Source organism: Martes martes (genome assembly GCF_963455335.1).
Source record: "Martes martes genome assembly, chromosome: 2".
NCBI lineage: Eukaryota > Metazoa > Chordata > Mammalia > Carnivora > Mustelidae > Martes > Martes martes.
In genome coordinates, this window is record NC_137889.1 from 48,143,022 (window position 1) to 48,287,200 (window position 144,179).

Consider the following 144,179-nt stretch of genomic DNA (forward strand, 5'->3'; position numbering starts at 1 on the left):
AGAAGTAATTAAGAGCAGATATTTTGATAAATCTCAAGTCCATGCTTAGTTTAAAATCCTTCATAAGTCTGCTTTTACTGGAATTAACCTAAAGGATTATACTCAAGGCTTGTCATCAAACACACTGATCTTTCTCTTGCCTCTCTAGAGTAAGGTCTATACAGCACATACCATCTGCTCTAGGATTAAAATACATACGCATAGTCCCTAATTTCAATTGCATTGCTTTACCTGGTCATCTCTGATTTTCATTTAACCAACAAATAGAGTGACTACTGTATGTCAGACAGTTTTCCAAGCACTGGAAATAGAACAGTAGTCAAGCGGACAAAATTATTTTTAGCTGATAGTCAGGGAAGTAAACAGGGGTCAGAGAAGCAAGACCTTGTGAATCAGGATAAGACATTTGGCTTTTCTTTTCAGTTTGTTGAAAAGCCATTAGAAGGTTTTAAGCCATAAAAATAAACTGATATGGCTTATATTTTAAGAAAAGAAAATCATTTGGTTGCTGAATGCAAGTGACGTCTTGAGAAGGGTTGGAGGGGCAGGGAGCCTAAATGCCTTTCTTCGCTTCCCATAAATAGAAACACTGCTCTCTTACCAGGATCCGGGATCATGCCACGTTTCCAAACATGGGCTCTTGAAACTGGTTATAGGTATAAATACTTGTTTGCTGCTCACTAGCTGTGTGACTTGACAGGGTTACATAAGCATCTTATTTTACACAAACATTTCAATTTCATCCACAAAATGGGGATTATAATTTCACCTTTCACCAAGTGTTGATATTAAGATTAAATACTGATACACACAAAGCTGACGCAGTTCCTGGTACACAAAAAACTTCAGTAAACAGCAGCTTCAAAAAAACTTTGTTCATAAAATCCATTGACTGCTCTCTGCTTTTGTTGTGTGGACTTTGGAATATCTTACCACAGAGACCACAATCCCTTCCAGCTTGATTAGCCTCTTAAAATATTGACCTACTCACTTGTTCTTGCCAGGTCTGAGATATCTCTCTTGGCTTGATAGATGGTCTGACTATAAGATTAGTATGTACCAGTCGTCATATTCTTCACCAAAGTCAGGGTTTTAAACTTCTGGATTCCATCAGGACTTTGCAGCTATCTCTGCCAACCTCCCCACCTGCCCCAGTGGAAATCTACACGTATATTCTTTGTGTGTTTACTATCAGAGACATCTTATACAACTTTTGCTGCTATAGTATGTTTAGTGTCTAAGGGTCACATCCTCATTTTAACCATACATTTCTCAAGTCATTTTATTACAGACTGTTTATATCATTAGCTTAGGTGATGATTTTCACGATTTGTATCACTACCTTTCCTCTCTAGCCCCCAAAACAAGAATATTAACTGCTTTCTTGTGTTTGAGGTGTTAGAAGTCTTAGTTTAGAAATTTGTTAATCTATAAGTCTTTGATTCCAGTATCGGCAAGTGACCTAATACAGAGAGCTCTGAAGGAATGGGTTGAATTAAATCATCTAAGAATGAGCCTCCCCAATGAGTTGCCAGGAGTTCAACTGGCCTTCTAACTTCACTGTTTTGACCCTCCAGTATAGCCAGGCTCTCTGTGGTGGTCCATGGTCATTTAAAATTATTATACTTTGCTCTTTCCTCACATCCTGAAAGTTTGGGGAAAAGAATGACTTTTGTGATTGCAGTTGTCATGTACGTTTGAATTTGAGGTTAGCTAGAAATTTTCCAATGAAAAAAATTCACATTTGTTTTTACATTAAGTAATTGGCTATGATTTAAAAGTCAATATAAGTCATAAAACAAGTTTTACCCTTCTCTTATATCACAACCACTGTACTGTGCATTTTATATGCATAATGAAATTTAATTCTATTATTTTTTCAGTCTCCTATATAGAGTTAGTAGAGATTGAGAAGCAAATATAATTATTTCCATCAGAGATCCAGTATCAAATAACACTCTTGCATTATGTCTATATGTTCCTGGTCTAAAACGTTTTTGCAAATGCTAGCCCAGGATCTCAGCAATGTAAATACTGTTGAATATTTATCTTTTCAATGATTCAAAACTCTTCCAAATTAAAAAAAAAGAAGAACAATGACATATAAAAACAATATTGCTTTAAACAGGAGTTGGTATATATTTTCTGTAAGGGTCTAGATTACATATAAGTACTTCCTGGGCCATATGGTATCTGATGCAACAATTACTCAGCCATTGCAGCATGAAAGCAGGCATAGAAAATACATAAACAAATGTGTGTGGCTGTGTTCCAACAAAACTTTATTTGTAAAACTGGCTGTGGCCCATAGACCACAGTATTTTGACTCCTTGTTTAAGAAATGCAATGAATATCATTTTATTTCTTAATTTTGTAGAAAATCACAAACCAATCTTCCCAACAGTGTGTTAGAAATTATTGCACTTGGTATCTCATGCTAAATACAGCTGGGATAGTCTTTCTTCGAGGAAAACTCCCAAGGATGAAATCCTCAGTCTAAGATAGAAGAATAACTCTTACCAATGTGAGTGAAACTAAAATGATTCTTCCTGGACAGAAGGTCTGGCACAACCAAAACTGTTTTCTCCTTACTCTATTCTAATTCATCATCTTTAATATCTTTATCATATAAAAATAGAACCAACAATACTATTTCTATGTTTAAAATTTTTGCAACTATTACCATCAAGATAAATTGGTACCTTCTTACTCTTGCAAACAGACCTGTTCTCAGTCAACTCTAACCTAGTGGATAGATTCATCTCATGGTACAGTCCACCTTCCCAGTCCCATTTAACTGGGCCCATTGTTAAACACATCTCCACTGAGCACCCAGTTCCAGGAATCTGTCAGGTTTCAGATGTGAATTGACTTCATCTAAACTGTTTTTAAACAATTTCATTCCAATTTATAGCAATACTCAACTAGAGATTAAATCTCAGTATTCCATTAATATCTAATTTTTTTGGCCCTTCTTAAAGGAGTATTAGAATTGCTCTAAGTATGTATTACTAAGTTGAAGCAAATGAGAAAGTTCAGCAAAGGAAATGGTTGAGCAAAGATGGAGAGTCTCAAAGCGTATCAACAACAAAAGAGAGCAACACAACACAACACGGGCATGCTTCCCAACTTCAGGGGAGAGAGACAGAGGAAGTAGTTTTCTTGTGAATCCTTCTTAACAATTAGGGATAAATGAGTGTGATTCTTAAAAGAAGAAACTTTGATGAAAGATAATTTTAAAACTCTTGAATTTTTATTTCTGTTTCTAACCAGGGGCACAAACAGGCCACAAGAACACCCACAAAGCACAGTGGAAAATAAAGGTTCCAACTCTGTGGTGAAATTTAAGATTGAAAGGAAATGTATTCCTTAATTTCAAACCTTGTGCAGATGCTAGTTACTTTGAGAGATTAAGATGTTTTTCTATATGTGACTACCACTAATACAGGATTTCTCTGTGATACTCAGAAGAAGTAGAATGGCATACTAGGAACCTCATGAATTAATAGTTTAAGATAATTGGGCTTACACAAAGCTCCACCAGTCACTGGTTATCTCTAAGCAGGCAAATTTCTCTTTTGAGACTCACGTTTTTCACTTGTATAATGGCTAAATAATAACTACCACATATTGTCAAAACTGAGTGAGCAGGTGCCTGACAGAGTCAGTGCTCAGGTTATAAGTTTTACTTCATCACAAGGTAGTAGGGTTTATTTCAAGCCTGAATCAACATTGTATGTTCTGAGTTAAGGGATATCTGGGTGCCAACATTTCTTCCCTTAACTTTCCCTTTGTGAGAAGACAGCCAGGTTCACAGGTTCAAGGTTCATAGCACAGGTTCAAGGGCCATACTGAGCCTCTTCCTCATGATTAATGGAGTACTGCTGGTACAGTGATCAAGCTGTGCTGGAAAGTACAGTTGTGGGTGAGAACAATCTACAGAATTTGAATGGACAGACTGTAGAGATGCTATCACATTCATTCCTTCTTTCAAAAGAAAGGCATGATAGATACCCAAGCTATTAGAAATATTAATGTAACCTCAAATCCTAGTTTTTGATTGTCTCTGAATAACTCTAGGTCACAGGTGTGTCTGGAGCTTTTAAGCAGCTTCAGACTAGCTATCCAGAGACCCAGAGAAGCTCAATTTTCAGGAAAATAAGAGTTGTGAAATTTGCTTTCAGCCACAATAAATATATAATTTTATCATCTATTCTATGAACTGAGTACAGCAATAAATTTATGATAAATTATTCAACTTCTTTACTATTTACTGAGTCCCAACAATGTGCCAGGTCTGGAGTTGTTAGACCCTGCAGGGGACACATGCATATTGGCCATGGTCTCTGTCTTCAAAGGACTTACACATATTTCAGAAGATAAAATGAAAATTTTACTAATAATTGCTGACTTTGCAAATGTTTGAGAGCACTAATAGACAGACAACAATCAACTTGATATGTCACTTTATTAAGATCTAGACAAGCTTACTAAATACCTCAGGGTTCACTACATTTAGTCTACAAAAACAAGTAGAGTAAAGAAACAAAACTCCTCAAAGGTACTCACACACCTGCCCTACAGATGGTAGGGCAGAAGTAGGTAGTATTAAGAGTCAAGGAAAAGAAAGAGCAGTGTGTGCTATGGTGGGTAATAGAAGTATCATGAAGAATGCAGTATTAGATATGTGGATTCAGGAAGGGTGAGCAGAGGATGACCCCTCACCCCATTTGTCAAATCAGAGAAGGGTGGCCTGGAATGAAGAATATGATTAAGTCACAAAGGCTGATAAGTATACTGAGTTCTGTTCAATCAACCCTAAAAGAGATGGTTCAGCTGAACCTGTAGGAAGATAAAAGGAGAGCTCTGCAGGTGTGCTGAAAAAGGGAGCAGGGGCAACCAGACGTAAGCAGGCCAACCAACCAAATGACCTATTAGCTAAAAGTAAAGTCCCTAGTCTTCCTTAGTTGGTGGTCTTAAAATATTTTGCAAAAAGTGTCTGGATGTGACAACTTAGGTCTCCTTACATTTGGCCATCCATGCTACTGGGAAATTCCCATCAGAAAGGCAAAAGTGGACAGAGTCCAAGTTATTCACTAGGAATACTCAGTTTCTTAAACAGAAAATATAAGCTTTAAGGGCAATATCTTTAAGTAAACTTACCCTAATCATATTTATTGAGTCTACCCTCTGTGAGATACAATTCTAAAACTTGAGGATATAGCACTGAACAACATAAAATTTTCTATATTATTCTAGCTGAGGTAGATAGATGAAAAACAACTACATAATAAAAGTCTTCACTGATCTGGTGCTTAGTCCACAAAGACCAAGTGGGAAGGCTGATGAGGAGAGCTTAAATGTATTATATTCAGGGTATGTATTTAAAATAGGGCAGGCAAAGAAGGACTTGCTGAAAAGGTGTATTTGGGGAAAGAACTAACAGAACTGAAGGATGGAGCCCTGAAATGACATCTCGTTATATTGTCTCTCAGTAAAGCAAGAAGGGCAGAGTAGCTGAAGGAGGCCTGGGAGAAGAGTAAGTGATGAGGTTTGAGAGTAACAAGGCATCAGATCATGTAAAGCCTTTAACAGCATTTCAAGGAATTTAACTTCTTCTCAGTTAGATGGTAAACCATTGAAGGATTTTACACAGAGGAAAGACATGCCGTCACTTGCATTTTTAAAAAGATTTCCAGCTACTTTGGAAGATAGACTATGAGAGAGGCAAGGATAGAAACAATGAAACCACTGATCAGGAGCTTGTGGCAGTCATCTGTGCCAGAGGGAGATGATTCTGGATTGGCTCAGAGTGGTATCAGTAGAGGAGATGAGAAGAGATTAGATTTTGACTCCATGCTGAAGGAAGAGCCAACAGGATGTTCTGACAGATTGTATATGGAATGTTAGAGAAAGAGAGGTGGCAAGGACAACATCATGGCCTCTGGCTTGAGTAGCTATATTGATCTATAGCATTATTATTTCCTGAGATGAGCAAGACATTTGGAGGAACACTTTTGGGGATGCAGATCAGGAGTTTTGGTGTAAGTTAAATATTTGAGGCCCACTAGATATGAAAATGAATATGCCAAATAGACAACTGAAGCTATGGAAATATTTCTGGAACATATGAATTTGCAATCAACAGCATAGCAAGAGTTTTTAAGACATGTGATTTGTTGAGACCACCGAGGGAATAAATGTAGACAGAAAAGAGAGTAAGTTGAAAGAGTGAGCCCTGGAACTGTCCAATATTTAAAGGTCTGTGGTGTGAGGAGAAATTAGAGCAGAAAAGCAAGAAGCAGCAGTTATTTGAGAGAGAAAACACAGAGCTAGGAGGCAAGTAAGGAAAGTGTGTCAAGAAAGAAAGAAAGGAAGGAAGGAAGAAAAAAAGAAAGTAAGAAAGAAAGAAAAAAAGAGAGGAAGAGAAAGAAAAAAAGCTCAAATAGCAAACCAAACATGACTAAGAAGTGAAATTAAAACTGAGACTTGATGATTGAATTTAAAATCTGGAAGTCACTGGTGACATTGATGAGTAATTTCAGCAGAGTAGTGGGGACAAAAGAGATTATCTTTTGATTTGGAGTGGCTCAAAGAAAGAATGAAACTAGGGAAAATGCTTATAGATAATTCTTCAAGAACATTTTGCTGTAAAGGGATCAGAAAAAAAAAATATTGAAGCTGCTGGATGGGCATGTGAGATCAAGAGACTTACTACAATTTGTTTAAAGATGAAGAACGTTACAGTTTGTTGAGGAGTGAGGAGAAGGTGTGACATAGTCTTACAGGAATATAGGACTTATGAGTGGAATGAAGAGTGCCGTCTTCTTGGGCCGGGAGAAAATCTAATTACATTGCATTTCATTTTATATCCTGTCTCCATTTAGCTTTTAAGTTCATGTTTTTGAAACAATTTTGACCTTGCTAAATTTAGTGTATTTCCTAAAGCTGTTACAAATCAGAGTTGAGCTGAAGGTGAGAAATAACATCAAGCCTTCAATGAAATTTGGTTATACGTATTATGCGTAATTCATTAATTATCTCAATCTATACAGCAACCCCGTATTAAAAAAAACTCTCTCATTTTTAGTTTATCATGAAGAAACCAAAACTCTAGAAATATTAAGTAATTTGTTCCATGTCACTGTCTAAGTAATGTGGATATCAGATTCTTTAGGAATCTGATTAGTTGATGGCCCCTAGGAATTGCTTTGTCGCTTTGAGTGGGAGAGCTAGGCAATTCGTTAATGAATCCTGTTGCTTTCATCACATGATGTTTGCTATGCATGTTAATTGATAAAACTGCAATTAGAAATAAAAAATAGGATAGTGATAAAAAATCCCAAATTTTTCATTATTCCCCCAAGTCAAAATTCCTACTTACAATGAAGGACTTAGAAAAGGAAAGAAAAATTAGTAAGCCTGGAAACACCATTTTGATGTTAAAAAAATCTTGGAGTTCAAACAATCTAACAATCTCAATTTATAAATTAGACAGGGGTCCAGAAAATAAGTGATTTGCCTAAGGAAGTTGAATTAGTCACAGGAGAACATAGAGTTCCTGATTTTGAATCTATTGTTCTTCCTGATGCATTTAAAACACCATTAATAGGTTGAAATTAGGTTCTACAAAGAGAATTAACAAGTTTCCTTTGATAATATAGTTTGGGAGTACTTGTTAATATTTCTTTTTTTAAAGATTTTATTTATTTATGAGAGAGAGAGGGAGAGAGAGAGACATAGCATGAACAGGGGAAGGGGAAGGCTAGAGAAAGAAGCAGGCTCCCCTGTGGGGCTCAATCCCAGGAGCCCGGGACCACAACCTGAGCCAAAGGCAGATGCTTAACTGACTGAGCCACACAGGCATCCCAATAATATTTCTTTTAAAACCAGACAGAAAATGCTTATTTTTATTCCATCTTTCTATGTGATGCTTTTCCCATTTTATTATAACTTAAGTATTTTTTTATTCACCTTATTCTCTTCATTCTCTTGGATTTATTGCCCTTTCTTCATGTTTCTCTTCACAAAGGTGGTATAAGAATAAACATTTTGGGTCTATAGGGTGGGCTCCTTCTCCTGATTTAGAATACACTCTGCATCATCCGTCATCCTTCCTGGGGTCTCCAACACTTAATACACTCTAAGTTTTTAAGTGGGTCTAGGGGATTAGAAATAAAAACATTAAGGAAAGAGAGACAGAGGTAGCTCAAGAGGGCAAGTCTGAAGAGTATCTGGACTGTCAAAAGTAGAAAGTGGGCAAGCTCTGCACAAAGCTGGGGGCCTCCAAGATATTTTGCACAAGAGCTGATCCTAGTGGTGATTTGGAACAAACACAAGAATCTACAGCCTCAAAACCTCTCATGGAAACCACAATGAGAGCAGATTAGAGAACCTCCTATGAGAGGTTGTTTCACTAAATTGTAGCAAAAAAATAAGAAGAGAACAGAACATTCTCATACATATCTAATCTTCTTTAAAATCTGCTTTTGTCTGACATTTGGACTCCATAGAGTCCCTTTGATATTGAAATCTGTTCCAGGATTCATTGTTTTTTGAAAAAAAAAAAAAGTTTTGTATACTTTAGTGATCATGTTAATTTAAACAGAAAATTGACTGGAGAGTGAGAATAACATATAGACTAGTTTTATCATAATATTGTACTATACTATGGAAGCCACTTGGTAGAGTTTGGAATTGAATATAACATTCTCCAGGTTTGAAAGATTGATTTTAGTGTGATTATGAGAAAGAATTTATTTTATTTTATTTTTTTTCCTTTTTATTTTTTTATTTTTATAAATTTTATTTTATTTTTATTTTTATTTTTCCTCTCAAAAAAAGGGACACCAATATATGATAGAAGAAGTGAGTTGGGGAAAATCGGAGGGGGAGATGAACCATGAGAGACTGTGGACTCTGAGAAACAATCTGAGGGGTTTGGAGGGGGGTGAGGGGTTGGGAGGGCCTGGTGGTGGGTATTCAGGAGGGCATGTATTGCATGGAGCACTGGGTGTGGTGCATAAACAATAAATCTTGGAACACTGAAAAAATAAAATTAAAAAAAAAAGAAAACATAGAGTTGGGCAGAAATTTCCTTTTAATTTCTGCTTTCCATTTATTGATTATGTGGCTTGAGTAATTTATAAAAATTGTTCTTTGAAAATGCTTCATTGTTTCACCTGGCTTAACCATAGATAATGTTGTATCTGTAATATTTTAGTTATGCTAGAAAGCTAGCCTAGCTGTAACTAATGCACAAAGACATCAGACAAAAGCCTCAAAACCTTATCATTTACCATGACACTATAAATAATTGAGATTGCACAATTGGTATTTTAAAAATTGTTGATTCTATTTCCCACAATTTTGGCTATAACAAAGGCAAGTTCAATATAGTTCCTGTCACCCAATTTAAAATGTTCTTTTCAGGGCACCTGGGTGGCTCAGTGGGTTCAATTGTTCTTTTCAACTGTCACAATGAATAAAGCTGGTAAATTCCATTTGATGTGTTGATGAGTGTTTGTTTGATTTGGTAATGGATCAAATACCCTGAGGACACTCACTAGTCTTCAATTCTCTCTTGCGATTGCCCTGAAAGAGTGACAGAAATTCTACTGGTAAATGATCATTTGGATTAACGTTCTTTAAATTATGTTCTAAATTTCTGGAAGCACATGAGGATGTAACCAGGCAATGATCATGCTGCAAATTATTTTTTTGCATTCAACAAATTTACATTAAATGCAGTATCTATATGCAAGACACTGCTAGGTTTGTGGTACCAGAGTAAGCAAAAACAAACAGAATCTTTGCTTTCTGGAGATTATAGACTGCTAGAGGAGACAGATAATCAAATAACTGAACTGGTAAGTGTGTGATAAACTAACACAAGTTTTCAGAAAAAAAAATGAAGTTTGACATAAAGTTATCTGAGCTAGGTCTTTATTTTGGAAGGAAGAGAAAGGATTTCCTGCATACAATGTCATTACTTTTAATAGATTGACATATTCAAGGTTTCTGTTTCTTCTTGTGTCAATATTGACTTTTTACATTCTTTCCAAAAACTAATGTGTTTAATGTAGTTTTCAAAATTATTGATGTGCGGTTATTCATGATATTCTTTTATGATATAAAAGATAACTATTATAGGGGCGCCTGGGTGGCTCAGTGGGTTAAAGCCTCTGCCTTCAGCTCAGGTCATGATTCCAGGGTCCTGGGATAGAGCTCGCATCAGGCTTTCTGCTCAGCAGGGAGCCTGCCTCCTCCTCTCTCTCTCTGCCTGCCTCTCTGCCTGCTTGTGATCTGTCTATCAAATAAATAAATAAAATCTTAAAAAAAAAGATAACTATTATATCCTTTATTCCTAATTCTATCAACTTGTTTTCTTTCATCTTTGTCAATTAAATTATTTTCAATTAAAAAAAAAGAGAGAGAGAGAGTTTCAGAATGAAACTTGCTCTAGACTCTGGGGTTAAGGAAGGCTTCCCTGAGAGAATGACCCTTGAACTGAAAACTGAAGAATGAGGAATTTATGTGGCTACAAAGAGGAAAGGAGAAGACTCCAAGTGGAGAACCACATTTGTCCTGAGACCTTTTGATGGGAGAAAATATGGTGTGTTGGGGCAAAGAAAGGAAGCCAAAGACCCTGAAGCTCAGAGAAAAAAGAAAGATGAAAAGTGGATGAAAATGGCACAGAAAAGTAATGAAAAACAAAAATCAACACTTACGTAGTTCTTAAAAAATCAATACTTACCCAGCTTTTAATATGCAATAGGCACTGCTTTCAGATTACTTAGATAAATTACCTCTTTTAGTCCTCACTACAAATGCTATGAGTTTAGTCTCATTTTGGAAAATGAGAAAATTGAGGCACAGTGAGATAAGATATCACCCCAGGTCTGTAGGTAGAAATCTTAAGTGCTGAGAACTGAACCTAGGTGTTCTGGATTTGAATGTATACCTTCATTTACTCTACTATAACCTCCTCATAATTAAAAGTTAAAATAATTATAGTTTAATTAGGTCTTACTATTCCCAGATATTGTCCAACTTCTTAAATGTATTAATATATTCATTTAATAGAAATCATTTAGCAACTTATTATTCTAGACCCTGAAAATACAGCGGTGAATAGAACCGCCAAAAATCCTCATGGAGTGATGTGGGAAACAGAGGGAGAAGAAAAATTATTAAATTTCCTTACCTACTGACAAGCCCTTAAAACAGGCGGAGTGACTCTCCTCTAGGGACTCAATTACCCCCACCTTAAGGCTTTGTTAAGGGCAAGGGACAATCCTAGCCTGACCAGCCCCCTACCCCCCAACCAGGATCCTGTAAGTCTACTTTAACAATTCCTTTGGAAACTTTATCTCTAAACCTCCAAGATAGTGTTGACAATCATTCCCAAACATATGGCCCACTGCTATACATCTAAAGGGTCTCATGAGAAGGCTTTTTTACTGGTAATGAATAACCTTTTCCCCAGACAATAGCTATCCCCTCAAGGTCCTAGAAACCTTGCTTCCAAAATTCCTTAGAGACTTACATCATTAATCCCCGCCCCAAATTACAAGTATATAATAGACCACTCCTCACATCCCCAGGGTAGCATCTCTTCCTACCCATGGGTCCCATCCCCGTGCTTTAATAAACCACCATTCTGCACCAAAGATGTCTCAAGAATACTTTCTTGCGGGATGCCTGGGTGGCTCAGTGGGTTAAAGCCTTTGCCTTCGGCTCAGGTCATGATCTCAGGGTCCTGGGATCGAGCCCCACATCTGGCTCTCTGCTCAGTGGGGAGCCTGCTTCCTCCCTTCTCTCTCTGCCTGCCTCTCTGCCTACTTGTGATCTGTCTGTCAAATAAGTAAATAAAGTCTTAAAAAAAAAAAAAAGAATACTTTCTTGGTCATTGGCTCTGGACCCCACCCCACCGAACCTCACCTATGTTCTAAAACTTCATCAAAGGATACATTTCAAGGAAGAGAGGCAGGCAATTGAGATATAAATACATATTTCACTTAGCATATTGCTAAATAAAATAAATCAATCAGAGAAGGACAATTATCATACGGTTTCACTTATATGTGGAATATAAGGAATAGTGCAGAGGACAATAAGGGAAGGGAGAAAAAAATGACTAGGAAGAAATCAAAGAGGGAGACACAAGATGAGAGACTTTTGACTCCAGGAAACAAACTGAGGGTTGCAGACAGGAAGATGGGTGGGGGGATGGGATAACTTGGTGATGGGCATTAAGGAGGGTACATGATGTGACGAACAGTGGATGTTCTATGCAACTGATGTATCATGAACTTTATATCAAAACCTAATGATATGCTATATGTTGGCTAATTGAATTTACATAAAAAAGAAATATAAATAAATAAGTAAATAAATGAATGAATGAATAGGTAAATCATGTTCCAGATGACATTGAATTCAAGGCAACAAATGACAACAGGGGTCCCAGGATGGAAGTGAGTGTGTCTACTTTGCCAGGAGTTTTTGGAGAAGACCTCAAAAACATGATAATATTTGAATAGGGACCTGAAGGCAGAGAAGAAGAGAGACATGTGGCTGAAAGGAGAAGGAACAAACAACAAGCAAAACAGAACATGCTTGGCATTTTCAATAAAGAGCAAGGACACATGGTGACAGGATCTGAGTGGGTGACAGGTGAGTAGAAAGTATGAAGCCAGAGAGCATCAAGCTGTAGCCTATAGATCCTAGAGCCATCACTGTTTTTCAGCTACTACTCTGAGATGGGAAGCTACTGGAAAGGTTTCAGCGAAGAACTACATAATGTGATGTGTATTAGTGAGATCATTCTGGATGATGTGTAGACAATACACTGTGAGGGACCAAGATAAAACCAGCAAGTTCAAGTAAGAGGCTATTTTAATAAACTAGGCTAGAGATGATAACATGCTGGATCACCAAAGCAGCAGTAAATGTGGTCAGAAGTGGTCAGATTCTTGATGTCTTCTGAAAACAGACAGCTGGATTTGTTGATGGATAAAATGCAAAGTGGGGGAAAGAGAGGAATCAAAGATGACTCCTCAGTAACTGAAAAGAAGCTGTAATATCCTAAAATAAGAGACTGCAAATACGAGGTTTGAAGAGGAAGATCAGAAATCTATCTTTGTGATTATGTTTGAGATACCCATTAAATATTCAAGTGAAGATGCTGAAAGAGAGTTGCTTCTATGAGAATTCAAATCTCTATGAAATTCAAAGACATTTGGATGAGATAAAAAATTTGACAGCCATCATGTCACAAGGGATATTTAAAACCATGACATTAGGTGAGAACTACTTTTTTTTTATTATTAACATATAATGTGTTATTTTCCCTAGAGGTACAGGTCTGTGAATCATCAGGCTTACACATTTCATAGCACTCAACATAGCACATACCCTCCCCAATGTCCATAACCCAGCCACCTTATCCCTACCCCCCCAACCCCCAGCAACCCTCAGTTTGTTTTGTGAGATTAAGGGTCTCTTATTGTTTGTTTCCCTCCCGATCCCATCTTGTTTCATTTTTTCCCTCCCTATCCCCTACGACTCCCTGCCCTGGCCTCTGAAATTCCTCATATCAGGGAGATCATATGATAATTGTCTTTCTCTGATTGACTTATTTCACTTATCATGATACCCTCTAGTTCCATTCACATTGTTGCAAATGGCAAGATTTTGCTTCTTTTGATGGCTGCACAGTATTCCATGGACAAATTATGGAAAGAACCTAGATACCCATCGACAGATGAGTGGATAATCCACATCTTCTACCTCTTCATATAGAATATCTGTATTGATTAGGTCCCTCGCCATCAGTACTGCCTCTTGTTCTTTTCATTGTGGTGAGTTTTTCTGCCTTGTCATTTTATCCAGTTAAGAACAGATGAATCAGAGAACAAAATACTAAAAGGGTAGCAACCACCCCAGAAAAAATATACACTAACCAAATCAGAAGAGACCCAAAACCAGGGGGAGAAGAAAAGGGGGGAAAAAAGAAAAATGAAAAAAAAAATATATCTATATCTATATCTATATATATTAGACTGGTGAATAGAATGGAGACACACACTTGATTTGGGGTATATTTTGGTCTGTTAGAAGAAACTACCTCCCAAAATTTTTAAAGAAAGAAAAAAAAATATATATATATACACAAAAATAAGGGTAAACATGATGAAGGGATGGAACATGACTGTAAAGATGAAAATTTTAAAAGATTCTGAAAAAGGAATTGATAAGAAGTTGGTTGAAAAAAAGAGGAAAAAAAGAGGAAGGAATGTGATCATGCCGGAAACTAGAACAAAGCTATGCACTAGATTTAGGGTACATTTTGATCTATTAGAAGAAATTGTATCCCAAAATTTTAAAGAAAAAATAACTTATATGTATACAAGAAATAAAGTTAAATACATTGAAGGGATAAAATATGGCTATAATAATGAAAATTTAAAAAGATTTTTAAAAAGGTATTGACAAAATAAAATAGTTAAAAAGCATTAAAATAGGAAAGAGGAAAAATTTTAAAAATAGAATAAGAAAAAAATAAAATTAAAAACATTTAACTTTGAAAGACTAAAGGATCATGGGGGAAAAGCCATGAATTCTGTGTGTTGCTTGTCCCTAGCTCTGGAGTTCTGCAGTTCTCATTGATGGGTGAACTTGGTCTTGGCTGGATGTTCTTGCTGATCTTCTGGAGTAGGTGCCTGTTGCCTGTTACTGTGATTCTCATATGTTTTTTCCTGAGGCAGAATTGCACCACCCTTGCCAGCGGCCTAGCTAAGTAATCTGAGGGGTTTTGGTCTTGGGAGCTTTTGTTCCCTGAATGCTTTCTGTAGAGCTTTGGAATTAGTGACTATCTACAGAGGCAAGTGCTAAAAGTTGAGTGCTGGGAATCTGGAATATTTAAACACTGGAAAGAGAATAAGGATCCAACAAAAGCAACTAAGAAGAAGCACTGAATAAACACAGAGTTGATCCATGGTATACTATGGACTAAACTCTTCAAAAGATAGATGTGATTGTGTCAAATGCTACTAAAATTTAAGTTCATAGGAGATGAAAATTGACCACTGGATTTGGCAAGGTGCAGCTCATCAGTAGCATTGAGGGGAAGTGTTTTGTTGAATGAAGGATAAAAAGTCTGATTGAGGCAGTTTCAAGAGCAAATGGGGAGAAAGGAACTGCAGACAAACTGTACACTCATCTCTCAAGAAGTGTGCTCTTAAAAGAAGTCAAGAATGGAACAGTAGCTGGATGGAGGAGACAGTGATGTAAAAGGAGAGGTACTTTTTTAAAAGGTGGACAAAAAGGACAGCATGTTTACAAATATACAATTCAGATGGTGGAGTAATGAAAGAGAACAATTGCCAGAGTGATGACATTGGAGGGTGAAGAAGGAATGGAATCCAGTATATTAATGGTGGCTAGACCTTATAGGCATATAGGCAGTCCACCCATAGAAATAGGGAAGAACTAGTGAGAATTGGCACACATCTTGGTAGTGTGGTAGATGTGATCATGGGAGAAGGTGAGATTTTTTTTTGGTGATTTCTCTGTTTCTCAATGAAGTAGAAAGCATGGTAATCAGTTAAGAGTAAATAAAGGGAGATTCGAGATTTGAGGAGAGAAAAGAGAATATGAAATAGTCAACTAAGAGAATTGATGAGTAAATGAACCATGTAATGTAAGATTGCCTTTCAGCACAGAGTAATTTAATACTCATACTATCCCTATGTAATACATGTTATCATGCCCAATGTCCATTTTATAGATGAGGAAACAGAAGTACAGAAATATCTGATACTTTGCCCAAAGTCGCAGAGTTAAAAACTAGCAGGCAATTTATCTTTTGAGGTTTTAAAGCCAAGTGAATCTTAATCCTAACACCAATGACAAACTGTCGAAGCATTTTCAATAGGCACATGACATGATCAGATTTGTACTTTGAAAAGATCAGACTTGTTGGAGGGTAGCCAAAGAAAATTGATAGGAACTTGGACTAAGTAAGATGGAGGCATAAAATCTGGAGAAAAGAGGTCAGATATTTTTTAGAAGGTAATATAAACATAGTGATGGGTTGATTATGAGGGATATCAATGATGACTACTGGGTTTCAGGCTTGCAATGTGGAATGGATATTGACATCATAATTAATAAAGACAGAGAACAAGTTTTGCAACTTCTTGAGTTTGCAGGGGCTTTGAGCCCTCCCAATGAGGATGTTGAGTAGAGAGTTGGCTGTAAAGGTCCATAACTCAGGTGGCTAGAAGTATAAATGTGAGGCATAGTAGAATGAAAAATAAGGTGATGGCAAGGGTAGGATTTTTTTGAAAGGGGGACACTTGAATTTATTTAAATATTAAAAGAAAGCTTCTAGTTATCATAGTTTTTTTCAGTTTATGAGACTACTAGAGGGATAAACAATAATGTGAGGTAGGGGGAGAAGAGAGAATACCAAACACAGAGAAGGGATTATATTGGCAAAGGGAGAGCTCTTCTAAAATAAAAAGAGATCCCAGACATACAGATGGGATTTTACAGGTCCTTTTCACATTTGCCTATTAATGTTTTTTTTTTGTGTGTGTGTGTTGATTTAAAAGAGTTCTATATTATAGGAATAGTTACCTTTCCCTTTTATTGTATATGTTGCACACATTTCTGGAGTTTGTCTTTTAATTTAAATTTATATGTGATTTATGGCATAAATATGTTTTCATAAATAAGTTTGGATGAAGGTGGCCAGAAGATGCAAACTTACAGTTTACAAGATAAAGATAAGATAAATACGTACTAGGGATATAATGTAAAACATGATAATTATAGTGAACACAGCTGTATGGTATATTTGAAAATTAAGAGAGTAGATCCTAAGAATCCTCATCACAAAGAAGATCATTTTCTTTTTCTTCTTTTTTTTGTATCTGTAGGAGATGATGGATTTTTAACTAAACTTACTGTTATATGACTTAATGATATGAGTAAGTTAAGTCATCATGCCACTCACCTTAAACTTACACAGAGCATTATGTCAGTTAGAGCTCAATAAAACTTTGGGAGGAAATCAAGTTATTTTCCCTTGGTTCAGGACTCTGGGTTCTTTTATCAGGGTGGGTGTGGAGGGTGCAGATGGAATACGGATGACTATTGTGTGTTTTTATGGCTTTTGAAAGGCCATTATGTCTCTGCCCCCCAGGGCACAGGCTTTTATTTAGCTAGAAAAAAATAAGTTCTCAGTATTTCTATCTACTTTTTACCAAATTTTCTTTTATTGTTTGTACACATGGCATTCTTCACATGCACTTTCCTCAACCAAAGATTCTATAAACTTCTTCAATATTTTTTCTAAGACATACATGATTTTTTCACTTATGAATTTTTAGTACACTTAGAACTATATTCATATCAGGCACGAAGTAGGGATCTCTGCCTAGCCACCTCCACCACAGCACATCAGTGATGCCTTTAATTAGTACACGATGTCCACCCTCCAGGTTTTAGCCTCAAGCACCTCACAAATGATGCAACACAAGCAAGGAACACTTCCTCATGCTGGATCAAAACTGCCTACCTACCTGTTGGGTTCTTTAACCCTGCTGTGGAAGCAAGGGTAGGGGGCCACACACATCTTTTCTCAAGCACCTGTGCCCCTTCTTCCACCAGAATTGTGCAGAATGTTTCCCAGGAGTTTGTTTTTCATGATCATACTCATTTCTCAGATTAAAGGTATGTGTTAATCTTTTTATCAGGGTTTTCTTACTAGGCTATGATGTAATGTCTCTTTAGTCACGAAGTTTAAGTGATAAATGATTAAAAAAAAAAAAAACCCTTTGAAACCCATTGATGATTTTGCTGAGGGCATAACATAGGACTTGGACTAGTTATGGCTAAGATTGAGATTCTATGATTCTATGAAATACTTTAGCGGTCTTACTCTGATTTACAGTGAGAAGGAGGAAGGAGTGGGCATTTCTGAATATCTGCAGAGTAGAAACACTGCACTAGCCATTAGCCACTGTGTATATGTGTATAAGCATAAGTTATTATCTCTACTTTATAGATAAAGCAACTGAGAATAATATCTATAGATCAGAGAGAATAGATATGGTATTTATGGACATACTGCTAATAAACTGGTAAAACTTAGACTCAAATAATAGCAGATTCTAAAATCGTGTGGTCTTTCTTATATATCAATCTCCAGTGAGGTAATCAGGCCTCACGCCCAGACGACCACCACTGGTGAAAACTACTTAGCACTGATTCAAGAGTACCTAAATTCTTATAACAAGGGAGAGACTTGTATTTAGCTAGGAGAGTTAAGATTTCAAATACAAATGTACTTGTGAGGGGAGCCTGGGTGGCTCAGTGGGTTAAAGCCTCTGCCTTCGGCTCAGGTCATGATCCCAGGGTCCTAGGATTGAGACCCGCATCGGGCTCTCTGCTCAGCAGGGAGCTTGCTTCCTCCTCTCTCTCTCAGACTGCCTCTCTGCCTACTCGTGATCTCTGTCTGTCAAATAAATAAATAAAATCTTTTAAAAAAATGTACCTGGGAGATAAAATGGGTAATTTACACTGGCACAATCCCTTCCAGTGAAGGCTTTGACATGTGGCAGAATCCAGAGACAGGCATGAGAAGATTAAGATGATGAAGGTGGTAACTCAGAACAAAGTGGAAAGATGGAAGAAGCTTATAGACCTAAATTTTTTGACTTGTTTTCCAATTTTGCTTACATTTTCCTAATTAGGAAATATCAGTCTCACTTTCCTTACCTGTTATGTGGGGTTGCTCCTTCATAGTGATGTTGTACGTGGCTGCTAATTGGGAGCAACTCAACTCTATGAGAATAATTTTTAACCAGTTACTGTGTGTGAATATTAATGACAGATGTATTTTCCCCTTTAAATGTTTCCTTGTAGAAAAGGCAATCCTTGGAGTAGAAGGTCAAGAAGTGGTCTATCCTAAAAGGCTTCCTCTGAGGCAGAAGCGAGATGTTTGGCACATCCATGATTATGACATACAGGTACACACTTTGATTTAATAAATATGATTTATTACTTTCACAGGATATGCAGAAAGCAACATCTGCTCCAATCAGAAGCAAACAAAAGAGGAGTATCTAATTTTCTGAGAACTCTCACTCAGTTTACAGCATGCGCTTGGTGTAGGGCAGGGGGGAGGTTGGGGAGGAAGCAAACTTTTGATGGATTAGGAAACAAGAGGGAGTAAAATTTGGATTTTAGAGTGTGCCATATAAAATTTTCCATTTTATGTGAGGATTTCCACTAACAGCTTTCTGGGCTGATTTAAGGCAACCTTATTTGTTCTGAGCTGGTGCCGATGGAATATAATCTCTGAGTGTTTTTCTTTCCCAGTGATGTAATATGAAGGTTTACTTGCCTTATGGATTCGGCAACAAAGTTGGACAACTTTCATGGGAACACATCTGGCCTGTTGCTTAGAATAGTGTTTATTCAGGTGTTAAAATGCAAACATTTATAATTTTATTTTCAAAAGAAACAAATGTTTATGCAGACAATATGTAACACATATAATGAGAAACAAGCTTCAAAGTAAGGTAATTTTCAATTCCACTACTATAGAAGACATTCAAGGACTGTTCTTAGATATTTATTACCAGGCACTTGCTTTGTGGGCCTGAGCTTTCTAACTTCATCCATGGAGAACACCGACTGCCACTTTGCCCCAACACTCTGAGTGGGCAAACTTTTCCCAATGCACCTACTTTTCTTTCCTCCACCACTAGAAAAGACAAGCCTTCCAGGCTCTCGTTTGTTAGGTTCCTCAGTCACAGCAAGACACATTTCAGCTTTCCAAATGTTCCCACTGAGATGTCTTTCCCATGGCTTAAGATGATGAAAAAGCAACTCATCATCTACTGCCATTTGAAGATAATGTCTAAGTATTTTTCTGTAGTAATCTCCTTGCAAATAATGTTTTCTCTTGATCTCCAATTCCTTTATCCTTAACTACTTCTTAAGCCTTGTATTCATATAACATTGCGTGTCAACTACACTTCAATTAAAAAAAAAAAAACTTTTATTGGTTGAAGTTTGGTATTCATTGAAGAGAGCAAAACCAGCCCTCTGTCACCATTGTGCAAATCAAGACATCAATCTCATTATGAATATACAAGAGGATAAAGGACTGGGGCAGGAAATATACAAGATGTGTTTGGAGTATCTTCTACTACCAGAAAGTAAGGAAGTTCTCAAGCAAACAAACAAACAACCCAAACTTGCATGGATGGGAGGCTGTCAAAAGAACATAGGAACCAAATGAAAGAGCTCCCAATAGCCAAAGAAGGGACAATTTGAGGAACAAAATTATTAATGTAGTTTTGGGCTATAGTAAAATATCAATTAATAACTATGAAGTCATAGTGGTATAAATAAATAATTGAATAAATAAATAGGGAAGAATAGACAAATCCCCCACACATAAGAATTTAAAAATTGATGTAGACAGTCTCCTTCCCAGGAGGTGGAGAATAACTCCCCACCCTTTAAGCATGGCCTGTGCATAGACTCTTCCAAAGATTAGAATGTGGAAGAGGAGACCAGCAAAATGGGGAAGAATGTAAACTTACAGTGGAGAAAGGCTGACAAATGCTACCTCAGCCAGGTTATCAAGGTAATCAGTAATCATATTCAGTAATAAGTCATATTGATAGTATGTACTCTTAATATGATGTGTGAAAGTGGCACCTTATTTTGTTGTTTTCTTTCAAATCCCCATAATTCCAGGCTGGGAATGAGAAAAATATTGGGGAAAAAAACTTAATTAAGGAGCAATCTATAAAATACTTGATCAGTATTCCTCAAAACTGTCAAGGTTATCAAAAAATAAGGAAAGTCAGAGAAGCTGCCATAGTATAGAAAGTCATGACAGGAGGCATGACAACTAAATGTAATGTGATGTCCTGGATGGGATCCTAAGATAGTGAAAGGACATTACACAAAAACAAAGAAAATCTAGATAACTGTATAATTTAATCGATAATGTCAATCTTGGATCATGAGTTGTGACAAGTACACTGTAGTAATGTATGATGTTAACAATATGGAACCCTGAGTTGTGGGATACACGGAAATACTCTGTATTATCTTTCCAATTTTTCTTTAAATCTAAAATGATTCTAAATAAAAACAATTTTAAAATTAAATAAAATAAATAAAATTCTAAAATAAAACACAAAGTTAAAAATTCTGTTTATATACAAACAATATTAATGACAAGATTAACAAGAATGTCACATTTGATAATATTAACAACAGTGTCTGAATATTAGAAATAGGAGACCCATAATCACACATTCAAATTTTACAAAGTCCCATTATACCACTCTGTTATTCACACACAACTGCAAGTATAGTGCATTATGTTGTAAACGGGATTTAACCCTTCTTATCTAACTAAGCACCTAGGTTCTTGCATGCCCACTGTGATTTATGTGTTTATAATGAAGTCCCAATTTTATGTTAAACTTGCAGTCAAAAAAAATGCCCAAATCAGGGGCGCCTGTGTGGCTCAGTGGGTTAAAGCCTCTGCCTTCAGCTCAGGTCATGATCCCAAGGTCCTGGAATCGAGCCCTGCATCGGGCTCTCAGCTCAGCAGGGAGCCTGCTTCTCCCCCTCCCCTCTCTCTGCCAGCCTCTCTGCCTACTTGTGATCTCTGTATGTCAAATAAATAAATAAAATCTTTTTTAAAAATGCCCAAATCAGTGCACAACTCATATTCAACAAACAGAAAACTCCCCTCTCCCTCCCTCAAAGTTGCCTTTCTTTAGAAGACCCTCCTTTCAATAGCATAGTTTAAACAAACCAGAAGACTGAGGGAATTATTACTACTATTATTATTATTCTTGTGGGGGGAGAGAATGGTGGGGGCAGAGAGGGAGAGAAAGAATCCTAAGCAGCCCCCATGCCTGGTGCAGAGACACACATGGGGCTCAGTCTCACAAGCTGAGATCATGATCTGAGCGAAGTCAAGAGTGGGACACTGAACCAACTGAACCTCTCAAGCACCACCTGAGGGAAGTCTTTACTCCTCTCTTTTGCCTCCCCAATCAAAAAAAAAAAAAATCATTAAATTTTGTGCATTCTACATGTAAATATCCTTTGAAATTATCTACTCTCCCTTTTCCCTGTTTCCACTCCCTTGCCCAAGTGACTTATATCCCATCAACAGCCTTTAAATGTTTCTCCTGCCTACAGTTGTGATTTTTGCTGATACATTATCTGTAATAGGTAAGCCATCTAAAAATACTATACCTACTTCTGTATTTTTTGCCTAAACCTTTTCCTTCTCTTTGCTCTTAGGATGAAGTCTAAATCTTCTTGAGTGACTAACTGGTCTGTACATGATTTGGCTCCTTCCTACCTTGTCATTTCTCATATTTATTCAATTTACACTTGATTCACCAGTCACCTTGAATTTTTCTGGGCTCCTCAAACATGTCAAGTTCCTTCCTACCTCAGGGCCTTTGCATACTCTGTTCTCAGCCTCCCATTCCTGCTTCCCATTTCTCCCTCACATTGCATTTCTCCTATTATGATTTTTTTTAAAGACTTTATTTTTTTATTCATGAGAGAGAGAGAGAGAGAGAGGCAGAGGGAGAAGCAGGCTCCCCACTTAGCAGGGAGCCTGATGCAGGACTCAATTCCAAGACCCCAGGATCATGACCTGAGCTGAAGGTGACACTCAACCAGCTGAGCCACCCAGGAGCCCCTATTATGATGTTTATAATACTCAATTACATTTGTTTGATTTTCTCCTTTGCCAAGCTATGGTTTTCATAAGGGCAATGACCTCTATCTTGTGCATAATTGTATTTTCCATATTATCACTGTGCCTGAAATAATAGCTATTGAATACATGGGTGAACAATAAACTAAAGAAATGTGCTAGATAAATGACTAGTAACTGTGAATATTTAAATTATAAATAATTCATAATCAGAAGGAAATAAAATACAACAAAAGAAAATATTTAAAGGATATGTTAGGAATTTATATACTAATATGTAAACAACAAAATAAACAGAAGAGAAATATCACTTCTGATGGTCATTAAAGAAAAGTTTGTAACAATAAGTTATCATTTCATTAATGTTAATATCTGAGGCAAGAAAATAAGAACGACTATAAATTTTAGTGAAATTCTAATTTTGTGCTTCCCTTCTTCAGGGTTATCTTTCAGCATTTATCAAAACTTTTTTCCATGTTGCCAACCAAGAAATGATGTCTAACTATAGTGAATACCTCAACTGAAATTTCTGATCTGGATATTGGTTAAATAAATTCAAATTGTGATTTTCAGCCATAAAATATATACTACAAAGGAACATTTACTGGAATAGGAAAATGGCCATGGTCATAATTTACTTTTGTGTGAGAAAGTAGACTATAAAACAGTACACCCCAAATTGTTAAAGATACATAAACAAAAGATCTGTGGGCAGGGGTGGAATGGCAAGGACATATAACTTGTTATCCTGGATGAGGAGAGAATATATATATTTTAATATCATTTTATAACTAGAAAAAATTACCATCAAAAAATTTAATTAAAAAATAGCTTACAAACAAAATACTCCATATATTGAATCTCATAAATTCAACCTAATCCATATTTATCATTTTGCCTAGTCAGACCACTGGACTGCTGGGTAGACTGATAAAGTCTAATTTCTCCCTGTACCCACTCCACTCCTCACCCCAATACACACTAAATGAGCACACATTTAAGTTACATGATGGATACCATTTTGCAGGAAACAGATGAAGAAGAATTGCTGTATGAACTAAAGCTAACTAGAAAAACCTTAATACTTCACCTTTTAAGATCAAGGTAAGTTCTATTATAATTCAATATCTTATAGATTTATTGGTCTGCAGTATTCCAGTTTTTGTAAAAATTACCAATGAAATGAATTCATCATTGTTATTATTACCTATATATAGCTGTTACCTATATATAGACACTATATATAGCATCTATACAATGGAATGATATGCAGCCATCAAAAAATAAAATCTTGCCATTTGCAATGACATGGATGGAACTAGAGGGTATTATGCTAAGTGAAATAAGTCAATCAGGGAAAGACAATTATCATATGATCTCACTGATATGTGGAATTTAAGAAACAAGGCAGAGAATCAAAGGGAAAGAGAGGAGAAAATGAAACAAGATGAAACCAGAGAGGGAGACAAACCATAAGAGACTCTTAATCTCAGGAAACAAACTGAGGGTTGCTGAAGTGAAGGAGGATGGGAGGGATGTGGTGGCTGTGTGCTGAACACTGGGGAGCGTAGGTGCTATGGTGAGCACTGTGAATTTTGTAAGACTGATGAATCACAGACCTGTACTCCTGAAATAAATAATACATTATATATTTTTTAAATTTTTAATTAACATATAATGTATTATTAGCCCCAGGGGTACGTGTCTGTGAATCGCCAGGTTTACACACTTCACAGCTCTCACCATAGCATGTAACCTCCCCAATGTCCATAACCCCACCACCCTCTCCCTACCCACCTACCCCTGGCAACCCTCAGTTTGTTCTATGAGATTAAGTCTCCTATGGTTTGTCTCCCTCCCGATTCCATCTTGTTTCATTTATTCTTTTCCTACCCCCAAGCCCCCCACATTGCATCTCCACTTCCTCATATCAGGGAGATCATATGATAGTTGTCTTTCTCCAATTGACTTATTTTGCTAAGCATAATACCCTCTAGTTCTATCCACATCATTGCAAATGGCAAGATTTCATTTCTTTTGATGGCTGCATAGTATTCCATTGTATATATATACCACTTCTTCTTTATCCATTCATCTGTTGATGGACATCTAGACTCTTTCCATAGTATGGGTATTGTGGACTTTGCTGCAATACACATTCAGGTGCACATGCCCCTTCGGATCACTACATCTGTATCTTTAGTAAATACCCAGCAGTGCAATTGCTGGGTCATAGGGTAGCTCTATTTTCAACTTTTTGAGGAACCACCATGCTGTTTTCCAGAGTGGTTGCACCAGCTTGTATTCCCACCAAAAGTATAGGAGGGCTCCCCTTTCTCCACATTCTCACCAGTATCTGTCATTTCCTGATTTGTTACTTTTAGCCATTCTGACTGGTGTGAGGTGGTATCTCATTGTGGTTTTGATTTGTATTTCCCTGATGCCGAGTGATGTGGAACACTTTTTCATGGGTCTGTGGCCATCTGGATGTCTTCTTTGTAGAAATGTCTATTCATGTACTCTGCCCACTTCTTGATTGGATTATTTGTTCTTTGGGTGTTGAGTTTGATAAGTTCTTTATAGATTTTGGATACTAGCTCTTTATCTGATATGCCGTTTGCAAATATCTTCTCCCATTCTGTCAGTTGTCTTTTGGTTTTGTTAACTGTTTCCTTTGCTGTGCAAAAGCTTTTGATCTTGATGAAATCCCAATAGTTCATTTTTGCCCTTGCTTCTGTTGCCTTTGGCGAGGTTCCTAGGAAGAAGTTGCTGCAGCTGAGGTCAAAGAGGTTGCTGCCTGTGTTCTCCTCAAGGATTTTGATGGATTCTTTCTCACATTGAGGTCGTTCATCCATTTTGAGTCCATTTTTGTGTGTGGTGTTAAGCAATGGTCCAGTTTCTTTTTCCTGCATGTGGCTGTCCAATTTTCCCAATACCATTTGTTGAAGAGACTGTCTTTTTCCATTGGACATTCTTTCCTGCTTTGTCGAAGATTAGTTGACCATAGACTTGAGGGTCTATTTCTGGGCTCTCTATTCTGCTCCATTGATCTATGTGTCTGTTTTTGTGCCGGTACCATACTGTCTTGATGATGACAGCTTTGTAATAGAGCTTGAAGTCTGGAATTGTGATGCCACCAACTTTGCCCTCCTTTTCCATATTCCTCTGGCTATTCGAGGTCTTTTCTGGTTCCATATAAATTTTAGGATTATTTGTTCCATTTCTTTGAAAAAAAATGGATGGGATTTTGATAAGGATTGCATTAAATGTGTAGATTGCTTTAGGTAGCATAGACATTTTCACAATATTTGTTCTTCCAATCCATGAGCATGGACCGTTTTTCCATTTCTTTTTGTCTTCCTCAATTTTGTTCATGAGTACTTTACAGTTTTCTGAGTATAGATTCTTTGCCTCTTTGGTTAGGTTTATTCCTAGGTATCTTATGGTTTTGGGTGAGGGTGTAAATGGGATTGACTCCTTAATTTCTCTTTCTTCTGCCTTGTTATTGATGTAAAGAAATGCAACTGATTTCTGTGCATTGATTTTATATCCTGACACTTCACTGAATGCCTGTACAAGTTCTAACAGATTTGGAGTGGAGTCTTTTGGGTTTTCCACATATAGTATCATATCTTCTGCAAAGAGTGATAATTTTACTTCTTCTTTGCCAATTCGAATGCCTTTAATTTCTTTTTGTTGTCTAATTGCTGAGGCTAGGACTTCTAGTACTATGTTGAACAGCAGTGGTGATAATGGACATCCCTGCCGTGTTCCTGACCTTAGCGGAAAAGCTCTCAGTTTTTCTCCATTGAGAATGATATTCACGGTGGGTTTTTCATAGATGGCTTTGATGATATTGAGGTATGTACCCTCTATCCCTACACTTTGAAGAGTTTTGATCAGGAAAAGATGCTGTACTTTGTCAAATGCTTTTTCAGCATTTATTGAGAGTATCATATAGTTCTTGTTCTTTTTTTTTATTAATGTATTGTATCATATTGATTGATTTGCAGATGTTGAACCAACCTTGCAGCCCTGGAATAAATCCCTCTTGGTTGTGGTGAATAATCCTTTTAATGTACTGTTGGATCCTATTGGCTAGTATTTTGGTGAGAATTTCCCCATCTGTGTTCATCAAGGATATTGGTCTGTAATTCTCTTTTTTGATGACTGTTTCAATCTCCTTATTGGTTATGGGTCTGTTCAGGTTTTCTATTTCTTCCTGGTTCAGTTGTGGTGTTTATACGTCTCTAGAATTGCATCCATTTCTTCCAGATTGTCAAATTTGCTGGTGTAGAGTTGCTCATAATATGTTCTTATAATTGTTTGTATTTCTTTGCTGCTGGTTGTGATCTCTCCTCCTTCATTCATGATTTTATTTATTTGGGTCCTTTCTCTTTTCTTTTTGGTGCGTCTGGCCAGGGGTTTATCAATCTTATTAATTCTTTCATAGAACCAGCTCCTTGTTTTGTTGATTTGTTCTATTGTTTTTTTGGTTTCTATTTTACTGATTTCTGTTCTGATCTTTATTATTTCTCTTCTACTGCTGGGTTTAGGCTTTCTTTGCTGTTCTTTCTCCAGCTCCTTTAGGTGTAGGGTTAGGTTGGTGCTTGAGACCTTTCTTGTTTCTTGAGAAAGACTTATACTGCTATATATTTTCCTCTCAGGTCTGCCTTTGCCGTGTGCCACAGATTTCAAACCATTGTGTTTTCATTATCATTTGTTTCCATGATTTTTTTCAATTCTTCTTTAATTTCCTGGTTGACCCATTCATTCGTTAGAAGGACGCTCTTTAGTCTGCATGTATTTGCGTTCTTTCCAAATTTCCTCTTGTGGTTGAGTTCTAGCTTCAGAGCATTGTGCTCTGAAAATATGCAGGGAATGATCCCAATCTTTTGATACCAGTTGAGACCTTATTTATGACCCAGGATGTGATCTATTCTGGAGAATATTCCATGTGCACTAGAGAAGAATGGATATTCTGTTGCTTTGGGATGGAATGTTCTGAATATATCTGTGATGTCCATCTGGTCCAGTCTGTCATTTAGGATCTTTATTTCCCTGTTGATCTTTTGCTTGGATATCTGTCCATTTCAGTCAGGGGAGTGTTAAAGTCCCCTACTATTATTGTCAATGTGTTTCTTTGATTTTGTTATAATTGGTTTATATAGTTGGCTGCTCCCATGTTAGGGGCATAGATATTTAAAATTGTTAGGTCTTCTTGTTGGGCAGACCCTTTAAGGATGATATAGTGTCCTTCCTCATCTCTTATTATAGTCTTTGGCTTAAAATCTAATTGATCTGATATAAGGATTGCCACCCCAGCTTTCTTTTGATGTCCATTAGCATGGTAAATTGTTTTCCACACCCTCACTTTAAATCTGGAGGTGTCTTTGGGTCTAAAATGAGTTTCTTATAGACAGCATATTGATGGGTTTTGTTTTTTTATCCATTCTGATATCCTGTGTCTTTTGATTGGGGCATTTAGCCCATTTACATTCAGGGTAATTATTGAGAGATATGAATTTAGTGCCATTGTATTGCCTGTAAGGTGACTATTACTGTTTATTGTCTCTGTTCCTTTCTGATCTACTACTTTTAGGTTCTCTCTTTGCTTAGAGGACCCTTTTCAATATTTCCTGTATAGCTGGTTGGTGTTTGCAAATTCCTTTAGTTTTTGTTTTTCCTGGAAGCTTTATATCTCTCCTATTTTCAATTATAGCCTAGCTGGATATAGTATTCTTGGCTGCCTGTTTTTCTTGTTTAGTGCTCTGAATATATCATGTCAGTTCTTTCTGGCCTGCCAGGTCTCTGTTGATAAGTCTTCTGCCAATCAAATATTTTACCATTGTATGTTACAGACTTCTTTTCCCAGGCTGCTTTCAGGATTTTCTCTTTGTCACTAAGACTTGTAAATTTTAGTATTAGATGATGGGGTGTGGACCTATTCTTATTGATTTTGAGGGAGTTTCTCTGTACCTCCTGGATTTTGATGCTTGCTCCCTTTGCCATATTAGGGAAATTCTCTACAATTATTCTCTCCAATATACTTTCTGCTCCCCTCTCTTTCTTCTTCTTCTGGAATCCCAATTATTCTAATGTTGTTTTGTCTTATGGTGTCACTTATCTCTCTAATTCTCCCCTCATGGTCCAGTAGTTGTCTGTCTCCCTTTTGCTCAGCTTCTTTATTCTGTCATTTGGTCTTCTATATCACTAATTCTCTCTTCTGCCTCATTTATCCTAGCAGTAAGAGCCTCCGTTTTTTATTGTACCTCATTAATAGCTTTTTTTAAATTTCAACTTGGTTAGATTTTAGTTCTTTTATTTCTCCAGAAAGGGCTTTTATTTCTCCAGACAGGTTTCTTTAATATCTTCCATGCCTTTTTCGAGCCTGGCTGGCACCTTGAAAATTGTCCTTCTGAACTCTGGATCTGATATATTACCAACGTCTGTATTGATTAGGTCCCTAGCCTTTGGTACTGCCTTTTGTTTTTTTTGTGGTGAGTTTTGCTGCCTCGTCATTTTATCGAGATAAGACTATATGAAGGAGCGAATAAAATATTGAAAGTGTGGCAAAGACCCCAGGAAAAATGTGCTTTAACCAAATCAGAAGAGACCCCAAATTGTGGGGGGAAGAAAGGGGGTAAAAAGTTCAGAAAAAAAATTTTAAAAAGGAAAAAAGAAGAAAAAATATAAAAAAGAAAATATGTATATATTAGACTGGTGACTAGAACAGGGTCACCCACTTAATTTTGGGAGTATTTTGGTCTCTTAGAAGAAACTACCTCCCAAAATTTTAAAGAATGAAAAACATATATAAGGGTAAACACAATGAAGGGATGGAATATGACTATAACGATGAAAAATTTTAAAAAAAATTTCTAAAAAAGGATTTGATAAGATAAGTTGGTTGGGAGAATAAGAAAAATAAAGTGGAGAGAATTTGCTTAGGTTGGAGACTAATACAAAGCCCTGTGCTAGATTTAGGGTATGTTTTGATCTATTAGAAGAAGTTGTATCCCAATTTTTTTTAGAAGAAAAAACCCTATGTTTATACAAAAATAAATTTAGATACAATGGAGGGTAAAATATGACTATAATAATGAAGGTTCAAAAAATGTTTTTTATGAAAGGTATTGTTAAGATAAACTAGTTAAAAAATGTTAAAAGAGGAAAGGGTAAAAGTTTAAAAAAATTTAGCAAAAGAAAAAAATAAAATTAAAAAAAATAATTAACTTTGCAAGTCTGAAGAATCATGGGGAGAAAGCCATGAATTCCATGCTTTGCTTTCTCCTCCTCTGGAATTTAGTTGTTCTCCTTGGTAAATGAACTTGGTCTTGGCTGGATTTCTTGCTGATCTTCTGGGGGAGGGGTCTGTTGTAGTGATTCTCAAGTGTCTTTGCCAGAGGCGGAATTGCACCACCCTTACCAGGGACCAGGCTAAGTAACCGCTTGGGTTCACTTTTGGGAGCTTTTTTTCCCTGAACACATTCTGTAGAGTTCTGGAGGATGGGAATGAAAATGGTAGCCTCCCAATCTCTGGCCCAGAGGATCCAAGAACTGAGGGCCCCACTCCTTGGAAAAAAGTGCTCAATCACTCCTGTCTCCCCGGCCTCCGGCTGCGCTCTGAGCTCACCCAGCCTGTGACCAAGCATCTCTGTCTCTGGCACACAGCCCTGCCTGGAGTCTCCAAACCCTGCAGATCCCTGTGCTCTTCCAGGGGAGGTGTCCCCAGGTCTTGTGGGGTCCCTGCTCACAGAGCAGTGGCCTGTGCCATGGATCACAATTTAAGGTAACCCCAAGTTGAGAGCTCACTCCTCAGCTCTGTCTCTGTAGCGGGCTTCCCCGCTCTAATACCTGTGAGCTCTGTGACACTCAGACAGCCCCGATCCTTCTGTGACCCAGCGGGACCTGAGGCCACGCTGTCCCCGCATGGGCTTCACCCCAGCTTAGCCTCTGGAGTGATGTCCTCAGTAGAGCAGACTTTTAAAAGTCCTGATTTAGTGCTCCCTTGCTCCGCTGCTTGCCGGGAGCCGGCCCCTCCCCCACCACAGTCTATCTTCCCGTCACTTTGGATTCATCTCTCCACCGGTCCTACCTTTCAGAAAGTGGTTGATTTTCTGTTTCTAGAATTTCTGCTCTTTTCTCTTCAATCTCCTGTTGGATTTGTAGGTGTTTGGAATGGTTTGATAAGCTATCTAGCTAATCTCCTGCTACCTCATGTCATTTCAGCCTGCTACTTCTCTGCCATCTTGACTCCTCCCTCCAATACATTATATGTTAATAATGAAAATTTTTAAAAATTACATTTCAGTATCTTAACAACAATTACAGACACTGCCCTTCAGTCCTGAGTTACCCTCTGCTTGTTGCTTCTTTGTGAGTCAGCAGAACAAAGGAAACATGGCTTTTGGAGTGACTGCTAAGTTGTTTAAAATTGATATCAAACCAAGTTCTGTTGGAGAATAAACTAAAAATGAGGAAGAATTTACCTCATCAAGCTACCTTTGTCAGCTAGATATTTCTAATGGCTTTAATTTCTTCATTAGCTTCTCCACAACCTCTGTTTTGTTTTTGCTGAATTTCCATTGCTTTCCTTTGGGCCATGCCTACACACAATAGTCCTGCATCCCAGCCCTAAACATTAAAATCAAGGAGAATTGTCAAATGCTAAGAAAAGTGGAAGAATAACTGTTGAAGTATTGAGACTCTGACCTATTAGCTAAAAACAGCAACCAAAAAATATAAAACAAAGAAACAAACATCCTTTCTTCTACTCTGGAGTTGCCTGTTGGACAAATGTGCAGAAATACAATTAATCTAATAACATAATTATTAGATTATGTTAGATAATAGATAATTATTATTATTATATTATTAAATGTTAGATAATAGATAATTATTATCTGTTAATAGATAATAGATCATTAGATAATTTATTCAGACTGCATGCATTCTCAGGATGGAATAAGGCTAACATTTATTGAATAATTTCTATGTGCCTTTCCTCAAAGTTCTCTCTCAATTCCCACAATATCTACACAAAGCAGATATTGTTTTACTTCGGAAGAATCATAGATTCACTGAAGTAAAAACTGTCAGGGTCACAATGGTGCTGATTCCCTATAACTCAGATCTACCTGCTCTTGAAATTACCCCAAGCTGCTTATGCCTCAAGTAGACATTCTTATTGTATTAGCTGTTGTTTAATTCTGTTAATCAGCTGGGAGCTATATATTATAGAATTATAGACATACAAGGCAATTTGATCTGACATTGATACCTCTGATGGGCAACATTACCCTTGTCTCCTTAGCAACATGAAGTAAGTGAATTTAGTGCATGCCATGGAGCCTCCCAAATCTGGGAATATTATTTATTCAGATGTTTTCATGTCATATGGTTAACAAAGAGAAACTTGCAATGATTCATTAGTTAAATATATCACCAAGTGCTTATCATATCACATGCCCTCTTTAATGCCTATCACCCAGTTACCCCATCCCCCCACCCACCTCCATGTTTTTGTTTCTCAGAGTCGAGAGTCTCTTGAGGTTTGTCTCCCTCTCTGATTTCTTCCCATTCAGTTTTCCCTCCCTTCCCCTATTGTCCTCTGCACTATTTCTTATGTTCTGCACATGAGTAAAGCCATAGGGTAATTGTCTTTGTCTGACTTACTTATTTCACTTAGCATGATAATGAGTTCATCTATATCTATCTATATCTATACCTAATCTATATATATCTATATCTATCTCCACCACATCTTCTTTATCCATTCATATGCATTTGTCAATGGACATCTCCACTGTTTCCACAGTTTGGCTATTGTGGACATTGTTACTATGATATTGGGGTGAGGGTGGCCCTCTGGATCACTACCTTTGTATCTTTGGGGTAAATTCCTAGTAGTGCAATTTCTGGGTTGTAAGTAGTTCTATTTTTAACTTTTTGAGGAACCTCCATACTATTTTGCAGAGTGGCTATACCAGCTTGCATTCCCACCAACAGTGTAAGAAGGTTCCCTTTTCACCCCATCCTTGCCAACATTTGTTGTTTCCTGTCTTGTTAATTTTAGCCATTCTGGTGTAAGGTGGTAACTCATTGTAGTTTTGATTTGTATTTCCCTGATGCCAAGTAATGTGGAGTATTTTTCACGTGTCTGTTGGTCATTTGGATGTCTTCTTTGAAGAAACATCTGGTCATGTTTTCTGCCCATTTCTTGACTGGATTATTTGTTTTTGGGGTGTTGAGTTTGATAAGTTCTTTATAGATCCTGGATACTAACCCTTTAACTGATATGTTGTTTGCAAATATCTTCTCGCATTCTGTAGGTTGCCTTTTAGTTTTGTTGACTGTTTTCTTGCTGTGCAGAAGCTTTTTATCTGATGAAGTCCCAATGCTTCAATTTTTTTGTTTCCCTTGCCTTTGGAGACATGTCTAACAAGAAGTTGGTATGGTTGGGGCACCTGAGTGGCTCAGTAGGTTAAGCCTCTGCCTTTGGCTCTGGTCATGATCTCAGGGTCCTAGGATGGAGCCCTACATTGGGCTTTCTGCTCAGCAGGGAGCCTGCTTCCTCCTCTCTGTCTCTGCCTGCCTCTCTGCATATTTGTGTTGTCTATCTGTCAAATAAATAAATACAATCTTAAAAAAAAAAAAAAAGAAGTTGGTATGGCCAAGGTTGATGAGGTTGCTTCTTGTGTTCTCCTTTAGGATTTTGATGGATTCCTGTTTCACATTTAGGTCTTTCATCCATTTTGAGTTTTTCTTTGTGCATGCTGTAAGGAAATGGTCCAGTTTGATCCTTCTGCATGTGGTTGTCCATTTTTGCCACCACCATTTATTGAAGAGACTCTCCTTCTTCCATTGGATATTCTTTCCTGCTTTGTCAAAGATTAATTGACCACAGAGCTGAGGGTCCATTTTTGGGTTCTCAATCCTTTCCACTGATCTATGTGTCTGCTTTTGTGGCAGAACCATACTGTCTTGATGATTACAGCTTTATAATAGAGCCTGAGCTCCAGCATTGTGATGCCATCAGCTTTGGTTTTCTATTTCAACATTCCTCTGTCTATTTGGAGTCTTTTCTGGTTCCACACAAGTTTAGGATTATTTGTTCCAGCTCTGTGAAAAATGTTGATGGTATTTTGATAGAGATTGCATTGAATGTGTAGATTGCTCTGGGTAGCATAGACATTTTAACTATTTTTCTTCTTCCAATCCATGAATATGGAGTGTTTTTCCATATCGTTGTGTCTTCCTTGATTTCTTTCATAAGTGTACTGTAGTTTATAGAGTACAGATCCCTTACCTCTTTGGTTAGGCTTATTCCTAGGTATCTTATATTTTTTTGGTGCAGTTGTGAATGGAATTAATTCCTTAATTTCTCTTTCTTCTGTCTCATTGTTAGTGTACAGAAATGCAACTGATTTCTGTGCATTGATTTTATATCCTGTCATATTGTTGAACTCCTTTATGAGTTCTAGCAATTTTTTGGTAGAGTCTTTTGGGTTTTCCACATAGGGTATCATGTCATCTGCAGAGAGTGAGAGTTTGACTTCTTGGCGAATTTGAATGCCTTTTATTTCTTTTTGTTGTCTGATTGTTGAGCCCAGGACTTCTAGTACTATGTTGAACAATGGTGGTGAGAATGGTCATCCCTGTCATGTTCCTGACCTTAGGGGAAAAGCTCTCAGTTTTTCCCCAGTGAGAATGATTTTCCTTGTGGGCTTTTCTTAGATGGCTTTTGTGATATTGAGGTATGTTCCCTCTATATCTACACTGTGGAGAGTTTTAAGTGGGAACAGATTCTATATTTTGTCAAGTGATTTTTTTTTTTGCATCAATTGAGAGGATTATATGGTTCTTGTCCTTTCTTTTATTAATGTGACGTATCATGTTGATTGATTTGCAAGTGTCGAACCACCCTTGCATCTCAGGAATAATTCCCACTTGGTTTGGTGAGTAATCCTTTTAATGTAGAGTTGGATCCTACTGGTTAGTATCTTGGTGAGAATTTGGCATCCATGTTCATCAGGGATATTGGTGAATAATATTCCTTTTTTATGTTTTTTTTTTTTTCTTTTCTGGTTTTGGGATCATGGTAATACTGGTCTTACAGAACAAGCTTAGAAATTTTCCTTCCATTTCCATTTTTTGAGGCAGCTTCAGAAGAATAGGTATTAATTCTTCTCTAAATGTTTGGTAGAATTCTCCTGGGAAGACATCTGGCCCTGGACTCTTGTTGTTGTGGGGATTTTTGATTACTGCTTTAATTTCCTTGTTAGTTATGGGTCTGTTCAGGTTTTCTATTTGTTCCTGGTTCAGTTTTGGTAGTTTATAAGTTTCCAGGAATACATCCATTTCTTCCATATATCCTAATTTGTTGGCATATATTTGCTCATAATTTGTTCTTAAAATTGTTTGTAATTCCTTGGTGTTGATTGTGATCGTTCCTCTTTCTTTCATGATTTTATTAATTTGGGTCCTTTTTCATTTCTTTTTGATAAGTCTGGCTAGGGGTTTATCAATCTTATTAATTCTTTCAAAGAACTAGTTTCTAGTTTCATTGATCTGTTTTACCCTTCTTTTCATCTCTATTTCATTGATTTCTGCTCTTACCTTTATTATTTCTCTTCTCCTGCTTGGTTTAGGCTTTTTTTTTTCCTCTTCTTTCTTCAGCTCCTTTAGGTGTAAGGTTAGCTTGTGTATTTTAGACTTTCTAATTTTTTGAGAAAAGCTTGTATTGTTATGTGCTTCCTTCTTAAGACCACCTTTGCTGTATCCCAAAGTTTTGAACAGTTGTGTTTCCTTCTCATTTGTTTCCTTGAATTTTAATTTTTTTTTAATTTCCTGGTTTGACCATTCATTCTTTATTAGGATTCTCTTTAACCTCCATGTATTTGAGTTCTTTCCATATTTCTTCTTGTGATTGAGTTCCAGTTTCAAAGTACTGTGGTCTGAAAATATGCATTAAATAACCCCAGTCTTTTGGTACTGTTTGAGACTTGATTTGTGACCCAGTATGTGATCTATTATGGAGAATGTTCCCTGTGCACTAGAGAAGACTGTGTATTCTATTGCTTTCGGTGCAATGTTCTTATATATCTGTGTGAATCTGGTCTGGTGTGTCATTCAAAGCCCTTTTTTCCATGTTGATCTTCAGCTTAGATGACCTGTCCATTGCTTTGAATGAGGTGTTAAAGTCCCATACTAGTATTATTATCAATGTGTTTCCTTAATTTGCTTTTTAATTTGTTTGTGTAATTTGATGCTCCCAAGTTAAGAGCACAAATATTTGTAATTTTTAGATCTTCTCATTGGATAGATATTTAAGTATGACATATTGTCCCTCTTCATCACTTACTATAGTCTTTGGTTTAAAATCTAATTTGTTTGATATGAGGATAGTTACACCCACTTTCTTTGTTTTTTTTTTTTTTTTTGGTTTTTTTTTTTTGGTCCATTAGCATAACAAATGGTTCTCTACCCCATAACTTTCAATCTGGAGGTGTCTTTAGGTCAAAAATGAGTCTCTTGTAGGCAGCATATAGACAGGTCTTGCTTTTTTAATCTAATCTGATACCTGTGTCTTTTGATTGGAGGTTTTAGCTCATTTACATCCAGAGTAACTATTGAAAGATATTAATTTAGTGCCATTGTATTACCTGTAAAGTCCCTATTTCTGTAGATTGTCTGTTTCTTTCTGGTCTATGTTACCTTGGGGTTCTCTCTTCACTTACAGGATCTCATTTAATATTTCTTGCAGGGCTTGTTTTGTGATTATAAATTCTTTTAGTTTCTGTTTGTCTTGGAAGCTCTTTATCTCTCCTTCCATTCTGAATGACAGCCTTGCTGGGTTAAGTGTTCCTGGATGCACATTTTTCTCATTTATTACCCTTAATACAACATGCCAGCCCACATTGGCCTGCTGGGTCTCTGTTGCCAGCCTAATATTCCTACCTCTGTCACTTAAAAACCTCTTGTCTCAAGCTGTTTGCAGGATTTTTCTCTTTATCTGAAATTTGCAAGCTTAACTATTATATGTTTGGGGAGTTGACCTAGTCTTACTGATTTTGACGGTGATTTTCTCTACCTCCTAGAATTGAATGCCTGTTTCCTTTCCCAGATTAGGGAATTTCTTAGCTATGATTTGCTCAAATATACCTTCTGTCCCTCTCATTCTTTCTTCCTCTTCTGGGATCCTAATAATTCTAATATTGTTTCACTTTATGATATCAGTGATATCTTGAAGCCTCCCCTTCATGGTCCATTGGTTGCTTGTCTCTCTTTTCCTCAGCTTCCTTCCTTTGCATCAACTTGTCTTCTGTGTCACTGATTCTCTCTTCTGCCTAATTTACCCTCACTGTTAGAGCATCCAATTTAGATTGCATCTCAGTTAAAGCATTTTTAATTTCAGGCTGATTAGATTTTATTTCTGCACTAAGAGATTCTCTAGGGTCTTTCATGCTTTTTTCAAGCCCAGTTAGTATTTTATAATTGTTATCTTGAGTTCTGACATTTTACTTATATCCATATTGATTAGATCTGTGATAGACAGAATTACCTCTGGTTCTTTCTTTTGTTGTGAATTCCTGCTTCTAGTTATTTTGCCCAGAGACAAATAGATGAGTGAGGAAACAAAATAAAAAAAAATCAACTATGACCCAAGGGAAATACACACTAGACAAACCCGAAGAGGTCAGAAACCAAAAAAGAACAAAAAAAGGAAAAAGAAAAAAGAAAAAAAAAGGGGGGGAGGTAAAGAGAGAACATAATCTCCCAGGTAAACAAAGCAGTGTGATCCACTTGGTCCTGGGTATATCTTGTTCTGTAAGAAAACACTAAATCTCAAAATTGTAAAGAAAGCAAAACTTATATATATAAAATATACAAAAAAATGAATACATTGAAAGGAAGCAAAAAATGAAGATTAAATCCATAAAAAGTAAATGTAAAAATAAAAGTCAAAAAATACTTAAAAACAAGGCATTAATAAAATAAGAAATTAGTTTAAAAGAAAGAAAAGAAAACAAACAAACAAACAAAGGAAAATTTAAAGCTGAAAGATAAATGAATCATGAGAAGAAAGCCACAAATTCTATATACTCTTTTCCTCTAGTGGTGGAGTTTTTCAGTCCTATGTGCTCTGTAAACTTATTTGCCTGTTGTTTCAGCTGGTCTTCCGGGGGAGGGGCTTGCTGTGCTGATTCCCAGGTATCTTTGTTTGGGCCAGATTGCACTGCTCTCTGCTAAGGGGTTGGGCTCATTGTAAGCTGCTTCTGGTTGCTCTATGTGGCTTTTGTTCCCTGTAGGCTTTCCCGTTTCTTTAGAGGATGAAAATAAAAACAGTCATGCCCTATCTCCAGCCCTGGAGGTGAAAGATCATGGTTTCCTCTCTTCAGTAAACACTCAGAGATAAACAGTTTTCACCTTTGTGTGCACCAAACTCTGAAAACTTCTGTGATGTGAGCCCACACTGACCCTCCCAGGGGAAGGTGGAGGGTCACTGTGTTTTTGTCCTTTGTAGGCCCCACAGGGAGAGCAGTTGCTTGATCATGCATGGTTCATGGTTTATGGTGTAACAAGTTGAGAGCCCCAACCCCCGGGCTCATTGACTATAACCATATTCCCACTCCAGTGCTTGGGAACTCTGCTAGCTCAGGCATCCACATTCTTTCTGTGACCTGGGAATCTTTAGACCACACTGTCCCATGTAGGATTCTGTCCTGCTTTGCCACCTGAGCACCTTTCTGGCAGGGACCTCTCCTAGTGATGCAGACTCCTACAGTTCCCATTTTCTTTAACATATCTGTGTCTTTCCACTCAAAATGTATCTCTTGTAAGTTGGCAGGTAGTTGGGTCCTACTTTTTAGTGAATTCAGACAATCTGGTTTCTAGTTGTAATGTTTAATCCTTTAACATTTGGTGTTATGAATGATATGTTTTACTTAATATTTTATTTTTGTTTGTCTTGGTTTTTTATTTGTTTGTTTCTCTGGTCTTCTTTCCCTTCTTTGTCTCTTTGGATTATTTGGTTTTTATTTTGTTTGCTTTGTTTTTACTTTACCTACTGGCTTTTTATTTATTTATTGGGTTTTTAGCAATATCTCTCTGCTTTAGGTTTAAGCTTTTGGTTTAGGGATTATAATATTTATTTATAGTTTTAAATATTTGTTATTTATTTTATTTATTTACAGTACATAAAATACAATATTTTATTACAGTTTTATTTATTATATCATTTTATGTAAAATGTAAAAATCATCACTATCCTATAAATCCATTTACAACCACAACTCTTTTATATTACCTTGTCATATATATACCTCTATATACATTAGTAACTCCATAATGCATGGCTATAATTTTGGCTTTAAAAGGTCATATGTATCTTAAAGAAATTCAATGAAAAAAATTTTTTTATTAACTGAATGGTTTGCCATTTTCTATCCTTCTATTGTTAAAGATTCAATTTTCCATCTGCTGCCAATCCTTTCAGGCTGAAGGACTTCCTTTACCCATTTCTGGAAGAAATTTACCTTGGTTTTCTTTCATCTGAAATGATCTTTACTTTTTGTTCACTTGTGAAGATTATTTTTGCTGGATATAAAATTATGGATTGATAGAATTTTTATTTCTTCTGCCAAAAGATGCTGACATTGTTGTTCTTTCCTCTGACACCTGTAGTTTCTTCTTTTTTTAAGATTTTATTTATTTGACAGAGATCACAAGTAAGCAGAAAGGCAGGCGGGGCAGGGTGGGGCGGGGAAGCAGGCTCCCTGCTGATCTGAGAGCCTAATGTGGGGCTCAATCCCAGGACCCTGAGATCATGACCTGAGCTGAAGGCAGAGGCTTTTTTTTTTTTTTTTAAGATTTTATTTATTTATTTGACAGAGAGAGAGAGATGACAAGTAGGAAGAGAGGCAGGCAGAGAGAGAGGAGGAAGCAGGCTCCCCGCTGAGCAGAGAGCCTGATGCAGGGCTTGATCCCAGGACCCTGGGACCATGACCTGAGCCGAAGGCAGAGGCTTTAACCCGCTGAGCCACCCAGGCGCCCAACCCTTGTAGCTTCTAATGAGATGTTAGTGCCAATTTGAATTTCTGTTCCCCTGTATGTGTTACGTTATTCTTCTGTGTTCAAGATTTGTCTTAGTTATTGATACTCCTCAATTTGGCAATGATAGGTATGGGTGTGATTTTCTTTTTTTTAAATTTAATTTAATCTAATTTTTTATTGTGTTATGTTAGTCACCATAGAGTACATCATTAGTTTTTGATGTAGCGTTCCAAGATTCATTGTTTACATATAACACTCAGAGTTCCATGCAATACATGCCTTCCTTAAAACCCACCACCAGGCCCACCCATCCCTCTATCCCCTCCCCTCTAAAACCCTGTTTCTCAGAGTCCACAGTATCTCATTGTTCATCTCCCCCTCTGATTTCACTTCAATTTTCCTACCCTTCTCATGATGTCCTCCATGTTATTCCTTATGTTCCACAAGTGAAACCATATGATAATAGATTTTCTCTGCTTGACAGAGAAATTTCATTCAGCATAATCTCCTCCAGTCCCATCCATGTTGATGCAAAAGTTGGGTATTCATTCTTTCTGATGGCTGAGTAATATTCCATTGTATATATGGACTACATCTTCCTTATCCATTCATCTATTGAAGGGCATCTCAGCTCTTTCCACGGTTTGGCTATTGTGGAAATTGGTGCTATGAACATTGGGACACTTATTGCCCTTCTTTTCACTACATCTGTATCTTTGGGGTAAATACTCATAGTGCAATTGCCAGGTCATAGGGTAGATCTATTTTTAATTTTTTGAGGAATTTCCACACTGTTTTCCAAAATGGCTGTACCAACTTGCCAACAGCATAACTGTACCAACTTACTAATGGTGTAAGAGGGTTCCCCTTTTTCCGCATCCTCTCCAACACCTGCTGTTTCTTGCCTTATTAATTTTTGTCATTCTAACTGGTGAAATGTTGTATCTCAGTGTGGTTTTGATTTGAATTTCCCTGATGGCTAATGATAATGAACATTTTTTCATGTGTCTGTTAACTATTTGTATGTCTTCATTGGAGAAGTGTCTGTTCATGTCTTCTGTCCACTTTTTGACTTGATTACCTGTTTTTTGGGTGTTGAGTTTGAGAAGTTCTTTTTAGATCTTGGGTATCAGCCCCCTGTAGTGTAATTTGCAAACACCTTCTCCTTTCTTCATACTTATCTTGCCTGTGTTTTAATAAACTTCTTTAAACTATAATTTATGTCTTCATCCAAACTGGATAAAATTTCAGTCATTACCATTTTTCTCTGCCATACTCTTTCTCCTCTTCCTAGCAGTCAAATTATTAGTATTTCAGTCATTTTGATAATATCCTATATGTACCTAAAATTCTGTTCTTTTTTCTTTCCCTATCTTCTTTAGGTTGGGTAATTTCTATTGATCAGTCATCAAGTTTATTACTTTTTTCCTTTATCAATTTCATTCTTATTTTATGTCGATACAATGAAACTATCTACTCATGGTATTTTCAATTGTAAAATTCTTAATTTGCTTTTTAAAAAGTAATTTCCATTTTTTGTGCTGACATTTCAAATCTTTTCATGCATTTCAAGCATATATTCTTCTACTTTGTTCAGTACCTGCTTAATGAACTCATCTATTTCATCCTCTGGATAATCTTGAGGTAGATCTTTATTGACTGTCTTTTTTCTTGACAATAGTTCAAATTTTCCAATTTCTTCCTATGTCTAGTAAATTTAGATTGTATACTGAACAATTTGAATGAAATGTGGTATGGACTTTAGATTCTGTTGTTCCTCTGAAGAGGTTTGATACTTCTATTTTATCAGGGAATTAACTTTGTTGAACTCAAATGGCAAATTCTGTCATTTGGGTGACAGCTCAAATTTCAATTCAGTTATTTTATTCCTAGCAGCATTTGTTTATTGAATACTTTAATATGTCAAATATGGTCTTGAGAACCAAAAAGACACAAGTAAAAAGGAAATCAGTCCCTTTATAAAAGTAGCTCACAGGCAGCTTCAAGCATAGACATGATAACATATTAGGGGAAGGCAAAGAAAAACTGGTGGACTAAGCTGGGTCTATACTCTATGTATGTTCCTCGACCTAAGAGTCATTTTAAAGTTTAAAATATTTGGAATGAAAACAAAATCAAACTAAACAAAGAACAGGTAACAAAGATCATATGTGACCCACATGGCCCAAAATATTTACCATTTTGATGTTGACAGAAAAAGTTTGCTGACTTCTATATTGTAGGATAAAAATATAGTATATATAAAAATGGAGATATACACATATAGAAATACACATATAGAAATACACATATAGAAAAGAACTTAAAAGTCCACTTGGAGTTAGCAAGTGTGTTTTGAGCTGATTTTTGAAGTCCTGTAAGTTAATCATGTTGGAGGTAGGACCAAAAAATGGCCTGGTGTACTTCAAAGGGATGAAAGATATAATGTTAGGTTCAAGAACTTTACAAATAGTTTGTTATTTATCTATATATCTATTTCTGAGATATCTTGAACTCTGTGGGCTTTAACAACTATTACCCTCTAATTTATTAAAATCCTTTAGTATGTTTACTCCTACATCATCCAAGTAGTCAGTGAAATGTTAAGTCACTCTTAGATCAGGAACACCATTATAAAACAGAACTTTTTAAACTATACCTTTATGATTTGTCAGTTCTAAATAATTTATTATGGCTAGTTGAGTATTATTATTTTATATATATTTATATATATTCATCATATGTTTTTGTTTCAATTTTTAATTTGAGTTAAACACTGGTGTCCATTCATCAACTTGGGTAGAACTTTGAAAGAATACTACCAATGGCAAAATATTATGTGATGATAAATGTTATGATTATGTAATGTGTATGTATTTTGATATTTTAAATAACAGTAAGCATAATTTGTGGTTGTCTTACTAGTGCATCATAACAATATTAGGTCATATTAAAGTGTGGAATTCCAAAAGATACAATGTTCTATAAAATTTCCTAAAATCGATATATTTTGATTTATAAAAGAAAATGAGACTATGAATTTTCACTTCCAGAAAAATAAAGCAGACATATTTTTCTCTATTCCTTCCACTAAGTACAATGAAAACTTCTGGGCGTTACATATATAAGGCAAATATAAGAAGACAGAGAGATGTGGAGAAAAAGGTAGACCAGCTAGGGATTTTGTTACCCAAAGAATGACAAACACAGTGGTGAGTTTCTTGGGTTGTCATTTTGCTTCATACATCCCAGACTAGATACTGGAAAAATCAGCAACCTGGAAATTCCCATGAACATATACAAAAAACAAACAACCAACCAAACCAAAAACCTACAAAAATCATGCTCTGTTTAGCCATAGGGCTCAGAGAGAAAAAAGCAGCTTAGAAAGACAGAATGTTTTGAGACAATAACTGTTCTACTCTAGCGAGCATGACACACACACAAAGAACAGTGTCCCCACTCCCATCCCAGCCAGAAAAGGCAGGATCGAGAGACTAAGTTTCCACCCTTGTCAGGCTATAAAGACACCCCAACCACCCTCTCCTCTCCTGTGTAGTGATATCAGAGATGACTGAATGGGAAGCCAAGACTTTCATCTTGGCTCAGTGGTAATGAAGACCCATTTTCCCCACGTAAGTGTGACTGCAGACTATTTGTGGAACCTGATGCCATGCCCATCCAGCAAAATGGGGCATCTCTCACCTTTCCTGATGGGTTAATGTGAGAAGATGCTGAGTAGAGAATTAGCAAGAACACCCCTTACAGTGTCAAAAAATCCCTCCCCTTCTTAATCAGGATGATTTCAGCAGGAGTGAAAAGACAGAATTTTGACCCTAACCAAGCAGTAACAAAGAACTCATATAGGACAATTGGAGACCCTGGATTTCTATTCCTATATGACAGTAATAAGGTGCCTCACATTAAAATGGTATCAGAGGAGATCTACAAAAAGATAAGATTTAAATAATATTAGGGGGTATTAATATAATATCATAATACCCAAGTTTTAATTGAAAACATTTGTCAAACCAAAAGCCAGAAATATTTCAACTTAAAAGAGAAAAAAATTAGTAGCTGTCATGTCAACACTGAAATGAAACAGATGTTTGAATTATCTGACAAAATTTTAAAGCAGCCATCATAAAAATACTTCATTGAAAAATCACAAACATACTTGAAACAAATGAAAGAAAAATAGAATGTCTCAGGAAATGAATAGAAAATCTCAAAAAAAAAAAAGAAAGAAAGAAAAGATAGAAGATATAAAAAAGAATCTAAAGGAAGGGCGCCTGCGTGGCTCAGTTGGTTGAGTGACTGCCTTCGGCTCAGGTCATGATCCTGGAGTCCTGGGATCGAGTCCCACATCAGGCTCCCAGCTCCACGGGGAGTCTACTTTTCCCTCTGATCTCCCCTCTCATGCTCTCTCACTCTGTCTCTCTCTCTCTCAAATAAATAAATAAAATCTTTAAAAAAAAAGAATCTAAAGGAAATTTTAGAACTGTAAGTAAAATACATAGAAAAAATAAAGCTCTCAATAGATGGGCTTAAGATCAGAATGGAGAAGAGAGTAGAGATAATCGGTGCAGAAAGAATAATAGAAATTACACAATCTGAATAACAAGGAAAATTTTCTGGAAAAAAAAAAAGCACTCTCAGGAATATGTGGGAATAAAATAAAAGTTGTAAAATTGATGCCATCAGAGACCCAGAAGGAGAGGAGAGACTATGAAGCTGAAAAATTACTCAAATGATTATTTTGATACTGAAAATTTCCAAATTTGACAAGAAAAATACTGCACAGCTACACATTCAAGAAAGTGAACAAATTTAGGATAAACTCATATAATACCATTCCAAGACTCATATAGTTGGTTTTATATATACATACATATATATGAAATATATTATCCAGAGTAAACACTAAGAAATCTATACAGAGAGGTACACTGAAAAGTGTTACAGATAAATTAAAATAGAATTTAAAAATATATTTAAGCTACCCACAAGAAGGAAGGAAAAGGAAACTAAAACATGAAAAAAGAAGAAATAAGAACAAAAAATAAAATAGCAGACTAAGTCTTAATATATTAATAATTACTTTAAATCTAAGTGGTCTTAATGAAAAGTGCTCTTTAGACAATGTCTTCTAGAAGATAGAAGAGGGAACACTCCCTTTCTCATTCTATGAAGCCAGCATTACTCTGATACCTAAACCAAATAAAGAGAGTGCAAACAAAATTGAACTACAGAAAATGTCCATTGTGAGTGTAAACACAAAACTTCCTAACAAAATGTTAACAAATAAATACAACAATGCACAAGAGTTTTACACCATAACCAATTCAACAGTGCACAAGACTGGTTCAATATTCTAAAATTAATCAATGTAATTTAACATATTAACAATGTAAAGAAAAAAATCACATGATTATATTGATTGATGCAGAAAAAAAAGTTTTGATAAAATTCAACACTTCATTTATGATTAGAAATTTTCGATAATTGGGCCCATAGGGGAATGTCCTTGACTTGATAAAGAGTATTTATAAAACCGTACAACAAACATATTTACTGGTGAAAGACTGAACATATACAAATATGTGTACTCTCACCACAGCTATTCGACATATTCCCAGAAGTTCTAGTCAGTGCAACTCAGGAAGAAAAGGAAATGAAAGGCATATAGATTGAAAGGTAGAAGAAAAAAGCCCTTATTTGCTGATGACACAATAGTGTTTTGCTTAGAAAATTCTATAGAAGCTAACAAACAAATTAGCAAACAAACAAAAATATCTCCTAGAAGGAATAAATGGGTTCAATAAAGTCACAGAATATTTCATCATAAAAAATCAATTGTATTGCTATACAGTCAAAAGGAATACATGCAAGCTGAAGTTTAAAATGCAACACCATTTGCAATTGTCCAAAAATAAATAAAATAATCAGTTATGAATCTGAGACTCATATACAAAGCTTGTTCTCTGAAAATGACAAAATTCTGATGAAAATCATCAAAAAGATGTAAATAGATGGGACCTAATTTGTGGTAATGTACTAGAAGTAGAAGATTCAACATGGTAAAGACAATGATTCTCCAGTTGATACATAGAGTTATCACTATAGGGAGGGAGGGAGGGAAGGAGGGAGAGAGGAAAGGAGAGAGGGAGGAAGGAAGGAAGGAAAAGAAAGAAAGAAAGAGACAGAGAGAAAGAAAGAAAGAAGAGAAAACCTAACCTAAATCTCAAAGCTTATGCCAAATTTATACCAAAATTAACTGAAAATAGATCATGGATTTCAACATAGAACACAAAACCTTAATACTTTTAGATAAACAAGATACTATTTTCAGAATCTAGGGCTAAGGCAAAAAATTCTTAGACTTTACACCAGATCATTTGATATGAATAATGAAAGATAAAGTTGATAAACTGGTCTTCTTTAAAATTGAAAGTGCTTACTCTACAAAAGTTCTGTTATGAGGATGAAGACAAGACAAACTGCAGATTGGGAGCAGACATTTGCAAACCACAACCAACAAGGGATAATAGTCTGAAAAATAGAGAGTTTTCAAAACTCAGCCATAAAAAGTGAACAGTTCAACTGGGAAATAGGCCAAGATAGGGAGATAACTTTTCACCAAAGAGAATATACGGATGACAAATAAGCCCTTGAAAAGATATATGGGATCATTAATCATTCAAGAAATGTAAATTAAACTGCAATGAAATATTTCATTCAATCAAAATGGCTAAAACTAAAAAAAGAAAAAAATAGTAATTACATTACCAAATGCTGGCAAGGGATATAAAGAAACTGGATCATTAATACATCGCTGACAGGAATATAAATTGATATAGCACTCTGGAAAACAATTAAGCAATTTAAAAAAGAAACCAACAGGCAATCTCCGTGAGGTAAAGCAATTGTACTTCTAAGTATTATTTCAGAAAAATGAAAACTTACATTCACACAGAGAGCTATACACAAATATTTGTAGCTCTATTCATGATAGCCTTAAACCGGAAACAACTCAGATCTCCTTCAACAAATGAATGGTTAAACACACTAGGCCATGCATATCATGGAATGCTACTTTGCAATGAAATGGAACAAATTGAGTGGATCACTATAGCATTATGCTGAATGGGAAAAAAAAATCTCAAAAAAATCACATACCATACAATTCCACTGATAAATCATTCTCTAAATGAAAAATTATAAATCTGGAAAACAGTATGGTTGTTTTGAATTGTTGTCAGGGATTAAGGATGTTGTTGAGAGGGGAGAGATTATAAAGAGATAGCATGAAGAAGATTCTTCTGGTAGAATCAAGATATAGAACATCTTGATTGCAGCAGTGTAACACAAATCCACACACACGATAAAATGACATGTAAACACATGCACATGCATGTTTCTGGTTTTGTTATTGTACTATAATTATTTAAGATGTAGCTTCTGGGGAGACTGAGTAAAGGGTGCACAAACATCAGATTCTGCTATGCCATCTCTGTAACTACCTATGAGTCTATACTTATTCCAAAATAAAAGTTTAAAAATGAGATACTAGTACTTTGTATTCATGAATTGAAAAAATATAGGATCCTTTGTTTTTTAAGAAAATAACATTTTTAAATATAGGTTTTGGGGGAAAAAAAGGAAGTAATGCCCACTATGATTCTGCCCTTGAGCTAAAATGTACATCCTGGTTGCATGCTGAACACATAATCCTACCTATTGGGACTTAATGGGAATGAGGCAGGTTATGTTCATGGAACGTGGGCATGAATGGAAACCTAGCAGTTCTGCTCTAGTTGAGCAAATTCTGATTGTTCTGCCAGCTCTTTTTGGAAAGACAAATAAGAAGGCACAGGTGGATATTTATAATTCAGATTAAATATTTCCTTGATTTTGTTTTTGCAAAAATCTATTTTTAAATGCATATTTATGAGATAATTAAAGGAAGACTGTTGGATAAACAGTTATGTAGAGAGTGATGTCAATTTTAATAATGAACATGTTTATGTACTTATAACTACATAAATATCTGTTTGTTTTTCACGTTCATATAACACAGTATATATTTTACCTCTCAAAAGTGATTTTGAGCTCATTCCATTCAGTCAACCAAAGTAATGGTACTGATACTAGGGTTTCTCTACTCTGTCACCATTTCATCTCTAATAGAGTTAATATTCCACTTTTCTTCTTGTGGACTCATCAATGTTAAAATGGAGTGGCTCTTTTCTACATGGGGTAATTCAAATTGAACTAAGTGAATTTCACAGCACAGAACACTGTGTTCTTACTGAGCAAGAAATAGGCAACCTATTGGCTGTTGCCAAGGGATCCCTCCAGACAGCAGGACTATAAGCAATTAAACTTCTCTTCCTTAGCAACTTATAATGAATGTGCCATTGAATGAAAAGCTGACAGTCTTGGGGGGAATGTAATTCCATATCCACCCGTTTCCTGGTTCTAGGAACAGGTTTGGAAGCCTTTGATGCTGACCTATCCGCTTATGTGTTATCTCCTTGTGCGGTCACATTTACTCCAGATAACACAATCTCCTTCTGTCACCATATTTCCTCCATCCACTTCCTTTCACCAGACTTTTTTCCTGGTCTAAACTGACAGTGGTGTAGCCTGGCTTCTCCTTTATGTTGTTGGTTTCTTATTTTTAGGAAGACTGCCCTGAGCTCTTCATTTTTATGCTTTGGAGACATAAAGCTTAGCTTTTATTATTTCAAAAGCCTTGACTTTCAGGACTAATGTTTCTGTTATGAGTTTCAAAAAGTCTGTTTTTCAGGATAAAATAAAATCTAATATTTTCCTCCTTTGTTCTTCTGTTCTGCTATAGCATGTACTGAGGGAGTGGAGATATACAGTCTTAGTTCTCAGTCTGAAGATACCCATGGGTTTGATACAGGAGATGTGGGAGAGAACTGATTACTCTACTGAACATTCAGAATGCCATTCCTTTACTTGTGTGGAGGATAAAACTATAAAGAATTACATGAAAATATTAACATGGGTTGTCTTTCTATGGTGAGAGTTCAGGACAATTTCATTTGTCCTTTTCCATGTTTTCTAATTTTACTATTATTAACACATATTGCTTTTATCTAAATATATACCTGTTAGGTGAATATATGTTAAGATATATGTAGTGTATGATAATATACCTTATACATCAAATATATTTTGTATCAATATATTACATATATATATATATATATATTTTTTTTTTTTTTTTACCTAGGTAATATTTTCTCTAGGTTCTTCTCAAATTGTTCCCTTGGCTAAAACTGCCAGAATCTTTTTCAGTCTCTTCTAGAGTTTACCAAATCATGAAAGCTGGGTAGAATCCCTTTCCATGTGAGTGGAATTGATTCTGCTTATGTGGTTTTAGTATGAGAGGAATTTGCTGAGATTTGGAAGTAACCTGGAGATTTATCTCTGCCATAACTGGTTTTATTCATAAATGAGTAAATCTCACTACCTCTCTGCCATCTTTTCCAGGGAGTTCCTAGCCTCAAATTACAGTGAAACCTACTACTCTGCAAGAGGGGAGGTGATCACCAGCTACCCTCCCACCATGGTATCTTACAGAACCTTCCTATATCTCTTTTCCGAAATTTCCTCATGTGATTTTAAAACCCAACCTAGCTTTATAAGAAGCCTCAGAAAATGTTATGTCAGCAATGAATCTTGTATTGAGTACTGCCGCTGAATTATCCTGAAATAGAAAACATGCCCCTCCTGATTACTGCCTAACAAGCAAACCAATGACTGTTAACGTATTTTTCTTAACTAAACTGGCTTATATGTACCCAAAATGGTATTAAGCTTGGAGGAAGGGGAAAGCAGCATACAAAAGCAGTATAAGACACCCTGATGAGATTGTCATCAAGCTAAATGGATAAAACCTAAAGACATGAAATAGTTTTAAAACCTCCATCTAACTGACCCTTATGTGAGTCATATTCCCTGGCCTAGGACTTCTGAGGCACCAACATGAAGTCTTTTCAATTTCCAAATGAATTTTTGTTCAATTATCATTAATATTATTCCAGTGGATACAGGTTTTACTTTTACAGTCTTCTTTCCCTTTCCAAAACATGCCCTCTGTATTCGTCTAACCAAAGATGACATTATCCTCTTTTATCAAAAGTATACTTTCTGAAACTTATTTCCTCTATGTAAGTCATGAGTCAGCTATGAAATGTAATCCTGCAATCTTTGTAAAATAGAAATGGAAGAAAACAGAATAACGTTCTTTTATGCGAGGGGTCGTTGTTGGCCTGTGAGGGTCTGAGGTTGCCTGGGAAGTGCCACACATAGGCAGGATTTGAATGGATGGATATAACGGAAAAGATGATCACCTGACAGAACCTCTGTAGGCAGAGCACGAAGTAGGGAGTGACAAGGATACCAACTTGACTGAAGCACATCTGCAGGAGAGAAGGGCTTGAGGAGGCCTGGTTGGGGAGTGAGACCTAATTCTGGCAATCATCAAAAACATTGGCATGATCTCATAGGCAAGTGGAGGAAAATTATAATAACAACCCAAGAATGGCAGTTTGGTAGGAATTTTAGGGTGGATTCAAGGAGAAATATTTATAGGGAAAATGGTCACACTTCTGAGGCTGGATTCATCAACTAATAAGCTGCTAAATTTGTGAGGGAAGAATCCATATACTGTTTAACACAATGTAATCAAGCAATTAAAGGATTCTAAAAGAGTTTCAAAATTTTACAAATGACAGAACGCAATGAATGAAAACATGAATGAGTATGTATACAAATTGTGACAATGAAATGCTAATATATTGTGAACATGAAATATGTATATATTAATATTTATGTAATATGAGTATATGTATTTATATCAATAGCCTCTTCATCTATTTTAGGATCACTGCTTTTACCAAGGATCCATCATACATGAATTTGATTCTGCTGCCAGTATCAGCACATGTAATGGTCTGAGGTATTACACAAATATCTCTTTTGCTTTTCAGTTTCCTTAATGGATTTTCAGAGGCATTTGCTTCTCATCTTTCCAACAACCCTATAAATAAAAAAATTAATGGGAAAAAGCCACTTTTTTTTTGCCCTGAGTATCTATTCTAGCAATTGTTTATATTCATTTTTGACAAAAAGATGTCTAATGCACAGCCGTAAGCAAGACAAGTTTTTCAGTATATAATCAAGGGATTCAGAGTTACAAGACTGCTGGGAATCATCTAGTCTGTCCTCTCATGTTAGAGACACTGAAATCAGAGACTTGCCTCTGAACATCCAATTTGCCGGTGATAGAATTTAAACCAAAAACCAGGTTTCCTGGCTTCTAGTCCTGTGAATTCTCACCACACATTTCATACCTTTTTAATAATCAGGAGTTAGAGTCCTTAAAAATTGAAGTTGGAAGTAAAGCCTATTTTAATTCTCTGTAGATCTTGGACTTAAGAGTAAAGGAGGAAATGTAGGGTAGAGGATAGAAGAACAAGAAAATTCCACCTTCATGTATGTACACTTTACATGAATAGATCCCAATATATTCAAGAATAAGAAAACTTTAATGGCAAAATTTCCAGATAATAGTTATTTTACTGTCATATATTTTCTCTATAACTAATGCATGATGGACACAAAAAATTCACAAAATGTTTTCTAGACCTCTGAGACTTCAAAGTAAAGATTGAACTGTTAAGTTTCTGAAAATCTAGATGAGTTGACTCTTACAAAATTTATTAATTAAAGGCCTGACTGCATGCTCATGAGGACTTGGTCTCTATATAGCTTCCATTCATAAATAGGCAAGTCAATAAAATGGAAAAGAAGAATATTGTGAGAAATACAGAGATCAAATTGAATAGATTTTGAACATATATCACATTTTCATTTTCCATAGGGGATTCTTCAGGGTGTATGACCAAAGATACCTCATTGAACCAGTGAAATATTCAGATGAGGGACAACATATGGTGTTCAGGTATAATCCAAGGATGCAGTATGCTGCCAATTATTCTTGTGCAGAATTCAATTTTACCAGGACAAATGATTCAAAGGATGATATTAAAATCAGGGAAGACCTCAAAATACAAGTAAGTGCTTTATTTTTAAATCATCTTAATGCCAGGGAAAATGTCTCTTATTTTTTTTTTTATTTCAAAACAAAAAGATGAGCCCAATTAATGAAGAAAAATATGTGCTACCTGAGTCTGACTCTTGTTTGAAAACTAAAATGTCAAACTTTTTTTTTTAATCAACATAGAAAATGTTCATTCCCAGGGCACCTGGGTGGCTCAGTTGGTTAAGTATCTGCCTTCAGATCAGGTCATGATCCGAGAGTCCTGGCATCGACCCCTGCATCAGGCTCCCTGCTCAAGAGGGAGTCTTCTTCTTCCTCTCCCTCTGTCCCTTCCCCTGCTTGTGCTCATGCCTCTCTCTCTCAAATAAGTAAATAAAATCTTTTTAAAAAATGAAAAAGAAAATATTCATTTTCTACTGTAAATCTAAGTTTGTCCCATCAATTTTAAGGAAAGGGAATATTTACAACTGCATGTATAGATTTATAGCATTAGGGTTATAAGTTGTTAGAAAGAATGAAATTTACAATGTCTCGAAAACTCTCCTTTTCCCTCATCTTCACTGCCTTTTTTTTTTTTTTTTTTTTTTGGTTGGGGAGGAGGTTGATGATAAGTCAGGGTCTCCTCCTTTCATCAGTCCAAATATTCTAATTATTAATTATTAAAGATAAGTAAGTAATAGCAACTTCAATTTCTGGTGGGATGACTGCACAATGAGAGTCCTCTGCGTTTTAGGCTTTCCTGTACAACTAGTTCATATCACCTCAAATCCCCACTAGGTTTTAGCCTTTAAGATCCATGAATACCCATCTTCACATATCCATGGTCCAGATTGTGTCAGAAAATTACTAGGTCCTTAACAGATGTTTCTGATTGATTCAATCAACTAATATATAATTATTTAGTACACACACAAAACAGCTTAGCTAAATCTTGTACAATATGCCTCTGGTTTATACTCAGATAATATGCATGCACCTCAATGCATAACACTAAGAGTTGAAAACAGAATTTTCCAGTATTGGTTATTTATAAAACAAAGGTCTAAAATTAGCAACTTTTATACATTTCTTTGGAGATGATACTACTGCAAAGTATGAGATTGGGAGATAGGAGAGGAGTAGAAGGAATAAAGTCAGTCCTACTAGCCAGTCAGTCCTATGTTTTGCTTGCCACTACTGATAAGTCCTTTTTATATGAGCTTACTTAATATTTACTTTATATATGAAAAAACTTAAAAATTAAAAATTATATTCATTATTCCTTATTTATAACTATTCATTTGCTCAGAGTATAACTAACACACATTGTTACATTAGTCTCAGGTATACAGAATAATGATTCAACATCTTCATACATCATGCTACACTCAAGTGTAGCTACCATCTGTCACCATACAATGCTACCACAATGCCATTGACTATATTTCCTATGTTATGCCTTTTATTCCATGACTTATTTATTCCATAACTAGAAGCCTGTGTCTTCCACTCCCCTTCACCCATTTTGCCCATCCTTACACCCCCCTCCCCTCTGGTAACCACCAATTTGTTCTCTGTATTTATAGGTCTGATTCTAGTTTTTGTTTGCTTATTCATTTGTTTTGAATTTTAGATTCCATTTGTGTGTGAGATCATATACTATTTGACTTCCTCAGTCTGACTTATTTCACTTACCACAACACCTTCCAGATCGACTCATACTGTTGCAAATGACAAGATTCCATCCTTTTTTATGGCTGCATAATATTCGTGTGTGTGTGTGTGTGTGTGTGTATGTGTGTGTGTGTGTACTATATTTTCTTTATCCTTTCATCTACCAATAGGCACTTAGGTTGCTACCTTATCTTGGTTATTATAAATAATGCTGCAATAAATATAACTTTTATTTTACCTGAAAGACTAAACAAAAAAGGGAAGGGTATTCAAATATAGAATTTGTTTCAGGTTTACTAAAACCTGATACACAGGTGCACATGTTTTAAGAATATATTGGGTTTTACTTAGATAAATTCCTGGAATTATTGGTTATACTTCTGTACCTCACCTTTCCATATCAATAATATTAACATTTCTTACCATAAAAATTTTAACTTAAAACATTAAAGTGAGGAACATTAACCATACTTCATTAAATTTTTCATAAATTTCCAGAATGTCCATAAAGAAAAGTTTGTTGAACTGTTCATTGTTGCTGATCATAACGTGGTAAGTTTTCAGATGAACATTTCCTTTTCATTCATGCTTATAAAACTAGTTGTGATCCCAAATAGTTGTGATTCTTAAAAAGAGGAAAAAAGTATTTTAATCAGAATTCCATTTGGGCTCAATGTTGTTTTTAGCTTCCCAAACAGATTTATATAAAAGGTGATGAGGTCCTTTGGCAGTATAGCTGACTAAGCCAAAATAGAATTCTCCTCCCTATTATGAACATGTGGAAATGATGAGCAACGTATACAAAATTGAAAATATGTGTACAATCTGTAGTTTACCTGAGGAAAACACACACACACACACACACACACACACACACACACACACACACAGGAAGTCTCCAAGTCCTACAAATGAGAAGAGGACCTCTGTCAAAAAGTAAGTAAAATTCAAAGGCTTGGTGACATGTAATATATAGAACATATTGCATAATGCCCAGAGCCATAAAGAGCTGCCCCATCTCTGAAAAGGGAACTGGAGAATCTCTTTCCACTGAAACTGCAAAGAGAAAGGGAATGTTCTGTCTGTTCTTAACAATGGGTAGGAAACACATTATGTATGAGAAAGCAGAAATCTAAACTTGTGTCATGCAATGATATAAAGTATGATATATTTTTCTTTAGATACAGAAATGCCAAGCAAAGTTTTCAGCATAAAAACTGATTGAAAACTTTAGATAAACTGTTAAAGCTTCAATACTGTTAAAGCTCAAACTGTTAATGCCCTATAAAGACATTTTCATAATCCGAGAGAAAAGTAATTACGTGATGAAGAGTCCACCAACATAATGGAAAGTAGAATAAGCTCTCCAAGAACTGAAAATTATCCACTTATATTTCATATTATACACCTAACAATAAAGTAGGAAAAGATATGCAAGAAGAAATAACAGAGTTACAGGGAGAGTAGGGTTTTTTTCATTTCCCTCTGGTGGGAATGTTGGATATTTTTTCTTCAAAAGTGAGAATAAGATAGATTTGTTTTCACTGTCGATAAATTTTCTTTTGACAGATTAACTGAAATTTTTAGCCACCACAATAAGACAAAATAAATGAGATCTATATTAATTTCAAAGAAAGACACATTTTTTCAATTTTTTATAAAAGGAGAAACTATAGCTATCAATTAAAAAAAGTGGTAAAACTTAGGCACTAGATAGGCTTACATTAAAAAAGTTTATGAGAAAAGAAAAGTTTATGAGAACATGTTAACTCACCTTTAAAAGAGTGCTAAAATAAGCTTTCTTTATAATAATTTATTAGTAAGAAGTAAGAACAATGAATTAAATTTAGTATTTACCCCAGAAGCCAGGTAAAGGTTTGCTTGATATGATTTAGGGGGCATTATCTGGACTTTTACGTACATAGCTCTTACATATGCTCCCTTAATACTGTCTTTAAATTTTTAAGTGGTGGTTTTTAGAGAAGTTTCTATAGTAAATCATCTATTTTCAATTAAAAAATAGTTAATGACTGTCTAATATACTAGATTCTGAGTATTAGCTATATATATCTCTACTTATCTGAGTAATATATGCACACATGTATATGCTAGCTGCATAAAAGGGCAACAGAAAGAACAATGTAGAGACTTAGTGTATTCTGGTAAGAAAAATAGAAAAAGAAAGACAACTTTTGGAAAATATTTCAAGAGATTTACATAGCTTGAAGACAGTATGATGAATTTTAAGCAGCTAAGTAGAGTAAGGATATGGATGTATACACCCAGACATTGCAAGTTGAAAGAATAAGCAGAACACAAGTGTCTATACACTGGGGAAGACTAGCCATATAATAAAGACTTGTCAAGAATGCAAAACCCCATTCCCCTTTCTCTCCCTTATCCCCATGGATGAATATCACTGAATGATATAGTACCCTATCCCTGTGATCTCTAAGATAGGCTCAGAATCTTTCTTAACTGTGTATTTCAGGTGAGCACTACCAATTGGTCTCCAAGAATCCTGGTGTGAAACTGTATTTGCCATCTAGAATTTAAGGAGATGGTGGAAAAAAGGAAAATTCTGTACAATAAAACACGAAGAGTGATAGGTATTAGCAACCAAAGTGATAAGAAATTACTTGAAAGACAGAATGTTCAATAGTAAAGGTAGACAAGATGACCAGGAAGATGAGGAAAAGGTGTTCAACAGATTGGATAAGTAGGAGGATATTTATGTTCCTGTCAAGAATAGTTTTAATGGGCTAGAGGCAGGTAAATCAATGAGTAGTAGGTTGAGAAACGAATGGTAAATGAGAAGTGAAGAGAGTCTAATGTTAAATCTTTGAGGTATTTAGATTTTTTAGATAACAGGAGAACAAAAGAGCAAGTAACTGGAGAATAATTGTAGGATTCAGAAAAGCCATGTTTCTTTTACTTTTTATTATGAAACAAGCTTGATCATTTGCATTTATCTCTACAAGATACTTTTATTATTTTTATAAAGTATATTTTATCAGGTCTAAATTGATCATCTTAAGAACAAGGTCCTGATGGCACAAATGGAAAATCCATTTGTTAAAAGGGGAAAAAAGACAATACACTGGAGTAGTGAAAACCACTTTGTCTTCTCAGCCTTTCCCTAGAGAGAAGGGGGAGACACAGTTTCCTTCTCCATCACATTGCTGGCTCTAGGGTGGTCCTTGATTACATTCACCACATACATGGTTGTGACAACCATGAACATAGAAGAGCTGATAAAGTGTTCCTTTAGTTGCAATATAATGGTTTCTGTGGAGCTTTAATAAGTTTTCTTTCATCAGCATGATAAGTATGGTCTAAAGAACACATCAGTTGGTTTAATATGTCAATGTGCTGTAATATATTGTAATGTGAAAAGGGGATAAGGTTATGAAGAAAACCTTAAAGTAGTGCAAAGCTGAAGCATGTCCTCAGAAATGCTATATCTATTTTTTATTATTTTATATCAAAATACTATTATCAATATACTATTATTTTATATCAAAAATATAATTCTGTATAATTTGTCCAGATTTTTAGCTGACCAGAAAGAATGCCAAAAAGCTTTTTTTTTTTTCCCCTTGGAAATATCTCATAGTGAGTGAAGTATTTTGTTGAGTTTTTATTCATCTCCTATTATTAATGAATGTTAACCTGATGTTTTATTTTCCAGTATCACAGGAATAATCATCCTCATAGTAAACTGAGGAACAGAATTTGGGGAATGGCCAATTTTGTCAACATGGTAAGATCTGATACAGTTTGAATGAAGCTAAAAATGCAAATGGAAGAAATACTTTTAAGATAGATAGCTGCTGGGGGCGCCTGGGTGGCTCAGTGGGTTAAAGCCTCTGCCTTTGGCTCAGGTCATGATCCCAGCATCCTGGGATCGAGCCCCCGCATCGGGTTCTCTGCTCAGCAGGGAGCCTGCTTCCTCATCTTTCTCTGCCTGCCTCTCTGCCTACTTGTGATCTCTGTCAGATAAATAAATAAAATCTTTAAAAAAAAAAAAAAGATAGATAGCTGCTGGATTTTGTGGTAATTTGAATATTGAGACAGTCCAAAATACAAAAATTCACGATGTGGACTAATTAGCCAAAATCCAATTAAAAATTCACAGCAATAAATGAACCACAGCACTGAGGTTTGGTTTTCTAAGTAAATGACATTTAATATTTAAGGAGGTTTCAAATAATGGTTACTAATCACAAAATTTATAAAAATTTATAAAAAATTTATAAAGACTTGAATATTTACCATGCATAAATCAAATCCACTAATACATTTGAAATCACTGTTCCATAATCTAGCATTGTTGGAGGACTTGTTTCTGCTTCACCGTCAACTTCAGGCCTTTATCAAGGGTGCTTGCTCAATGGTCCTCACTCACATTCTTATCTCTTCTTCAGTAGTAATATATTCTTGTTTGTTACTCAATGATTGCTAGCCTAGTTATGGGACCCGGAGTATTTTGTTGCCCTGATCTATCTAGTCTTATGAAGGTTCTGTCATGAATGGGTCTTTGGGTAGATTATTCTCACTGTGTTCTTCCTTCATTGGTAGGAGACATTGAATGTTCTGGCCTTAGGATAGCTTCCTGCCTCTCCTCCAGGGTCAGAAGGTTGTTTTTTTGTTTTGTTTTGTTTTGTTTTGTTTTGATCTTTCCCTTCTTTCAGCAACAATTAGTTTTCACTTGAGTTCTGGGAGCATAAAAAAATGCCCCACTCTCAACAATTGATAGGTCATCTAGACAGCTAATCAATAAACAGTGGTTTTGAACAACACTATAGACAAAATGAAGCCAACAGGTATATACAGAGTATTCCACCCAAGAGCAACAGAATACACCATTTATTCTCAAGAGCAGATGGAATATTTCATAGTATATGTTCTATAGACCACAAAGCAAATTGCAAAAAATTCAAAAAGATGGAAATTATATCAAGTACAATGACAGCAAGAACACTGGAAAATTCATAAATATGTGGAAATTAAAGAACACATTCCCGAAGAACAAATGGATCAAGGAATAAATGAAAGGTAAAATCAAAAAAATATCTTGATACTAACAAAAATGGAAACAAAACATATCAAAAGTTAGGAGATACCGCAAAAGCAGTTCCAGGAGGAAAGTTTATGGTTGTAAATGCATACATACATCAATTCAAAAGAAAATAGCAAGTAAACAACTAACGTTATACCTTAAGGAACTACAAAAAGAAAAATAAACTAAGCTATAGTTAGTACAAGGAAAGAAGTAATAATGATATTAGAACAGAAAAAAAAATTTGCTGAAGGCCATCTAGAAGCTTAATGCTTTTGTATCTCTGGAGAACAAGAGTCTGGTAGATTTGAAGATGTTCCCAAAGCAACAGTTTCTCCCATCCTTCAAGCCCATTCCACCAAGGGAGGTTATCTCCAATCTCCCACTCTGCTCTCCATGGTATCATGCGCATCCAGAATGGGAGATTGGAGATAACCTCCCTTTGTAAAATTCCTTATGTCCATGTCTTTCAGAAGGTCCTACAGTCTCATTTTATCCCACACTTACCCTTTATCAATTCCTTACAAATGTGCGGTGAATTCTTCTTATGTGTTACGTGATGATCAACATCTCTTTCTCATGCTCTGCCGCTGGGAGATGCTCTAGTACCATCTCTCCCCAAAGGAGGCGCTCTTTCCTTAGATTTCAAGGTACTATTGGCCCTGTTGCCTCAGCTAACTTATGGTTTGATATGATACAACTTTGTAGATTCTCTGGCTTTTTCTTTTTGTCAGGATAGCAAAAACATTCTTTCCAACTTTACACATCTTAGCCAGAAGTATAATTTCTCTAAACTTTAAATTTATGTCTATGGAAATTAAAAATCCTCCCCATATTATTCTAAAAATAGGAACAATGTGGAGTGGAATGGTTATATCTCATAGCCACCTCTGTTTTCTCCTGTTTCTTTTTATTGATTGATTGATTGATTGATAAAGGTTTTTGTAAGTTTATTCATGACTTGATTCTGATCCTATTTTTTCCAATAATTCTTGCAGTGTTTGTAACCATCTTTCCTCCTATCAAGGTTTTTAGGCATTTTTTCCTATTTTATTGGGACATATAATGGACATACACTGCTGTGTAAGCATAAGGCATACAGCATAATGGTTTGATTTACATAAATTGTAAAATGATTACCACAGTAGGTTCAGCTAACATCTATCTTCTCAAATAGATACTATGAAAAGAAAAGAAAAACCCAAAAGAATAAAGGAAAAATAATTCTCCTTGTGATGAAAACTCTCAATATCAACTCTTATTAACAACTTTCCTACCCATCATACAGTACTGTTAGTTGTAGTCATCCGTTGTACATCTCTAGTACTTATTTATCTTATCATTGGAAGTTTGTACCTTTGACCACCTTCCTCCAATTTCCCCCTCTCCACACTCAACCTGTGGTAACCACAAGTCTGATAATTTTTCCTATGAATTTGTTTTTTAAGAATTCCATATACAAGTGAGCTCATATAGTGTTTGTCTTTATCTGTCTGACTTATTTCACTTAATGTAATATCCTCTAGGGTAATCTATGTTATCAAAAATGGTAGGATATCCTTAATTTTTTATGGCCAAATAATATTCCATCATACATATCTACTAAAATTTCTTCCTTTCATCCATTAATGGACACCTTGGCTGTATTCATGGTTTGATTATATTATAATGCTTGCATAAATATAGGAGTTCAGATATCTTTTTGAATTAGTGCATTTGTTTCCTTTGATATGTCCCCAGAAGTGGAATTGCTGGATCATATAAATAGTTCTTTTTAAAAATTTTTGAGGATTGGGGCACCTGGGTGGCTCAGTGGGTTAAAGCCTCTGCCTTCAGCTCAGGTCATGATCTCAGGGTCCTGGGATCAAGCCCCGCATCGAGCTCTCTGCTCAGCGGGGGGCCTGCTTCTTCCTCTCTCTCTGCCTGCCTCTCTGCCTACTTGTGATCTCTGTCTGTCAAATAAATAAATAAAATCTTTAAAAAAAAAAAAACCTTTAAAAAAATTTTTTTTGAGGATCTTCCATATTTTTTTCCCTAGTGGCTTTACAGTCCCACCAACAGTGCACAAGGGTTCTCTTTTCTCTACATCCATACCAGCATTTGTTGTCTCTTGTCTTTTTAGTGATGGCCATTCTAACAAGCAGAGATGATATCTTATTGTGATTTTAATTCACATTATCTTAATGACTAGTGATGTTGAAAATCTTATCATGCACTTGTTGGCCTTTCATGTATCTTTTTTGAAGAAATGTCTATTCAGTTACTTTACCCATAAAATTTGAATTTTTTTGCCATTGAGTTAATGAGTTGTTTATGTATATTGGATATTAACACCTTATCAGATAATGGCTTGTGAATATTTTTCCCTATATCATAAGTTCTCTTTACACTATTTTATTGGCTTCTTTTGCTGTGCAGAAGTTTTTGTTTGATGTGATCCCACTTGATTGTTTCTTTTTTTATTGCTTGTGCTTTAGACATCATATCCAAACATTCATTACCAAGGCCCGTGTCAAGAAACTTTATTTCTATGTTTTCTTCTAGGATTTTATGGTAAAACTCAGTTTAACTCTTCAATCCACTTTGATCCATTTTTCACTTATTCTCATCAAGGGTATTAGCCTGCAGTATTATTTTCTAATAATATCCTTTCCTGGTTTTGATATCAGGGTAATCCCGGCCTTGTAAAATGAGTTTGGGAATGTTTCTTCCTCTTTGAGTTTTTTGGGAAGGTTTGAGAATGATTGATAGCAATTCCTTAAATGTTGTATAATTCACCAGTAAATCTATCTGGTCCTGTACTTTTCTTCATTAGGATATTGTGGATCACTGATTCAATCTCCTTACTAGTAATTGGTTTTTTCAGACCTGACCTTAAGACAAATGAAAATGGAAACACATATGAGTCTTTTATTTATTTCCTCTTTAATTTCTTCTTTGATCCATTGATCGTTCAGGAGAGTGTTATATAGTTTCCATGTGTTCATGAATTTTCCAGTTTTCGTCTTGTTACTGGTTTCTAGTTTCATGCCATTATGTTCAGAAAAGATACTTGGTATAATTTTTTATCATTTTTGAATTTGCTAAGACTTGTTTTAAAACCTAACATATGGCCTACTCAAAAAAATATTCTATGTGTAAATAAGAATATGTATTCTGCGATTGTTGGTTAGAAAGTTCTGTATACATTTGTTAGGTCCTTTAGGTCTAGAGTATTGTTCAAATGCACTGTTTGTTTATTGATTCTCTGTCTGAATGATCTACCCATTGTTCGGGGTGGAGTATTACTTTTTTTAAAATTTCTCCTTTCAGTTCTCTTAGTTTTTGCTTTGTATATTTATGTTTTCCAGTATTGGGCACATAAATATTTACAATTAAGTCTTCTTGATGTATTGACACTTTTATCATTGTGTAATGGTCTCTGTCTCTTTTTACCATTTTTTGTTTAAAATCTATTTTGATATATATATAATTACCCTTGCTTTTCTGTGGGGGGAGGAATGGGGTTATCATTTGGTTGAAATGATTTTTTCCATCCCTTCACTTTCAGTCTATGTGTGTCTTTAGGGCTTACATATTTTTGGTATGCTTTGTATTGTTGGATTTGCTTTTTTAATCCCTTCACCCACCCTGTGTCTTTTGATTGGATAGTTTAATTTGTTCACATTTAAAGAAATTATTGGTAGGTAAAGACTTACTATTGCCATTTTCTGAATTGTTTTCTGGTTGTTTTACAGATCCGTTGTTCCCTATTTCTTATCCTGCTCTCCTTTTGTGTGTGTGTGTGTGTGTGTTTTGATGTCTCTGATATTGGTATTCTTTGACTTCTTTATTGTATTCCTTCATCTAATTACCAGAAAATTTTCCCTTGAAGTTATCATGAGGTTTATATAAAATATCAAACTTATCAGGTCCTAATTTAAACTGATAACAATTTTTAACTTTAATAGAATTCATATACTTGACACTTCCTTTTCTCCTTACTATTACATTATTACATGCAGTTAAAATTTTACATTGTTTACATTTTTTACATTATTGCAGTTAAAATTTACATTCTTTAATATTTTGTAACTAATAACATTGTACATATTGTATTTATGGGTTCTTTTCCTATTTTCATTTTTTTAAAGGATTTTGTTTATTTATTTGACAGAGAGAGAGATGGCAAGTAGGCAGAAAGGCAGGCAAAGAGAGAAGGGGAAGCAGGCTCCCTGCTGAGCAGAGAATCTGATGCAGGGCTCTCCTGAGATCATGACCTGAACCTAAGGCAGAGGCTTAACCCACTGAGCCACCCAGGCACCCCACTATGTTCATTTTCTAACTTTTAAATTAGAGTTGTGAGTTATACACCACTATTACCAAATTGCAGAATCTAATGATCACTATACATTTACCATTACAAGTGAGATTAATGTTACCATTTTGTGGTTTTTTTATTATGTTAATGAGCATTTTTTACTTCTATTCAAAGAGGGGATTTAACATGTCTTCTAAGGCAGGTCTGGTGGTAATGAACTCCCTTCCTCAGCTTTTGCTTGTTCAAGAAAATTTTTATCTCTCTTTCATTTCTGAAGGACAGCTTTACCAGCCATTGTATTCTTGGTTCACAGTTATTTTGATATTACATTATCTCTTTGCCTAAAAAGTTTCTGTTGAGAAATCTATCTATAGGGTGAAGGGATTAAAAAAGCAAAATCCAACAATCCCTTATATGTAATGCCTCTCTTTTCTCTGCTGCTCTTAAAATTCTTTCATCTTTGATTTTTGACAATTTAATTATAATGTATCTTAATGTAGCCCTATTAGGTTTAATCTATTTGTCTTTCAGGCTTCATGGATCTAGATGTCTATTTCTTTCCCCAAGTTCAGGAAGTTTTTAGCCATTATTGCTTTAAATATACTTTCTGTCACTTTCTTTTTCTCTTCTCCTTCTAGAATCCTCATGGTATTTTTACACTGTGTCTCATAATTCCAGTAGGCTTTCTTCACTCTCTTTCATTCTTTTTTTCATTTTGCACCTCTCACTGGGTAATGTCTACTGTCTAATTCTTCCTTCCACATGGTCAAACTTCTCATTTTGTTCATGCATTGTTTTCCTAATTTTATTTAGTTGTCTGTGTTTTCTTATAGTCTGCTAAACTTCCTTAGAGGATTATTCAAAATGGTGTCCCTGACAGTTTATAGATCTCTGTTTCTTTATGGTCAGTTATTGGAGTTTATCAGTTTCCTTTCGTGGAGTCAAATTTACCTAATTTTTCATGATCCTTGATTATCAATTAGATTCTCTGCCCTTGTGCAGTGGGAGAAGCAGCTCTAAAACTGGAATATATCTTTGTTGTCTTAACTTAAGCTGAAATGACCCCAAGGTCCCCAGCCAAACAGCATTGCTGGCTTTGGTCTGCAAACTATGGGTGATGTCTGCCTTTCTCTTGTGTCTTTCCTGAATTTTCTGGGCTACACAACTTTTCAGGTGTTTTACCAACCTTCAGTCAGTTGGGACAAACACCCACTCTTCACAGTGGGTGGGTTATGTCTCATCTTCCTTGCCTGAATGGCTACTCCAGGCAATTCTCAGTTTCCCAAACCAGGCTCTCCAGTTAGAAGGGACCATAATCTACCCTCAGCCTTGGCTAAAAATTAGTCCCCCTGCCTCGGTGTAGCTCAGGAAGCCTTCACCCTGGAATAGGTTTCTCCCTCTATCTGAACATGGAGTATTCCTATTAAATCTTTCATTGGCCAAAATAGCATAAAGCTGAGAAGCAATTACTATTAATTTATATGGGAATGTTTTTGAGCCAAAAAAAAAAAAAAAAACAAAACCCAAAACAAAACAACACAACTTCTCTTAGGCTTTTCTGGTACCTTGGAACACATCTTCCTAACAAATGCACAAAAGAAACTGAGATAAAGCTCTGATGCTCACAGACACACTTCAAAGCTACAGTGGCTTGTGCTTGACAGTGTCACCTACCTGGGGTGTTTGTTGCCTCTACAATGGCTCACCACAAAGCAAACATTGAGCATTACTTTTGCTTTTTGCCCTTTCTCATAAAAGCAAAAATCCTCTTCAGATTTCTTTTGTTCAGTGAAAATGGATTCTAATGTTGGCCTTTTGTGAAAGCCAATGGCCTAGCACAAACTGAAAAACCAAGGAATACCTGTATTGGCTTTTTTCTGAGAGTAATCAGCTCTATCCGCTCAACTCTTGGCTCAAACCACCGTTGGTTCACACAGCTTTCAGGAATGTCATTAGCTCTTCTGATCAGATAGAACCAGAAGACTCTCCCCACAATACATGGGTCTATGTCTCAGTTCTCTTGCCTAGACTACTCTGTCTTCAATCACAAAGGACCAGGAGCTACTCTGGGCTTTGTATGTGAATTTATCCCCCTGCCTGTGTGTAGCTTGGAAGAGCTAATGCCTGGTACCGGCTTTGCTCTGAGGGTGATCTGCTCTGCGCCTCTGCCTCTCAGCCCAAGCTCCTTTTGTCCTGTTTCTTATATTTTGTGATTGTCTTTATCACTACCCTAACACTGATTCAAATATAAGACTCAGTCTTTCTCTTTGGGTTCCCATTGCCAAAGTAAACATAAACATAAAACTGGTGCAAATTACTGAACTTTTACTAAAGATAATTCAGTTTATATTGGGTAGTCATACTGATCCTCTATCCTCCACAGTGCTCACACTCGTTATTCTACTTCATCCTCTCTCATTTACTTTCATAATGTCTTTACCCCTTTATCTCGGAAAGTTCAGTTTTTTCTCTACTGGGAAGAGTGAACCAACTCTTCACAATCTCCCAAATATGTATATCCAAAACCTTTCAAGCATTCCATAGATGCAGCATGATTTTATTTTATAGGGTATGTTTTCACTAGAAGAGAGCGCATTCATAGAATGACAAATGAGAAGTATTGTTTCCATTTGTACTTTCTCCAGTTTTATGGACCTAAAGCCCACCCATGAATGGTAGAGACTCCAATGAGACCAGGTTAAAACAAATATATTGTTCTGTGGGAACTGACTTATAAGGTCTATTCCATGCTAAGGTCAGTTAAAAGGAATGGACATTATAGGCTCCAGTATGGATTTGAGATCATGATTTAACTAAAGATCTAACTTCATGATTGTTTAAAGGAAGTCTAGTTGTCAGGTTTATGAAATGACTTTGTTGGGTTATTATGTTGACACATGAAATTCAATATATTCATATTATTCAGGTTAAGAAAAGTAGAAAATTAACACAATGTTATTATAGCCATGATGTTTCACACTTCTTAATAACTGATTGCATCCTCTACTATTATTGTGTGAACGACCTCATCATTTCTGACCTTAACTCAATGTTCATAGTTCATTCATTCTTTCAACCCACTTTGTACTGGCTGTTAGGAATTATAAAATTTATATAACATCTTTTGCCTCAAAATCTTCATATAATATTTGCTTCAACTCTGTCTTCTTTTGTGCTGGCATCAAAGTATCTACCAACTCAGTGTTTACAAAATGGAAATGAAGTGAGAAGGTTTATGAGCTATAGCTATTTGCGCCTGTTTTGAGCTATCTCCAAAAAGATTTCTCAGACAGCAAAGTAGTTCTAAAAAAATCAAACAAAATATGGCAGCTAGGCTATTGGTTTTTGAAAACCAATATCAACATTCTAATCTGCCATAGAACCAACTAATGACTAAAATAGAGAGATAAATAAAGAACATTCATCCCTCTGTGTGCCACTACTCATAAATTCACGTCTTCTGGACAGTTATAATCTCAGAGTTTTACTAAATTATTTATGCTAGACACATCTTGAGCCCAGTGTCTGTAAGGTTCATCATATTCAAAGAAAATCAAATATTTTTAAGTTAAATTTTTTTTGTTGATTATGGCAATTTTCCCAGTATTCTGGGCAAGTTACACTATATTCTGTTTCAGTATAGCCATTTGTAAAATAAGACCTGCATTTTTTGTTTATGTACCTCACATGTTAAAATTACTTTTTTTTAAAATTATAGGGGAATATAGTAATGGTGAAGGATCCTTCTGTAGCTTGAGTCTTTGAAAATTTATTTTTCCTTTGAACAGATTTATAAAACCTTGGACATTCATGTGACATTGGTTGGCCTTGAAACGTGGACAAATGGAGATAAAATAGACATAGATTCAAATATAGAAAATACCTTATTACGTTTTTCAACTTGGCAAGAAATAATCCTGAAAAAGAGGAAAAATTTTGATCATGTTATATTACTCAGGTATGTAAGTGCTCTATTTTCCTGCATACTTTAGGTGAATTATAAATATATAATAAATAAATGAATAAACAAACAAACAAGTGAACAGCAACAAACTACTTTTTAAAACAATTGCTTTTTGCATAGTACACAATGACAAAATGTTATGTCCAGCTATACATAAAATTTCCAAATCAACTTTTAAATAATCTTTCTTTCTAATATTGATTAACACTAGAAAGTAAATATATGATACATTTACATTTCAGTCAGGATTGAAAATGTCACTGGATGAGAATGTACTTTTAGAATCAATTTACTTAACCAACATCTAGCACTAACACCCTTGATTCTTCCATGCTGTGCCATTCTAATACTCCCTAAAACCTATATTACTGGGAAAGCACCTTATTCTCTGGAAATTTTCCCTCAGTAAAGTGTCCCTATCCAATGAATAGTGCTTCAAGAGCATCTCCTCTACTATTCATGAGGGTGGATAACTAAGCCGCCACAGCTTTAATATTCCTAAGTAAATAAAGTTTTGGATTTATCTACAATATTAGGTCATTCCTAAGAAAGGGGTCCCATTTTTATCATTTTTTCTAATTCAAAATAGCTACCACACTACTCAGCCTATTAGGAAATGATAAATAATTGTGCAGCTGAACTGACCTTATCTTTGTGTTAACCATTGTCCTGTTATCCTAATAAAAGTATGAAAGCACAACTTTGGAGTAATAGAGCTTTTGAGCATTTCTTCTGGTGCCCTTACGGCTACTATATAACAATGGTACCCACTTTATCTACTTCATCTTCCTGTAATAGTGGTGTTTCGCCTATGGTCTGAAAACATGGCCTACAAATGTGCTTCTTAACATTATCTAAATATTAACTTTCAATTTGAACTCAGAACTGCGAACCTTCCAAAGTCTACAGCTGGAAGTCGGGTTCAGCTCTCTGGCAGATTGATGAGAGTGAACCACACCTCTAAAATAATATCACTTCTGATTTTCATCACTGAGATGGCCCAAAGCACATATCTCCAGGGAGATACTTGTACCTATCACCATAGCATTCATTATGCACAAGATTAACCTCTTTGCCTATTTCTTGGATCTGTGTTTTAAAATAATAAATTAGTCTAGAAATATCACATGGTTATAAGCAAAAAAACTTTTTACTTTCATGAACGTCTCTTATTCTGAGCAATAGCTTCTCACAGTGATAGTATGTCTGCAAATAAGGAAATGAAGAAAGTGCTCCTAAATATCTAATTGTACATCATATTTGGGACTTATGTATTGAGTTCCTTGTATGTCTTCTCATCTATATTCACATAGCACTAGAAGTGATAATATATATGGCATTCTCATGTTGTGATTTTTGTTTCTAAGTAACCATGAGCAAGTTCAGAATCCAGATTGTGTTTGCTCTGATGCTTCATCTCCATAAGTGGTATTCTTCTAAGATCTCCAGAGTCTAGGAAGACCAGAGTTCTAAATACCTCCAAGATACATAGCCAAACACTGAGACTAAAAACGTAGGACATTTCAATAGTAAAGAAAGAAATAGAACATACCTTCTTGATCAAAAAAGCTAAAGATTGAAAGGGGTCATGTAGCCTGACCACTTTTCTCATATTTGAATCTTCTTAATTATGTATGTTCCAAGTGTGGTCTTCCAGCTCATAATCACTCTTTAAAGTGGTCCAACTCTAAATGTTCTTGAAAGCGTATCAAGTCTGGATTCCCCTAATATGCATATCTACATCTGTCTTTTTAGGTAATCCAAGAATAGTTCATATGACAACTCTTTTAAATGTTTGATTATTGTTATCTAATCCTCTGTGAGTTTCTATGTTTGATTAAAATTTTTAAAAATTTTTTAACTATAGCTAATTAATCATAATATTGAGTCTGTTTACTATGTTGTATTTTTCTCTCCAAACATTTTTTTAACTTAATTATTTGATCTTTTAAGTGGTTTTATCCAAAGCTGAGTGTAGGATAAGCCCTGTAAAATTGAACTCTCATTTTATTATTTTTTTGAAAGTACATTTTTATAAGTTCAACTTTAGATTATACTGACTTTTTCAATACCTCTAATATACTACAAATATTAAATGAGCTTAACAACAACTAAGATCATCCTCAATTCTAGAACTCTAAGAATAAAAAAGCACTTTTATGCGCAAAGGCACTAGCATTGTGAGGATTCATTGCGATCCAATCTTTGTGTTAATTAAACCACTGGCTCAGACTGAAGAGTGTATTTGCATCTTGTTTATAGTGGGAAATGGCTCTACATACATGCACAAGGAACTTCTTATTCAGAGGGTATATGCCTGCCCTATTATTCCTCCAGTGTTGTTAAGGTAGGCTGGGTTTTACTTGTTATGTAACTTGATCACAAAGTTTGAAGTTAGTTTTTATAAATTTTGTGTCCTATTGAAGGGGACTAAGGTCACCTGGGTGGTTCAGTTGCTTCAGCATCCAACTCTTGATCTCAGTTCAGGTCTTGATCTCAGGGTCCTGAGTTCAAGCTGCATGTTGGGCTCTGCTCTGGGGGTGGAGCCTACAAAAAGAGAAAGAAAGAAAGAAAGAATGAAAGAAAGAAAGAAAGAAAGAAAGAAAAGGAAAGATCATGTATGAATTCTGCCATATATCCCCACCAATATATACTATGATGAAATTGTTGTTTCCTTTATTAAATAGGAAAATAACAGTTTTATAAAAACTATAGATGAAAAATGAAGGTAAACCAGTCTGTTCAGAGCTTTAAAAATCATATACAAATTGACATACAAAGATTAGAAAGGTTTTTTTGCATACTATATATATTCACTATCATTATCATTATCATTATCATATCAAGACAACCTTGCGATTCATTTTCAGTAAGAGTAAGATGTTCAAACTGCTGACTTATCTATTTTATCTGGTATCTTTCCCAAGTCACTAAGCTTCTAGTAGATGCTGTCCAAGTAGTCTTATCTAAGTCTCATTAAGACCTTGAAATTAAAAGCTTGTAGATGATCTATTTATTACATTGTTCCTTTTATGATTATGCCTTTGATCATGGTATTTTATTAACACAAATTTTGCATAGTGGAGTCTATCTAATCTAGTATAGGCTATTGCCACTCCAATTATGACATTACAACCCATCCAGAACACATTTTAAACTTCAAATGAGTAAGATGAAATAACCAAATTAGGGGAATTTTACCTTTATAGTAATCTGATATCCCACCCCTTTTTGGAAATTAATTTTTTTGTACTTATTATAGAGGTTAAAACATGAGAGAGAGCTACAGACAGAGGGAACAAACAACTCTGCCTTGGATTTCAAATCACCGAACTTCTGGTTTTCTTAGTAGTAGAAACTTCCTCCTCATGATTACATTACATACTGTTGGGCAGTGTGAGACTGTAGTCTGAAAACATGAACCTCACACATTTTTTATTTTTGCCATTTTTGAATATCTGGCATATAAAAGGCAAATCAATAATGTTTATTTATTAGGATTTTAGTTTATAATTTTTAATTATAATTTTTAGCTATTTATAAGAATGAGCTTATAGAAATTCAGCAATGATTATTACTGTGCCACAAAAAGAGAATATCAAAATGTTAGAGACACTCAAAGGTCATTTTTCCAACCTCATTATATAATTAAAGGAGCTGAGGGCAGGACAGAGAGGTAACAAAGGCCATGGCCTCTCAAATACGTACTAGTTAACCGAAGCTAGAAACCAGGTCTCAACAAATAGTTCAAAACACTATGTACTGAAGTTCATTAACTTATAGAAATTTGTAATACACATCTTTTTTTTGGCCCCAGGATCTTTTGCCTGACCTAAATGTAGTTGCAAGCAGAATTGCACATCAGCTGGGTCATAACCTTGGTATGAAGCATGATGATTACCCGTGTACCTGTAATTTTGAGAGATGTGTGATGGATCGTGGTGGAAGGTAAGGTTCAAACAATGTAGAGAATACATTTAAATATTTTGTGTGTGACTCTTAGTTAGAACTCCATATTGTAGGGATATATAGATATTATGTAAACAATTTCTAATATATTCTATAAGGTCTATTACAAAACCAGCCATGATAGGTGTTTCCCTTTGGGGCTAAATCTTAACAGTTGGTAGTGTTGGTCCTAGTGACATGGTGAAAGAAACTCTAAAATTCCATCTAAGCATACTGCAAAAATATACAACAATTAATTGGTAAATTATAGTAAGGTGCTTAGGAGAAGAATACACTCTATGTGCCTTGTTTTATCATCTTGGCTATAAACTCTAATTTATTCCTTCAAATCTTTACTCAGATGTCTTTCTCAGCCAAACCTTCCCCAGCCACTTGATCTAATTTTTCAATCCTGTCTCTAATCCTTTCTTCTTTGTTTTTTTTCCCCATTCTTAGTATTAATCACTACCTAATATAGTCTGTTCATTACCTACTTAGCTTGCTTATTATTTTATTCCTCCAACAAAATATAAACTTCATGAGGTCAGGTTTTGTCTGCATTCTGCACTGTTTTATCACACTGTCTAGAAAAGTCCCAGATACATACTAGGTACTGTATAAATAATTGTAGAATGAATGAATGTCCTATATCCCCCCATCATACTGTGAATTACCACACCCAGCTCCTAAACTTTACACATTTTTTGAAGTCCTTCACAGAGAGCACATCATGTATTTCATATAAGAAAAGTGTTTATGATGATGATCAGCACTTCTATATATTGATCAAATGAGGTAAAATAGTGAAAGCACCAAGTACAGTGCCTGCCATACAGTAATAACTAATAACTGATATCTAATTTTATATCATCATCTATACAATTAGTAGTATTTTTCAGGGCCCATCATTCCAAAGTAATGTTTTTAAGCCTCTAAAAGTCCATCTGTGTCCCTTATGTACCAATAATGGCAAGGGAGTCAAAACAAAAGAAAGACAGAAGGGAGGTAAATTTCAGTCTTTTTAGTATTTGAACTTTTCAGAAGGATAGTGCATTCCTAGGATGTGTAAGGTATTACTAAGTAAATCATTTGTTTCAACAATGTTTATAGAGAATGACTTTGTGCCAGGCCCTGTGTTAATTAGTGCTTATTTTAAAAAAAATACAGTCCCTGCATTGAGAAGCTTGTAATCTTGCATAAATGATAAACAAATACATAGATTATGTCAAGAGGAACAAATAGAAAGTGATCTAGGAGCAGCAAACACATTCAGTCTAAACTGTGGGCTTCGGGAAGTACTTTCTGGACAATATATAGTTGTAGTATGTTCACTAGGATATCGTGTGTTGGCTGTTTCAATAAAACATTTTCTATAATAAAAGCCCACTTGCTACTCTCCTATAATAGTAAAGCAAACTAGGAGAAGTAAATGGACTTTTAGAGTTCATCATTTATATTTATTCTTTCTGAATCCTTCATTAAAGATTCATAGCTCTTCCACTACTATGCATTGATAAAATTAATCTTTATTTTTAATTCATCTGAATTCTAGCATTCCTGCACTAAAATTCAGTAAATGTAACAGAATTCAGTACGTTCGACACCTGAAGGATTATAATCCAACATGCATGTTCAACATTCCATTTTCTGATGAATTAAGTAATTACCCATATTGTGGAAACAAGAAGTTGGATGAAGGAGAAGAGTGTGATTGTGGCCCTGTTCAGGTATTTGCAAATAATGTCTTTAAATTACAAAGTTTCTGCTCAGCTAGAACCTAGGCAGGGAGGTGGCCATTAATCAACCAAGATATTCCTTGTAAAGTTTTAAATAATGTGTTTTTTGTCTCATTTCAAAGCAAATCATTGGTGTAGCCTCAGTGCAAGACATCTTACCAAGTCATGAATTATGTATAATGATCTTGCTGGAGACCCACAGTATCACATTTGCCTGGTTTATATAGTAATCAGCCCTTCTTGTAAGAAAGGCCCGTAGGTGCTTTTAAGTCTGATCTCATGCACAGTAGGAATTTGTTCTCCACACTTAGTCAATCGAGCTTACTCAGTGCCCTTATGAGGCCAGTCTATATCCCCAGCTGGACAGTTCATGTTACTGGAAAACTCTTGTCTTAATTGAACATGAACCATTCTAACCTTCTACATATTTATTGGAGCTTTGGTCTCTGGAACGTTTAGAATATGCCTTTAAGAAAAATTTTAGAGTAATTCTTAATCTACTTTCCTTCAACATCGAAGCTACTTCTGTTAAGAGCTTATCCTACAGGTATGAGTCTTAGACAATCACTTCTCAAATTTTCATGTGTATATACATCACGAGGGGATGTTAAAATGTGAATTCCAATTCTGTAGGCCTGAAGTGAGCCTGAGATCCTTTATTTCCAGCAACCTGAAAGGATATGTTGATATTGCTGGTCAGAAGACCACATATGTAGTATGTACACTGTAGACACTACAAAATTCAAAACAAATCTAATAGTAAGTGAATCAGAGATTCCATAATCAAAGTGGGAACAGTGACATGTAACAAGGTTGCAACACCTAGTTTTCAAATGTCTCAGATTGAATGCAAAGAGGCCCTTAACTTTGGAAATTGAGGCTTTAGCTTATGCACATTCTTTAGAGAATGTTTCTACAGTTTCATTCTAACACACAAAGTACCTTACATTACAATTTGCAGTTTCTTTCACAATTTTAGTTTTGTTTAAGCATATAGGGCCTATGCGTCCATCCTGCTGTTACTATTTAATGATGTATTAAAAACAACAGCAAAGTTCAACTTGAAATACTCAGATTTTTGAGGAAAATGTAAAATTAGATCTTCAGAAGTTCTATTATTTCATATTAAACATTTACTATAGAGAAGTAGCAGGGCCCTTCCAAAGAATGGAAGTCATCAAGAAAATGGAAGGTCAGAAACTTGGACCTTGTAAGCTGCTGATGAAAATTCATTAGTGTGGAGTACTGAACAGCTAACTGGAAAGAAAACAAAATAGGGGTATCTGGGTACCTCAGTCGGTTAAGCCTCCAACCCTTGATTTCGACTCAGATCATGATCTCAGGGTCCTGGGACAGAGCCCCGCATTGGGTTCCATGCTCAGCAGGAAGTATGCTTGAGATTGTCTCCCTCTCCCTCGGTGCATCTCCCTGCTCACAGGCGCACGTGCTTTCTCTCTCTGTCTCTTTCTCAAATAAATAAATAAATCTTTAATAAATAAATAAATGTCCCAAAGACCTGTTACAAGCAGTAGTCTTCATATACATGTCATAGCCTAGGATCATGCATTTGGATTTAACTTTGAAAGACAAGTAATGATAAATTATACAGAACCATAACTTACTAAACAAGACCTTAACTACAAACCAACTTCTGATCTTTAATTTTTGATTATTGCCAGGAGTGCACCAATCCTTGCTGTGATGCAAACAAATGTGTGTTGAAGCCAGGATTTAGTTGTGCAGAAGGAGAATGCTGTGAAGCTTGTCAGGTAAGGACCTGTGCCAGGACTGGGTTCTCCGTTTTCAGTTGATTAAGTGTACATAGGGCGGCAGAATTGGCTGTCCGCTGAATGACCCTACACTACTAATCCCAGGTTAGGGTTATGTGTGCTTGTCCCCAGTAAAGCCTCTTCTGAGTTGTTCTGACTTCTGACTGGGTCATGCTGTGGCCTAGGGAGTAGAGAAGCAGGTATCACTTGGCCTTTTAGGACTAGTTATATGATAAACATTATTCTTGTTTCTTTGTAAATAACTGCTAACCTATTTAACCTCAGTTCACGTGTGCTGATGGTGGAAGAAGTGGCATTCCAACAATAGTGAACTAGAAGGGGAAAGGATTATACTGGCATTGGAGAGTGAGAGTGACTAGTACATGGAGATATATTCCTAGGAAAGGCGATCAGAAATCCAAATGAACTAGAAGGGGAAAGGATTATACTGGCATTGGAGAGTGAGAGTGACTAGTACATGGAGATATATTCCTAGGAAAGGTGATCAGAAATCCAAATGTCTCTGTCCAAAGTTTTAATGACATTTCTTTCAGCATACTATATTGTGAACTCACAAAGGAAAGGAAGTATGTCTTATTCATTTTCAAATCTTTCTAGGACTCGTTACAGTTAAATGCATATCGAGTGGCTGAATAAGAAAGTATTTCCATGCACTTTCCTCCAGCAATGAGTCAGGGTATTTTTCCAGTCATTTGGAGAGATGTGATTTCTTGGGAGTGGAGATTCTTCATTATAAATATATGTTATATGAGTGTGTTGGAGATGGTATGTACAATCTCCAAGATAAACAGAACTCCTGCTCATTTCTCCATTTTATGTCCTTTCAGTTCTGCCCAATACTGTTCTAATACAGATTTTCAAAAACACTGTCGTGTCATTCCTAAAATTACATAAAAGTCAACACATTTACAAACGATTATAATTCTCAGTGGAATGGATTAGAAACTCATGATCCAACCTTAAAACCTTTTTTCTTTTTTTTAAAGATTTTATTTACTTATTTATTTGACAGACAGAGATCACAAGCAGGCAGAGAGAGAGAGGAGGAAGCAGGCTTCCTGCTGAGCAGAGAGCCCCATGCAGGGCTTGATCCCAGGACCCTGGGATCATGACCTGAGCCAAAGGCAGAGGCTTTAACCTGCTAAGCCACCCAGGCGCCCCTAAAACCTTTTTTTTTTTTTTAAGATAAATTAAATGGGTCAACCTTCCTCCTACTTACTGAAACTTAACCTACCTATATATGCCAAAGATTTATTAGTCTTTTTACTTTTCTTCAACAGATGAAAAAATCAGGGTCCATATGCAGACCGGCAAATGATGAATGTGATTTTCCTGAAGTATGCACTGGCTACTCTTCTGCATGTCCTGATGACAAATTCCAAGTAAATGGATTTCCTTGCAGGAATGCAAAAGGCTACTGCTTCATGGCGAAATGTCCCACCCGGGATGATCAGTGCTCTCAATTTTTTGATAATGGTGAGAGCCAATTACAGTGAGTGGCTGATAAACATAATAGCTATAATTTCTGTTATTATCCTGTAAAAATTTGGGGGCAAGATTGAAGATAATGTCATTTGTGGCATTCTTCCCATATTTTACCTAGAATCTCCCTGGATATTACCTTTAATATTAGTTGCTATTGTCTCTAGTATTAATTAACTAGCTGAATATGTGGGTTAAAGTATGTTTGTTACATTTTTATATCCATACACCTCTATAAAATATCTTTTGATACAATAGGATAAGTTTAAAGTGATTTACTTATCTCATTCTGCCTTCCCACCACATGATAATAAAATTTCAATTAGAAAAATAAGAAATGTTATGATTTATAACATTCAAGTTTTTATTATTTTACTTCAATCATTCCATTTTGGATTCTAGAGGTGAAAGACAGTTCTGATCTCTGCTATGAGATGAATAAAAGAGGAAATAGATTTGGATACTGCAAAAACAAGGAAAACAGATTAATTCCCTGTGAAGAGAAGTAAGTACCATGTAAAGATAAGTAAGTGCCTTCTAAGGGTGTTTTTGCAAAATCAGAATTCTCTTGTTCTGACAGCTGCTAACCTCTTTTTACTGAGGAGGTTAGAAGAAGGCGGAGTAAGGGAGCAAGCACACATCCCTGATTGTGTAACTGGCACATTTATGAGTTGAAGCCCATGAGATATAAGGAGGAGAATTGGGAAAGAGTTAAAATTCTTAGGAAAGAAAGGGAGGAAGAGAGCTACAAAAAATAGGAAAGAGCAGACAGGAGGAGGAAAATAGAGTGGAAAGAACAGAACAGAGAGAAGGAAATAAGTGAAACCATAAAAAGAAAGAAAAGTAGAAGTTGAAATTGGAAGGGAGAAGTGGAAATTAGATCTGATTTTACAAAGTATTAGCTGTGTCATTCTTCCAGATTTGTTATACTCAGAAAAGCTTTTTTTTTTTTTTTTTCCCTGTGCCACAAAACAGGATTTGGATTAAAAACAACAACAGAAACCTTTGGTCAAGTTCAACTTTGTTCCTAAATATTCTAGGTGAAACTGGGCAGTCAGTTAACTTCCTCTTACTTCCAGTTGTTGCCTAATCTACAAAATGGGTATTATAATAATATCAAACTCACGGGTTTTTTTGTGAAAATTAACTGATGTGCTCTGTGCAAGAAAGAGTAAGAAAGAAATCTTAACATCTTGATGAAAGTTAGATGAATTGAAATTACTAATAAGAAATATTCTTCTGTAAATTAGAGCTAATATTGATTTGTGGGAATCACAAAACTGTAAAGAAATACAATCATTTTACATGTCCCAGAGTCAGGACTTTATCTAAACTTTCACCCTGTCTCACTTGGTGCTTCTGCAGCCCGTTGATAAACCTGGGTCTAGAGAAAAGCAACCAGGCCACTTCACTGACAGCCTCATCTCTATAAAGTTCTATTTCCTGGTCCCAAACCTGAGAATATTCTCCCTTTCCTTCAGAAATGTCAAGTGTGGAAAGATACACTGCAGCAGAGGGCAGCATTCATCTCTGTCTGGTAAAGAAAAGATTAATCACCATAAGAAGACTTCAAAGCTGAATGCCACCACTGAGTGCAAAACTTTTATTTTATACCAAAATTCTAAAGATTTGGGCCTGGTTGCTTCTGGAACAAAATGTGGAGATGGAATGGTAAGATGAAAGTCCTTTGTTATATTAAAACTTCTTGGTTCAGCCACTTTAAAACATTATTCTCTATAATTGGTTCCTGAGGACCTATATATGGCCTATATAAGCAGAAACAAACGGGCAACTTTTTTTTTTTTTAATTGAGCAAAGTAGTAATAACACTACAATGAATATTCATTTTGTTTAACCTCTGTTATACAAAATGATATGTGAATGTTATGTGTGCTTAATTAGTGTCTTACAGTGAAATTATAGACATAATTTTAAAAATTAATTTGACTATGAAATAGCCATATGTTCTTCAATTATTTTATTCATTCAGCCATATTTTTTGGACACATACTGTAGTACCAGTGGCCATACTGGAAACAAATGATGTAAATATGAGTGTACTTGAGAATTTCATAAATTAAATTAAATATATTATGATCTAACACAAGTGCTTTCATAGTTCATTGGTGACCAACGAACTTTTGAGTCCAAAGGAAAAAGTGATTGCCTTTAGTCGGAGAACATGAATGGCAACTTATGATGCCATTAAATTAATGACATTTCAGCTTTGACATGACAAACATTTTTCAATGCAGAAAAAGTAATGAAAGACTTTTTAGAAAGAAATACCTATATAACATGCAAAGGTACAAAATGTATGGCATAGTCAGGAAACTGACAATTTCAGTGTGATTGGAGCTTTGGGTAAAATGTCAGAAAATGAAGTTTTCTAAAATAAGGCCAGATCAGAAGAAGTTTATCATTCCAAGATGAAAACTTCAGGACACGTACTAAAAATAACAGCCAACTCATCAAGGTTTATAACACAAAAATATATGGAAAACATAATACTTTTCAAAAATCAGTTATTGTGAAATAGTATAGTTTCTGTCTGTGATATAGCTCCACTCCTCCCATACCATCACCCACAAACATTACAGTTTCATTCATATAACGTGATCGAGAAATGAATTGAAAAACAAAATTCAGAATGAAAAAAGGGAATTAGAATTTCATTATTTAATGGATATCTATATTTCAAATCCATACACTTAACTATCAGTTTCCCATTAAAATAGCTAAATATTAAAATGATGAAGAATCTATATTTGTGAAATTTTAGGTATGTGTACAACCACATACTAGAAAGTTCAAGGACTTTCAATGAAAGAGTGTATGAGACATCAGGTTAAAGAAAATACCAAACAATTTTCTATTCACTCCAGGTAAGAAAAATCACCCAAAAATACAAGCAGAAGTATGACTTACCCTTCATAGAACCCCATAAGTGGTAGGGGTTGAACAAAGGAATTTATAGAGAAGCAGTTGTTCTGCATCTTGATCTTATATGCATGCTGTGACCATATGCCACCACATAGAGTGCTTATTATTTCGAGAGTAATCTTTTTTTTTAAAGATTTTATTTATTTATTGGACAGACAGAGATCACAAGCAGGCAGAGAGGCAGGCGGCAAGAGAAAGGGGGAAGCAGGCTCCCCACTGAACAGAGATCCCAATGCGGGGTTCAATCCCAGGACCCTGAGATCATGACCTGAGCCAAAGGCAGAGGCTTAACCCACTGAGCCACCCAGGTGCCTGCAAAAGTAATCTTAATATAGAAGTGTACCAATCACAATGGTGCCAGTTATTGGGTCAATTCATAATGAATTCATAATGAATTCATAATGAACTCATGAAAACAAATGCCAGTTTATAGAGGTATCACAAACATACCCCTTTTGGTATAGACTTTTCATCTCATTTTTATAATGATACTATTTTTGGATATGAGTAAATTAAAATGAATAAAAACATTCTAGTTTCTCATAATTGTTTTTCTTTCCAGGTAAATTTTGATTTGGCATAGAAAATGAGGGCAAACATATCCCATTGCCCTTGAATGACTTTTTCCTTAGCGACATAAATAGGAAAAATAAAACAAAAGGAAAACAGTGAGAAAAGATGAAAAAGGAAGGATAATACATTGGAAAGGAAGAAGAGTAGAGGTGAAGGGGGAAGGAAAGGAGAATACTAGTTAGTTCTCTCAGGCACAAAAGAATCGCTGCAACCTGTCTCCGTAGTTTTATCTTTAGTAAACACATAAAAATGGCAAAATCAAAATAAGAAACATTTCAATGTTTCCTTTAGTTGAGACTGAAGTATATGAAAAGAGATTTACATGGGCTTAAACAGCATAATTCCAGTGTTCATTTGATCATGTATGTATGAAAATCCATTCTCTAAGAATAATCAAAGAGAACAAATAGCAACAGATAAAAGAATTTAAGGGTGTGAACAATGGAGATTAATCTGAGGACTCATAGACAATAGTCCCCTATGAAACAGACGTACATTAAAAAAGAGAAATCATTTAGGAAAAAGGTTTATATTTTAATCAGATTTAAAAGGATATTAAATCTATAAAAATGGTATTATTTGAAAATCACAAGCACTGCCTTCAAATTACAAGATAAATAATAATTACTGATTTACATATAATTTGAGCAGTAAACCATGAAGTGTAGTAAGCCACAAAATATAGTAAATTAGAAGCTAAACTTCTTAACACATGAGAATGAGATAAAGGAATTCTAAAGAAGAAAATGAATTAAAAAAGGAAAAATAGTCCTAATAAATTTGATACAATTTTTTTAAGGTTTTATTTATTTATTTATTTATTTATTTATTTGAGAGAGAGAGCAAGTAAGGGAGAACATGAGAGGGTAGTAGGTCAGAGGGAGAAGCAGACTCCCTGCGGAGCTGGGAGCCTGATGTAGTACTCAATTCTGGGACCCTGGGATCATAACCTGAGCTGAAGGCAGTCGCTTAACCAACTGAGCTACCCTGGCGCCCAATCTGATACAGTTTTAATAGGAATCCCAGAGAAAGAAAACATAGTATAGGTAAAAGTGTAATTAAAGGTATAATAAAAAAAATCCCTGAATTGAAGAATGTATAAAATAAAAACTCAACTTAGTAAGAAAAACTCATAGAAAGATGAGCATAAGACTAACCTTCACAGCATGAAGTCAACAATAAAGAAAATGTTCTATAAGCAAAAAAGAAGGCAAGTATCAGTTTTCAACAACAACAATGACAACAGAGTTATCAGATTATCATTTTATTTATCTTCAAAAAGAAATGCCGTAAGATAATGCAGCAAAATCTATGGACTTTTGGAGAATGGAAGTACTGGGACCCCAAAACTGCACATACACCCAAATTATTATTCAGATAGTAAAGCAATAGAATGACATCCTCACATACTTTATAACTTAAAAAAAAAAAAAAACTAAAGTAAATTAGACAGCATTTATTTGCAATGACGTGGATGGAACTAGACGGTACTATGTTAAGCGAAACAATTCAATCAGAGAAAGACAATTATCGTATGATCTCACTGATATGAAGAACTTGAGAAACAAGACAGAGGACCATAGGGGAAGGGAGGGAAAAATTAAACAAGATGAAACCAGAGAAGGAGACAAACCTTAAGAGACTCTTAATTTCAGGAAACAAACTGAGGGTTGCTGGAGGGGAGGGGAGTGGGAAGGATGGGGTGGCTGGGTGATGGACATTGGGGAGGATATATACTATGGTGAGTGCTGTGAATTGTGTAAGACTCATGAATCACAGACCAGTACCCCTGAAACAAATAATACATTATAGTTTAATAAAATAAATAAATAAATATGAAGAGAAAATAGTCAAGAAAGTACTCTGGTCAACTGGGAAATGAATTAAACTAAAAAGTTAAATGAGAAGATAGAATATTAAGGAAATAGTTGCAAGCAAGAAAATCTATACTAATTTTGAGTAAATTCCAGTAATTTATATTATTAATGTGTTTATTATGAGTTTAAAAACATTGAATACTGAATAATAATGATCTTTATAAATTTCAAGTTTCTCAAACAAATATATGAATTAAGAAGAAGAAGAAAAATAAAAAACGTGACAAATGTCTTATCTTACATAAGGAAAAGTTAATGCTTATTTGATCTTAAAACTGATAAAATAATTTAGATTTAAATATTTTAATGTAAGCTGAATCAATGTTAAAAACAAAACATATAGTTTTCAAATAATTGGAGAAAAAATAATAAATATAAAAATATAAGCTAAAATGTCTAACATTTAAAATCATATAAAAAGATGAAAAGAGTAAAATTAAACATATCTTATCATAAATGGATTAAAATTTCCCTATTTTAAATGTTAAAGTAATTTTTGAATTGGTGGCCAGAAAGAATTTTCAGGGAGTTGCATCAGGAAGATGGTGGAATGGGAAGTACCCCAGTAATATCTCCCTATAGCAACAATAATTTGGTAGCAAGCCATGGAAAAAGTACCTTTGTCAGAACTTTAAAATCCAGGGAGGATCTTGCAAAACATTGGTGGTGTCAAAGACCAAAGATTTGTTTTCAGAAAGCAGGCCCATGCCTAGGTGACGAGCTTATTGACCATAGTCCTGGCTACAGACGCATAAACACCCATATCTCCTGTTGCTTGGGAACAGCCCCATTTGGCTTTGGTACCACCACCACCAACATCTGCCTAGTCACCTACTAGAAGACACATCTACCCATATCCCTGGAGGCAGACCTGCAGATCTTGGTCCAAACACAGATCCTGAAGTGGCTGTGAAACTTCATTCTATTCCTTCCTTCCCAAGTGCAGTTCTAGACAATCTTCCTGCCCACAGAATTTCCAGGAAACATGTTGGTCCATGCACCCAGAGGCACCTTGCTCAATGACCCAGCAGAAGCCAAGGGCCCAGTAAGAGATACACCCAGTCACGAACCTAGAAACAAGCCAGCCATCTGACTCAGATGCTGTGGAAGACCCTTGTTACGGTGCCAGTCCACTTGACCAAGGTCACAGAGACAGTCCTGTCCCAGTCTCCAGGTACTATGCAGAATCCACATCTACCCAAAACCCTATTCACAGACCAGTAAACGGCAGATCCTACTACAGACCAGATGACAGCCACATAACCTGGTTCTAGTCTCACTCAAGTGTAATCCTGGAAGCAATCCCGCCAGCCCAAGGGATACAACAGGAGGCTTTTACCTGACAAAATCAATCTGTAAAACCTGGAAAAGATGTCTGCCCTTGAAATGCACAGACACCAATGCAATAGTACATAGATCACAAAGATTCAGGCAAACATAGTATCGTCTGAAGAAAACTCATAAGGCTCTAGCAACTGATCCCAAAGAAATGGAGATGTAAGATTTTCTAGACAAAGAATTTAAAGTAATCATTTTAAAGAAGTTCAAAAGGATGCAAGGGAACACAAGTAGATGACTAAATGGAATCAAGGAAGCAAAGCATGAAAAACATAAGTTTAACAAAGAAATAAAAACCATAAAAAAAGTGAAACAGAAATTCTGGAGCTGAAAAATACATTATAGAAATGAAAAAGTCCATGGAAATATTCAACAGCAGACTGGATCGTTCTGAAGAAAAAAGTCAGCAATCTTGAAAAAAAGTCACTTGAAATTAGAAAGTTGGAGGAACAAAAGAAAAAAGAATAAAAACTAGTGAAGAAAACATATGGAACCTATATGACACCAATGACAAAAAATGGATATATGCATTATGTGTGTCCCAGAAGGAGAAGAGAAAGAGAAAGAGAGGGGAATTATTTTAAAAATTATTTTAATTATTTTAAATTATTTATTATTTAAATTATTTTAAATTATTTTAAAAATTATTTAAAAATAATGGCTGAAAATTTGCCAAATACTGGGAAGGATATCTACATTTATCATGTGAGACCAGTCCAAAGAGTATCCAGAGATACATTATAAACAAACCGTCAAAAGTCAAAGACAGGAAGAGACTTTAGAAAACAAGAGAAAAGCAACTCATCATATAAGAAAGAATATTATAAAACTATTAATAAACTCAGTAGAAGTCTCACAGGCAAAGAGAGAGTGGGATGATACACTCAAGGTACAAAACAAAACAAACAAACAAACAAACATACAAAACAAAGAAAGCCCTGCTAACAGTGCTATATCCAACACAGCTATGTTTCAGAAATGAAAGAGAATTAAAGACGTTCTTAAATAAAAGCTGAAGGAGTTCAACACCACTATACCTGACTTATAAATAGTGTTAAAGGGAACACTTCAAGTTGAAAAGAAGGATGCTAAGTAACAGCATGAAACATTTGTACTATAATATTCATTAGTAAAGATAAATAGTCAAATTCAAAATGCTTTAATACTGTGAAGATAGTGTATAAATGTATTTTAACTTTAATATAAAAGTTAAAAGACAAGAATATTAAAAAGAACTATAGCTACAATAATTTGATACTGGGCACACAATATAAAGACAAGCAAAATGTGATATCAACAGCATGAAATATGGAGGGAAGAGAAGTAAAAGTATGCCGATGATTTAAAAAAAAAAATCTCTAGTAGATACACAAAAGATAAAGAGAAAAAAAACATCAAAATGTACCACTACAAAAAATCAACAAAGAACAAAAGAAGAGAGGAGGAGAGGAAGAAAGGATCAAAGACGCTATAAAGCACTCAGAAAACAATTAACAATGAAAACAGTAAGTTTTTAACTATCAATAATTACATTAAATCTACATTTATCTATTCAAAAGACACAGACTGGCTGTTGGTTTAAAAAACAACATCAACAACCAGTATCCAACAATATATGGCCTACAAAACACTCATGGTACGTTTAAGGACACAGGCTTAAAGTAAAGGATAAAAAATATTGCATGAGATTGGCAACAGAGAACAGTGTGGCCATATTTATATCAGAAAAAATACATTTTCAATCATAACTGTCACAAAAAAAACCCAAAAATGATCACTATATGATGATAATGGGCTCAATTCATCAAGAGGATATAACAATTCTAAGTATATATGATATGCACCTAACATTGAAGGATCTAAATATAGAAAGAAAATATAAACAGGAAGGAGAAATGCAATACAATAGTATGGGACTTGAATGCCCCACTTTCAACAATGGATAAATTATCTACACAGAAAATCAAAAAGAATACAATGTGCTTGAATAACTCTATAGACCAAATGGACCTAACAGATATATACAGAATATTTCATTCAGCAATCATAGAATACACATTTTTCTCAAGTGTACTTGGGATATTCTCTGGGATAGAGCATATGTTGGCCTACAAAACGGTCTCAACATATTTAAGAAGATTGAAATAATATCAAATATTTTTTCTGACCACAGTGGTAGAAAATTAGAAATCAAAACAGGAGGAACTTTGGAAAATTCACAAATATTTAGAAATTGAAAAATAGATTCCTGAAAAACAAGTGAATAAAGAAGAGATTGACAGGGCAGCCAAAAAATATCCAAGACAAAGGAAAGTGGAAACACTACATAGCAAACTTATGAAATGCAACAAAACCAGTTCGAAGAGGGAAGTATATAACAATAAAGCCTACATTAAGAAAAAAGAAAAATTTCAAATAAACAACCTAATGTTATGCTTTAAGGAACTAGAAAAAGAAGAAGAAAACTAAGCCCAAAGTTAGGAGAATTAAGGAAATAAAGATTTTTAGAGAAGAAATAAATGAAACAAGAAAGACAACAGGAAAGATTAAGGAAATTGTTTTAATTCTTAGAAGGTAAACAGAATTAACAAACTTTTAAGTAGACTAACCAAGAAACAAAAGGGGATGATTCACAAAAAAAATCATAAATGACAGGAGAATTACAACTGATATCACAGAAATATAAGTATTATAAGAGAATACTATGAATAATTATACGAGTTGAATATTTGAAAGAAATGGATAAATTCTGAGAAGCATACAATGTACCAAGACTAAATGATGAAGAAATAGAACATCTGAACAAATAGGAAATCAGAATAATAATTAATAACTTTCCAACAAGGAAAAGCCCAGGATTGGATGTTTTGTATGTGACAACAAAAGCACAGGCCAAAAGCCAAAAATAAATAAGTGAGACGATATCAAAGGAAAGATTTCTTCAGCAAAGGCTGCAATCAAGAAAATGAAAAAGTAATCAATGGAATGTGAAAAATATTTGCAGGCCACATATCTGATAAAGGGTTAACAGATAAAAGTTAAAAGTAGTTCACACAACCAATAGCAATAAAACCCCAAATAGTCCAATTCAAAAAAAAATGAGCAAGGGACTTGTTTGGATATTTATACAAATGACCAACAAGTAGATGAAAAGGAGTTCAACATCATTAATACTCAAGGGAATGAAAATCAAAGCCACTATGAGGTATTACCCCATACCTTTTAGTTTGGTTATTATCAAAAAACAACAAATAAAAAATGTTGGAGAGGATGTGGGGTACTCTTTTTTGAGTACCCTTGTGCACTGTTGGTGGGAATATAAATTGGCATAGCCATTATAGAAACAGTATGGTGGTTCCTTAAAAAATTAAAGATAGAACTACCCTATGCTCCAGGAATCTCACTTTTGGACACAGAACCTAAAGAAGCTGAAATCAGATCTTGAAGAGATATCTGTACCTCCATGCTCTTTGCACCACTATTTACAATATTTACAATAGCCAAGATATGGGAACAATCTAAATGTCCTTTGACAGGTAAAAAGATAATGAAAATATGTAATACATAATATTATTTAGTTTTTAAAAAAGAAGGAAATTATGTCAGTTGCAGCAATGTGGATGAACTTGGAGGACATTTCATGTATGCTAACAAAAATAAGTCACAAAAAAGCAAATACTGTATGATCTCACTTATATGTGGAAACTAAAAAAAAAAAAAAGTAAAAGTCACAGAGAGTTGAATGATGGTTGCCAGGTGGGGGAAATGGGGAGATGTTGTTCAAAGAGTATAAACTATGTTCTCAGTAAATTCTGAAGAGCTAGTGTAGATCTCAGTGGCTATAGTTACTGTAATATATACTTAAAATTTTCTGAGAGTAAACTTTAAGTGTTCCAACCATAAAAAAGTAACTGTTAAAGGTAATGGATGTGTTCATTAGGTTGTTTTACATTTCACAATGTATAAGTATAACAAACCATCACAATATGTACTCTAAATATATACAATTTTTATTTGTCTATTATACCTCAATAGAGTTGGAAAAGCATTTCCTTTTATGTGCTTTTTAAAAGAAGTGGGTAAAAATAAAAATAACAGGTAGAAATTAAATAAATGGATGAAGATAAGCCAGGTAATAATTATAAGCAACAAAAACAACAATAATTTGGTTATAAAATGAACAAAAATAAAAAGCAAAATTTAAAACAGAGTTAATAAGCATAAATAAGATTAATTGATACAGCAAGCATGGAACATTATCAAATCAAAATAAAACAATACAAATGATAAAAGAAATTGTTGTACCTATGATTATAGAATCTTTGATAGATTAATATTTGAAAAATTAGGAAGGATATAGACATTTTAATTAGAAGTTTGCATAGAACAGTATTTGAATGTATACTATATTCATTTCAAATATCTGTCAAACATATATGGAAGATTTCTTCTTCTACAAAAGATTCTATATGTGGTCATTTACAGCAGAAAAAAATCATGTAAATTCTAAGAGCAAGTTATTAATTCATATGGGTAACTTCATTTCCAGGTGTGCAGCAATGGTGAATGTGTGGAACTTGAAAAGGTCTACAACTCAACCAATTGCTCTTCTCAATGTGACGAAAATGCTGTAAGATTTGACTCCTTTTTAAATTAATGTCTTGACAGTTGTTTATTTACATAGGACTTCATTTCTGGGCATGGTGTTCATGTGTGTGTGCGTGTGCATGTGTGTGTGTGTGTGTGTGGTGATTTTTAAATCAAATATATATTTGGGATCCATTTTTTCATGTGTCTTCCATAAAATTGATCTAAAGACCCAAGCCAGTATTATACATAGATATTGCCTATATTGTATGTATATATTTTATCATTGGACTGGTAATCTAGAAATCCAGTAACTTATGTACCTATGAAGTTTAAACCTAATGTTTAAAGTTGGATCTATCATGTCACTTACAGCTAAATTATACCAATATCAACCTTAACCTAAAGCTTTTCACAATACAACAAAAAATTATATATATATGTACATTATATATATTTATATATACATATGTATTTAAAATATATAGACATATAATACACATGTATATTATATAGAAAGAGAGTTAGAAAAGAATTTCCTTTTTCCTATCCTATATTTCCTATAGGATATATATATACACACACACATAAATGCACATATAATTACATATAATATATATACATATAAACTATATACATACATAAATATACATATATAGTTATATGTATTTATATACATATATATATCTCTCTCTTCTCAATTTTTTATATATATATATATATATATATATATATATATATTCAATTAACCCTGCCCAGTACTATGTGTAACTCTAGCAGGGCTGTTCCTTTAATAGGATTGAGGCCTTCTAGAAAGAGAAGTTGAGCCATCTTGTTTATCTGGTTTTGAATTTGTTGGAATCATTTTCATGCCCAAAGGCCATCTTCAAAAGTGGTTGCTTCTTGTAATTTTGTTTGCTTATTTTTTATCAAAGGTTGATTCTGATATGCAGTTTAGTTAATTAATCAGTAAAAGAATGAATGTATGTGTGTGTGCATCTGTGTGTGTGATATAAAACTAAGCAAAGTGAGGTGCAAAACACACACATAATTTGTTAAAATTATGACTGATTGCTCTTCCAGGTGGATGACCATGAACTTGAGTGCCAATGCGAGGAAGAACAGAAACATGTGGATTGGGGAAAAAACTTAAATGTTACCTGTGAGCATCCTAGAATATAGTATCTTGTATATATCAAAAGCTTAGACAGTAAGAAAGCTTTCTGCCTTATTTCTGAAATCTAATATGTATATGTTGTATTTCTGTGTGGATTTGCATGGTATTTTAGTTATTTCACATATTTAAATACCCAAATTTGAATTTACAACAATTACCTTTTAGAATTAATATATCTTCTTCTAGTTAAATTTGGGTTAGATCTTCTAAGAACCCATAACACAGCAAGGCCTTTTCTATAGTCAGTTAATAACTGACAGTCAAAACATTTCCTGCTGATTGTGGTTCTTAAACATAATGGACTCTTGGGTGGACTGTCAATGGCTAATACAGATAATAATTTCCGTAATGTTTTGGTCTTTTGCTTTACATTTTTTAAAAAAAATTGTAGTTGGGAGGAATTAAAGTCCTTAAGGAAGGGAGAAGCTGGATTATAACATCTCAGTTAATATTCCACTGTCCTAAAGTTGATGTCCTGGCTAAAGCTTGTTTTTTAATATTGCAGATATATCCATCCTGGTTGTTGTGCTTGCCCTGGTTATTATTGGTGTTGGCGTAGTTGTATTCTTAATTCATCACCAAAAATGTATTAAGTTGAAGCGAATTCAGAGGTATGTATTTTCTATGTGTTGTAGTGGGACCATTACTGGGAAGATATAAGCTTTGTCACTACAGATGATGAAACTCTATGTGGGAGAAGTATAAGCCTCTTACTAAGGACAAAGTAAGAGTAACAGTAAATTGAAAAATTAACATTTTTATGTTCTCATCTCCAAATGCTTATCCCAATGGGTCCCAAACTTCACTGCACATCGGAATCAGAGAGATTTCTTAAAAGAATGCTAATTTTGGTTCCTACCTCAGATTTGTTACAGAGTGTAACCTGAGTATCAATCTTTTAGAAATCTCCTAGATGATTAAATATTAACCACAGACTTATCCTATCACTTATGTCAATATCCAATTTCCTTCTTGACAGCCCACTTAGAGATACATTGGGAGTGGAGAATAAAGGATACTTCGGTGATGAGCAGCGGACAAGGACTGAGCCAATTTCCCCCAATATTCATCCCCTTCATGTAAGCAAGTGTCATTTGCTATAGTTAATGAATTGACTTGAAAAGCAGTTGCATGTGTATTTGAAGTGGAACTAGCCCTAAGCTAAGTGACAAGAAAACAACAGTTTAACATAATTCCACACCAGTGGAGCCTTCAATCTACACGTGGGGAAGGAAAGGATGACAGGACACAAGCAAACCAAGACTCTATTTCAGAGCAGCATATATTAGTTAAACAAAATATTGATTTGTGCACTATTGGAAAAATTCACATACACAAACTTTATTTTGGGACATAAAACAAGTCTTTTTTTTTTTTTTAAGATTTTATTTATTTATTTGAGAAACAGCACCAGCAGGGAGAAGGGGCAAAGGGAGAGGGAGAAGCAGACCCCCCACTGAGCAGAAAGCCAGATGCCAGGCTCAATCCCAGGACCCTGGGATCATGACCTGAGCTGAAAGCAGACCCTTAAATGACTGAGCCACCCAGGAACCTGGGGACATCAAACAAGTCTTAGCAAATTTAAAAGAATTGGGGTCATACAAAATATGCTCTCAAAATAAAATTTTATTAAAAATCAGTAACAAGGGGCGCCTGGGTGGCTCAGTGGGTCATGATTCCAGGGTCCTGGGATGGAGCCCCGCATTGGGCTCTCTGCTCAGCGGGGAGCCTGCTTCCCTTCCTCTCTTCCTGCCTGCCTCTCTGCCTACTGGTGATCTCTGTCTGTCAGATGAATAAATAAAATCTTTAAAAAAAAAATCAGTAACAAATATATTGGGAAAATCCCCAATTGAAAATTAAATAGCAAATTCTAAAAACACTTGGGTCAAATAAAAACTCAAAAAGGAGAACAGAAAATACTTTAAAGGAAAATGAAACAAAACCTACCAGAATTTGTGGGAAGTAGCGAAGTCAGTAATTAAAGTTTATAGCACTAAATGCTTATGTTAGAAAAGAAGTAAGGTATGAGAACAAGGATATCAGCTTTCATTTTAAGAAGCCAAAAAAGAAGAAAAAAAAAGAAGAAGAAGGAGAACAGCAAAGCTCCATGCAAGCAGAGGATGGGAAAATAGCAAGTACTGGGTACCAATGAAATTGAAAACAAAACAAAACAAAAATCACATAAAAAAACAATAAAAGCAAAAAGCTATGTTCTAGAAATTAATAAATCTTATAAACTTCCAGTCAGACTGAGCAGAAGAATGTGAGCCAGCATGACTATCGGGAATCATAAAGGTGAAATCTCAGGAGAGTGTACCTTATTAAATTGACAATATTTTGCATATGGAGATTAATTTGGGAAATTTTTATTTTAATATATTTGACAGTGTAATTAAATAGTAAATTTTTTGCAAGTTGCCAATCACCAAAGCTTATTCACGAAGAAATAGATAAACTGAATTGCTCTGTATGTAACAGAGAAAACTGACTTTGTAGTAAAAACCTTTCCACAGGAGGAGGGAGGAGTCAAGATGGCGGAGAAGTAGCAGGCTGAGACGACATCGGGTAGCAGGAGATCAGCTAGATAGCTTATCTAACCATTGTGAACACCTACAAATCCAACAGGAAATCGAAGAGAAGAAGAGCAACAATCCCAGAAACAGAAAATCGATCACTTTCTGAAAGGTAGGACCTGCGGAGAAGTGAATCCAAAGCGACGGGAAGATAGACCCCGGGGGGAGGGGCCGGCACCCGGCAAGCGGCGGAGCGACGGAGCACAAAATCGGGACTTTTAAAAGTCGGCTCCACTGGGAGACATCGCTCCAGAGGCTAAACTGGGGGGAAACCCAGGCGGGGTCAGCATAACCCCAGGACCCGCGGGGTCACAGAAGGACTGGGGGTGTCTGAGTGCCGCAGAGCTCGCAGGTATTAGAGCGGGGAAGCCGGCTACAGCGACAAAGCCGAGGAGTGAGCTCTAAGCCCAGGGTTACCTTGTGCCGGTCGCAGGCTGGGTGGGCTCGGAGCGCGGCCGGAGGCCACGGAGACAAAAGCGACCCGGCGCTTTTCTCCAGCTCCAACAATTGACTGCTTTCCTCGAGGCGCGACCGCAAGCCAGGGAGGCGGGGCTATTGGGCGCTTTGCTCTGAGAGCGCACTGAGGAGCGGAACCCCAAGCTCTCGGCTCCTCCGGGCCGAGAGATTGGGAGGCCGCCATCTTCATTCCCGTCCTCCGGAACTCTACGGAAAGCGCTCAGGGAACAAAAGCTCCCGAAAGCAAACCCGAGCGGATCCCTTAGTCCGGCCCCTGGCAAGGGTGGTGCAATTCCGCCTGTGGCAAGGACACTTGAGAATCACTACAACAGGCCCCTCCCCCAGAAGATCAACAAGAAACCGATCCAAAACCAACTTCAGTCACCAAGAACAGCGGAATTCCACAGCAGGAGAAAGCAAATCCTACCTGGACAAAATGACAAGGCGGAAAAACTCACCTCAAAAAAAAGAACAAGAGGCCGTACCGAAGGCTGGAGACCTAATCAATACAGACATAGGTAGCATGACAGATCTAGAGTTCAGAATGACAATTCTCAAGGTTCTAGCTGGGCTCGAAAAAGGCATAGAAGATATTAGAGAAACCCTCTCCGGAGAGATAAAAGCCCTTTCTGGAGAAATAAAAGAACTAAAATCTAACCAAGTTGAAATCAAAAAAGCTATTCATGAGGTGCAATCAAAAATGGAAGCTCTCACTGCCAGGATAAATGAGGCAGAAGAAAGAATTAGTGACATAGAAGACCAAATGACAGAGAATAAAGAAGCTGAGCAAAAGAGAGACAAACAACTACTGGAACACGAGGAGAGGATTCGAGAGATAAGTGACACCATAAGACGACACAACATTAGAATAATTGGGATTCCAGAAGAAGAAGAAAGAGAGAGGGGAGCAGAAGGTATATTGGAGACAATTATTGGAGAGAATTTCCCTAATATGGCAAAGGGAACAAACATCAAAATCCAGGAAATGCTAAGAACGCCCCTCAAAATCAATAAAAATAGGTCCACACCTCGTCACCTGATAGTAAAATTAACAAGTCTTAGCGACAAAGAGAAAATCCTGAAAGCAGCCCGGGAAAAGAAGTCTGTAACATACAAGGGTAAAAACATTAGATTGGCAGCGGACCTATCCACAGAGACCTGGCAGGCCAGAAAGAACTGGCATGATATATTCAGAGCACTAAACGAGAAAAACATGCAGCCAAGAATACTATATCCGGCTAGGCTATCATTGAAAATAGAAGGAGAGATAAAGAGCTTCCAGGACAAACAAAAGCTGAAAGAATTTGCAAACACCAAACCAGCTCTACAGGAAATATTGAAAGGGGTCCTCTAAGCAAAGAGAGACCCTAAAAGTAGTAAATCAGAAAGAAACAGAAACAATATACAGTAACAATCACCTTACAGGCAATACAATGGCAATAAATTCATATCTCTCAATAGTTACCCTGAATGTTAATGGGCTAAATGCCCCAATCAAAAGACACAGGGTATCAGAATGGATAAAAAAACAAAACCCATCAATATGCTGCCTACAAGAAACTCATTTTAGACCCGAAGACACCTCCAGATTTAAAGTGAGGGGGTGGAAAACAATGTACCATGCTAATGGACATCAGAAGAAAGCTGGGGTGGCAATCCTTATATCAGATCAATTAGATTTTAAGCCAAAGACTATAATAAGAGATGAGGAAGGACACTATATCATACTCAAAGGGTCTGTCCAACAAGAAGATCTAACAATCTTAAATATCTATGCCCCTAACATGGGAGCAGCCAACTATATAAACCAATTAATAACAAAATCAAAGAAATACATCGACAGTAATACAATAATAGCAGGGGACTTTAACACTCCCCTCACTGAAATGGACAGATCATCTAAGCAAAAGATCAACAAGGAAATAAAGGCCTTAAATGACACACTGGACCAGATGGACATCACAGATATATTCAGAACATTCCATCCCAAAGCAACAGAATATACATTCTTCTCTAGTGCACATGGAACATTCTCCAGAATAGACCACATCCTGGGTCATAAATCAGGTCTCAATCGGTACCAAAAGATCGAGATCATTCCCTGCATATTTTCAGACCACAATGCTCTGAAGCTCGAACTCAATCACAAGAGGAAATTTGGAAAGAACGCAAATACATGGAGACTAAACAGCATCCTTCTAAAAAATGAATGGGTCAACCAGGAAATTAAAGAAGAATTGAAAAAATTCATGGAAACAAATGATAATGAAAACACAACAGTTCAAAATCTGTGGGACACAACAAAGGCAGTCCTGAGAGGAAAATATATAGCAGTGCAAGCCTTTCTCAAGAAACAAGAAAGGTCTCAAATACACAACCTAACCCTACACCTAAAGGAGCTGGAGAGAGAACAACAAAGAAAGCCTAAACCCAGCAGGAGAAGAGAAATCATAAAGATCAGAGCAGAAATCAATGAAATAGAAACTAAAAAAACAATAGAACAAATCAACAAAACTAGGAGCTGGTTCTTTGAAAGAATTAATAAAATTGATAAGCCCCTGGCCAGACTTATCAAAAAGAAAAGAGAAAGGACGCAAATAAATAAAATCATGAATGAAAGAGGAGAGATCACAACCAACACCAAAGAAATACAAACAATTATAAGAACATACTACGAGCAACTCTATGGCAACAAATTTGACAACCTGGAAGAAATGGATATATTTCTAGAGATGTATAAACTACCACAACTGAACCAGGAAGAAATAGATAACCTGAACAGACCCATAACCAGTAAGGAGATTGAAACAGTCATCAAAAATCTCCAAACAAACAAAAGTCCAGGACCAGACGGCTTCCCAGGGGAATTCTACCAAACATTTAAAGAAGAATTAATTCCTATTCTCCTGAAACTGTTCCAAAAAATAGAAATGGAAGGAAAACTTCCAAACTCATTCTATGAGGCCAGCATCACCTTGATCCCAAAACCAGACAAGGATCCCACCAAAAAAGAGAATTACAGACCAATATCCTTGATGAACACAGATGCGAAAATTCTCACCAAAATACTGGCCAATAGGATCCAACAGTACATTAAAAGGATTATTCACCACGACCAAGTGGGATTTATTCCAGGGCTGCAAGGTTGGTTCAACATCCGCAAATCCATCAATGTGATACAATACATTAATAAAAGAAAGAGTAAGAACCATATGATACTCTCAATAGATGCTGAAAAAGCGTTTGACAAAGTGCAGCATCCCTTCCTGATTAAAACTCTTCAAAGTGTAGGGATAGAAGGCACATACCTCAATATTATCAAAGCCATCTATGAAAAACCCACCGCAAATATCATTCTCAATGGAGAAAAACTGAAAGCTTTTCCGCTAAGGTCAGGAACACGGCAGGGATGTCCGTTATCACCACTGCTGTTCAATATAGTACTAGAAGTCCTAGCCTCAGCAATCAGACAACAAAAAGAAATTAAAGGCATCCAAATCGGCAAAGAAGAAGTCAAACTATCACTCTTTGCAGATGATATGATACTATATGTGGAAAACCCAAAAGGCTCCACTCCAAAACTGCTAGAACTTATACAGGAATTCAGTAAAGTGTCAGGATATAAAGTCAATGCACAGAAATCAGTCGCATTTCTTTACACTAACAACAAGACAGAAGAAAGAGAAATTGAGGAGTCAGTCCCATTTACAATCGTACCCAAAACCATAAGATACCTAGGAATAAATCTAACCAAAGAGGCAAAGAATCTATACTCAGAAAACTATAAAGTACTCATGAAAGAAATTGAGGAAGACACAAAGAAATGGAAAAATATTCCATGCTCATGGATTGGAAGAACAAATATTGTGAAAATGTCTATTCTACCTAAAGCAATCTACACATTTAATGCAATCCCTATCAAAATCCCATCCATTTTTTTTAAAGAAATAGAACAAATAATCCTAAAATTTATATGGAACCAGAAAAGACCTCGAATAGCCAAAGGAATATTGAAAAAGAAAGCCAAAGTCGGTGGCATCACAATTCCAGACTTCAAGCTCTATTACAAAGCTGTCATCATCAAGACAGTATGGTACTGGCACAAAAACAGACATATAGACCAATGGAACAGAATAGAGAGCCCAGAAATAGACCCTCAACTCTATGGTCAACTAATCTTCGACAAAGCAGGAAAGAATATCCAATGGAAAAAAGACAGCCTCTTCAACAAATGGTGCTGGGAAAATTGGACAGCCACATGCAGAAAAATGAAATTGGACTATTTCCTTACACCACACACAAAAATAGACTCAAAGTGGATGAAGGACCTCAATGTGCGAAAGGAATCTATCAAAATCCTTGAGGACAATGCAGGCAGCAACCTCTTTGACCTCAACCGCAGCAACTTCTTCCTAGGAACATCGCCAAAGGCAACAGAAGCAAGGGCAAAAATGAACTATTGGGATTTCATCAAGATCAAAAGCTTTTGCACAGCAAAGGAAACAGTTAACAAAACCAAAAGACAACTGACAGAATGGGAGAAGATATTTGCAAACGACATATCAGATAAAGGGCTCGTATCCAAAATCTATAAAGAGCTTATCAAACTCAATACCCAAAGAACAAATAATCCAGTCAAGAAATGGGCAGAGGACATGAACAGACATTTCTGCAAGGAAGACATCCAGATGGCCAACAGACACATGAAAAAATGCTCCACATCACTCGGCATCAGGGAAATACAAATCAAAACCACAATGAGATACCACCTCACACCAGTCAGAATGGCTAAAATTAACAAGTCAAGAAATGACAGATGCTGGCGAGGATGCGGAGAGAGGGGAACCCTCCTACACTGTTGGTGGGAATGCAAGCTGGTGCAACCACTCTGGAAAACAGTGTGGAGGTTCCTCAAAAAACTGAAAATAGAGCTACCCTACGACCCAGCAATTGCACTCCTGGGTATATATCCTAAAGATACAAACGTGGTGCTCCGAAGGGGCACGTGCACCCGAATGTTTATAGCAGCAATGTCCACAATAGCCAAACTGTGGAAAGCGCCTAGATGTCCATCAACAGATGAATGGATAAAGAAGATGTGGTATATATACACAATGGAATACTATGCAGCCATCAAAAGACATGAAATCTTGCCATTTGCGACGACGTGGATGGAACTAGAGGGTATCATGCTTAGCGAAATAAGTCAATCGGAGAAATATAACTATCATATGATCTCTTTGATATGAGGAAGTGGAGATGCAAGGTGGGGGGGTTTGGGGGGAGGTAGGAAAAGAAAAAATGAAAAGATGGGATTGGGAGGGAGACAAACCATAAAAGACTCTATCTCAAGAAACAGACTGAGGGTTGCGGGGGGGAAGGGGGATGGGAGAGGGTGGTGGGGAAATGGACATTGGGGAGGGTATGGGCTATGATGAGTGCTGTGAAATGTGTAAACCAGACGATTCACAGACCTGTACCCCTGGGGATAAAAATACATTATATGTTTATTAAAATAAAAAATTAAAAAAAATAAAAATAAAAATAAAAAGCAACACCACCAAATTAGTACAGTAAAAAAAAAAAAAAAAAAAAAAAACCTTTCCACAAAAAAGTGGTGAATTCTACCAAACATATAATGATGAAATAATCTTAGTTCTATATAAACTTTTCCAAAAAATGGGGGAGAATGGACACTTTCCAACTCCTTTTAAAAGGACAGTATTTTTCTGTTATCCACCTAGAGAAAGGCATTAAAACAACAACAAAAACTATTTGTCAATAATTCTAATAAATATAAATGCATAAATATTAAATTTCAGTCAACTGAATTTTACAAGGCATAAGAAGAATAATGCATTGTGACCAAATGAGGTTTATCCTAGGAATGTAAGGCAAATTTAACATTAAAAAAATTAATCAGGCTAACCCACTGTATTATTTGACTAAAAGTAAAATCATATGATCACCTCGATAAATGCAGGGAAAGTATTTGAAAAAAATCTGATATATATTCCTGATAAAACTCAGGAAAGTGGGAACATAAGGAAACTTTCTGAAGTTGATGGAAGTATCTACCAAAAAACCTACAGCTAATGTCATATTTGTGGTTAAAAAACTGAATACCTTTCCTAAATATCAGGAACAAAGCAATGATGTCCACTGCCACCACTTCTACTTTTATTTGAAATTATAACCATTACCATAAGGGCAAAAGAAAGAAAGAAAGAACGAACGAACAAAAGAAAGAAAGAAAGAAGAAAGAAAGAAAGAAAGAAAGAAAGAAAGAAAGAAAGAAAGAAGTAAACTGTTTTGATTTGTTGAAGACACAATCATTTATTGTTTACCTATAGTAAATAAAAGTGATTTAGTAAGCCTGGGTGGATCAGTGGGTTAAGCCTCTGCTTTCACTCAGGTCATGATCTCAGGGTCCTAGGATCAAGCCCCATACCAGGCTCTTTGCTCAGGGGGGAGCCTACTTATCTCTCTCTCTCTCTCTCTCTCTCTGCCTGCTTGTGATCTCTGTCAGTCAAATAAATAAATAAAATCTTTAAAAAAAAGTGATTTAGTAAAACTTTAGGATACAAATTCATATGCAAAAACCTATTGTGTTTCCATATACAAACAATGAACAATCCAAAATACAAAATGAAACCACAAAATAATATTTACAGCAGCATCAAAAATATAAAATACTTAGGGATAAAGTTGAAAAATATGTACAAGAAATGTACAAAATATGTCGGTAGAAAACTATAAAACATTGATGAGAAAAATTTTAAAAGACCAAAATAAATTGAGGAAATACACTGTTGTTGGGTCAGTTCTCTGTAAATGGATCTATAAATTCAAAACAATCTTAATCAAAGTATCGGCAGGAATTTTTGTAAAACAAATAAACAAATTTAAGAATATAAAAAGAATAAATGAAAATTAATTATATTCCATATACTAGTAACAAATAATGTAGAAATAAAATCAAAAATAAAATTTGAGGGGCGCCTGGGTGGCTCAGTGGGTTAAACCTCTGCCTTCAGCTCAGGTCATGATCTCAGGGTCCTGGGATCGAGCCTGGCATTGGGCTCTCTGCTCGGCAGGGAGCCTGCTTCCCCTCTCTTTCTGCCTGCTTGTGATCTATCTATCTCTTTCTATCTCTCTCTCTGTCAAATAAATAAATAAAAATCTTTAAAATAAATAAATAAATAAAATAAAATTTGAAATAGCACCAAAAATGTGAAATATTTAAGGGTACTTCTGACAAAATATGAACCAGAAGTATATAAGGAAAATGGTAATATTCTGCTGAGAAAAACTTGAAAAGACCTAAGTAAAAAGGGGTATAGGGAGTCACATGTATATTACTATATTTGTTGATTGCTAGTTGATTTGCCAAATGATTTTTTACAGAGGTGCAAAGGCACTTCAGTGGAGAAAGAACAGTCTTTTCACAGATGGTGATGGAACAACTGGATATGAATACGTACAAAGATTAACTGTGATCCGTTCCTCAAACCAGTAACAAAATTAACTCCAACTGCAATACACACAGAAATATATGTATTTTTTCCTAGTAAAAAATTTAAATTTAAAAATGTACAAACTGTAGTGCTGAGAGGTAAATATTTGGGGAATAAAGGTACAATGACATGAGTTCGTTATTTTAAGTCAGGAATGTGGCTAATTTGAGGGAAGGAGGTGGGTGGCAATAATGATAGGAAATCTGAAATGGCAAAGGTTTATTTCTTAAACAAGGCAGTGATTTCAAGGATATTTACCTTAAATGTTTCATTAAGCCAGGAACCTATTTTCTGTATGTATTTTATCTGTATTATATTTTCCTATGAGATTATTAAAAATAAAGGACAACAATACCAATTACTAGAGGGGATATGGACAATGAAAACTCTCATACACAGTTAATAAGAATTTATAAATTTTTTTTAAAGATTTCATTTATTTATTTGACAGAGATCACAAGTAGGCAGAGGCAGGCAGAGAGAGAGAGGAAGGGAAGCAGGCTCCCTGCTGCGCAGAGAGCCTGATGCGGGGCTCAATCCCAGGACCCTGAGATCATGACCTGAGCCGAAGGCAGAGGCTTAACCCACTGAGCCACCCAGGCACCCCCACAGTTAATAAGAATTTAAACAGCACAACCATGGGGGAAATTGGTACAAAGTATTAAAAATGATCATAATACACCCTATGACCCAGCAATTCCTTGGGGAAACATTTACAATTGTATTCCAATAGCATAATTGCAAAAAGTGAACACAATAAAAATGTCTAATAAGAGTAAAAGGCATGAACAAAATGCTACATACTCATACAATGGAACATTACATAGAAAGAGTAATAAATGAACTACGGATATTTACCACATGAATAAATCTCACAAACACACTGTTAAGATGTCAAGTCCAGGGCGCCTGGGTGGCTCAGTGGGTTAAGCCCCTGCCTTTGGCTCAGGTCATGATCTCAGCGGTCCTGGGATCGAGTCCCGCATTGGGCTCTCTGCTCGGCAGGGAGCCTGCTTCCCTCTCTCTCTCTCTCTCTGCCTGCCTCTCTGCCTACTTGTGATCCCTCTCTGTCAAATAAATAAATAAATAAAACCTTAAAAAAAAAAAAAAGAAGATGTTAAGTCCAAATATTTATATTTATATCAAGTTGAAGAACTGTCAGAGCTAATCTATGGTATTAGAAGACAGGGTAGTGATTACCACGGGGAAGAGAGAATCTTCTGAGAAGGAGATAAAGTTTTATTTTTTGATTCTGGGCAACTTTAGCAACTTTCATTGCTGATTTGTGAACATCCATCCTCTACACTTAGTACTTGTGCATTTCTTTGTGCATATTTTACAGGAACGGAAAAGGTTGGTTGAAATAACCATTTTAGCAATATATGAAGATGTAAGAGAAAAACCAACAATGTTGCAGAAATCCCCATAGTTAGTGGCTTGTTAACTGCCTTTAACAACAGCTACGATTTCTAGTGCATTCAGCTCATTGAAAAAAACTGTGAGTGTCCAAATTAAGAAGCTACAAATTCATTCCCTTAAAATAAAATTAACCATTGAGGAAATCATTCTTGATAAGACAATTCTGATGAAATTACCCCATACGACTATCTTGAAGGAGGGAATATAAGCCTTAAATTCAGAGGTTAAGTATTAGCTGATCATTATTACATGAAAATGCCAATGAAAATATGATAATACTAGTATTTTAAATTAGGATTTGTTGTTGTTGTTGTTGTTAGTGGTGGTCTGGTTACACAGCTCCAAAGGTTTTGAATGCTTTGCCCCAACTCCACATATCCCATAAGCCCTGTGTTTCTTCACAATGCTTGTACTCAAGTATTTAAGGATGGTTAGTTAATCTTTCTCTGGTTGCATGATGGTTTATTATTTTTATTTGTTTATATTTTTCATTATGCCAATGATGACACCGAGATGATAAAGCAAGTCTTAATTGTCCACTGGAATAGATGGAAAATGTTGTGTGATAATTTTTTAAGCTTACACGTAGATTTCGTGATATGAACAACATGATGCTGATATAAATCTTGTATATTTGCCTTGAGGTTTAATTAAGAAACTATGTAAAGGTACTTATCACAGTGTTTTCTAAATATTTAGCACTTAGTATGTGTTAACATGCTTCGTGAATTAATATGAAAAACAGTTGTGCTCCAGAAGAAGAGTCAGGTGAAAAGTGCCCTGAATATGTGATCAATGATGAGTATTCATAGAAGTCAACCAGAGGTTCACATGGAGCTTGGGGCCTATTTGTTTCCATTTCTAGATTGCAAGTTCCTTAAATACTTTGGCATTTTAGTTAAATGAGGGAACACAGAAGAGGGGCTTAATAAATATATTTTGATATATGAATAAAGTAAATTCTCTATTAATGGTACATGTGCCATAATATGTTTATAAACACAGATTGTATAGAAGAATTGTAGTGTCAAATCTCACATTTAGGCTTTTTGTATTATTTGTTATAAAACTGTATAAATAACAGCAATTTAGCTGATGCTTATTTGATACATTAGTTACCCCTCAACGGCCAGTTTTCAGCAAAATTGTGCTTTGGGAAAGGTCTTCTGATGTCCTTTCCCTCTTACATTAATAATGCTTAATTTTTTTTTCTTCTGCCACCTAGTACCTCTCCTAGGCAGGTCCTATTTCCTCCAGATCATGCTTTCTAGTTATATTAATGTCCACTGGAGGCTAACAGAAGATACTTTAGAGAGGATAACGTCATCCAAGCATATCTGTATTACAACAGTAAGTTCTGGAAGTCCTCAAAGACCTTCCAGGTCCAAAAAGGATGGAGCGGGTTATGGAAGTTCAGACATTCAGACAATTTGATTAAGATTTGGAGGCTGAAAGACTTACCTTGTGCAATTTTCATCATAACTCATAAAGAAACTCACACTCTTCTCGAATGTAAGTTTGTTTTGTAAGTTCTTAGACTCCTTCATTGTAAGAGAATAACCTAGGGAAGAATATTGTTCCCATGGGTTTTAGTATTTGTACATTTACTAGGTTGCATCCCAGAGATAGCTAGAAAATTTATATTGAGCACTTAGGAAATAGTCATACTTGCTTGAATACTAATTGCAGGTTAATAGTATCTCTTTTCACTAGCAAATAACTGCCGAGTCCTTGGAGCAGCTTCCAACCAGTTTTTCAAGTCCACACTACATCACACTGGTATGGTCCCTTATCTCCTTTCTGTTGGTTGTACTGATCTGTGGCCATTTCAATAAAAATTTTGGTGCCCCTTAACCATTTGCTGGTTCCTTGAATAAGTCCAATAATATAATATCACTGTCTGATTTGAGGAAGAAATAGAACAAGCCCCACTTATCAGGAGGACTGGAATTAGTTTGAGAAGACCATGAGGAAGTCATGCTTGGTCATGCGTGGTCTTTTAGGTAAAATATTGACATTGTGTTCGTCATGAACCCTTGGGAATTAGTTTTGACTTTTTTAAAACAATGCATTAACTCATTACTTATTACAATTACTCAGTTTCTTTGGCCCTCAAATGGTGATTTTGGGATAACTGTCTCACAAACCCTACCCTATTCCCCACCCAGGTTCTCAAGGGTCAAAACCCAGTGATGGCTTCCAATGGGGCCATATCAGCCTGAGGGCTTTCCACTGACTGAGGTGTATTCCCTGATAAATATTAATGAAAGGGAAACACATTAGCCAAATTAGCATGCAGACGCCTGAGAGACTGAGTCAAAAAAGAGTTATTACAGGATCTCTAGGATCTCCTGAACTGCTAGAGTCTCTGTATCTTCAAGGTCCACAGTAGAACAATTATTCAGAGCTGGGCACTGAAATCACCAAGATTTTCGACGATGTATTTCTTTTCAAATCAACATTTTTTATTATGCTTTCATTATTAATGGCCAAAAGAGTGTGATTAAGATAGTTTTCAGTCTGTGGTTCCACAGAATTTTCCCATAACACAGAAGGATCTCAGAGTATGCCCTACAGTTGGGGGAGCTGAATGAGCATTTCTCCCCAATCCCTACTTAAAACCAGTCTAATCCATTTTTATATATTGTTTTTATTGGGATTTCAACAGAAATGTTTTCTCAATGAAAGCCCTAGTTCTTGAAAAATGTTTGGAAATCTCTTACTAAATACACTGTTGGAGAGACCCACCACAAAGTTCATAAAGAAAAATGGTTTCTGCTAAGACTTCACTGGCCAGAACCATCCTCCTGTCCTCTCCATAGCAATTTACAAACTTCCTTAGATTTTTCATCTGTCAGGAAGAGATAGTCTGCATGTGTATGTGTTTATGTCTATGTGTGTATATGTCTATGTGTGATATCTGACAAAACAAAATTTATTTATTACAGAAACTTGCAAATAAAGATCCAAGAGGAATCGCTGATCCAAATCAAAGTGCCAAAATGGTAGGCTCCTGTGACAGATGGTACCACGCCCCCACACACATTTTTTAACTTGTCAAATGTTAGCATTTTTTGTGTTCTTTACCTACCCATTGATTGAGTAGGAACACCTTTTGTCCTTACCAGAAGACTAAGGGTTGGAAATGTTTTCTCTGATATGTTAAGATTTCTAAAAGTGATCCCACCAAGCAGGTTTCAGTGCAAGAGTTTCTGACCAGACCACAGGAGCAAGCTAGAATTTGACATTGTCAGTCTCAACACACATTAGACACAACAAAAACAAGACTTCTTTCTCAAACTTTTCTTGCCCAGGGTATGCGCACCGATGGGTTTTCATGAAGGATTCTAAAGGACGTAGTAGCACTGGTCAAGAGAAGGTCCATTCCTCCTGAATAGTTATTTCATGATGGTTTCATCACCATGTCACTTACCCAATCAATAACTGACTATATCTGAGGGATGAATTCACTTTTAAATTGCTATGGCTATGTTAGAAAATTTATCTAAAAAATTGTGATTTTTGTAAGAGAGACAAAAATGAACATCGTTTGGCTACATTCCAGAGTTCATTCATCCATTCATTGATTTCTGTTGGGTTTCTCCAATGTATTGGTTAATAGGAATATTTCCCCCACAAAATATTCTTACAAGAGATCTTGCCCAATACACTTTCTCTGTTGAGATGGGGAAGGAAGGACATATCTAATGGTCCTACCAACTCATAAGGATGGACCTGTGTCATACTGAAGAGTGGAGAAAGTTGCTCCTTAGTGCAAGCAAACTGTTTGATTTCATGTAATAAAAAACAAAATGATTTTCTTGATAGGCTTGTTCATCTTATAATGACTGTTTAATTAGCCGTGACTAAGGAGATACGGAAAATTGTGAATAAGTGTAGTACAACAGAATCCAGAAAAGTTACTGTAATTAGCAGATAAAAATGAGTAACTGAAACATAACATGCTTATAGACTTTGGAGAAAATAACTTCTTTTTAACCATGTGTTTCCATTTAGAGCTTGAAATTGGATATCCAAAAGGGCTGTGCAAGGCTAGGTTGAGAATTCTGGCTGAAAGATCTTCCCAACCTTCCCTAGGTATTTGCTACACAAACTTCTGGCAGTTTTTCAAAAGTTCTTATCAAGAAAGAAAATGTTGGGGCACCTGGGTGGCTCAGTGGGTTAAGCCTCTGCCTTCGGCTCAGGTCATAATCTCAGGGTCCTGGGATCAAGCCCCGCATCAGGCTCTCTGCTCAGCAGGGAGCCTGCTTCCTCCTCTCTCTCTGCCTCTCTGCCTACTTGTGGTCTCTGTCTGTCAAATAAATAAATAAAATCTTTTTAAAAAAAAGAAAGAAAGAAAGAAAATGTTAACAAGAAACAACTTCTTTCAGTGATATTTACTTATAGAATTCACAACCTGTAGTGTAGACATATGCTACAAAAAAATTTTTAAAGTTTTTCCAGTGCTTTTTAGCCTAATGTAAAAATAGTCTCCTTGATCTAGTGTTTTCCTAAAAAATGTCAATCTAGTTACTTAAAAAAGACTCAAAACCTTGAGGATATGAAATTACACCCCTGAGTCTAAGAAGCAAAACACTGCTTATAAAAGGTTATTTCTTTGGGAACATAAAACTACTTACCTTAATTGGAATCTGACATGATTACCACTACTTTTGGTTTAAAAGAAATTCTCTCCTGCAGAAATGCCAAGAAATTCAGTGCAGAAGTCATCTGATTCCACTAAATATTTAAAAGGTAGATGGCTATCTGGCTTATGTCCTATCAGTGAAGGAGGTAGAAGAAAAATCATCTCAACTACAGAGTAGTTCTTAAAATTATGGGAGCAGCAAAGAAGACATGAAGTGCTCCTGGTTAAATTCCTGGAATCTAATTCTAAACTCCCAAAGTTCTAGAATTCCTTATGAACCTGACAGAAGTCATGGAGTTATAAGAATTTCAGAAAATTAACTCTATCTGAGAAGAAATACTCACAGTTCCCGTGAAGCGTTTGTGAGATCTTTATAATACACAGATTCGAGGACTTACCATGTAATTTCTGTGCCTTTTCTACCCTTCCCTGATGATGGTATGTGGGGCTGTCCCAGGAATTATTTCAGCTGTTTCTTACACCAGTGTTTCCCAACATGTTCTCTTGTATTCTTTATTTTCTTTTTGTTATGTGTTAAATCTCCATGCAATTGTTTTTTCATTTACTAAAATGAAGTTTTCAAGTATGAAATGAGAATTTTCTAATTCAATAAATAAAGGCTGCAAATCAAGGAAGAAAGCTGGTTGTTCTTGATGAAACTCTTCTTGCTATATTGACTAGTTGATGGGAGGACGGCGAGAGATCAGCAAAGGACAGCAGGGACTCAGTACTTTGTACCTGGCGAGCATTTATTTATTTACTTGAGAGAGAGATTGAGAGAGTGTGCATGAACAGAGAGAGGCAGAGGTAGAGGAAAAGAGAGAATCTCAAGCAGGCTCTATGCCCAACATGGAGCCCGACATGGGGCTCAGTCTCACAACCTTGAGATCATGACCTGAGCTGGAATCAAGAGTTGAATGCTTAACAGGCTGAGCCACCCAGGTGCCACTAATGAGCTTTTATAAACATTCCTTGTTCTAATTAAAAACACTCATTTAAGAAAGAATATTGGTGGGGCACCTGGGTGGTTCAGTGGGTTAATGCCTCTGCCTTCAGCTCAAGTCATGATCTCGGGGTCCTGGGATCGAGTCCGCATCAGGCTCTCTGCTCAGCAGGGAGCCTGCTTCCCGCCCCCCCGCCTGCCTCTCTGTCTTCTTGTGATTTGTCTGTCAAATAAATAAACAAAATCTTTAAAGAAAGAATATTGGTGATTGCATATTACAAATAAAACAAGCTAATTTAAATGTTTTATGCAAATTTGTGAAAAGAAGAAATTCTGTGTCACATATACTGGCTTCATTAAAGCAAACAATAGTCCTTTGATGTCCAAAATGAAGGGACAATCACATATTTGTATTTGCTTGAACAGGCGATATGTTGATGAACAATATATATTTTGGTGATATGTTATTCCCCCTATAAAAGGTTCAACTTCATGATTCACTATTTTTCTTATTGTCATATTTCTTCCAAAAAACTCACCATTCCCTTTGCCTTGGGTTCCACATTCAGCCAACTACTAATTTCTAGTGATTTGATTTTTTTTTTTTTATTTCTTCTCTCTTTCCAGTTATGTCTGGTACCACCCGAGTCCTCCTGCTTCATTGCCTCCTGCCTCGATAATCACTCTGGATTTCTAATCTTCTCCCCTGTTCTTCAAATACATCCAGAAGCTTTCTGACAGTTAAGCTCCTTTTTTATTTTAGAGAGTATTCTCCATGCTTGTCCCTTTTACTTATCCAAGCCCCTAGAGACTTGACCTACACTTCTTTCAGATGTCACTACTATGTGTTCTATTCAGGGATCTTCTCCTTTCAATACTGTCTGCAGATTAGGAAGCATCTTCATGGCTTCTCTCTACTAGTGGCTCCCTTGTAGGTCCATTGCCATCCCTGTTATGGAGACAATTATGATTTCATAGCCCTAATATTTCTGGCTCTTGTCACCTCTGAGAGTTTGAGTCTTTTCCCTTGAATGAACAGTTGCAGACAGAACTTCTGTTGTGAATGCACAGACCTGCTGGACCTACAATCTGAGGACCTCTGTCTTCCTCCTCAGCCCCATGAATTTCTTGCTGTCCACCCCATACATGGACAGAGAACCCTTTGTGATGCTGGAAATTGCCTCAATTAAGACTGAGCTTGTTACAGTTCCGGGATGCTATGCTTGGGGATAGTGGGTTACTCTCTGCAGCTGGGTCACTCTACCCTCTGGCGTGGACAGAGGTCAATTCATCTGGAAGCTACAGAAGCTTGAGCTTCAGGGTCTATCTCATCTTACTGCCCCTTCTAAGACCTTTTATCTAATTTTATATTAACATTTTTTAATGATAGTGGGTTGGTTTGGGCTGGGAAATGAGACCTCAGATGATTTATCAGCAATAGTGATGATACCTAAAGGACAATTAGGACAAACATGCGCCTGTATTGGGTTGAGATGGTGGTCTCAGCAAGGGCAAGGAGAGGACCAGCCAGAAATGGGATGGGGGGCACCTTGGAATGAAATGGGGGGGGCATGGCAGGTATGAGGAGCTCTCCACAAACCTTTGGCTGACTGGAGAAAGGCTGGCATGGGGTTGAGTCCCCAGAGAGCACCACTGAGAGGAAAATCCAAAATCCAAGAAACGAGTGATTGGACTAAACTTCTTTTTTTAAATGTTTTATTTATTTTCAGCGAAACAGTATTCATTGTTTTTTCACCACACCCAGTGCTCCATGCAATCCGTGCCCTCCCTAATACCCACCACCTGGTTCCTCCGATCTCCCACCCCCTGCCCCTTTAAAACCCTCAGGTTGTTTTTCAGAGTCCATAGTCTCTCATGGTTCACCTCCCCTTCCAATTTCCCTCAACTCCCTTCTCCTCTCCATGGACTAAACTTTTGACTATGTTCCCTAACCCACCCACAGATCATGACTGAGGGCCCAAGCTTTATGGGTTCACAGAAACTGAGTAAAAACTCTTCCCAAAACACTGGCCACTGAGTGAAGTAGACCCAGCGTAACCCATAGAAAAACAGTGTAAAATGCAAAAATAAGAATTAAAACCTGAGCAGAGACATTAGTGGCTGTACATCACAGGGGACAGAGGGTGGACAATATTCTGCAGTTTAAGTCTAGACAAGTCCTTTTAAAAATCACTCAGAAAAGTAAATCAGAATTCATATTTGTTGCAATATATTACCTAAATACTACTGTGCGAAGGAATCTCAAGTATATGTTCACGTCAGTTCTGTCAGGAAGAGCAATGATGGCGATCCAAAACCAAACCAAACCTAACCACCAGTCCCCCATACAGCATCCATTATTCTAAATACCAACCAGCCCGGCACAACCACGTTGCCTTTTTCTTAAGGCATTTGTGCTACCAAATGATAATAGAATTTAAAAATGCGCTTGGGATGTGCTAACATTGGGAAGTCACATTCTTTAAAAAACAAAAAACAAAAAACAAACAAACAAAAAAAAACGGTGATCACGTCCCTAACCGGGCGCAAATGTGTGGCGGGGCAGACCGGACCCCACAACCCATCGATGAAGTTCCTAGAACGACCACTAGGTGGCCACAGAGCAAACTAAATCTGTGAGCTGGAAACCGGCTCAAGGATTTCACACTCTAGACCCTCAAAATCCTGACTCGAAATAAACTTACCAAGAAGTTTGTTAAACTCTGTTCCTGGTTATTAAAGATGTAACTCTGGGAGAATTTTGCCAGATGCCACTTTTTCTCTCCAGGGTTGTGGGTTGGGGTAGAAAACCAGAGACGGAGCCCCTGAACAAACGGAAGCCGGGCGGACAGCCTGTGTAGTTTGAGTGGGGTTTTAAATTGGGAAGATAAATCCTATTTGCTCTCAGTTCTGAAGTCCAGTCGTCTTGAAGTTAACATTTCAATAGCCTCTCAAAAACCCAATTTCCTGAAAACCACTGTCGGGGTCTACTTCTGCTTTTGTTTTTTTAATTTTATATGTTCTGTTCATTTATTTATTTAGTTTTTTGAAGGCCAGCAAATGAGCCGCAGTGGCATGGAATCGGACAAGTTCCCCCTTTCCCCAGGGATATGTAATGGTAATGGATAGTAAATGTCGGGAAAAGCCGCAGGCCGTGAGACGCGTACGATTTTGTGGTGGGTCATGCATGACAGTTGATGTCCCCCTACTAATCACTACCCAGGAGTGAGAAATATCGATTAGACTCCTGAGCTTATTGGAAGCTTCCTGATCACTTTCTAGCGGAAGCACAGGCTTTCAGGAAACTCAAGAGCCATTATGTAGGGAAGTGGCTGTCTCCTGGTCTTGACAGAATCCATTAATACCTTTCTCCAGGAAAAGCTGTAATTGTGAACTATACCTAATGGATATTGATTGCTAAGAAAAGAAGATACATATAATCTTAAACCACAGGGGTCTCCAGGAACAAAAGATATGGAAAAGGAGGCCTTCATAGGATCATAGGAGTGCTAGGCGGAAAGAAGCAGTACCAGAGCTGTTTTGGAGCTTAGGAAAAGTCAATTCAAAAGCCAGTGCTTCTCGCTCAAGGATATCAGTGATTTGTTGCGAGGAGAGCAAATACAGCATTTACTGAGTACATATTATTTGTCAGGCATTATTCTACGCATTTCATACATATTATGTTTTTGACTTAAAATAACTCCATGAGTTAATTATTAGTATCATCATTTTGTACTTTGAGAAAACCGAGGTCAAAAGTGAAATAATTTGCCAAAAGAGAGAGAGGGGAGGAAATAGCATACCCAGGATATATCAGCCCAGGAATTCCATCTCCCGAGAGCATCTTTCAATCACTGGCATGTTGTTTGGTGTAAATATAATTTTGATCAGGAAAAAGCACAGGCCCGTCCAACATTCACAGTGTGTAAGGGAAATTAATATATCTCGCTCCCATTCACATTTGCCATCCACAAATTTTCCAACCTTTGCAGCCACAGCAACAATGGTGCTTGGATTTACACCGCAAGGGAAGCCAGGACACAGACATCTCCTGATTTAGCAGACCCTGCCTGGTTGCAATGTTGTTGTCTGTGGTAGAACTGTATTTGGGGATGCACCCAAGACATTAGCACCTTTTGTCATTCTCCTGGCCACTCCCAATGGGGTGCTTGTGAATGTTTTCTGTGTCTTACCACTTCTAGAAGGTTCTAGAAGACTTTTCTCAACCAGGGTGATGTTTTCAATTTAGCATGCCTGGGAAAGACATCTGTTGCTGCCTCCAGTGTCTGTACCCAGGGAAAGAAAACCAACAGAATTATGGACGCTGGGCAGCAGCTGGTGGATCAGGGGATGGCAAGAGTCAATGAAGAGGCAGCACCACCCTCTGATGAAGACTTCTTCCTTGTTTTAATAAACTGAAGAGCACACCTGATGAATGGTCACCTTTAACATGTAAGGAAAGAGAGAGTATCTACGCTACACCTGTCAGACTCCAGGCACGGGCTAGACCTTTACACATTTCTCATCAGATACCCGCTGCAAAGCTCTGTGTACTTTTTCACAGAAAAGCATTACTTTTTCTTTTATTTTACAGATGAGGAAACTAAAGATAAGAGGAGCCCAGACACACAGCTGTAAATGCTTAACCTGAAATCTGAATGTAAGCCTCAGACCAAAGCCACAGTCTGATCTCACTCCAGTTTCAAAACTGACCTCTCACACACCAGTGTGACAGGGACATCACAGGTGGCCGCTGAATGAATGACCTAGGAGTTTATTCCTGGGAGAGGCACCTTTGATCTAGAAAAGGAACTGGCTGACCAAATGCAGTAGCAAGGCCTTAGTTTTTGTGATAAAAAGGAAGGTATTATTTTCATTTTCCTATAGTCTCTAGGTTTTCAAAATGATGATTACAGGAGGAAAAAACTGTTCAAAGGCCTACTGTCATTCCAACAAAGAGGATTCGCTGGATAGAAAAATACAAAAACTTTGGGTAAATTTTCTGGCATTTAAAGTCATTCCCACCCCCATATTTAAACTATTCCTTTCTTTCATATTATCATCATCAGCCTCTGGATATGAAGGTTGATGTTCATTACCCAGCAATGATGAAATTTGAAAACAAACAAACCAACCCAGAAAATTGAAGTTCCGGTTCAGGTCGTGCCTCTTCAAGTCTACCAGGGAAAGTGGCTGGATATTAATTCGAGCTTAGAAATGTGTCTGATGCTCTCTCTGAAGGAGGACATAATTTAATATATCATTATCTACTGCAGTCTTTAGGTCGGTGGAGAAAAGGAAAAAATAATCTCCCAAATAGCTCACTGAGCAAATTTGATACCTCGATATTGAGGCATTGCCAACCAATTCAGAAGAGAAAGAAATCAATCCATTCCATCTTGTTCATGCTGCTTGGTAGCTTAACAGGTTTCCATGCTGAAAATAGCACCAGCTGGACAACATTCCACTCATTATGCCACCTTCAGAAATGGATAATCAGACACAAGCCCAATCCAGTGTCATACGACTTCCCGAGTTCACTCGCATTTTCTTTCTTTTTTAATTTTTTTAGATTGTATTTATTTATTCAACAGAGAAGGACACAGAGAGACAGGGAACACAAGCAGGGGGAGTGGGAGAGGGAGAAGCAGCCTTCCCGCTGAGCAGGGAGCCCAATGTGGGGCTCGATGCCAGGACCCTGGGATCATGACTTGAGCTGAAGGCAGCTGCTTAATGACTGAGCCACCCAGGCACCCCTCACTTGCATTTTCAAGGGAGAGAATGCTCCGGAAGAAGCACAGTAAAACGGTAAATCCACACAACATCATTTCCAGCCAAAGCTATAATGCTCTTCACTAGGACTCCTCCATGAGTCTTCTAAAAGCAAACAAACAAAAACTAGAAACAGAGACCAATAGTCCTTGTAGATTTCAAAGGGGAAAAATGGTATAAAAATTAAAAAATAAGTAACACATATGGATTGATACAGTTTAGGCTCTGCTTGTTTAATCATTCATTTACTCCATCCCTCAACATGTACTCACTGGCACATTTGCTATATTTGAGCTATTGTTCTAGGCACAGGAAGGTATATGGTGTAGAAAGCTCTGCCCTACGAAGCCCAAGCCCCATGGGAAAACACACAGGCTTCTAAACGGATGGTCCTAAAATAACATGGTGAAGGCAGAGAGGAGGAAGGCAGAGGATGGGACCCACCGGGGAAAGGAAGAGGAGGTGTATATTATTTGGTAGAATGGAGACTCCTTCAGAAAGGCAAATGTTTATCAAGAACTTAACAAATGTACAGGTTTGCCAAGAAGAGAATTAGGATTCCAGGGAGAATCATCCAGTCCAAGCACACCGGCAAGTCCAAGCACCACATCGCAGTGAGGGGTGAGAATTATAAGGTCTACAGCAATGCATGAGATGAGGACAAGATGAGGGTAGGCTCTGTGGGATATACTGTGCTGTGTTTATCTCAAAGATAGTGGGAATTATTTAAGGGATATAAATGAGTAACATGATCAAACTTGTATTTGAAGGGGAAAAAGACGGTCATAATTATGAAAGTTGGATTAAAGAGAAACTAGTGGACTGAACCAGATTAGAAGACACAAAAACTTCACTGAGACCAGGAATGGTAGAAACAAAGAGGAGAGGCTGGCTTCCCATAGCTTCTTTCTTACTAAGTGAGGAACCAGAGCTGAAGTAGATGGGAAAGTTGATATTGGCCAGTATGTTTCTGTTTCATGTAGCTGAAGCTCCATTGGTTCTTTCATCCAGAAAGAATGTAAGGAGAACTAGGTGGCCCTGGGGCTGATAAATGAGTTAAGTTTGAGACATTGTAACTGATTCTTATGTAAATAAGTATAGTGAAGTAATAGAATAATAATAGCAAACTGGGAAAAATTACTCATTAAAGTTTTCCTTTAAAAAAAATGATTTGGGGATGCCTGGGTGGCTTAGTCAGTTGGATGTCTGACTCTGGATTTCAGCTCAGGTCATGCATGATCTCAGAGTCCTGGGATGGAGCCCTGTGTTGGGCTCCATGATCAACAGCGTCTGCTCAAGGATTTCTCTCCCTCTACCCCTTCCCCACTCACATGCGCACACACACACACACACTCTCTCTCTCTGTCTCAAATAAATAAATAAGTCTTTTTTAAAAAGTGATTTAAAACTCCCTATTCAAATTACTCAACAATTATGCTAGAAGCTGATTGTCTATAGAAGAATCCCGTATCAGTAGCACAGGGTGGAATATAAAATAAGTTCATCGAATAGTGGTTTATTTTTAAAGAAATGTTACATTTTCTTAAGTAATGTAAAGAAAGCACAGTGAGTTTAGGTAACTAGTGGAAAACAGTGAAAATGTCAGTAATTCCGGGAGTAGGACACCGGATTCCCCTAGCTGCTGGCCCCCATCCGTCCTCAGACACACTCCTGCATCAGAGTTCTCCCCCAAACTCCACAGATTCTGTGACTCTCCCTGTTGAGCTCAGGACACAACTCACTCTGAGCCCCAGTAAAAGCCCTTCAAGGGAGAAAAGCAAGGGAGAAGAGGCATTCTCCTTGAAAGTTTCTTTAAACCATTTCTATTCAACAAAATCATCCTCATCTCTGTCTTAAACCAATGCAAACATTTAATACCATTTGTATATTCTATGTTTCCCCTGAAATCTTTAGTTATATGAGATATAGTAACTGTTGCAATGACCTTGTCTGGTCCTTCAAAATCTGTGTCAGTTCTGGTTTGGTTTTGACTGTGTTTCCTACTCATAAGGGTCATATTCTCCTGCCTCTTTAATGCCCGGTCATTGTTAGTTACATGCCACCCACAACGAATGCCACCTTTATTGGTACTCGATATTTTTTTTTTTTTTTGTATTCCTATACATATTCTTGAACTTTGTTCTGAAAAGCTGTTAACTATTTGGAGACAATTTTCAGGTCTTGATTTTAAGATTGTTATGCAGGCCCAGAGCAGTGTTTAGTCTAGGACTTCTGATTCCTCACTTCTGAGAAATACTGAGTACTATACCAGATGCCCTCTGAATTATGAGCCATTTGATGGAGCAGGCATATTCCCAGCCTCAGAAGTGTACCATGTAATTTTCCCTTTGATTTGTGTTATGGGTCAAATCATGTTCCCCACAAAGATCTTGTATCCCAAGCCTCCAGAATTGCAAAGAAATAAATTTCTGTTGTTTAAACAGTAACCGTGTTGTTATTATGGTTCAAGAAAAGTAATATAGATTTTGATTCAAGAAAGTGAGGCGCTTCTGTAACAAAAACCTAAAATGTGTAAGAAGCTTTGGAAATAGACAATGAGGAGAGGTTGGAAGCCTTAAGATGTATGTTAGAAGAGGCATAGACTGCCTTCGAGAGACTATTGGCAGAAATATGACTGGTAAAGATATTCTGGTGAAGACCAAGAAAGAAGAGGAGAACTGTGAAGAAAGTTTCTATTGGGGACAGATCTCATCACCAACAGAATGTTGTTAGAAGTATGAGTGTTAAAGGTGCTTCTGCTGAGGTCTCAGAGGGAAATGACAGACATGTGATTGGAAACTGGATGAAAGGCAATTCTTGTTATACAGTTGTAGTACTTGGCTGAATTGTGTCATAGTACTTTATGGAAGGTAGGATTTGCAAGCGATGAATTTGGTTATTTGGTTACACAAAGTGTTGAAGGAGGGACCTGATTTCTCCTTGCTGCTTATAGTAAAATGCAAGAAGAGAAAGAAAGAAATTGAAGAAATTGTTAAGCATAAGGGAACCAGAACTTGAAGATTTGGAAAATTCTAAGCCTATCCATGTTGCAAAACTAAGAAAGAATATTCCAGAGAGAACACCAAGAACATGACTACACAATAACTTGCTCAAAGATTACCAATGTGTAACTTATGGATCCAAGCAGCCATCTCAACAGAAGCCAGGAATAGCCATGGGTTATACCTTCAGAAACACTGAAGGGGACAGAGATGGGATGAAAGGAAGGAAGGCCATCGGACTTCTGAGATTCTATAGGATGGACCAGTAGAGCTATCCTGGATGCAACAGGTTCTAGAAAAGGGAAGAATAATCCTGAAGGTGGTTCAGAAGTTGGCAGGGATGGTCATTTCATCAAGGACCAGAAGGCCACATCCTGAAGTGTCAATGTCACTGTCCACAGTCAAAGGAATGGGGCCACAACACTTGGGTTGCTTGTTCTACAAGGCAGAGCTACTAACCAGTTGGGCCAAGAAGATGGAACATGGAACCTAAAAGGATTATTCCTGAACCTTAAAATCTTATGGAATTTTCTCTGCTAAGTTTCAGACTTGCTTAGAATCCATCATCCTTTTCGTTTTTCTAATTTCTCCCTTTTAGAATTGGGATGTCTATCTTATACTTGTCCCACCATTGTATTTGGGAAGCAGCTAACTTTCTGGTTGCACAAATTCACAGCTGGAGAGGAATTTTGTCTCAGGATGAATCATACCTTTAGTTTCACCCATACCAGATTTAGATGATATTTAGATGAAATTTTGAATTTAGAGTATATGTGGGAATGAGTTAAGACATTTGGGGCTGTTGGGATGGAGTGAATGTATTCTATATGAAAGAAGAACATGAATTTGGGGGTTGGTGGTTGGGCAGAGGGTGGAGAGTAATAGGCTGAATCTCCTGAAAATTCATATATTGAAGCCTTAATCTATAGTGCCACAGAATTTGACTGCATTTAGAGATACGCCTTCTAAAGTAGCAATTAAGTGATTAAATCATTAAGGTGGGTTCTAATCCAACATAACAGGAAAAAGGAGATGAGAACACAGATAGGTACAGAGGGAAGACCATGAGGAGAGATCAGGAGAAGACAAGAGAAGGAAGGAGGCCTCAGAGGAAACTAACCCTGACGACACCTTCATCTTGGACTTCCAGCCTCCAGACCTGTGAGAAAATAAATCTCTGTTTTTCAAGTCACTCAGTTTGTGGTATTGGGGCAGTAGCCCAGCAAGCTAATATAAGCTTAGGTAGTATCCTGTCATATATGTGCTGCCCAGTGCCCTGTTAGACACTCTAGGGAAACTTTACATCTGCAGAGTTCCATTTCTGTGCAGCCCTCTCCCCTCTGGTACTATCTCCTATACAAGAGCCCTACCACCACTCCGTCTTCTCAGCTCTGCCAGCCTCCCCCCTACCCCGCCCTTTTTAAAAAGATTTTATCTATTTATTTGAGAGAGAGAAAGAGCAAAAACCAGAGAGGGGAGAGACAGAGGGAGAAGCAGAGTCCCCACTGAGCAAGGATTCCGCCCCCCCCCCCCGCCCCAAAGCAGGACTTGATCCCAGGACCCTGGGATCATGACCTGAGCCGAAGAAAAATGGTTAATGACTGAGCCACCCAGGGTCCCCTGGGCTCCCCTTCCTTTTTGGTGCAGTTTGGAAACTCTCAAGGGAGTGAGCCTGTTTTGTTTCCAGTTTCTCAACCATACTTCATTGTTCACCATCTTGTGTCTTGAAAACTGTTGTTTCATAAATTTTAAGCTTTATGTTTTAGTGGATGTTACAGGTGGGAGGGTGAATCTGGCCAGTTTGCCCCAGTTAATCTTTGGTTCAATATAAGAGAAGAATGAAGTAGAATTAGAACTGCAACTTCTCTTTCTGGCAATATGGTGAACTAGAAAACTAAAGAAATGTACCTGGAGCAGAATACCAAAAAAGATTCAGAAAACTTACTTTTTTTCCTAATTCATTGTTGCATTGATAAGAAAGCAAAAGAGGGACGCCTGGGTGGCTCAGTGGGTTAAGCCTCTGTCTTCGGCTCAGGTCATGATCTCAGGGTCCTGGGATCAAGCCCCACATTGGGCTCTCTGCTCAGCAGGGAACCTGCTCTCCCACCCCCGCCCCCGCCTGCCTCTCTGCCTACTTGTGATCTCTGTCAAATAAATAAATAAAATCTTTAAAAAAAAAAAAGGAAAGAAAAAAGCAAAGGAAATTTTGAGTCCAGGAACAATGAGCAATGTGAATTCAGAGATGTAAGCTAGATAAAAGTCACTTTAATGACAAGCTCAATTTTTATCTCACAGTCAGGGTCCAATGAATAGGATGTGACATTTTAGAAAATTACAAAAGAGAGTTGGAATTAGGTCATCAGAAGCAAGAATCAGTAGGGAAAAAAAAACAGCAGATCAAAATATCCAAATATAATTTATGTTAGAATTATCAGATTCAAAATATAAAATAAGCACATGTATCTAAAGAGTTAAAAGACCAGAAAACAAGAAACAAAATAAGAAATAAGAAACAAAAGTAACCCATAGATTTAAATATATACATAAAATAATTAAAATTAAAAATTCATTGGTTGTGTTCAGCAGCATGTTGGATATAACCAAACAATCAGTGAATTTTATGACAGTTCTAAAAAAAATTATCCAGAATACAGCATAATAAGATTGGATTGGAGGAAAAAATAAAAGAATAGTGTGAAGACATAGGATGAAGTGAAAAGATTTAACCTCTATCCAGCATAGTCCCAAAGTAGAAAATTGAGAAAACAGAGGGACCATTACTCATAAAATTATGGCTAAATATTTTCCAGTAGGAGAAGAAAGAAGGAGATGGGAAGGGAAAAAAGGGGGACGGGGGGGGGGGAATCAAAACTAGAATGTGTGACTGCCCAGATGTGAAGTACCCATCCTAGAAGTTAGAGTGAAATTTCAAATCATCAAGTGTAAAGGGGAGAATGCAAAACCTCCAGAGGGAAAATACAGGCTATCAAGAAAGATGGAAGAATCAAGGAGGCATTATAATTCTCAGTGCAGTGTAGGAGGTTAGGAAAAAAAAAATGATCAAGATCTTCACTTGTTGAGGGAAAAAGTTTTTCAAACCTAGAAATCTAAACTCAGCCAAACTTAATAATCGAGATGAACATAGAATAGACATTTTCACCATATAAGTTATCCAGATTTTCCCTGTCATTCACTTACAGGAAGGTGGCAGAGGATGTGCTTCAAAATTTTAGAGAGTAAAGGAATAAAGTAGACAAAGATTTGGTAAACAAAGGAGTCAACATTGTGGAAAAGCAAAGGGAGTTTCCGAGAGATGGGCGAAGGGAAGCCAGCTGTGCTAGCGAGCCCCCAGGGAGCAATTCTCAGATCACAAGGAGACCACAGACAGCTCCAAACGACCTGTCTTCAAGAGGAAATCAACAAAAGAGGACCCGGTTGAGAACAAGGTGTCTTTATCATTCCGAAATGTGTTTCTGGTTCTTCTGCAGCAGTGGTTCTCAAAGACGGTGATTTTTCTTTTTTTCCTTAGGAAATTTTGACAATGTCTGGAGACATTTTTGGTTGTTGCAATGAGATGGGGGTACTGTTAGTATCAAGTAGGATGAGGCCAGCAATATGGCTGAACTTCTTACAAAGCACAGGGCAGCCTCCTGCCCTTCGCCATCCCATCAAAGGCCAAATCTAAGACCAAAATTTCAATAGTTCCAAGGTCAAAAAACCCTGTCCTGGAAAGTTTAAGACAAAAATTTTAAAGGAGGCTATTTTAATTCCATGGGGCAGAAAAAGGACAAGGGAAAAAATGTAATCATATATACTATGCTGGTCAAATATGAACAATATTTAAAACAATTATGCTATAACTATTTTGGCCAGATTAGGAAACAGAAGTGGTGAGAGAAAGTAGGTAAAAGAGAGATGAATCTCTCTTAGTTGGAAGGCAGCAGATAATTCCTGAAACCAACATATGTATAAACATAAGTATAAGTAACCTATTTAGAAACATGTAGGTAGCTGAGAGTGGAGATAACCTACAGAATTGAATGTTTAGTATGTAGCAAATGGAAACCAAGAATGGGAAAGAATGGGGCAGAGGCTCTTATCTTTCACTATAAATCTTTAAATATTATTTGGTATCTGAAACCATGTTTTGATGAAAAAAATTTTAAAGCAGGTACAACCACCATCCATCATGAGATTCAGTAATCTAATCAAGAAATTAGAGTTCTGGTTCATATAAATGAGTAAGCTACTTAGACAATTTTGATGAAAATTTAATATCTTTATTTTCTGATAGATATGCCAAGAGATGCATTTTTTTTTCTGATCTTCACTGTAATTTTCTCCATTATTACAAATTGGTTTCCCCTAGCAGAGAGCTCAGGCAGGCAGGCTGAAGTAGCGTGTTCCGCGTTTGAATCAGCAAGCAGCAAGATGGTTCCATCATCATCCTAACATGGCGCCAGAAGGACAATGTTAAATTGCAACTGGGGGACAAAACTGAGGCTGCTCCAAAGAGAGATGGGCAAAGCAGGTCCTTCACCCTGTGATAAAGGAAGGGTCGAGAATCTCCCTATTGAAATCAACTGGAATTGAAGAGCGCAGTAATTTGGAAAGAAATGGTTAGAGTGAGGGAAATAGGAGGTGGTCTAGAATAATTCCAGAGATGGGAGCTCTTGTCCTGCCACTAGGCATGTATGAATTCTCCATATGTTAGCATTTGAGAGTTAGTCCACTAAGGGGTGTGAAAGAACATCAGATGATCACATGGAGGACTCAAAAATTAAACAAATACACATGCACTCACACACACATAAATTATTCTCATTTTCCCCCCAAAGATTTATTTATTTGAGAGAGAGGGAGAGTGTGTGCACGAGTGGAAAGGCATGAATCTTCAAGCAGACTCCCTGCTGAGCACAGAACTAGACACAGGGCTCCCTCTCAGAATCCATGAGATCATTACCTGAGCTGAAACCAAGAGTCAGTTGCTTAACCAGCTGAGCCACCCGGGTGCCCCTAGTCTCCGATTTTGAAATTCAATTCATAGCCTCTGGGAGCCACTCAGATCAATGAAATAGATGAGACTACCAGTCTGAAAGTAATCAAGATAAAACCCTGCTTTGCTGCTATGCCTAAACAGCATCATTGTATGACAGCATCACTAGAAATCTGATGGACTTAACCAGGCATCCTGCTTCCAATTAAGAAGTCCAGCACTGAGTGCCTGCTTCTTCTGGGTAATGGGCTTGCTATCTTTTTGCTTTTAGGAGCACTGTTAATACAGAACTGTTTCTAATCAAGGCTTTAATGATAACATGAGAATTTTTAAGAGTGATTTACTATTTTAATTAGGTGTGGTCATGATTAAAATCTTCTGCATTACTTCATAGTATTTTGAAGATGACAGTGTAATTTTCCTCTTATCACTAAGAATAATTTGTATTAGTGGATTCAGAGAATATACACCATGTATAAGACAAGTTGCAATGGTTTTGAGAAGAGGAACAGCTGTATTACACAGAAAATTTTTAAATCTAATAAGCTAATGATGTTACTATTTGCATTCATGTGGTTAAAACCCTTCCCTTTTTCACACTCAAATTTTTCCTTCTATGCATGTTAAGTATATAATTTTTCCCTTGGTTAGTAGAGGTACGAAGTTGTTCCTCAGGGCAGTTGCACTATTGCAAGACATTAGAAATAAAAGAAATACAATTTTTATTTTAGTTAGTTAGTTTTTTAGAAAGCCAATCACAGTCAAGGAAATTTCAGTATTTCTAATGGTAACCAAAATAGGGTTGACAAGGCCAAGATAGGGTCAGCAATGCATCTTGGTGCTGGGTGGACTAGGGTGGGTTTGGGAAGTGGGAATATATTTGATAGAAAGCACAGAAAATATTTTAAATCACCTTGGTTCTCAAGACACTTATACCAGCTTGAGAATTAAAATTAATACATAAAGAAAAAAATCCCATGCTAAGGGCAAGCACTAACCTTAAGTAGATCAGGAACACAGAGTGAACTAGCCCACTTGTGAGGATATAGGGGTTTGAACCTGAACGACCTTGAGAAAGACTATCTTTCAGGCTCTACACATTAATCATTGTGGGGGCGCTTCAGTGGACTCAGTCAGTTGAGCATCTGGCCCTTGATTTCAGCTCAGGTCATGATCTTTGGACTCCTTGCTCAGTGGGGGTCTGCTTGAGATTCTCTCCCTCTTCCACTGTCCCTCTCCCCCACTCTAAAATAAATAAATGAATCTTTAAAAAGAAACACATTAATTATTTTTTAAAGATTTTATTTATTTATTTGACAGAGAGAGATCATAAGTAGGCAGACAGGTAGGCAGACAGAGTGGAGCAAGCAAACTCCCTGCAGAGATCCTGATGCGGGGCTCAATCCCAGGACCCTGAGATCATGACCTGAGCTGAAGGCAGAGGCTTAACCCACTGAACCACCCAGGTGCCCTGAAACACATTCATTTTTATGGGGAACAGGAAATAAAGGAGACAAGGTGACTATTAAATTTCTCTTTGTTATTCTGTATAATTTACTAGTTAAAACCAATGGAGATTACTTTTTATAATGTAAAAAGAAATAATGTATGTTTTTAGATAGAAAAAGGACTGATGTCTGATTTGCCTCCTCCATTAGCACAGCAAATGGCAGTCTGAGTTCTAGAACAGTGAGAACCAGAACAAATTATCTTCTTCCACAACAAAGGCATCATATCCTCATTCTCTGCTAGGACAGAAGGTAGGTTAGGACATTTTCAGCCCCACTGTCCACCTTTCTCCTAAGCAGACAGTGACTGAGTTCTGCCCTGGCTGTTACTGGAGGAGATGCCCTTAGGATGAAGATACTTGGTCACTGTTTACCTAACAGTGGCTTCTGTAATGGATAGCACGAGAGAAACATCTTAGTTAAAAAACGGACAAACAAAAAACCTTGGAAGGATACTAAGTAGACTAAATAGGGAGGTTTTTACATCCAGCTGTTGTGAAATGTTTAGCCTATCTTGTTTTCTCAGGTTTTCATTATTTGATTTTAAATGAGTATAGCCAGTTTCCCTGCTATATCAATGAACTACATAGCAACAGTCATTTGTAGAACACAGTTGACCTGATTTATTCATACAGCAAAGCATTAACTCTAGCTTTGGATGATATTTCTCTTGAATTAATTTTCCATAGACAGTACCAAAATCATTCTCACTAAGTCCCGTCCGTGACCTAACATCCTTTGTTCTTGTCAGCCACAGTGTACACCAGGTATAGAAAATGTAATAGCTTTTCTTCCCTTGTTAAGTGTATGAACACTTGGGAATGGAGATATGTAGGAAGCAGCTTATAGCAACTCATTTACAGATACTCATCTGCATCTTTAATATGTCATTCACTAGAAAGTTTTTGTGGTTAAGATAACCAGAACCAGCCAGTTGCTTTAATCTATCATCCATCTATCTATCTATCTATCTATCTATATCATCAGCTGATTTTATTAAATTCTCATTTTTAAAGGATGTTAAATCGTCAGCAAATTTATAATTGGGATCTGCTCTGTGCCCAGCCCTTAAAGATAGTATTAAATATATACGATAATACGATAAATGTGAGAAAAGATAGTTCTTACCCTCCTATTTAGATTGTGAAAATACCTACTAATAAATAATACAGAACTATATGTCATTCAAACCTGGGTGATAGGGCACAGACTAGGAAGTATTATGGAACCCAAATATCCCAAGTCTCTCCATACTGTGACTCCAATTAGAGGTGTACCCTGACTACGGACTCTGCAGAAACGCCACCTGGTTGGACTTCTGGAGCCTGACAATATGCCAAGTGGTATATTCTTGGGCATGAGTGGACCTCTCCATGTTCCCCTTAAGCTTCCCTTGAAGATATTATCCTCACCTCAAAATGTCCTCCAGTTCCTTCTGGGAGGTCCCACAGGGGTTTTTCACATGAGGTCAACAAGCCACAGGCTTCAACCACATGCATCTGCCTGCTCCAGTGCAGGCTTGCTCGTATCTGCTGTCTCGATCCCGTTACCTGCACTGTCCACACCTCTTTTGCAGGTCATTCGAGGCTTCCAGCAATCAGGGTGCTTGCACCGTGTGCTCTCCATGTGCCCCTCTGACTCACTTTCTACCTCTGCCTTCCTTTTGGTTTTGTCCGATCGGAGGTAGCAGGCAGGAATTTAGGGAGAATGGCGAGCAGCAATCCTTATATTCCCCAATCCTTCTGCTTTGGCTGGTGGGGTGGAAGTTGCTGTTTTCCTCTGCCAAAGTGTAGCCCACTCCTACAGGAATCCCTCCCTGCCCCCCCACCCCCGTGCCCCTTCAGACTAAGGGTGGTAAGGCTAGAGCTGCTCTGATAGTCTTGGGATGCTCGCCATCCTTTCTGAGCCTCCTCAAACCCTAATCACACCTTTTTAAAGAACAGCAATGTTTCCTCCTGTTACTCCTTTCATGAGCACTCGCCAGTTACCCCACACACGGCTTCTGTGATCTGCCCAGACCCTGATGGCGACCATGTCACAATGCTGCTTCGTTTCATGCAGAAGTAGAGAGAATATTCATCCTCCCTGCCCTCTTTATCCCAGTGCAATTACACGGGCCCTAAAGCAGATCAGCTTACAGCCGGTCACATCAAACTGTTATGGCACATCTCATGAAACCCAGTTCCGCACAGTCCTAGAAAAAAAGCATAAGGAAGGAGAGAAGGAAGGAAGGAAGCCACATCTCATGAAACCCAGTTCCCCACAATCTTAGAAAACAAGCAGGAAAAGAAAGAAAGAAAGAAAGAAAGAAAGAAAGAAGAAAAGGAAAGAAGGAGAGGAGAGGAAAGGAACAGAAAGGAAAGGAAAGGGAAGGGAAAGAAAAAAGAAAAAAGAAGAAGGGAGGGAGGGAATGAGAGGGAAGGGAGAGAGGAAGGAAGGAAAAGCGTTCCCTCCGTCTTTCTCATTAGGCCCTACTCCTATTCATAACAACCCTTCTAGGCATAAAATATAGACACAAAGACACATGGCTAGACTTGGAATAAGGGAAGGCTTGGCTTAGAGGGCACTACTTTATCCAAACAGAACATTCTCAGAACCAATCGTAAAAATGCATGTGTTTGCAGGAGTTGGAGGGTACGGAGGTAGGACAAGAAACTCAGATTTATAAGGGTTGGACTGATCAGAAAAGTTTTTATGAACAAGGTGAGAACCAATTTGATCTTGAGAGAAGAAAAAAATGGGGATACATTAAGGAGCTTAGAGTACACTTTAGAGAAAGGTAACATTTACATAAGACTAACACGGTAGAATAGTAATAGACTGTGCGCATCTCATGCTGGGGAGCAAGGCAAGATGGGGTTGAATGAGAGGAGGAAGCCACTCGACAGAAGAACTAAATAGAAAGTGGTAAGTTAGATGTAGCCAGCAATAGGAGAATACTGAGGTTATAAGCTATACCATGGGAGAAATTCTGATTTAGCAGTTTCAACTGATTTAACTAGATTTTGGAGCTGTGGTGGTGCTAACCTCAGAATGACCATAGTAGACCTCCAGGAAGATGTGGAAACCAGTAGAAGCCAAGCTAATTTTTCCAGTAGGGCTCATGAGGAAACACTGAAATCTTTAGTTAAGGGATATTATAGAGAGTTATGATGCTTTTCTAAATCTTTGTTCAGCAGAGGAGAGATGACAGATAAATAGGCCTTTAACACAATTCTGCACTTGGAAACTGAAAAGCTGTCAAAGCGTCCAGAAACTCATGCAGAAGCAGTTGCTACACAAGAAAATTCCTTTAATTTCCATTTCTTAAAAAATGAGTCCATAATACTTCTTCAGGCCCATGTTACATCTGTTACGACACATTGCTTGATTTGCAGTCTAGAAGAGCCACTAATGTAGAGAAGGGCAAAGAGATGGAAGTGACCAGAATTGGCTGCAAACAAAATCCATTTGGCACAGACTCCAATAAGATCACAGGTCATAACGTGGTCCAAGCTTTTTGGTCATCTAAATGGTCTGCATATGACTTTTTTCTTTTTATCTCATAGAAATACAAAATTAGTGGAGGGGGGAATTAATATATGTTCGAACATTTAAGAGGGGTCAAACTCTGTGCTGTCTGCTTTGCATTTCCTCATTTAATAACAGTTTTATTAACCCCAGAGGTGTTGGGTGGTTTGTTCAGGAACATACAGCAAAAGGTTTTAAAGTAGGATGTTCCATCTTCAACAATTAATGCCTTTCATATGCTACTCACCTAGCATAAATGTGTAGAAATAAATAGTCTGTTTGAGTGTGTATATGCTCAACCCAATAGATCTGAGTTTTCTTCTAAGAATTTCAACCCATGTGCTGCAGAGCTAAGTTCCTGCCTGCTTGCAATCAGTCCTATATCTCTCTGATCTAAATCAAGACTCTAGTTAAAGGAGATCCACTCCTTATTTTTTTCCTGACACTTTCACGTGGTTTCCTTATTTACTTATTTGTGGTCCTTCATTTGTCTGTATTTGAAAGAAAATAAGATGGGATGTCATTTATTCATTTATATATATATTTTAATTTTTTTTATTTATTTGACAGATAGAGATCACAAGCAGGCAGAGAGGAGGAAGTAGGCTCCCTGCTGAGCAGAGAGCCCGATGCGGGGGCTCAATCCCAGGACCCTGAGATCATGACCTGAGCCGAAGGCAGAGGCTTTAACCTACTGAGCCACCCAGGCACCCCTATTCATTTATATTTTTATATGGTTTAGCACCTCCTATAGGCAGGGTATTAACAAGAACTTAAAGAAAAATAAAATTGCAATCCTTTACTCAAGGAGTTTTTAGAAAGCTAGGGAATGGACAATTAGGCTGTGACCTGTAACTCTAATATTGTGTGTCTATTGAATATTGTATGTTGAAAGTAACCCTGGGAAATGTATCATGTTGAAGTGATAAACTGTACGTTGTGAAGGATTTAAATGCCAGGTGTAAGGTACTTGAAATTGACCTGAGCACTGGGGAGTCATTTTAGAGTTTTCAGTATCCCTTAAATCTGTGTCCTTTCAAAATACAATTGTGAGATTATCAAAAATTCTAATATATATGTAGAATAAAAACATTGAATTTAGAACTGGAATATACTTTGAAAATCACCTTGTTCCATTCTGTCATTTGTCAGGGAGGATGTTCAAGTTCAGGGAGGTGAACATTACTTACTTGAGTCTGAGAGGGTCTGTGTAGGATGTAGGACTTCTTTCTAAATTTAAATATCTTAGTAGATATTGAATGGAATGTCCACTTATTTAACTCACAAATCTGTATTTCACAGGATCTTTTGACCACTGATTCATTATCATATAGGCTGAGTAAACAGCTGAGTGCCCATGCTATGTTCCATGCATAATGAGAAAAGCCAATAGCAGGGCCGGCCCCTGAAGAACTCCATGAACGCGGAGGCGGCTGAAACGGAAAGGAAGGCATTTGCGGATACATTTGGATTCACAGGGCGCTGGGAGAGCACAGAAATGTATTGCAGTATCTTACTACCCAACCAGCTTTTCAAAATGCATAAAAACATTCCATGTGAAATGCCTATTAAATACAGGTGACATTGTTGTAAAATCCTCAAGGTCCAGAATAACTCTATTAATGAAAGGGCCAGGCAACACTCCCAACTGGAAGAAGGTCATGGATACTTTACTCTTCAGGGACGGAGTCCCCTGCTCTGCCAACAGCCAGTGCTGCAGGGACCGCTGAAACTAAACTCACATTCAAGAAATGACTGAGATGGTTTCTTGCCTGCTCTGAAAGCTCAGAGCTCTTCCTTAGCAGCTGGCCTATTTGCTGACCTGCAGAAAATCCATCTTTCATGAAGGAATTTCATTTCCCAAATTCAAAGACTGGCTCAAGGTTATCAAGGTCATTGGGCCATTTCCCTCATGTTTTCAGGGGAGGAAAGTGACAGCCCCAAAGCCTCGGTGATCTGCTAGCTAACAAGCAGATGCTACCAGATCCCTGGGCACTTGGGGCTTGTCCAGCATTGTGTCCACTGCACCATGTTTCTTTGATATCTTCCCCAATGTAATTTTCCCATTATGAATGAACTTACAATGACCCAATATGGAACAGTGTCAAGAAGTGTTCCAGCCACTCACTCAACACGATTCTGGGGCCACGTAGATTTTTATTCCAAGAGAAACAGCTATGATGAGAAAGAATGACCTTCATAGGGTTTCCTCTTCCTTTGTGACACTTTGCTGGGATGCTCCTCTTTTTAGCCTGTGCCTTCTCCTGAGCACTGCCCACTCTAATGATTTAGCATTTAAAACTTAAGGAAAACTAAGATGAAAATGCTGCTAGACACTTGGTCTATGTTATCTTACTCTGCTCTCTCAAATCTCTGAGAGGTGTGAGTGTGTGTATATGTGTGTGTGTGTGTGTGTGATCATCTTTATTATGTAGATTAGAAAACTGAGCTCTGAAAGGTAATCTGTCCAGGCCCTATATTTGGTAAATGGCAAAACTGAAAATAAATTCTGATCCTTCTGAACCCAAATCCATGCTCTTTACACTGCACCAATGTACTCTCGAATGCATCAGTTCTGCTCCTAAATTAAACAGAAACAATTCCTTGCTTTCATGCCAGGTAATCATATGTATATAGTTCTGGGTTTGGAATGAACAGAACTGTGCTTAAATTTATATAGCATTATGCATTTCCCAAATGTTTCACCTCCTTTTTTATTGCTTGGTGGGTGAAGAAAGCTTCATAAGCAATTTTTGCAAGTCATACTGGTTTAAAAAAAAAAAAAAAAGGCAAGGCGCAGGGGCTGTGAGCAGTGATGGCCCTGGCATTGTATGGTCTCAGAAGCAGGGAAGGATTACAGTGTTTAAAGGTTCCTGGGTTTTATCAATATCCTAGGTTCATCAGCCTATCGGTCTCAAGTATAAAATTGATATAGAATTGCCAAGGCATTGAGAACTAGTCTCTAAAATACCAGGTCTCTCTGCTATTTGCAAAAGGGAAAATGTTACAAATATAGACCTGGGAGTCACGGGACCTAATATTTGTGATGTGGGAAAGTCTCATTACCGCCACTGAAATCTCAGTGATTCTATACAACCCAATAGCCATCAGCCTTAAGCCACCTAACATTGTATAATGTACTAAAAAATCCACTGGGGTGGGAGAGCAGGAGACGGTGTCGTTGTGTTACAACGTTTCTATGCAATAGCCAACACACGGACTGCTTTCACATCCTTTACCTTTGGCTGTCGTGATTATGCTGGTGTGAATTTACTCACACACAGCATAGACACTAGTCTGGTTTATACGGCGGGGGCACCTGGTTGGCAACACCAATTCTCCAGAGACTCTAGTCTCTTCGTTCCCAGAACTGAATACTTGCAAAATATATTTAAGCAACACGGAGGTGCTGCAAGGTTGAACTAAGATGTGGGAGTTTTTCTTCTCAGCTCCCTCCAGCTATAGAAATAGATAGACTGCAAAAGTCTACTTAGATCAGGAGCAGAAAACAAAACAAGAAATGGAATAGCGATGAAAGACTTCCACCAGCAGGCTGGAAAAAGTTGCAGGAACAAATTCTTCTATGAAATGCTGTGGCTGAAATCCACTGGATTACAACTAAATCTAAGCCAGGGGCTTAGAAAAATCTGAATTGGCCCCTAGTTGAGCACTGACTTTTTTGAGCAATCTTAGAATCAAAATCTGAACTTGGGTCCATTTCCGTAACTGTAACTTGGGGGGTATATCTCTATATCCTACTAACAACTTGTCTTGCTTTTATTTATCACATCTAGAGCACAGTTCAGTGGCACAGAAGATAGTAAAGTTAGGTTTATGTCTGTGGCATTCATACATCATTATGAGACAAAATATGTGGTGGTTAAATGTATAGATTGGGCTAGAAAGCCCATATCTGAACTTTAACTACACCACTTACACATGTTAACCAATATGATAATAGTACCTGCCCCATAAGGTTATTGTCATAATTAATTGAGTTAATATTTATAAAGCAATCAAGACAGAACCTGCACATAGAAAATATGAGTACATGTCAGCAAACACTGCAATGTTAAAAATAACTTCATGAACTCTTATGATTCCCGATTTTTATTCTCTTCCACAATATTCTGCTAAATATTTTTATGAATACTAAAATACCCAGTGAAGGACAGGGAGAACTGAAGGCAAAGATTAATAATCAAAGAGCAGGAATAAATATTTGACACATCCCCAGCTCCCCCAGGTAGCTCTCCTGTCCCAGAGTACAAACAAATCAAAGCATTTTAAGGAAGCTCTTTCATAAGATACAAGACATTAGTCATTAACTCAGGAATCTGAAAATGAAAGGCATCACCTCAAAACTGTGAAAGAGAACCAGAGGGCAGGTATGCTACCTAATTCCCTTGTTTGAATCCATGTTGCAGTTTGCATTCTTTTTTGGCTAGAATACCCTCATCATTAGATGTTTATTATAAGCTCTGTTTTTGAGGTCATTAATTTGCTGGTACTTCCCCATGCATACCCACTGCAATTAATTTGCTTGCACTTTCTCCTCACGCACACTCATTAGAGTCCCGTTGGGGAAGTGCTATTTCTGATTCCATATCTTACATATAACTTAGAGGTTTACCTCTCTTAATTTCACATTCCACTGAGAAAAGAAAATTGTTTCCAAAAGAATAAGGCAATACAATTTCTAATTTTGTCTCTAAAATGGGTAATCTCCTTAGAATTAGACCTCCCTGAACACATAGGCTTGGAACACTTTCCGATATCATAATTATGAGCCCATTCCTGCCCTAGCCATCAGGCTTTGCTATAGCTCCTGGCCTATCAGGTGAAGACTCAGCTCTGGACCAAATTAGATAAAATCAAAGCAGTCTAGAGGAAAATGACTGCCTCCTTTAGATAGGATCAAGAATTGGTCTTACTTCCCCAAGCCCATGAACTCTTCTATCTGTAATTATTCACATTCAATTGTCAACTGAGCAGCCCTTTCACACCAACCTCAACCATCAGTTTCCAGACGTTGGTGTGGGCTTCTCTCTCTATTTTCTGATTGGCATTTCAGCTCCTGACAGCATTAGAAATTGCAGGTGAAGCCCGACTGAACTAGATAGGACTCTGACATACAACTTAAGTCTCATTGGTATTTAATCTGGGGACTGGAACTGTCTTCTCTGCAACATTTGTTGGTTTCTATTTTGTTTACATGGAATAGACCACATGATGCTGATTTTGTTTGACTAGGTATATATCCATTATCTGGAAGTTCTCCTTATTTGCACTATCTGTGAGAGAAGACTCCCTTGTGTATAAATGGTAGCTCAGATCAAGAAATAATTAATGTTGCTTGTGGATAATCTCATTAAGGCTTATTTGTGTTCTCAGAGATTAGGGCTACATTTGGTTTTGTTAGTTCTGACCTAACCATGTGTACTTACTCCGCAACTCCCTCACTGAGAAGCTAAAGATGTTTTATCATGCCCCATAGAGGCTCTCTTGTAGCCATGCTTCATTAAAAATTAGAATTTACACACACACACACACACACACATTTGAATCACACATGTACACATATATATGTAAGTACAGGTATAGATATATGTATACACATATACAGTCTAGGTTATTAGGAGATATTTTCTCATGTATTCTATATATTCAGTCCACTTATAAGTCATTTGTTCATTTACTCGTTCAGTAAAAATTACTTGAGCAACTACAATATGCCAAACATTGGGAAACAGGGGAAGAATCAAAGATTAAGGAGACATGGTCCAATACAAGAAGAAAAGGAAAGTTTGAATAACTTTATGTCTTAAAATATCAAAGTTACAGTTTATAAAAATTTAGAAGTTCTCACCAAATAAGCCCTAGGGCCAACTGCCAAACCAATGAAGTCTCCCAAATGTTTAAGTAACTGTTTCAGTTCTACACTAATTCTTCCAGTGAGTAGCAAGATGAGGACTTTCTCCCATTATATTTTATGAAATGAGAATGACCCTGATGCCAAAACCAGAAAAAGAACATTTCCAAATGGAAAATTACAGGTCAATCAAGAATATGGTTGAAAAAGTCAAAAGCAAAATAGGTTCAAAGAAAATGAATTCAGGTATAAAGAGGATAATACATCACAATCAAGTTGGGTTTACTCCAGAAAGAAAAGGTTGGTTTTACATTAAAATTTAATCAATACAAATCACCACACTAACAGACTAAAGAAGAAAAATTATACAACCATTTTGATATATACAGAATGTCATTGGATAAAATGTAACATCCATCTTTGACAAAAATTCTTAGTAACGTAGTTACAGAAGGATGCTTACTTAACCTGGTTTAAAGCAGCTAAAAACACCTACAGCAAAATTTATACTTAATGGTTAAGTATATGAAGCTTTGCCTCTGCAATGAGAAATGAGACAAGGACCCATCCAACCGCTACTTCTATTCAACATTGTATCAGAAGTCTTAGCTGGTACATTAAGGCTTGTAAAAGGAAAAGAAACATGAAGAATGTATACTGAATGTATACTGAATTTCTGAATGTATACTATATTTTATATATATGTGTATGCATTATATATGTATACTATATATTTAGTTAGGTATTATTACAAGATAAAAACGTGGTCTCTACAGTTAAGGTCCCTGCTACTTAATGTGGAGACTACAAAGTTATAAATACAACATGATCTTTCCCTGACCCACTTAACCACCTTCATCCTGTTAATATTTTCCCATGGGCAAATGAGGCCAGAATCTGTAGTTGTAGCCCCAACATTACTACTCTTCTGTCAACCAGACTTCATAAAATGTGATCACTTTAACACTTTCTAACTGCATCCCACAATATGATTTTCTGTGCCTCTACAATCACTTGAGTCCATTCTCTCCTCTTGCCCTGACCATTCGCATTCTGCTTGACACCCTATGCCTTTTCCTGGACAATTGCAGCAGTCGCCTTATTGGTCTTTACAAAGGCATTTTATACCATCATAAATCTTCTTCAAGACCATACAAATAATGGTGCCACTCTTATGCTTTAAAAAACTGTCTCTTAATTCCCTACTAAATGAAATCAAAGTTCCTGAGCTGTATGGTCTCACTATGCATATTTTGCTTTCTTTGCTTATAATATTCCCTCTGCCAAAAATGTCTTTCCTACCATTTTCAAAGACCTAAGTCTGTGTGTCCTACAGTGTCCAATCAAACACCACTTCTTCATGATTATTTTTCTATTTCCTTCCTGTTGCAACTCTTCGCTCCTTTCAAAGACCATCACTTTACTTTTATATCTCTTGCATGCATCTGTCAATTTTTACCTTACACCAAGGGCCTAACTTACATCAAAATGTTAAATGTGTAATCAAATAATGAGTTTATTTTTTAAAGATTTTATTTATTTATCTGACAGAGACAGAGAAAGAGCACAAGCAGGGTGAGTGGCAGGCAGAGGGAGAGGGAGAAGCAGGCTCCTCACTGAGCAGGGAGTCTGACATTGTGGTGCTCAATCCAAAAACCCTGGGATCGTGACCTGAGCTGAAGGCAGATGCTTAACCAAATGAGCCACGCCAGCACCCCCAAAGAATGAATTTAAATACCACCTTTGCCACTTACCAGCTAAGTGATTTGGGGCAAGTCCTTTAATTTGAGCCTCAATTTTCTCTTTTGTCAAAATATGGGAGAAGCATAAGACTTTCTAGGACTCATGGCAATATAAACCTCGTCATAAAATAAAAAGCCTTCCAGGTCTCGAGGGAGATTTGGAGCCAAACAAAAGTCTCTGTGAGGTGACCTCTAACATCACTTCAAGTTTCATGAACATCTACACGTTTTAAAGATATTTACACACAATTTGTCCACCCTCTGCAGGACAGCAACCTCCTGGAAAATAGAGCTTGTGATTTACTGGTGTTTACTCCTTTAGCATAAGGACAGCACCTTACATGATATGCTTGCTCAGGAAATATTTGTTCTGTAAACAAATCACACAAAAGAACTATACAGACAGAGTGGTGTCTTACATAGTGGCCAGTGAGTAAGGAATTTGAGAATAACCAAAGATGCTCTAATCAATGATAAAATCAGGATCTAAACCCAAGTGGCATGTCTTAGAGGCTAAGACAATAATACCTTGATGGCTCATCCAATCACAGATAAAATGGCGAATGGAATTCCGCTTATCATCTAGTTCAAGCACATCATTTTATGGGGGAGCTCTCCCCAGTGCTGAAATGCTTTTCCCACTTAATATGGTGAGAAAGCTACAGCTAGAAGGAAGGTTTCCTTTCTTCTCTAGAGACCTCTTCAGTATGTCACATTGTGTACTCCAGGGAGCTCTGTTGCTAGGCAACCATGAGCTCTTTCAACCACTTAAGTTTAAAAGCATTTTATAAAATTTCTCTGCTTGACATACTTGAATGATAGTGGGGTTTACCAGCGGGAAAGAACAAGCCTGAAAATGGCCAGTGGCGAGCTTGGGGCAGCTAACCCAATCCATTTCTCCAACTGGAAAATGGTACTGTCCTGCCTGCTGGGAATAATGAGCAGGATAATGGTGTTAGGGCATCAAAGAAGCAGAGCCCACACAAGCCCCGGGAATGATGATTGAAACGCTCACATGTCTTTTAGGGGCAGTGGATATTAATCTCCGTATGTCCTTTTACAGTACTGATTTTACACAAAATTACATTTTTTGATTGTTTGCTTTAGCAGGTTTTTCACTTGGGAACTTCTGCACTTAATCTGATTTTTATAGTAACTTGAAGTAGCATAGAGGCCTTTCTCTCTCACCTGATCTGTCACTTCTCCCTGAAAAAAATGGCCCTGGGGGTTCTTTCTGGCCAACTGCTGAACTCTGCTTCTCTTGGTTTCTTTGGCTGCTTGACGGAAGTTGCAAATGGGAACCAAAGCTGACTTCTATAACTGGATTCAGCATTGTTGCTCGTATTTCTCTGCAATGCACCACAAGCTTTTCCAAGAGGAGCTAGCCCTAATCCTGGTAATGCTTTCATGCCTGTATTTCCGAAGGTATGATATATTTCATTTCAGAATATGGAGCATGTATTTGAGAGGGTGCAGTCTGTTCACTTCAAAGGCCTGATATGATCAGCAGATTGTATCCAATTGCTCTCCTGATGACTCTTTTGTCTCATAAGCAAATTTCAGATACAGTTTACCTCACTAAAAACTGATAGTTACTGTTTTTTTAAGATCTTAATCTGATCTTACGAATGATTCACCTGTTACATTATAGGCGATACATGAGCTCTGAGTATTGTTGTGCTTAAAAATATCTGAATGTTGCCAAGTGCCATACACATTTTACTGAGAGTAATTATTAAATCACTTGTAATAAAACATGTTAGAATTACAACTTACAATCATCCGTTTTAATGCAATACTTTTCAGAATCTAAAATGCTTGACTTTGATGTTTATAATGCCCCTGTGAGGTGGCCATCACTGTGTGATGTCAGCATTTCTCCAGCTTTTATGCAGATGAGGAACTGAGACTCAGAGAAGTAACCTGACTTCCCAAAAGCATTCCACAGAGAAGTCAGCACCTGAACCCAAGACTTGTAACATCAACTCTACTACTCTGCCACCAATAACTCTCTTTGCCAAGTGTCCAGAACTCATGCTTATTGAGCTATTTATCCCATCCTGTACTTGGTAGAAAGAAATAATAACTCTAATTATCTGATACTAATACCGGAAGTAGCTAATGCTTTTGGAAGCAATGTTCTATCCCGTGAGCACTACAATCATCCCCTTTTTACTGAGGAGAAAACTCAGGCACAGATAAGTTAAGGAACTTGCCAGATATCACACTTGAGAGGGGAAGTGAAGATACAAACCTGGGCTGCTTGGTGACTCCTGAACACCCCTGCATTTGAGGTAACAAATATAAGGTAGCTATCTCTAGGTATGGTGGTAACTCTGCAAACTCAAAAGTTCATTTGGGGACCCATCCTGTGATTCCCAAGTTCATCACCACAGTATTAACTCACTGCAAATTTCCAACAAAGAACTTCTGGGTCTATGCAAGAAGTAGCATTGGAAGCTATCAAGACCATGAAGCTAAATGAGACCCAAGACTGGAGGTCTGAGAACAGAGCTGCAGACGGTGGGAGAGTAGAGAGAGGGCTCTTCCATTAAACTGTTGATCGGGGGACACTTGTCTTCCATCCAGCTCTAACTTAATCCTCCATCCTTTTCTTTTCTAGTGACTATTTAAATAAAACATGGCAAGGGTGATCACACATCTAGGTTTGCCCAAGTCATTGATGTATTATGTCTGCTGTTCCAGCGTGATTATTGACAGTACTGCTTTCACTCTCAAACCCTCCCCATCTGGGTAGCAGATTATGTGGTAAGGAACTCTTAGTTTGTGAACTACCGAAATCTGTGACTTAGTGGAAAAATACTATATATCTGTTATAAAATTGACTTGAGTGTTGTTTGTTATCAGCTGTTTTAGTTTGCTTAAATGATGGAAGTCATTTCAGGGCCATACTTTTCATTTGCAAAACAGGGACACCAAAATAAATCCTGCACATTTATTAAGAGGATTAAGTGATACAAAAACATTGACTCTCAATAAAAGTTTTTTCCCATTCTCGCTTCTAGTATCACTTATTTATTTCTTTTTTTAATTTGAGCACAGTGGATGCGCAATTTTACATTAGTTTTATGTGTACAGCTTAGTGATTTGACAAGTTTATACCTTATGTTGTGCTCACCACAAAGGTAGCTTCCATCTGTCCCATTACATCGTTATTAAAATATTGTTGACTATATTCTTTATGCTTGACATTTAGTTCTGTGACTTAATTGTTCCCTAATGGGATGCCTGTATCTCTGTCTCTAGTATTACTTACATAATATTGAACTGTGTGCTGACAGTTATACCTTTCCATATATGCTACTTCTCTTCCAAATTAGAAAAGTCCCTCAGTGGTCTAGATCAGATGAGAAATCACTGGATGTCCCAAGCACTCAGTGTGCTTCCTTGTATTTGCTCTTTGTGTAATAAATATTTATTGATAGTAGATTTGTCTATTATTTGATCTTACTGAAATACATAAGCACCCACAAAACACAATAGTATCATCCATGTTAATGCTCAAAAGGCATCCAGCTCAATCCCTTCATTTCATAGAAGAAAACATCAACAGTTAAGGAAGAACAGATTTTACTCTCTTGAATATAAGCATGCCCATCTTGATGGTCATATTTCTTTAATCTCAATAGGGCATCTCTTAGAAAGCAACTGTAAAAATATTTGACGCATGTGTATGATGCATTGCAGTCAGAAGCATTTTCTTATTCACTATCTCTCACCAACACGTACCTCAAATCAACATTATTTTCATTTCGGGCATGAGAAAATAGGGCATACCCCATTCAGGAAGGTTGTCATAGAGCAGGGAGCTTCAGGTGAATCAGGTTTTTTAAAGAAACATTGCATTGTATCTTAGGAAGGCATCCACATGGTTTAGCCACAAAGAAAATCAGTTCCAAGTCAAAGCTTGCATGAAAATATATTTGCAGAGATCTTTGTAGCCCAATAAGCTGTTATGTGCAGGATGCTGGGGCTTTTGCCACATGGACTGAGGGGGACTAAAACACAGTGATAGCGTGAGGCACACAAGCCAGAGCCCTGCTGGAAGAACTGATTTTGCTACAGAGGTCAGCCAAAGACATGGCCAGGCAGCTCCAAGCACAGCAAAATAGGGAAATGGGCCTCAATGATGAGTTTCAGAGTGGTCAGTGCTGAGGAACAGATTCAAGAAGGGAGGACAAAGTGTGGGGAAATCAAAGAGAAAGGAAATCCTGATTGCACAGTTCTTGGCCATCAGGTAAATTATTGTTACTAATTCTAGGAAATTTCCTCTTTGGGGCAAATTCGAGATCGAGCCCCTAGAGGTAACAGGAGTTATCCTTCTAGTAATACTCATTACACTTGTAGTAATGTCGTATTAAAGATCTATCACCTCAATCAATTGTAAACTCCATGAAGGAAGGGGGATCTCACCCTGTTCCTGTTCTGATCCAGCACCTAGGGGCACACTGCAGTTGTTCAATAAATATTTGTTGCAAAAATAAATGAATGAACAACCTATACAGAACAATAGGATCTTAATCATGGAGATTTGGTAGGACATAAGAAAAAAAAAAGAAAACACTCCTGGGGGAGCTAATGAACCAGGCAGAGAAATCTCTAAAATGGAAATCAAGTTGGGATCCTATGGGCCAGACAGAAATGCTGGCTGTGGTGGGGACTCACTTCCACTTACAAGATCCAAGGTCAACCTGGCAGAAAAGGAGACTCCATGGGACCACTGAAATGCGGACTGGAGCATATGACTCAATCTCAAGTCAGAGCAGAGGGGAGCAACTGCCATTCATGGCCCCAGTTCTTGTTAGAGCTGGCTCAGGGAACACGGGCTGGCAGCCAGTGGGTCTAGCACTGAAGAGTCACCAAGACTTTAGGGTAAATGTCCTTGCATTAGGTCATTTTAAATAGACACCCCTAACAGTCTCAGGAAAGTCCACATATTGGCTTCATGCTGTATTGTAATTTGATGGAAAGTGGGATATTGATTTTTAAAATAAAAGCAAGAAGTACTTGGAAAGATTTTGATCACTTCCATTAACTTTATTAAGACTATAACAAATTAGCCATCTATTAAAGCTAGAACAATTGTGTAGAGAAGAGTCCTACATTAACTTTGTTTTGGTCCCTGGTCTGCCTCTCACTAGGCAAGTGCAATATACTACTTGAGTATACTTCTAAAGGTTTCTTTGTTCTAGCTTATTATTTTTTTTAACTCTTTGGTTATAATGTAAGTGGCTCTACTTAGAAAAGAACATTGGCCATGGCTTTGAGGTGAATTAGATTTCAGGAAATTTCCAAATTATTCAATATGCATTTGGATATGTAAACGACATTTTCTTCATTTCCTATTTGAATATCTTTTCCTATAAACAGAATAAGGTAGCATTTAAGGATAATTCAGACTCGGCTATGAGTCATGTTGGGGTAAGTGCAGTATGCAGTAAAGCTGAGACGTGGTCAGATCAAAACCAGTGGAACTAACACTAATACATTAACTCTGCATGCTAGCACTTAGGCAAGGGTGAAACAGAGTTAATGTTCTCAGGAAATGGATCGAAGAATGGATGGAAGAATGAAAAGTGAATGAGTTAACTGATCTTGAAGGATATATTTGCTACTGGTTGTCCAGAAATCAAATGTAATGCCCAAGGAGATCATGACAAATAGTTCTGACTAGTGATAACACAGAATCTAGGTCAAGCCTGTGACTTATGACATAGTTCTCATAGTCTGAGAAGATAGCACAGCTCAGTCTGAAGGAAAGGCAGGTGTCAACAACAATGTCTAGATCCTTATAAAGTGACCTACACCTGAGGTCAAGACCTTCACCTCATCATGAAGCTGGGGAGTTGAGCAGGAAGACAAGACACAGCCATATGGAACAAAGAGATCTACATTTCAGAGGTAAAGCTGAAGGCTCTACCCCTCATGACATTCAGATGCTCAAGGGTCATCAGAGTTGAAGCAGATCAGCGAAAACAAATGTCATTCAAAATCCATTAAGTCTCAAGTCAGATGACACCAATGTACTTCTTTCTGTCTTAATAGGGATTGGCTAGAGACTTAGAAGGAAATTAAGCCACAAGTTAAGACCTTCAATATCTCATAGCTAAGCAGGAATGAGTAAAGTAGGAAGTGATCCCAGAAAGCTCCTGTTAAGTACAAAATTTACTTTCTCACCATCCAGAAAGAATAAATCTCACCCAGAGTAAAGGAGAGATGGTAAAGAAGATGGCAAAGTAGGTGGCTCTATGCACCTTCCTTTAATCCCTACAACTATTTTGTGAACTAGGCTCCATTTCTCCCAGTTTTACAGATAAGGTAAAATAAAAGCTCATGGCATTTAAATAGCTTATCCAAAATTACAATTCAGAAAGTGACGGAGCTGGGTGTCAAATCTGGATCTTTTCTAAGCTCATTACACCTTTGGCAACCTTAAGACTGAGCAAATAGGTCTGTGAACAGAAGGAGGAGGAGGAGGAGGAGGAGGAGGAGGAGGAGGAAGGGGTGGTAGGGGAGGAGGGAAGAGGGATGAGGGGGAGGGGGATGAGGGGGAGGGAGAGGAGAATGGAAGGGGAAGAAAAAGAAGATCCAGGTCTTCTTTTCTAGAGTGAAATGTCCTCATTCTGTTGACTATTAAGATGTGTGGTCCTTTTTGGATTCTTACTCTCGAGTTCTAACTCAAATCACCACCATATTAACCAATCTTCAGATATATATTGTGCCAGGATCTGAGGAATTGGTAAAACACAGTAACTCCTAAATTTTGACCTCATAGAATTTACAATATAATAGGCAACGTAAATAAATATTAGATAACAATATACTAGGTCCTAGTACAGAACTGTCATGGAACGGGACAGAAGAACAAATGTGAGGGGTCAGACTTACTAGAACTGCTTTAAATAGAAGAAATGAGATTTTACTTTTGCCTAAAGGATCCATGAGATTAAGAAGAGAGGTGATGGGGAAGGTATTCCTGTAAGAAGAAGAGCATGTGCTCATGGAAAATTATATGAATCCTCTATCCCTCGATCCCTTTAATGCTGTGTTCCAATCCCTTAGCTCTGCTCATCATTTTCTTCCACATACTTATATTTTGACTCCCCTCTCCAGCACTTAAATCCAACACTAACTCCCAAATTGACAAAGATGAATGGGTGAGGAGATCCATGGAAAATATTGGCTATTTCAGAAGCCACAGCACATACAGCAGAGTGTCAATTTATGGTTCTCTTTGCTCTTTTTTTTTTTTTTCAAGGACTGATATTTTTCTAGCATGCAAATAGAGATATTATGATTCAGCAAAAACAAAATTACAATTTCTTTTTTAAATCAAATTGACCGTAAGTATAGTTATACATTTTGAATGGAAATAAGAGGCATTTGCTTCTTCAATTTAACCATATTTTATAACCATAGAATATCTTTAGTATTAGAGTTAGCTGCAACACTGCACTATGTTGGATTTATAAACACAAGGGTTAAAGTATTGGAAACAATTCTAAAGCTACTTGGAAAGTGAAGAGCCAATGAAATACTCTTCTGATGAGGTAATGCCATTTGCTTGTGCTTCATTGGTTGAATCTAAAATTCCTGTTTCCAGGAGTTGGAGGACAAGTTTCTCTGCAACCAGAAAGAACTGGATAGTCTCCAGTTGCTTATGTAAGATATTTTATGATCACTCAATAAAAGCAGGTCCCTCCTCAACTTGCCAATAGCCTCCTCTGACTTACTTCCCAACAATACTCATATATAAAGTAGACTGCAGGAGTTGCTGATGGTTCCAAAAGAAAACCTACATAAGAGATTAATAAATACAGAGTTAAATGATCAGTGGCTATGTCTGTGTGCTATGGTGTAAAGAATATTGCACTAGAAGTTTGGAGAGTTCTTCATCCTGGCTCTGGCGCAATCACCTTTGCAACTTTGTGCTGCTACTTACTACTTCCAGAATTCAGTTTCTTCTTCTTCTTCTTCTTCTTTTTTTTTTTTTTCCTTTTAACTTTGCTTTAATGCTTGGGAGAAAGACACAGGCTTTCTTTGGGCACAAGTTCTATACAAGCCAGACTGCCATGAGGTTTAATTAATTAGAATATTGTTCTTATCTTTGTGAAATATAGATAGGTCATCATGACATTGGGAGACATAATTTCCCTCTCCAAAGCCACTAGGCTTTGATGAAAGCAGCCCACTTTATGTTACCAGGTCAAACCATCCAGGCATACAAACCACTCCATCGACACACCTACAGCTTTCAGTCCTCTGCTATCTTGGAAAGAAAAAAGGTGCAATACATTCCTTTTCTAGGAGGTAGTGCTAATTATAGGTATCGTATTTAAAGGCACAACTCTTGGTATCTTTACAACCCAGTTCCCACCTTCCAGAATCAACTCTGCTGCCATCTTAGTTAATGGTAATCTCATTCTTTGTGTCGCTCAGACAAAGCACCAAGGAGTCGTCCTTGTTTCCTTTTTTCTCTTTCCACTCAGTCATGAATCTACCAACAAACCCTCTCGGCCTACCGTCAAAATATGTCAACACCTCAGCCCCCTTGTATTGCTTCTTTTGCTACAACTCCAGTTGAATTTGCTGTCATCTTCCCCCAAATCATAACAAGAAACTCTTAACTACTCTCCCTGCTCATACCTTTGCTCATACAGTATATTGTCCTGTACACACAATCTGAAGGATTCTTTTAAAATAGTAAGTCAGCGAAGTCATTCTGCTCCAAACCCTCCAGTGGTCCCATGAAAATAAAAGCTAGAGACTTTACAATGAGCTGGACTCACCACCACCTGTCTACCTGCCTCTTCTCTTACTATTGCCTCCTTCCACTGTTTTAATTCATTCAACCTTCCCACCTCACCTTTGCACTGGGGGTTTCTTCTGTATGGGATTCCCCTCCAACTAATCCTTTCTCTCTCTTTCTCTTTCTTTCTTTCTCTTTCTGTCTGTCCATCTCTCTCTTTCTCAGTGCGTGTGTCTTTCTTCAGATTTTCCCCCTATGATTACCTTTTCAGAAGCCTTCTCAGACTACTCCATATAAAATAGCATCTTCTATACAAACCGTGTCTCTTTTAATTGCTGTATTTTTCTCTACATTTCTTATCATTATCTGGTCGACTTTATATTTTCTTATTTATTGTCTTTCATTCTCTTGCACATGAGGACAAGAACATGGTCTGAATTTTTCTCCTGTATTCTCAGCATCTAGCCATAGGTGTTAAAAAATATTTAATCAGATATCTATGAAAGGTGCTGTTTTACTGTCTGATTTGATGAAGGCATGAAGTATTTTAATATTTAAAGAAAACCAAAGTATAATTATGAAAGGTTAAGATTGATTCTAAAAATATTGTAATTTATATGTTCCCAGAAGAGACTTCTGACATTCAGTCAGTGTCAAAATCATTACAGGGGTGCCCGGGTAGCTCAGTGGTTAAGGATTTGCCTTTGGCTGGGGTCATGATCCCAGGGTCCTGGGTTGAATCTCGTATCAGGCTCACTGCTCTGCGGGAAGCCTCTTTCTCCCTCTTCCATTCCCCCTGCTTGTGTTCCCTTTCTCGCTGTCTCTCCGTCAAGTAAATAAATAAAATCTTTAAAAAAAAATCATTACAATAAGCATGCAGCTGCTTCAGGACATCATGTTGGTTAGGGAAATAAGAGGAAGCAGCATACAATGAACGCTTACATTACTTGGGCGTGGGTGATTTTCTTTCTTTAGCATTTGTATCTCAATTAGAGAATTTCAGTGGTCAAAAGTCATTTAGACGTACTTACTCTTCAGCATTCTTTTTTTTTTTTTAAAGATTTTATTTATTTCTTCGACAGACAGAGATCATAAGTAGGCAGAGAGGCAGGCAGAGAGAGAGAGGAGGAAGCAGGTTCTCCACTGAGCAGAGAGCCCGATGCGGGGCTCAATCCCAGGACCCTGGGATCATGACCTGAGCCGAAGGCAGAGGCTTTAACCCACAGAGCCACCCAGGTGCCCCTCTTCAGCATTCTTTATAAAACCAGTCCTTCACATGTTTAAGTGTGAATACATGTATGTGCTGATGAGATAATTAAAAATGTTATCTATGATCCTAAATATGGACAAATTCGGACATATGAGTTAGTTATTCTCTGGACATAAGTTAACCATCATGTAGGCTGAGAAGAACTTATTTAGTTAAACTCAGTTATGTAGAAAAACACGGTCAGAAATCTTCATTTATGTGCAGATGGTAGAAGAGTCCACATGGCATATGTTAAAGAGAAAGAAGACTGTTGCAATAGGTGTCCAGACTATGGCAATAGGGGAGAGAGATCAGACTCAACTCTGAATACAAAAAAGACAGGGAGGGACTTCAGCCCAAGAGAAGAGTGAGCAGGTCAGGCAATGACAAAGTGCTAAGAGGAGACATAAAGGGTAAGGAGACTCTTGCTAAATGACTTAGCAGGATTCCTGTTGAAGGCAGGCCAAGGGCTTACACATCAAGCATGGGGGATAAGGAATTTGATCAGATACTGTGGGTGATCAAATATCAAGAGTAGGGAGATTATTGCTAAACTGACTTAGCAGGATTCTTGCTAAAACTGAAGTAGGCAGGCCAAGGACAAGGCCCAAGGGTAAGTTCTACTGGGGGGATGGGTGGGGGGGGGGGACAAGGGGACTTTCAGAGGAGCCTGGCTAAAGTTTGGTCAAGGGGAGAGTTTTTGTCATATAAAGGGTCACCTTAAGAACCCATCTGAATTCCCTTTGTCTACAAATATCAATAGTTCAGTAAGAATCACCCATTATTTAATGTTACAATATGCATCCACTGACCTTGCTGTAGGCACTGTGCTAAATATGGAGGAAATCAATTTGAATATGATTCCATCCTGATTTGGGAGTTTCTACTCTAATGGGAGACCAAGGTGTTAAGTTAATAATTACAATGTAAAACAACAAATGCTTTCATAAAGTGATAGAGAACGTGCTATGAAACACACGGGTAGAGATGCAATTCATGCTAAGCAAGAGAGAAAAGAGAGGAGTTAAGTAGGGCTTCTCAGAGGAATTTTTTCATCTATCTATTTATTTATTTATTTTTTGGTTTGGTCTTGAAGGAAAAATAAGGATTTACAAGTTTAAAAAAAAAAATAAGGGAAGGTCTTTCAAGGCAAAAGCAACAACACTTAATCAGTTTACAGAAATAAAACATCCACTATTATGGCTCCCTGAGAAACATAGCACAACCCTGGCAGTCTGGAGGGGAATGGAAATACACGAGACCCTAGTCACCTAGAGCCAGATTGTGAAGGACATTGTGCTTTAATATTTAATCTTCCATGTACTTGGGCTTGACCTTTGAGTGAGGGGGAGGAATGAGCGTCAGATTTGTAGTTTAGAGAATTTTCTCTGGCACAGGTAGAAAAGTATGGATTGGAATTGGGACAGACCAAACGCAAGTCAATTAATTTGGTTGTCTCCAGAGTTGAGAAAAAAAAATGATGAAGGTTTCAGGGTGGGTTAATGAGTCTGGACAGGAAACGACAGCTTTTAGAGGAGACAGAGTTCCATTAGGAACGCAATGTTCATTACAAGGAAAAGGTAGTACTTAATAATGGCTCCTAGATTCCTGGCTCTGGTGTTGGTGAAGACAGCAGTAGAATTAACAAATATAAGGAGCACAAAAAGAAATAGCAGAAGTTTTCTGGGATATAGTGAGATTTGCTTTGACTATATTGAACTTCAGGTGCTTGAGAGCTTTCGTATCTAGATAACCAGTATGCAGATCTGTGTGTGGGTCTGCAGCAGAGGAGGAAGAATCTGAGACAAGGATTTGCAGACCACTG

The 144,179-nt window shown here is 36.8% G+C and overlaps 1 protein-coding gene across 1 annotated transcript; it reads left to right on the forward strand.

Annotated features, from left to right (window-relative positions):
* Positions 1 to 17,498: 17,498 nt before the first annotated feature.
* ADAM7 (ADAM metallopeptidase domain 7) lies at positions 17,499 to 104,404 on the forward strand (the record flags this gene model as incomplete). The annotated part of the gene is given in 24 exon segments (XM_080796900.1): positions 17,499 to 17,630; positions 17,634 to 17,745; positions 18,940 to 19,043; positions 23,817 to 23,893; positions 49,373 to 49,451; positions 50,767 to 50,843; positions 51,768 to 51,960; positions 54,099 to 54,152; positions 57,292 to 57,363; positions 66,751 to 66,920; positions 69,189 to 69,273; positions 70,744 to 70,874; positions 72,427 to 72,601; positions 74,290 to 74,379; positions 75,681 to 75,876; positions 76,285 to 76,387; positions 77,364 to 77,553; positions 87,163 to 87,243; positions 88,284 to 88,362; positions 88,883 to 88,988; positions 89,357 to 89,456; positions 102,056 to 102,121; positions 103,291 to 103,347; positions 104,360 to 104,404. Coding segments are annotated over 24 exon segments (2,574 nt in total).
* Between the last annotated feature and the right edge of the window lie 39,775 nt (positions 104,405 to 144,179).